This window comes from Streptopelia decaocto (genome assembly GCF_964273445.1).
Source record: "Streptopelia decaocto genome assembly, chromosome: 5".
Classification (NCBI taxonomy): domain Eukaryota; kingdom Metazoa; phylum Chordata; class Aves; order Columbiformes; family Columbidae; genus Streptopelia; species Streptopelia decaocto.
Window position 1 is genome coordinate 45,513,329 of NC_138659.1, and position 144,179 is coordinate 45,657,507.

Consider the following 144,179-nt stretch of genomic DNA (forward strand, 5'->3'; position numbering starts at 1 on the left):
GGGGCTATATGGAAGGTGAACCTGCTGTCAAATGCTTTCATGTCCTGCAAAGTGCTCAGCATAGGTGGGTTGAATGTTGCCAGCTCCTGATAGAGAAGCTTTAGCTCCTGATGAAGCCAACAGGCTAGGCCTAGTTTTGGCTGAATACCTCATTAGCCCAAAATATTCAAAGCTTGTATTGTTGAAATGTCTTTTCTAACAAATGGAATATCAGACAGTTTCTCAAGCATGCCTAATATTTAGTTATATGACTGAAGTTCTCTGGGTCTTTGGGATCTGCAACTAAGTAACCAATCTCTCTCCTTCCATTCACTCCCTTCCCAAATTGTTATCAAATCAAATGCTAATTAGTAAGGGAAAAGAAGAAAAAAATCTCATACAAATTAATTGATCATTTGATTACCATTCTCAGATATTTTTGGTGAACAATCTTCAGGCAATAGGGTGTTCATTAAGTGTTCGTTTCATCTCCTTGCTCTTGCTATTTTTGTTGCATGATTGCTCATTGAGCATTACCAGTAGTTGCCTGGAAATTTGTTGTTTTGCTGTCTTGTATCTTGTATCTCCAGCCTGAGCTACTTCTGCAGCTAAATGCACTTCAGAAATGGTGGTTCTTGTCATGCTTAAATGCACATAATCCCTGATGAAGTGTTTGTTCTTTGCACTGTGATAGCTTCTGATCAGGGTTTTATTTCTGCTCTGTGAAGTCAAGTAAAATAAAGTAAGAAAGATGACAAATGAGTAGAACAGCAAAACTGCTTGCCCTGAAGCCTTTGTAAAGGCGAGTCTTTTTCAATTAGTGCCAAAATGTGGAACCACAGCTCTAATATAATTGAATGAAAGCAAAGAAACAAAGGCCAAACTCCTCAGACTCTCCTGCTTCTATACCTGAACAGTAAAAAAGGCTTTTTTACCCTAGTTGTTTTTTTTTTTTTTTTTTTTCTTGTTGAACTCTATTTCTTAAAAAATGTAAGCATTTTGTTTTAGGAGACAAAATTTGTACATAAGAGAGATCCTGAACTGCAGAGCAGTGTGCATGTGAACTGAACTCTATAAAGCCCAAAGACGATGGGTTCTGAAATCCTGTTTCAGCTGAAGGCTTCATTCAAGTACAATCTTTGGATTCATACTTCTAGGTGATACGGTGTCCTCTCTGGAATTTTCATTTAGATCAGGTGTATTTCCTGCCTAAACTAAGATTATAGTATTTTGCTCACTTCAAGGGTGTTCCATGCATAGATGCATTAACACTAAAAGTTTTTTAGTATGAGGATCATGGAAGTTGTGTGAGAGTTTGACAGATACTCATCTATAAAGCAGGTTTCTTGCAAGGAAATACAGATCTGCTTTTGCTCTTCATTCTTGTGTAAATGTCCTGCAGTGGGATGCGGTTCATCCTGCAAACGTGATCTATGTTTTGTTATGACTCCGGGTGGCCACATCTTGGCTCTTCTCAGAAGGTGGTCCCCTTCCCTCAAAGTGCCACTGCTCCGTGGAGGAGCTGGGCCCTTGTTCAGTGAAAGCTCTGGAATCCAGAGGGCTTGGTGTTTGGTTCTTGGTGTGTTGTGGGTTTCTTTTTTTTACATAATTATGTGGCTGCTGGCCCTGGTGCTGAAATCATATTATTTTACTGCTTTTGGTAAAACTCTGTTAAATAGTGAAAAGCCACAGTTTGCTTAGAGACCAACATTGTAACTTTCTCCAGTCACAAAGTGGAAAATGAGTTAACAGCAGGACTTGCATAGGCTGCATGAACTGCTGAGATCTTGCTCTTGTTTAATTAATATTAATTTACTATTTATAAAGTGATAACAAGATTCTTGTGTTTTTTGTTACATCTGCTTTTAATCTTAAAGATATTTGAATCAGTTTGCTGCATGACAATATTTGTCAACACCAGGTAAATAGGGCCTCTAATATGACCTATCTGTTGAGCCTAGTTGACAGGCTAGACTGGGAAATAATATGCAAACTCGTTCCTCCTCCCTTATCAGAAGAGATCAGTTCCCAAAGTGACATGGATATTGTTGGTGTAGGTGATACCTTTAACCATGACATCACTTCAAACCCCTGGGCCGTGCTTACACCCTTGGCAGTGTGTTGCTGCTCAAGGGAACCACCTGAGCTGAAAGTCTGAAACTTTCTCTACATTAAATTTCCTTCTGCTCAAGGGAGCAAAGCTGAAGGGTTCCATCAAGAATTCTGTATTTTTACCAGCTTGCAATCAGGAGCACTGAAGTGACTGTTTTATTTCCTGGCCTTTTCATTTTAATTTTTTTTTTTTTTCCTTATGCTTGTCTGTACCTCCCCCTTCTTTTCACTTGACACCTGCCCTCACCTTTGGAGGATGAGATAAGCAGAGAACTCCATCCCTGTAAGAGACGAGTGGAATATGCCTGCACGAAGAGAGCAAGAATCAAACCTCTCCTGGGCAGGCAGGCGTGGGAGAGCCCCTTTGCAGGTTGCTTTCCGGAGTGCCATCCGTGGGGTTTTCTCACTGTAGTGAGTATAATTGGAAGCAGGTGTTGGAGTTGTTTTTTTTTTTTTTTGAGTCACCATGTTGCAGCAAATTTTGCGTGATATGTATATTGACCCTGAGCTCCTGGCAGAGCTGAACGAAGAGCAAAAGCAGATCTTGTTTTACAAAATGAGAGAAGAGCAGCTGAGGCGCTGGAAGGAGAGGGAAGAAAAAACACGAATGGAGGAGGCCATGCTGAGAAAGACAGCGAGGCGCAAACAGAGTAAGATTTGGATATTTAAGAGCTGGGGATGGCGGGCGTGGAACTGGCTGTGGTGCAGCATGCACGTGGAAGAGATTACAAGGAAGAGTGCCCGTTGTCCCCCTGGGCTGGGGCAGCAAAAGTAGCATGTTCCTGCTCCTTGTCTCTCATGGCTGGTTCTTTCTCCAGGGGAATGGTTTAGTGTGAGAGTAAGTGGAATCATTTCAGTTGGGAGTCACTGTTCCTGCTCTCTCAGTGGTACTGGATGAACCATGACCAAGTTTCCCCTTCATTCCTAAGGCTTTTTTCTTCACCTACCATCCCCACCTTTGCCCTTCAGTCAGGCAAAAGGCAATATGGCCTGTGCTGTTTAGTTTTCATTTCCACATGTCTGGTCTTGGGTCCAAGTGGTTTGAAATAAACAGAAATAGTTATTTCCTTGCTTTCCTCTCTGAACAAGTGGCTTCCAACTCTTTCCCCATTCACAGGATGAAGTTAGGCTGATGCAAGATAAGAAATATTTTAATCTGGGAAATGTAATTGCAGTGATTCCTCACTCAACAAGGAAATGTCACAATGATACATCAAACACTCCTTTCCCCTTGAAATCCTGAAGATCGCATCCTATCTTTAAATCTGAATATTCAAAATTTTAATAATTTTGGGTGGCTGATTTTGAGAGAGTGCTATTATACCTATGTGACTCTGCAGTCAGTGTTTGAAGTGTTGCTCTTCTCAACACACCCATGGAAGAAAGCTTTGCTTGGAGCACCTCAACTCAGACTGTTGGATTCAGTTGTCAAACTTCTTAAAATATTTAGATCCTCTCAACACTAAAAAGTGTCTGTTAGATAATTAACAATTCAAAGAATGTTATTAAAGAAATGCTTCATAGCAAAACTAGTTTCCAAGACTCACTTGAAGCAAAGGCCTTGATGAAATGACACTAAAGGAAGTTACAATGGTAGAATATGGTAATAATCCCTTCTTAAACTATGTGATTTCCCCCCTGCCTCCCCCTCCCAAAGCTTCAGCATCAACATTTTCTGGACCTTGAAGCTACTTAGTTTTCAGTTTCCATTTATATTTTGGTGATTTTTCTCAACATTCTCCCCCTGCTACACATCACAGAATATGGAATATTTTTATTCCTGTTTGAAATTAGTGTCTACCAGGAATTTTAGAGCTACTGTTACATGTTCTTCATTGCTGTGAAACTAAGGGATTTGAGCAGTTCCATCTGCAAGGTTTTGGTTTTGGCTCTCTATTGCATGACATGGATTTTATATTTGTGGTATTTTGTTGAAGCCAAGAGTTACTCTGGCTTTATAGAGATCTTTGTAGCCTGACATACAGTAAGAAACAGAGGTGAGACTTTAATATCTCTAATGTTGTGCTGGGTTTCTGAAATTTTCTACTTGACAGAAAAATGTATATTTTTTTGTGAATATGATGTAGTATTTTCATAAAATAATGTTACTATTTTAATCATAATTACATTTATAGGACTGCCTTTTGACATCTATTTTCTTCCTAGTTTGAATAGCTACATATGAAAACTTTGCCCCACTTCTTTGGGATGGCATATGGTGAGATAGAACAAAAGGAATTAATGATAGTGGGTACTTCTGTAATTAAAATTGCTCCAAGAAGTTCTTGGGCTTGATCTGAGTCTTATACCTCAATTGGTACAATCCTCTGTCAATTCAAGATCTTACCAGCAGTGGTACGTGTGAACCTAGCCACATAGCAAGAGTGGTGGATTTTTTGAAACAGAGGAATGATTGTGAACCCAGTTTTGGTTTTCCACAGTGACCTGGGGATGAAGAGTTCTTGTGCAAGGTTTGGATATGTTGTATTACAGAAATCACAAGTTCAGAGTTGGGGAGGAAAAATAGTGGTATATGCAGATCAGATTGTCCTTGTGCTAAAAATCATCAGTGGGTTTAGGGAATGCTCATCGGTGTCATCATTTCTTCATTGCTTGGAAGCTAACTAGCAAAGGCCCCAAATCTACACTGATTTTTGTAGAAGCGCCACTAAATGCAAATTGTCCGTAAACATCCTATTGAGTACTATGAAATTTGCTTCTTAAAAACAAGACCATGTCCAAACCATGAAATAAGATGTAAGTTGTTGAGAGTCAAATAGTGTAACAGTCTGTGTAACTAGTCTTATTCTTAATTTCTAAAGAAAACAATATTAGTCACCTTTAGTACATGTTAAAATGTTCCTTCTTTTCCATTGGGACTGTTTGGTTTCATGTGTGTTGAGGAAAGGTTAAAACTGAAATTTGTATCAGAACAAGTAATTGTTAATGAAATTCTTTCACTTCAGGGGTGAATGAAATGTTTTCAGATTATTCAACAGTTTTAATTTCCTTTATTTTTTAAAAACACAGATATATGTCTAAAAAGGAACCGCATATGAGCATCACTTCAGAATTAAATATTTCCTTTAGAAGAAACTGAATAAACTGTTCCCATGGTTTAGCTGTTTGTACCTAGCCTACATTTGTGTTTTGCCTAAAGATATTAGTAGAATTTGTATTATTTGCGTCTTGCCAAAACTGCAGTGTTTAGTGAACTTATTCAAGGTAAAAAAAAAAAAGTATTTGTAGCTTTAATTAAATCATCATTGCTGGCTTGTACTGGAAATAGCTTCACAATTCAGTTGAATTCTTGGAGGTCTGTCTCCAGTTCGTTTACAAATTACTCCTGGGCAGATCTTTCAAGAACACATTTTCATTATGATAAAACAGGTTGCCTTTTCTTACTGTGTTAAAATCACTATGGGAAGTCTCCTCAAAATTTCAAGATCCCTTTGGGATTTGCTGAAAATTAACCAACAGGCAGCTTTGCAATTTGCAAAGCAACATATTTATTTGATTAGGCAGGAGCCCTTTAACCGGTATAGCTGAGTTGGGAGTAAGTGAAGGACCCTGCCAATTTGGATTTTGACACTGATGCAGTATCCAGGGCTGTCAGCATACTCAAAATGACATCTCAAAAACTGTTGAGCATGAGGTAGCTGAAGGACGGCCATGGGGGAGAGAGAGGAGGCAATGCTGGTCTGCCGCTGCTTATCCTGACATTAATTGTGAACTGCAGCTCATGATGTTCAGAGAGGAGCTGTTTGTAAACACTCCTATTTACCTATCCTTAGCAAGAGCAGCTGGGAGAAAATTAGGTAGGCTTATCACAGCATGGCTAGAAAAGAATTTCTTATCTAAATGGTATTTTTGTTGGAAAATCATTAGAGAATACATGAAGCTGTTTGGAAGTGAGTATTTCAAATATCACAAGTGGATGGTTGGAGGATATATCACTGTCACGTGTGAAGGCCAGTGAGTGGGTGTGTGTTTTAGTGTGTATATGAAGGATAAGTGTGTGTACATGTGGTGCCTTTTTTTCTGTGTTTTTGAACTCAGAAGTGTATTCTTCAGTTATACTAAGGCCTCCATGCACTCTGGTAATGCATAGCTAAGATTTTATCTCCTGCAGAGATACACTTCTGGTAGTATTCATTGTCTCTTTCTTGATATGAGTCTAACCAGAGGCACCAGACTTGAGTATTTCTGAAATATCTGGCTCTGTGTCATCTTGAATTCCATAGAGCACTGTCCTTTTGTTCCAAGCTGGATACAACTGAAAAAGTAACTGGAGAACACTAGTGAGAACATTAGAATAATTTCTCTTAGGGAACTGAGCCAACTAATCTTGAAGTTATTGGAAAAGTTTTAATGAAATATTCACAATGTGTATAGCAGCTTGTGATATGCTGCAGTTTTGTTAGTACGGCATACCTTGGGGCCAGAATTCATGCTCAGTGTGGCTGTGTACTGAGGTACCATTCAACAGCGACTTCTAAAGTATCCATTTGCTTCTCTGAACCTGGGGCTAGAAAGAGACCCCCAGCCGCCACATGACCTAAATATGTACCAGATGGAACAAATCCAGAAGGACTTCTCTGCCCTCCTAGGATCAGCCGTAAGTCTGTGCTTTTTAGCCTTATATCCAGCCCTGCAACTGACTTCTCTGTTTTGCAGAAAAGTCTCAGCAGGATGTCACTGGCTACCTGGGCCTTGTCGCACTGGAGGGTTCTCTTGCACGTGTGTGATCCTCAGCACTGGTGTTGTCTGAAGCATCTGGCACCGGCTGCTTTCTGAGAGGGGCTAGTGGGTTAATTGAGCTGCTGGCACAGAGAGCCTCCCTGTGTTTCTCTGTGGCCTTACGTTCCTCAGCCTGGCTGGATGCAGCTGTGTGAGAGAGGCTTTGCTGTATGTACCAGTGCTCTGGTAGTGATCTGAGGCTGTGACTGTGTGCAAGCTCATGAATACTTGATATGGAAAGACAGCAGTGCTGCGGCTGAGGAGAGATTGGGATTCACCCAAGTTAATTCAATATCTCCTTGCTGATTTTGCCAGTTTTTAGCATAAATGAATAAAACATTCAAGGACAGAGGCACCAGGTTTTGATAGCTGGATTTGGAAGACATCAGAAAATGCAACATGTTCAGGGCAGCAGTGAATTTAGCCAGATACTGGTTGTGGCTTATTAACCTTCAAGTCCACTTGTGTGCTCTGGTGCTAGAAAATCTTACTGTAGTGATGTAGGTCTCCCTGTTTTTGTGGTCCTCTATGCCTGATAAAAGGAGTCAGTGCAAACCTGCCACGTTGCATTAAGTAGGGGAGTCTGGTGCAGAAAGTGATCCAGAGTTCTGTGTTCATTCTGTGACAGAAGCCTTGTCCTGCTGTGAATTTCCAGCAGACCCTGAAGTAGCCGTGCAGACTTGTTTTTGTTTATTCTGCAGCAGTGGGAAAACCTAGATGCTTTGTGATAGCTCTGTGTGAGAAACCGAACCCTGTGGGTAGCTTTTACTCTTATAAAGAGACAATTTGGATCAGGAATCAGAAATTATAGTTCTGTGTTCCTGACTTTATTTTTTAATGAAAAAAAAAAATCAAAGGAATGATACTGATGTGAATGATTTTACAACCTTCAATCTTTGATCTGATAGGTGCCTGCATTTTATACTGTTTACAGTGAAAGGGTCATTAAAATGGACAGAAAAGAGACTACCTCTAGGTTGTATATGGAGCTAGAACAATGTCTTTAAGAAGGAGTTATGAATGTTATCTCCCAGTTGAAAGTGGGCAAATTACAAAATTGTTACATGCAATAGTGTGCCCTGGCCAGGGAGCCAAGAAAATATCTGGAACATACTAGATAGAGACCACAGAAGTGACACCTTATTTCTGGTTCTGTTTTGTTTGTCTTTTTTGGTTTACACTGTGCAAACCTACGTATACCTATTGCATACATACATACCATGTAATAATGCAAACCCACTGACCTTTAACTGTTATGTACAGTTATCTTTGCTACATTTGTTAATTACCATAGTCTCATTTGAGTAACTGTTTCCTCCCTTAATGTTTGCTCTCTTGCAGTCACTCTTACTTTATTTGATCCTGCAGGGGTATATTGCAGCATAATTGTTTCCATGGTAACAGGCAGTAATTCCATAAACAGAAGATTGAGTTTGTTATATGATCAGGAAGCAGCTGGAGAACCATGAAGTCTGATTTTTCAGCAGTGCTGAGATCCTACAACCCTTATTAATATATTCATGTAAATCAGCTGAATTTCTTTCTCCCTCTGCCAATGCTCCTTTAAACAGAAAGGCACACAACACAGTGTTGAAATTGGAGGGGCTCTAAACTGAAACATTGAGGGGGATGCTTGAAGTTCAGAATTTTCCCCCATTTTAATGTTTTAAAATTTGAAGTGACTGGTTTTTCTGAATGTATTCTTGGAAGAGGGGGTTTTGGTCCTGTGACTATTGGCAAGGACAGACAACAGAATGAATTATAGCAGGTCTTCTATTGTGGGGTTTATGTTATTTTCATTACTTTCATCATTGCCACCTAATGATTCTATATGTATTTTAATGGATTTATGGCAGTTAATGTAAGGAAAAGTGCATTCTGTCCTTTGAACAGCCTCTCAGAAACATTCACCACTATTTCCTAGGTTTTCTTCTTAGAAGTGAAATTGTGTGTGTATGTGTGTGTTTGTATTAAAAAAGTATATATAAATAATGTACTGGGTAAGCTGAAACTGAGAACAGCCTAAATATCATTCTCATTTTCATCCTAATCAATGTGCTTCTAACACACATCCTACAGCTAATGAATGGTACCTCATCTACGCTGTAGAATATAAAAAAATCAAGTTTCTATTTTGCGGTTTAACTCCAGCCAGCAACTAAGCACCGTGCAGCCACTCGCTCACTCCCCACTGGTGGGATGGGCGAGATAATCGGAAAAGTAAAAGCAAGACAGTTTAATAGGTAAAGCAAAAGCTGTGCACGCAAGCAAAGCAAACCAAGGAATTAATTCACCACTTCCCATGGGCAGGCAGGTGTTCAGCCATCTCCAGGAAAGCCCGGCTCCATCGCATGTAAAGGTATTTGGGAAGACAAACACCATCACTCTGAATGTCCCCCACTTCCTCCTCCTTTCCCCAGCTTTATAAGCAGAACCTGACATCATATGGTGTGGAATATCCCTTTGGTCAGTTGGGGTCAGCTGTCCCGGCTGTGTCCCCTCCCAGCCTCTTGTGCACCCCCAGCCCACTCACTGGTGGGGTCAGGAGCAGAAAAGGCCTTGGCTCTGTGCAAGCTCTGATCAGCAGTAACTGGAACATCCCTGTGTTATCAGCACTGTTTCCAGCACAAATCCAAAACACAGCCCCATAATAGCTCCTGTGAAGAACATTAACTCTATCCCAGCCAAAACCAGGAGCCATAAACATTATTTGCTTGTAAAGCCAAGGGTAAAATCTCATGTAAAACACATTGTGTTTAGACCAAAGTATACCACATCTCTAAACTCAAAAAACAAAAGCCACCAAACAATACCATAACAAACAAACAAAAAACACCAACCAACCAAAAACCTCAACCCCACTCTGAAAGCTACAGTTTCTCTGAATGGCAAAATTAGATCAGGCTGATCAGCTGTCTTGATGTCAACAGTGAATGCTTATGCAGCATATTTCAAATGCAGAATAAGTTTCAGGAGCCTTTTTCTAGTGCAGAGAGAGAAAATGAATACTTTCTAAAGACACAGTCAAAGGCTATTTGGATGATTACAAAGCTTTACAGTGAGTGAGGAGGGAGAGTCAGTTGCTGTTGCAGAGGACTGTGGTGGGAAACCCAACCTTGGAGAAACAAGGCTGTTCATGGAAATAGGCGATGCTTCTGAGAAAGTTTAGGTAGACTTCAAATGCTATTCCACGTCTCTGAGATTATAAATGTGTGCTCTCCTAATTCTCTCGATTTACACTGTAATATTCACTATGGTGGAAAGGCAATCTTGGTTACTGGCACTGTCTGTCATTTTGCTGGATAAGCAGACAGGCTGGGGTTGAGTGACAGCCCAGCTGGGAGACTTGACATGCAGTCAGGCCTCTAATGATCCTTGGAGTAGCTCCCTTGTGAACACTGGAGATAGATCACAAGCGGAACTGTTGGAGGTGCTGGAACTGTTAAAGACGAACAAGGTTGGAGGAAGGAAGCTGAGTCCAGCAGTATTCTGTTTGATCTGATTACTGTTATTTTGGAAGTGCTTTGAATTAGAAGTATGCATGAAAATGAACCCAGACATAACCCAGCATAACCCAACCCCCCAAAAAACAAAACCCCCAAAACCAAATCTGTGGTGCTTCTGCTCCTCTGTCCCCATTAGCAGGGGCAGTGTAAGGCCAAGTTCTCTCTTGTGTAACTCCATTTGTTTTAAGCCTTAGTCACAGTGTGGAAGTCTGAGCTGATGGGAGTTGAAGCCTGATTTAGCTTGAGGTTTGTGGGCAGCCGGGATTCCCCTCCCCTGCACCTTTCAGTGCTGTTTTCTCTCTCTCCCAAGGTGGCTGGCAGTGTTCAAGTTTACTAGCAGTGTTTAGCCATGGTAGGGATGATGGCCTGCCTGCCCCAGGAATGATGGTGCCCTGCTTGCACCAGGATGATGCTCTGTGGGGCCATGCAGCACTACTCATGATTGTACTACAGTGCTCTATGTGTATGAGATTAGTAGTGCTGCTCGTAGAGACTAATCATTCTTATAGGTGAGAGCCCTGAGTTTACTGTTGCTCTCTAGGGTATTGTTTTATACTTTCTTTGTTGCTATGAAATTGACTGCAGAAATACAAACAAACAGAAAGCATGATTTGGTATTGGTTTTGATTGTGTTTATATGTACAAACTCGTGTTGCTGTTGGTTTGGGCAGTAGGTCTCCAAGGACGTTTTCACTGTGATCCCATTGTGCTGCAAATTTTGTATCCCTGATTTTGCATTTGTGTCAAGTAAGGAGCAATATTCAGAAACCAAGTTACTGGTCTCAAAGCAGCATAGGTGTAGGTTTAGGGAAACTCCATGGGAGATATGAATTCATGGAGGAGCTACAGGTGAAAAGAACTGCAAGAGTGAATGTTGCCATCTTATGGTGCTACAGAGTGCTACACCCCCTCCCCCCATGGAAAAAAACTTGCTAAATTATTCAGTATATTTTCCTGATAAAGCACTATTTCTTTCTAAAACACTTTCATTTCTGTTCTCCAATCCAGGCTTATTTTGATGTCCACTGCTTCCTAATGGTAATTATTTGCAGACTGCCACAGTCTGTCCAGGAAAAGAAAAGTACTTTTGTGGTCAAGACACAAGACTGGACTCAAGAGATTTAATTTTTATCTCGTAGCTCTGCATTAACTTTGTAACTGGGCACAGACCTGCTTCTGAATAGGAAACGTGAGGTTCCTTTACCTCTTTCTTACCTAGATTTCAAATTTTAGTCAGAACCTGTCCCTTCCTTTTAGATTTACTTGAATTTTTCTTTTTTTTTTAATATTTCTATTTCATTTGGAAATAAAGTTTGTTAACAAAATACCTTATTTTGTTTGTTAACAAAATACCTTATTACTTGAGAGACATCTTAAAGGAGGAATTATTATAATCAACTGTCATTGCTGGTAATTGTGTGCTTGCAAACCAGACAACACTATTAATAGTTTCCTAAAAATATTAAGGAAAATAATTTTCTTTACTTTCAGTTCAGGTCTTGCAGTTGGTTCTACCATTTAAAAGTGCAAGTCCAGTATTGTTAGCCTAGAAGAGCTGGCACTGACCACTATGAACTTGATTCTACAGGCTGCAAAGACTTTTTGTGTGGCAGGAATTCAGTTTTCACAGTGACAGATTTTTCTCCCTGAGCTGCTTATTTCTTTTCCTGCACACTAATTTTTCATGTTATTCTATGCTAAGAAACTATCAAGTTTTATTATCAGATTCCATAGTAAAGCCCATCTCCAACTTTATGAGATTGTAGGTTTAGGGGAAGATTTGAATGGGAAACATTTCTTGAAGTGAAATAGAAAGCATGGTTGGATGTGAAAAAGACCTTGTCTTGTTCTGAATAAATTAATGTGGCCAGTCAGTTCTCGGCAGAGAGTGTTCAAATGCTGTATCCAAAAAACCACAACATAAATGTTGTGCTGACAGAAACACTGAAATGCACGGAATAGGAATTACAATAAAATACATTCACATTTATAAACTGAGACATAATCTGATAGGCTGTGAAAGGGCAAATGCTTTTGAGAGTTATTGAAGGAAAACATCATTAGCTTAAATTCCACCCCCCTTCCCTCCGAAGTCAGTACCATTAGGCCAACACTGGGAATTCATATAAATGACATTTTCAAATTGGATATAGAATATTAGCTTTCATTGAGAGACCTGATATGTTTGTTGCCTTTGGTTCCTATTGTCAACACTTGGGAGTGTGGGTTGGCACCAGCACTGCCTGCTGTCAGCAGCCCCACGTCATTTGCTCCTGCAGTTTTCTCTCCTCAGTCTGGGATGTCAAAAACACTTTATTAACTGTGCATTGGGGAATTTAATCTGGTTAAATGGATACTGTCCTGTTGCAGAACAACAACAGGTAGTTGAAGGTGAGAGTAGCTAAGCTGATGCTAGTAGAGAAAGATGTAGAAAGAGAGGAAGCAAAGACTGGCTGTTCAAATAGGACCTGGTTTCTTTTAACACTTATGGGAACATCTGAGAAAAACTATCCCAGAAAGTGGTGGGCTGTCCATGTCAGCAAGTGAGATGAACTGCCAAGCTGTTGTGGCCTTCTAGTCTGTGTTCTTTAAAATAAATCCATTGTCCATCTTCATAGCGGTCTTTGTGGTGGAATCTCCTTTTGTGAAGAACAATTTCAACAAATGCACGTGAAGTAGAACATAAAAATGGATGCATAAGAGGTGTTTCTACCAGTTTCTTATTATGAATGTGTAAAATGGGTAAAATATATGAGAGTTACACATAAGCAGAAAGACCAAACCTCACTAAGTCAGGTAGTGTCTATGGCTATTGAAATGTATTCATATAGGGTTTAACCCTTTGTAGTCGGCAAGACTCCTATAGTTGATTCTTGGACATGAAAGTTCACCAAATGTAGGCTATTTTCTAAAGAGCACTCAGTCTTCTTTGGTGTTTTTAAACTCACTATGTCCACACAGTAACCATAGATTTTCACATGGTGTTTTTCATGAAAACTGAACCAGAAACTTAATCCCTCTCAATTGCCTGCGTGAGCAGCAAAGCCTTGGCAGTGTTGAGATGTGCACTCTGAGCGTGCATCTGTGAAACTCCTTTGCACACTGGGAGCAGGAAATTCCTGGTATTTTTTTGCAGGGCTTCCGATGAAATCTCTATGTGCTCAACACTTGACATTCTTGGTGTGCTGAAGCATTGCTAGTCACGTAACGTCACTGGTTATTGTTGTCGCTCCATCTCTTTTTCCATTCTGTTCATTCATTCTTTGCTGACTGAAGGAAGAAAATATAACAACGAAAAAGGGATCATAATACCTAAATTCTGGTAAATGCATGTCAGAATTAATAATCCCTTATTATAGCAGGATAGTGAGTCTTTAAAGATAGTGCAACCTGGAGTGTGCAAACCCTATTTTTTCCCTAGCATGGTAGATTAATCAAATCTGAAGTTTTCATTCAACTTCTTAATAATATTTTATTTTGAATGGTAAATTGCAAGCTTGATGTTCCTTAATTGCAGATTTCCCATCTATCTATCTATAATGACAGAAGAATTCGAGCCAGTGTTTCTATTTTCGGTTTGTTCTTGGTGGCTGTTGCAGGTAACGGCAAACGTGTGCAGTGGCTGCGTGGGAAGGATGGTGAGGTCTGGGTCTGGGTGATGGGAGAAGCCCCAGGCGACAAGCCCTACGAACAGATATCAGAGGAGCTGATAGCAGAACGAGCCAGGCAGCAGGCACAGAAGGAGGCAGAAGAACTATGGTGAGGATTTAAGAATCTGAATTCAGGGCCCACTTGGCATAACGGGAGACATGGCCTTGTAGAAAGGCAGCAGGTAATGGTGGGTAAAACTGGTAAGTATGTTTTATGAACATTTGCTTTTGGTCATTTTGGCAATTTTTCAACACATGAAAAATGTAATTATATATTAATTGATTATTGAAAAGCAAAAACCTTCTTTCAATTAAAAAAAAAAAAAGTGAAGCAAACATTTTTCCTGGGGGGAGTTTTCCAAAACCACGCCAGTTTGTCAATAAATAAAAATGAAACAATCTCATTTTGAGATTATTAAATTAGAAATATTTGTTGTATCACACATGTACACCCACAATGGGGATTTGGTATGTAAAATCCATTTTGAAATTGGTTTTATTTGCACATTGCTTGTATTAATTCTTATCCCACGGGTCAGAAACTGATTATACAAAGTGCCATGCTGGTGTTTCCAGCAGGGCCTCTTCCAGCTTTGGGGGAGATTCAGAAGTGTTTTGATGCTTGATATTGTTGGGAAGTAGGCCACCTGCCTCCCGCGCTTCCCTTTGTAGTGGAACACTGAGAAGTGACAGTTGAAAAATCAGATTATTCTGGATTGTTCCTTTTCATATGAGTTTCTTCTTGCTTTCAGTGATTGCATATTTAAGCAGGGATTTAAAGTTTCAACCTGGGCTCTGTGTTCATTTTATGTTGTCAGTACTAATAAACAATCTAGTTTAAGAATTGGGCAGACACATTTGCATTGGTATTAGAAAGACAATAAATTCCCAGTCATGCTTTGTTAGACTGACAGAGAAATCTATTTTTTCAGCCAGAGAAGGAAAAATACAGGGTATGACTCAAAGAAATCCAAGAAGTACCTCTCTGAATTAGAAGGTGCTATTTTAATTAGTCATTTATCAAAAATTGAAAATGTCTGCTGTCTGGATAGTTTCCTCAAATCTGATTTGTGGTAGGTCTCTTGTTAAAGGCATTTTAATTCCTTCCATGTATATTTACATGAAGTGTTATGCTAATTAGTTGTTGCAATCAGTGAGCGAGTATTGATCCTTTACTTAAAAAAATTAATTAGTGTCTTAAATTATTTTTATTTTCAAATTCTTTTCTGAAGGAGACAAAAGGAGGCTGAAATTACAAAGAAATTCCGGGATGCAATGGCTCAAGAAAAAGCCAGAATAGTGGCAGAAAAATGGAAAATAGAAATAGAAGACCGGAAAGCTGCTAAATTAGAGGAGGAAAAAATTCAGGAGGAATTGAAGGTTTGCACATAATAATTTAGCTTTTTTAATAGTGTTTTTATATAGATTCAATGTTCTTGTCACCTTCAGTGCATGTTTATTAATAAGCTTTAAAACCCAGAGTTGTAATTTTTCGTCCTGGAGTATACAAATAGCTACATGGTGTTCACCAGAACAGCTGGGCGAGTGATGCGAAAAAATTACATATCTCATTCAAAAACGTCAGGACAATCAAACTGGTTATTCAGCTCACACATCAACAGAATTGTTCAGTCAGCTGTGCTGAGTGAATCATACTGGGGGAAAAAATGTACAATTGTGAAATGTCTCATTTTAAGTTAGTTTGCTTGAACATATCTTGTGTGTTTTGGATGAGTTCTTCACATATTTCACTTGAAAATTTTGTCACTGCTTTCTTTCAGATAATGAGGGTTGGATCCTTCTCCTACTCAACATATGGGAAAAGTTCACTTGGCTTTGCCGGGAGAAATTAATTTGCCTGATTTTTACTGATTTCTTTATGAATTTTCTATGATCATGGTTATAGTATTTTAGTGGTTTTCTGAACTTTTTTTTTTTTTCGCATTCTCTTGCTGAAAATAACAATTTGAAAACTAACAGGAAAAGACGACCTCTGTCTACCCTTTTCATGTTACTTTATGAAGATAAAAGCTTATTTAAAAATTAGAAACCAAAATGTAATTGTTTAGCGTGCAGAGAAATTGTCACAGTCTTCTGAGGCTGAGACTGCACAATGTGGGTGCGGCTGGGTTTCCATGGAGAAAGCCGGTAGCAAAATAGGATTCCTAGGAGATCTGCATCCACTAACTACTGTCTACACGCCTCTCCCTGCTGACAGCTTGCTATGGCATTTTTCCCTTCTTGGAATGGTGATTGAAGGTGCAGACAGACTCCCCCCTGCTGTGATGGGAGAAATGCTGAAGAACTCAGTGTTAAACTTTACGGTTTGATTACAAACTGGAGTCAGCAAGTTGCTTGTGGTTCTGTGAGCTGTGGGCCTGGGGCTTGAGGGTGGTTCTGTAGCACAAAGCAGGGGCAGTTCCTGCGGCCTCCTCTGTGCAAAGTTGCATGATTAATTTTACCTTTGCACGATTAATTTGAATTCATAAAAGAGAACGGGCCTTTGAAATTTGGTGTCAATGAGTAATGCAACTATACCTTTCAAGTGCCTCTGTTAATGTATGAATAATGGTCAGAGCAACTAATTAAACACTCTTTCCAGAAAGCAAAGCCCTCTCAAACAAAGGCCAATACAGGCTTGTTCACTTATATCTCTGTGGCTGATTTACAGTGCACTTGCTGGGGTGAATGTCCACAAGCTCATGGTTATTCTTCTGTTTCAAAGAGACTTTTTCGAAAAGCAGAGTGAGCAACTTGTGAGACTTTTGGTGGCCAGTGTTCATAATTTCCTTTTAAGGAAAACTAGTCTTTCAGTTGTTGATACAATTTAAAAGGAATGGCACCAAATTCAGCTCGTTTTCGTGCTGATGGAAAGGTAATATCACAGTGATCTGTGTTCCCAGTGTTCCTTGGGAAGTCAGTGGGTATCCTCCATCCAGCTGGGTGCCTGGTAGGAGCAAGAATTGCACTGCTGTAAGTGGGATGACGATTTGGTTCAGTTTCTACTTTGAATTTCAAATACTAACTTTTAGCTAGGATTTCTTTAGCCCTATTCATAAAGTTGCCAAATCTTTATTTTATCAAAGAAATAGAATACATTTTTTCCCCCCTATGGTTTCCTTTAAATCCATGATTTGAAGAGGATATTTGCAAAAATTTAATTAAAAGACCAAAGTTTTTAAGACAAGACCCAGCAGAAATGAACTCTTTGGCTTTAAAAAATGAGTTTGGAAACCAGACATTATGTAGCAATTATTTTTAAAATGCCTCTTTATTGAGTGTGCTCCCAGCATTTGCTGCATTAATACAACAATAGTCTAATTACACTTCCAGCCCTGGGTCTTCAATGAGGTCTGTTAGGAGGAACTTGGACCAACACAGAGTTACACCAGCAGAGATCCAAAGGCAGGATTAATCCCTGGTACTATAACACCACACCTTTGCTACTCAGAAGAGCAGCTTATCTATACTTGGTCTTCAAAGAACAGATCTTGTACATAGTGTTGTAGAACTACTTAAAAACAGTAAAGGAATTTCAAAGGCAAGTGTATCTCACAGGTTAATATGGGGGAGTTGTTAACTTCTCTGTCAACTGGCTTGTTTAAGCTCACTTGACTTCCTGTCTCCTTCCCATTTTATTCTTTTTATAACTACTCTTGTGCAGGGGAAGAAGTACGTGAAATATTTACAAGCTGAATGAGTGGAAAGGTGCCTAGACAGGAAAACAGGAAAGTTATGTTTCTGGAATCTACTTCCAACTTCAAAAAGTGAATAGAGCTAAGGTGTTGGGAAAAAGATGAGCTAATGAATCTACTAATATGTGACTGCAACCATTGAAATCACAAAGAAATGTATCTTTCATTAATGATTCAGGGTATGAAATGAGGCACAGATCATTTAGCAAGTCCACTTTAACAGGTTTAAAATATTTAATGCATTGGTAATCATCCTTCTGTGATGATGACCAGACCATGTTTAAAGCAGTCTCTAAACTGCGATATGATAAGTTCAGTCTCTGCTAATGCTTCATCCTCTTAAAACATTTTGACTTGGGAAATTGAAACTCTGTCCTTTCTGCTGAGAAGTTTAATTTCTAACCATATTGTATCACAAATACTCCTTTTGAAAAATGCTTTTATTCATCTTGATCTATTGTGGGACTTTAGGGCTGTCTGCACTAGATAAGTGATATCTCACGTATCAAAGTGAATGATAATCTCTGTTTCCTTTTCCAACACTTCCAGAAAAGTATTGCTTTCCTCGGTGTTTCTTAAGCAGAAATGCCTTTAACTTGTGATGCTAGAAGACAAATGTTGACTGCTCTATTTTTGCAGTTTAAGGACAGCTATTCTTTAATGCACCTATTGCAAAGGGCAAATAAGAGAGGCAATTACTATCATTAATCTTTTTGCTAATTCACAAAGCCTATGAGATCATAGGCATAATTCCCAACTGTTATCAGTTGCTGTTGTTAAGAGTCTTGAACAATGTGCAGAGCTAAGACAAATTACAGGTATGAGTGTCAGCCAGCCAGGGGCGGGTGGCATCCTTCAGCTACATTTAGAAATAACAGAGAGAGACTCTCTCAGCTCGCTCTTCATGTGGTCTACATAAAGCATGAGAATGTTAATAGTGAAGTACTATCTGTATGACAACATCAGGTACCTGCCAAATGTAATAATATAAGCAGAGTTGACAGTAAAGCTAGATTGCTTCTTAAAAATACCTTGGGAGTTGAAATTTGTGTTAACCAAAAGCTGCATATAAATGTTTGTTTTTCTTCCTGCATCAAAAAATATTTAGTAGGAGTTTTAATGAGAGTGGCACTTAAGGAAAAATGGTCCTTAATCTCTTGTTAGGAAACAAGAGAGGAAGAGCTCATTATAATTTCCTTCCACTTTTATTATTTTTTTTTTTTTTTTCTTTTAATGGTTTTAGGTTCATGGCCTTTAAGTCCAGTTGGGATTATGAGTGAAGTGAGCTTTTTTAAGGTGTGAATCCAGGAGTTTCTGTGTCCTGGCTGTTTCTGTTCCTATCAGAGAAGTCAGGTTTACAATTAACCCTCAGAGAAGAACAGAATAATTAGCGCTTCAGGAGATCTTTACTAAGGACAGCTTCTGCTTGTTAGAAAGAACACACTTCAGTCCTTTGGACTTGGATGGGCTTTCAACATGTGCCTGAGTGCTTTACTGTGCCCAAAAGTGCTGTGGACCTGATTCTTCAGACAATTGCTGCTATGTGTATAAGAATGCACTAAAATGTCACCACCACCACTTACAGTAGTGTGGGCTTATGATATAGCAGTGACCATTCTGTCCTGATCTGAAAAAAACTCTGTCTCCAAGTTAACATAAGCACTTGGGTGGGCCTGTTATCTTTAAGAGCAAATAAGCTGTAAGTTCAGCTCTGTGCTTTCCTCAGGACAGTATATTTAGAATCCAGGAGTATGCCAACACCTTCCTGCTGGGCTTTGGCACCGAGTTCATTCTGAAAATGCCTCAGCTGGGTTCATTCAATCTCAATTACAGTAATTCACTTATCCTTCATTTTGTTTTCTTTTGTGCAACCAGAGTTTAGAAATTATTTTTTTTTCCTATGTAGTTGTCTCTTTAACAATGTTGGAAGTGAGGCAGCTGTGAGTTTCTGCTGGGAATCAGGTCTTTAGGTTTTTTTATCCTACTTGTGAGGAACTGTGATATTAAAGAAGAGTCTTTTCCCCAGTGGCATCAGTAATGAGTGCACTGCTGAAGCCACTGTCTTTAGTCTGGATCACTAGTAAAAACTAGTAAAGTTTTGTTATTTTCCATAGGTAAATGGGAAAATCTGAGCTGCTAATGAGGGCAGTTTACATATTAGGAATTCAAGCTGTGAAGAGACAAACTCTTAGCAGATTTTCACTGGATCTATGGCAAGTTACCAAGCAGTGTATGTTGTTGCCTCCCTATATGAGCCATATATGAATAGCATGTCCTGGAGCATATCCATGACCAAAATGTAACAACCTCTACATAAAATGTGACTGCATTTTGTACATTTGTCTCCCTGCAAATACATGCACAGTGAAGTGATGCAAACCCTGTGTTCCTTTTGAGACATTGCTAGTAAAAAAGAAAATAATGTCTCTGTAAACTCTTCTCTGAGGTGAGAGAATTTTCTCAGAAAAAAAGGTTGGGAAGGAGTTGGACATATTTCTGATTATACTCTCACAGCTCTGTTGGAAACTGTCAGGTGGGTTTGCGGAGAACTCTGATCTCTGAATTCCTCCTGCCATGCCAGGCTGTCCTGGAATGGGGGACCCTGGGATTTCCAGATTCCCGTTTTCAGAGCAGGGTGTCCTGAGGACTCAGATCTGAAGCCAGGTTGGCTCCCAGCTCTGTGGCCGGTATCCTGCAGGTCTGCCCTGGCTCAGCGCTGGCTGCTGCGGCGTCTCAGGAGATTCACAGCAGCTGGAACAGAGCTGCAGCTCTCAGGGCTGCCCAAGATGTTTCCTGCCAGCCTGAAGCTTTGAGGGAATCCTGGGCATCCTTTGCTTTGGAGAAGACTGTTGTAACAGATACGCCCTGTGGGTTTTGCCCTGAGCAGGATGTCAGTGTTTTAGCCGCCCTGCATCCCATAAGACTCCCCAGAGAGTCCCCAAGAGCTGTGGCAACCAGAAGCTCCATTTTGCATTGTGAAAAAGTAAATTGCTTTATTTTGGTTTTTCCTCTGTGCATTTTTTTTAAAACAATCTTTCTGCAGCAAAAAATAAATGCTGACCTCATCTCATCTGCATTGGACTGAAACATTAGAAGCTAACCATGGGTAATATTAAATATTATTTAGAGCTGGCTGTAGTAAACCCATCAGACATTGTGAGGCACACATTTACAGTAACAAGTAACAAGTTTATGGTAAATGCTCAACTGCCAGAGGCTAGAAAAGATCATTTAGCATGTTCAAATTCTCCAGTGGAGTTAAAGCTGGAGAGGATTACTGCTGCCTATTGAATTGCCAGTGTGATTTGTTGCAGCAGGTTGGTATTTCTTGGCAATTTGCAACTGCATACTGGATTGTCACCTCCCTAATTATTCTGGAAGAGCTGAAAGGGTCAGAGCACACAATACAATCTCTCTCAACTGTCAGGCAGAAAGTGATGTTTGTAGATTATTATAGCTCTTCACTCTCAGCTCTGGCGTGCGGGATTGCGTTCACTGGGAGAAGCAGGTAAACTGGTTGCTGTGTTCTTCCAGTGGAGTAAATGTGAAAAATTCAACTGTTGTTGCTCATTTAAAATACAAACATATGCTTTTTACTTGACAAAAGGATGAATTTTCTATCCTCTGTCATACTAACAAGGCTTGTTTCTCCTCACACACCTGTAAGAAGTTGCACAATATACTTGCACGTGCATCCATGTGCTAATTTGAATAAACAGAATTTTGCTCCCTTTAAAAAGGAAAATGACACAAAAAAGTTTTGTGAATTCAGAATCGAGTGCCATCACTGACAGGTGCTTTGTTGTTATTTCTTCTTTGATTTAAATCTCCTTTTTCTCATTAAAAAAAAAAAAAAGTAGAATTTTCTTAGTAGGCTTTACTGCTTTCCATTAAGAACTCAGACTCCACCCCAATTCTGGTTTGGTTGGGTTTTTATGTTGTGTTGTGTGGTGGTTTTTTGTTTTTTTTTTTTTTTTTTTAAGGCACTTTCATATTTTGATTACAAATGTTTCAACAATAGCTACATTAAAAAAAATAACTTGTGATGAAACTCGTGTGATTCAGGGAAACTGATGTGAGATTGATTTTTTTTTTTTTTTTTTTTTTCCTTAAAAATTTTTCTTTTTGCATATGAAGTTTACTTTGTGGTTTGAGATGTTGAATAGAAAATATTTTGATAACCCAGAATTACCTCTGTGTCTGTCTGTCTTCCTGAAAAGGTAGCCTAGATGTATTGGATTTTTTAGGTAGTAGAGCTAAGTAAATAAATGTTCTCCTCATAAGCATGAAGAAGAGCTGATTACATACTATTTCCAGGAAGGGAGTAAAGGCATTTACTAGAAACTGAAATACAGAATCCTTAATTCTATGTGGTATGTAAAAAGATTTTTTTTTTTTTTTTTTTTTAATTTTGAAGGAGCTTCTGGTCTTTGAAAACAATGCTTCCTAAAAGCATTGACTTTTCAAAAATAATGAACTGTCCATTCCACTGGTCTTTTTAGGACTTGGGAGATAACAATGGCAGGATGATGTTAGAAATAATCAAAGATACTAGCATTAAAAATATAAAAAATTGACTGAAGAACAATACTAGGGTTTTGTTTCTCAGAAATAATAAGAGCAGACTAATTTATTGTTTGTTGTGTATTATGGAACTATTATTATTTACACAGGTACATGACTTAATACCCAAGATTTCAGGTCTTTTGGTTTGTTGCATTATCAAGAAGACAGATCCTCTCTGCTGGTGTAACTGGTGGAGCTCAGCTGTGCTGAGAAACGTGGGGTTATGTTACTTAGGCAAACGGAGAAGTGGTTGAATTCTTTCGAAGGGTGGAGATTTGCACTTGTTCCATTTTCCCACTCCGAAGATGGTGTTGCTTGTCACTGCGAAATTGCTTCTTTTCAGTCTTTTTGAATTGTCAGTGGACAAAAGCATTTAGAGCTGTGTCAGTTGGCTGACTATTCCGAAGCCAACCATCCCTGTGAAACTTAAGACACCTGTCCTTGTTTATTCACACTTGGATTTCCACTGTTATTTCCATATTTATGCAAATATAACATGTCATTTTTCCTTAAATGTACTGTTGTGATGACCAGAGCAACCAAACAGTCCTGACTCCTCCTGCTGCTTCTGGTCCTCACTGAGCTTCTAGAGATTGCAAACAACAATGTTGTTTTGGAAAGCTGTCTTCCAAAAAGAATTAGTGTCCCTTCAATTCTGGATTTCTGGTTAACAGCAGATAAGTTCTGCAGAGCTAGCGAGAACCAGGGGCAGGGAGAGGGAAAAAAAAAAGCCTTTCCTTCCCCATGGTGGGCAAAAGTTTTTTCTGTTTTCGAGACAGACATTCCAGGGACACATTTCACCATGGGGAAATTGCGTCTGAGTCCCTCTGAGGGGTATTGGAAACCAACATTGTTTGGACATTCATGTTACTGTATTCAGGCTGCTTCTGGTATTTATACGCTGGCAGGTGTCAAGATAGGACAGACAACCTTTGAATATGTACTTTTCCGATGTATTATAAAACACATACTATTTACTGTAAGGTAATGTTAAGCAATTAATATATACTTTTACTAAAGTAATATAGCTTTTATATAGTTCAACCCCTTTCAGCCTAAAAAGAATCTGAATTGTACCAAACATTTAGACATGGTGTGAATTTTTATATAGGTAGCATCTTTAAACACTGAACAGGAAGAACCCATGTGTAAAAAAAACTGAAGTGTGCAAGTTACTTTTTGCAGGGTGATGAGCAACACGATGAAAGCTCAGTTTTGCATCTCCTGAACCCACAGACCAAATTTAGGGAATAACAGAAGTCAGTCATTTGCAGTACTTACTAAAATAGACCACGGATTGTTTTAGTGATGCTGTGAATTCTGCTGTGATGATTCTCTGTATTGGTTAGGATAACACGTGGTGACAGTTGTTAAACTAAGAGCACCAGTAAATCAGTTACTGGATTCTACAGGTTCTGTAGATGTGTCTGTTGCTTGAGCGACAGTGATATCTCCAATGGGAGCACATGTGGACATGAGCACTGCTTATGGACTCTAAGATAGCACAAGATTTGGTGCCACATGATGAGACATGTTTTACATCTAGATTTCTGGTCTTAGATACTTACATGTCCCTTCTTCCTGTGATACCTGTGCATCTCAAAACACACCTTCCTCAGATATAGCTAAGAGGTGGGAAACTTCTATTAGCCTGTTGTGGTAGGTGAGAAGCCTGAAGTTAGAAGAGACAGTGATTTGACCAAGGTAACATCACTGCTCTGTGGGGGGGGAAGCAACTGAACCAGTGTCCTAACTTTTGGCACATTCTTCCTCTTTAGTCACCTCAGTTTTACTTCATTTTGCCTAGAAAAGAGAAGAAGAGGAGAGGCAGAGGGGAGAAGAACAAATAAGGCAGCAGGAAGAAATCCGAGCAAAAGAGTTGTATCTGAGTCTCAAGCAAGCTCAGCAGCATAGTCAACACAGTGACGATGACCAGGAGTGGGAAGAACAGTGTGAGTAAAATTACCTTCACAGGATTCATGTTTTTCTAAAAGCAAATAGAAGGAGACTTGTAGAATGAAAGAATATGTTTCTGAAAATCTCTTCAACCTAGAGCAAGGCAAAATGACGTGTTATTTTGTGGGAAAATACCAGCTTGACCTTACAAACGGAAATTACTGTGAATTTGCCAATCTCACATTTCTTTCTGAATAAAAATCCATGTCAATGCCTTGTAGAAATTGTTTCGTGTCCAGTGACTGAGATCATTAATTTTTGTCTAGTGTAATTAATTAACAGTTTTGGCTTAGTAACACTATTTCCGGACACAGTTATTTTGACAGCTTGTCCTCAGCTATCTCCAAAGAGGTAAAATCTGTCTTCATCTGTATTTTAATTACTTCCATATGGTGAAGGGGTCAAGCTATGATATCAGCACTGAAACTCACTTAATTTCAGAAGATTACAGTAAATAATAGATTGTTGCCCTTAAAATAATCCTTATGATGATCATCTCACTCTATGGAGATGCTCTTCCTTTTTAGCTACCCTGAAATTCTTTATTAATGTCATCACTGTGATGAATTTAAAAGGGCATCAGTGATTTTTTTAAAAGCCTATAAGGAACAGAACAAATATATTACTATGTGTATATAAATACATACATAAATACTCTAGAAAAGTAAATGTTCACATTACGAGTAAGAAGACCAAATAGGTTATTGTGAATAAAATGCATGTCCAATCTATCTGGAGTCTATTGTGTAGTTGACTTTAGAAGAAGGAAATTCTTTTGCAATAAGGATTGTGCAATTTTGTTGGAGGAAGAACATTTCTTTGTTTGCCATGTCTACACTGATTTGATTACTCTGCATAAAAAGAAACATAACAATTAGATTTTAGCTCATGTGGGGTTATTGTATTAATTATATGTAAAAAAGGTTAATCAACTAGTGCTAGAAATGGAGTTTTAGGGAGCTGATAGTATGTGTTGCATAAAATACCTCATGAAGTGGGGAAAAAATATTGAAGTCATGGTACGTATTTCCTGACAGAAGTGAAAAAAATGTTTCAAAATATGCAATGACTTTGTTTTATGATTTTAGTCATCAGTTCAGGAGCTCCTGAAGACTAATTACTGAAGTCCTTTTACCTGGCACTGATGTGATAGTTAATCATTCTGTACAACACGAATTAAATTTATATAAGATACGCTGGTGCCATTTTCCAAGCTTATAGCAAGCTATGCTCATTTTTGATTGATAAAACTTCTGTATATTACACTGTCAATAAAGAGAAGGTAATTATTTCCTGCAGAATTATCTAAATCCAGGTGTACATGTTTATTCAGAAAGGAAAACCATAGCTTTCTGTATTTTGGGTGTTTAAGAGCAGAATGAGTAGGGGAAAAAATAGCCCTTTAGTTCTGTAGAAAATGAGGCATTGTCAATGAGCATCAGCTGGCAACCTACCATAGAGGGTGGTATTGTACTTTAGCATTTCTTTGATGGTAGATAAGGAAAGAAAATATGTTCGCAGCCTATCTGCACTGAAATTGGCAAGGAGACAAAATACTATAAACATTACTAAAACCAGCTATCGTTTTCTTACTATTGCATTAAAGAGGTAACTGAGGCTTTAAATTGTTGTCTCGGTTTTCTGAAGGACTGTTGGTTGTACAGGGACACACACAAGAAATGTAACAGAGGAATTATGGGAGAAGGCAGAGAGGAAAGGAACAAGCTCTGAAAGGTTTTGACCATGATTTCTGTAATTGTGTTCTTGTTCTGTCAAAACACTTTCAACTGCATTATATGCTGCTGGATATAATCTACCACCCGTATTTTTCCTTGTGTAACCTTTGGAGTACTCTGTATGCTCTGATGGAATTCTCTCACCATCACTCTGTGTGCCTCATTACCTACAGACCTGTCTGCTGGTGGTCAAAAGGGCGACCAACTGCAGCTCACATCATTTCAACCTGTCCAGCTTGGTCACCAATAATAGTGTTGCTGTGGCAAAACAAAAGCTCAGTGCCTTCTAGCTGACGGAACCACAGTTGGGTTTTGCAGCCTATTATAAATTCTGTGTTGCCAGAGTTTATGCCGTTATCAGTAATTGATTTTGCATTAAACTAACTGCAGACTAATGAGTGTATCACATCCTTGTTTATCCTCTTATGCTTATCTCAGTTCCTCAATTTGTCCCAGTTGGTTTGAGGGCTTAGAACTGTGTTCCATTAGCAAATGGCTGTGACAACTTAAGGTATGAAGATGCAGTGTTTAGTGCCTTATCTGAAACCCATTACTGCCTGGGTTAGACTATGCCATCAGACTTTGCATTGAGCTTCCTGAAGAATTTAATATTTCCTGTTTCCTTAACTTTGCTGCAGAAGCCAGAACCTCCAGCAGGCAGGCAGTAACAAATATTTGGAAATGGGAACATCTGAAATTGCTATGGAAGGAACTAGTACCTCAAGTTCACCAGATATTTCACTTTTGATTTCAGATTCAGGTGTTTCTGGTGTTCGTTTGTTTGTTTGGTGGTGGTGTTGTTTTCTGGTAATCCTTTAATTTTGTCTTCAAATATTCCTTTGGGACACTGAGAGGAAATTAATCAAGTTATGCAAAGCTCTCCACTTGTCAACTTTTCTAAACAATAAATAAATGCATGAATGCGTAAGAGAATCACAAGCAGATGCACTACTAAGGTACTGTTAACATCTTTTGTCTCTACGCACCTGCGATGGAAACCGCATTGCCTGTTAGGAGGAAGGCTCCTTTGTGTCTCATCTCCTTGAAGTCAGCCCTTCATTTTCAACAGTGCTGGGGGTCAGTACTGAAGAGGAACAGCAGGGCTAGAGCAGCTATTGTGGAGAGCAAATGTAGCAATGATATTGATTACACTACTAATTTATTTAGTAGATGGAATTTAGAACATGATGAGGATTCATCTCTCCTCATCGTGTTACGTCTCAGCTGTTTATTGCCAAGGCAATCAAAAAAGTGTTGCTAATATTAGTTTCAGTTGTTTGGTTCAGTTTGCTTCTGCTGTTTGCCTGATTGTGTCAAATAACAAAGCCCATAGAACTGCTGTGTTAATTGAAATACATCATTTTAGTGCTTTTTAATATACTAAATAACAAATGTAGAATAACTTGAGAAATCAGTGCTAAAAGGAAAATAATGAGGTCATAAGAGCAATTACATGCTTTGATTTCATATCATTGAAATATATTGGGGTGTTATAGAGGGTAGTTGTGAGTTAACATGTGGAACAAGTATATTGGTTGGCAAAGGAGAAAATGAGTAGCGGAAAAGACTGATTCAGAGAGTCCACTATTCAAAGCTCTTATACTCTGAAACTGAGAAGTGAGAACTAAGACTAAGCTTGGATAGAGGAGTAAATACATTCTGAGTACGTTTGGATCTTTGTATAGGCTGTTCCATTTTGTAGGTTCTAGAGTATTCAATAAACAATGCCCTTTATCACAGTCTCTCAGTGTGACCTCTCTGTCAGAGCAGAAAAGGAATCTGCAAAACATTATAAGAAAAATTGTAAGATAAACATTCATCAGATTGAATAGTGTAAAAGGCATTCTTTTAGTACATTCATAAACCTCTGCAAACTGCATCAAGCAATGAAGTGCTCAGATACCATCTGACCAGCCATACTCATCTCCAGACAAAAATTATTTCAGTAAAAATGTAAATGGAGTTGAGTGACTTGATCTGTTCTTATGCCTTTCCCTAAACACTCACTTTTGGTCTCTGTTGGAAGTAGGATACCAGGCTGATTTGTTATAGCTTCCTTTCTATTGTTGTATTTTTATGTTCTTCTAAAAACTATGTCTATGAACTTTTTTTTGGTCTGAATTTTAAATGAATTTGTGTTTGTTTGGTACTTATCTTCCACAGAAATTCAAGTGAGTTTACTGGCAGGAGCATTTTATGAAATGCTGAAATTAAAGTGAGTAGTCCCCCGTTCAGCTATGTATTAACAAAGCAAGTGCTCAACCTTAAGTATGTGCTCACTGAACTTCAATAGGTCTCAGAGTGCATTATTGAATAGGGATGGATTATTCACATGCTTTCAGAGAAGAAGATTGCTGAACTCTAGCCAAATTGCAGAGTATTTGTGGGAAGTTATTTTCCAATTAGGACAGGGAAAAACACCGTCTGATTTGTATATGCATTCAGAAAATTTGAAGATTGAATTTTATCTATTAAGTAGTCATTTTGTATTGCTCATAAACAGGCTTCCAAGAATTATTAATGAGGGTAAAGCTGAAACAAAATAATTTTAAAATGAGGATGCATATTCATAGCACATTATTTTTTTTTCTGCTTTCCCGTAGCTCTCCCTGTAACTCACAACTCTTCAAAAGCACAGAATAGATTATACAAAATGGAGAACCTCTAGTCTTTCACAAATTCTGTGATCCAGTTCAGCAGCAGCACAGCATGAATTAGTCCTCATCTGTATCAAAAGATTTAGCAGTCCTGGCAAAGTTCTAATACTAATAGTGATTTCCCAGTCCTAAGTGAAAATATAAAAGACCACATCTGGAATATTTTGTGTCCAGTTCTGGGCCCCTCAATTCAAGAAGGACAGGGAACTGCTGGAGAGAGTCCAGCGTAGGGGAACAAAGATGATGAAGGGAGTGGAGCATCTCCCTTATGAGGAAAGGCTGAGGGAGCTGGGTCTCTTTAGCTTAGAGGAGACTGAGGGGTGAACTCATTAATGTTTACAGATATATAAAGGGTGAGCGTCACAAGGATGGAGCCAGGCTCTTCTCGGTGACAACCAATGATAGGACAAGGGGTAATGGGTACAAACTGGAACACAAAAGATTCCACTTAAATTTGAGAAGAAACTTCTTCTCAGTGAGGGTGACAGAACACTGGAACAGACTGCCCAGGGAAGTTGTGGAGTCTCCTACTCTGGAGGCATTCAAGACCTGCCTGGACGCCTTCCTGTGTAACCTCTTCTAGGTGTTCCTGCTCTGGTGGGGGGATTGCACTAGATGATCTTTTGAGGTCCCTTCCAATCCCTAACGTTCTGTGATTCTGTGATTTTCACTCAAAAGACAACTTAGGTTAGCAGAGAGGAATAATGGATTCTTGTAAACTGTTAAAGGAAAACAAAACAAACTCAAATTGGGACCTATAGGATCATAAGAGGTATTGCATACCCAAGCTTTGTGGTTTCTTTGTTGTTAGAGTATGTTCACACTGCAGGTCATGCAGACATTTCCAAGCTGGTTTTAAAATAAATATTTCTAGTAATGATAACCATATAATCATGACAGCAGAGACCTCAGTCTGGATATTTTTACCAGTTTTCCAGGATGGTTTGGTAAACCATTTTTGGCCTGCTCTACTGCAGCTACAATCGTGTTGGCACCTAACCTATATAAACAGCTCAGGCACATCTACGCAAGTGACAGTTGGTGCCATTAGGGCAGAAGTGCTTAATTCTACGAGCACTGAGGGAGGATGTACCTGTTGTTCGAATCACCAAGCACCTGAAAAGAAAGCCGGTAGTGGAGATGGACTTCCAGGACCTGGTTGAATGGTATAATTCCTGGCAGCTTGAGAAATCGATCAAATTCCTCATTTCCTACACTTATTTCCTACACTGTAATATAAAAGGAAGACAAAGAAAATGTAAATTATTATTTGTAGTAATTCCTGATGCTAGGTACATGGGCCTATGGTAACGATTCAGCGATTTTTAAGGATGGAAGACATCATTCAGATATCTAATCTCCCAACTGAAAATACTGACTATTGAATGCAATGCTTTTCACAGGGTCATGCCAGAAGTACATTTACTGTAAAAGGACAGCCAGTCAGGAAAAGTAATCTGTTCCTGCTTAAGAGAGTACTAGAAGTCCTGACTAGTTCTTCTTATTGTGAGAAAGGCTGTGATGTGTCCTGAAATACAGCAAGTAATGCAGAGTTTGTAGCTTCTTCGATCTTAGAATATTTCTGCTAGACTTGATCCAGGCATAAAGTTCTTATTTCTAGTGAGATGGTTCAGAGTCAAAGAGAGAAATATGAATATTAACTAAATTCTGTTGTGAGAAAAACCTGCTACAGAAATATGTCCAAATTTATCATCAGACTTTGACTTTCTCAAGATGGGTAAATTTGTGGGAAATGTTGCTATGGAAGGATGGTTCATGTGGCATGTATTCTCTTGTCTGGAGGGAGTGGAAAACTTTTTTGTAGATATCTGACTGTAGTGGCTGGAGGAATGTTTACCCACAATACTATTTCCAGTAGCCAAAACCGATTATTTACCCAATACAAAATCCCTTGACCAGTTAGAGAGTTTTGAGAGAAACTTGGGATGACACAGCAACACAGATCCACAGTAGGAGCTGTACTAGACAGCTCCCAAAGATAGAGGAATGTGGGGAAGAAGAGAGAGGTTTCTGGGAAAAATTGTAAGGAATCGGGTAGGAAGAAAATCGGGACTCCAGTAATGAGAAAAACATGGATTAAGAGACCCTATACATCCCTATGGCAAATGATAGAAATTCTTCAGATACCTCAGGTGGGAAATTGCAATAAAGAATCGTCATAATGCAAAAGAGATGCCTATATATGTGTGTATATATATGTGTGTGGGTGTGTGTTTATATATATATATAATATCTATATGCATGCATTTAGATATCCGTGGCATGCAACCTTCCCTATCCCAACATATGTACAGACACATATAACATGTATGGGTATATACATATATGTAAACATATATATATGTGTGTGTGTATAGGGAAGGCTGCATGTCATACATACTTTCAAGAAGTTTTCTGAATGTTAACATTTGGCAGTTGCAAACTATGCTACATCTCCCCATTGTTTTCTGATAAGAAATATTAGAATCTGATAGTTTTGGAAAATGTAGTCCAGGTCACTAGCTTCTGCTGGTGGAGATTTATTAGCCAGCAAAAATACAGTAGGAATCTCTGCTGAAAAGAGTATCTATTGCTGAGGAAAGTGGGGCATGAAGATACCTTGCCTCTTTTATTCTCAGGCAGCCTGTACATCAGCAGAAAAGAATCCCAGAAAGCCCCATGCAGTCTGCCCTCGATCTGTATACTGTGATTATGACAAGCAATAACTGGTTTCTAAATGTCTCACTGAGCTGCATTGCACTCATCTCCCTTGCTGGCGCTTGTGTTGCGAAGTCCGCGTTTAAAGCAGCCATCGCTGAGTGGCTTTACAAAGGATAAATCACAGAAATTTTGTAACTAATATACTTGAGCCAGTGAAATAGCACATTTAGATGACGTTATCTACCCTTGAAAATAATGACCTGTCAGATAAGTAGTGAAACCTGTTACTCATGTTTTCTCTGCTGCACAGTTGTTTATTATTGTGTTTAGCTAAGACTACAGGTTATGTAATTAAGTGAAACTGAAATCCTACCAGTTTTATACATATGAAGCATCTATGACTCATTTATTATTCTATCTTGGTGACCTTTTAGTCCTGTATGTCTTTCTACCTATGTGATGGCATTCTATAACTCTAAACTTAAAGGTCTTTTCTCTATCCCTCATTTGCCCAGAGGGTTTTATTTAGTTTCATTTTGCATTGAGTGCTTTTATTTCTTGATTCCATTAAACCTTTTCAGAATTTGGACAAATCCATTTATACTTCTGCTTGCTTTAAATCAGGAGTGCAAACCAGAGGCACGCAAGCAGCCTAATGAAATGCAGCTGTCTGGTATTATATCATGCATTCCTAGTCACAGGTACAATCAAAATAGAGTAAGAAATAGTGTGTGCACTTTATGAATTGAGTATGATATAAGCCAGGATAGTCATGGGAGGATTGATAATTGCTACTGGAGGCAATAGCTTCCTTTTTTAATATTTGCTTCACTGGATGTTAAAGGTTTGTTTTGCACTGGAATAATTTGCCTGCCTGAAGTTATTTGTGTCTTAAAAAATCATCAAAATGGGGCTTGAGGCACCAGATCAGCGCTGATACATCACGAAATTTGCAGTGCAATTCTTGGTGCATTTCAGTTATACCATTTTAAAGACAGGATTGTTAGTACATTAGTTTTAAAATTAAAAAGCTTTGGTGAAAGGCGCCTGACCTGCAATGGCTAGGGTAGCAGCCTAATTTCAGGTTGTGGAAATGTGTAGCTCCCTGAGCAGTGTCATAGGTAGGTGTGTATTAAATCTTCCAGTACAGATTCTGGTTCTTTATATGCAATTTCAGAGTCTCAAGTGTGAGACAAACACATCAACAGCATCAGTGTGCCTTTTCCAATGGCTACTAATTTCTCCATTGTTACTGGAATTTCCAAGGTGAAGACTTCTGTGACTTTTAACTGCTGTAGCAACGGTAGCAGATTCCTTTCAGAAAGAAAGCACCATTAACAACAAAAAGTGCGACCTACATGTTAGTTTTTATAACTGGAAATTATAGTTCTGTGTATAGTTGCAAATAATTCTGTTAAACAAACTTAGTTTTAGGCAGTAGATAACATTCTTTCCTGAAATATAAAACTTGGTTTACTGCCAGTGGAAAAGATGTCCTGAAACTGAATTTTTCTTATTCTAGCCAAAGCAAGCGTCAGGTGTAGAGGCTCAGTTATTGCCAGTAGTGATCAGGTCATTGAGAGCTCAGGTCTGGCATGCTGGTGGGCCTGTCTGTGGAGCACCAGGGTAGTCACCCAGTCAGCCATCTCTGTGGTAATGCATTGTAATTTGAACATTCTTAAAATCAGGTCATATAAAGAATAAAGATAGTAAGTTGTTTTATAAGAAAAGGGGTCAATGGCTGTTTGTATTTCTAAAGTATCTCCTCCGCACCCTTCCCATTCATTCCACCCAGTGCGCCGCTCCAAAGCTGCAGATGAGGAAAGGAGCCACAAAGCGCGGAGGGCCCGGGACGAGTACCGCCGACAGTCCTTGCGCGCCATCCAGAAGGGGAGAGTGGCTGGCCTGAGCAATTTGTTCCAGGGGACAAGACTGACTAACGATCAGGAGATGAAACTGAACAACAATAGTGCAAGTCCTTTGCTGTCCCTCTCTGAGGCGTCCAGGTTGGTTTGTACAGCAGTGACTTTGAAATGGTCTTCTGTCGAATTGCTCCCTCTCCAGTCCACACCATTTCAACAAGTTCTTATTCAGTTGCTGGAAATAGTCTTGCTCTTTCACTATGACCACAAAAAGAATGTTTAAAGAAAAAGGAAAACAGGTTGAATACTTAATGTAAACTAAATGCCATTTGATTTTTCAGACAGATTTCTTGGAGTTCACACAGAGAGAGATGGGTTCTTCAATAGTTAGTATTAGGTTAGTATGCAAGGCTGCGATATGGAGAAGTCAAATGAACAAATTCTTAGGCAAGTCTTAAGCCTCAAGCCTAAAACTGCCAACTGTTTTGAAACACTCTACAGAAAACTGTCATAATCCTAAGTTTCAGGGGTTTTAAGGTTTTTTTTCAGGCAAAATCAAGTGCCTTTGGTGTTTATTAATTTTTCATCTGACTATTTAGGGAGCACCATGAATTGCAGAAGAGGAGAAGAATCCAAACTAGCAGATGGGTGCTAGAAAGTTCACTAGTCACTCTGCTCTTTTCCTTGTGATTTCTTATACCATTAATTTGGCTTCATGTGGTGATAAAGGCAAATGTGAGCACTGGCAAGATGGTGGCATTAAATGCTAAAAAAAAGTAATCCTAACAACCAGTATCCAAGCTCACAAAAGAAAGAGTCTCATTACATTGTTTTTCTTTACAAGTCAGTGTAGGACCAGAGAGAATCAGTCCCTCATTGATTGGAAATGTGTTCTGCTTTGTCAAGTTCTTTGCTCTGTGATGTTGAGACACAGAAATTCTCCAGTAATAGCAGCCAAAACTCCCAGTTTGAGGAGGAATCAGAATTGCACTCCCAGAGAGAAGCAGGATCTTCAAAGTCACCATCAAATCAACCTGCCAAAGGAATGAATTATTTTATTTCCAAACTGCTTAAAGTCATCTTCAAACTGAAATAACAAAAACATGAGTAAAAGGGGCAGATTTTGAAAAAGGCAGTCCATAACTTTGGTCTGAAGTTCTGAGTTTCTGAGGTGAGGTTGTTTACTATAGAATTTGGTGGTGCTAGATGTGATTCTTTTCAAAAAGCCTGAAAAAAAGCTGAAAAATTTTCTGATCATTATCCAGCTCATGTTCAATACTATTTATCTCTTTCTAAGCTATGCCTATATGACAAAAGCCAGGCAGTATTAATAATTTTATCTCCTAAGGCTCTTTGTCTGTGTGTGACTTGATTGTGAAGATATTAAGAAAAATAAAAGTTGCTTTAAACATATGCTTTAATAGTGAATATACATAAACACCTCCCGTTTTGGTGTGGGGTTGTCTTGCTTGTTTTTTTGCTTATCCTTTTGTGGTTGTACTTCTTTCTTGCTGCCCCTACTGGACAACCATAGTGACTGTATAGGAACTCACAGAAGAATTTTGAGATTTGGCCCAGAACAGAAGAAAATATGGATTTGACAAGCTTTTCAAAACTAAACTGAATTAGAGAGAAATGAGTTAAGAAACAAGAATGGACTGCAAACCCCTTGGATTTGAAGGGTTTCTTGTTTCTTGTTGTAGGAAATGTTTAGAAACAGAAAAAACAAACACATGTAGGGTGTTGTTTTATATGTGTGTGTGCGTGTATATATATATATTTATATGCATGTCTGTAAGTGAATTCTCACTTTCTTCACTCATGGTTGTGACTTTGTATTTTATGATGAATGTTGGTCAGATCTACTCACGTGTTTGTGTAATTTGGCAAAAACTATTACATTTACTGCAGGTTCCATCACTTGATATCAACAGAATCAATCACTAGTTTTAGTAGGATAAGCTGAAAGGAGGATTCAGTCTAATATCATTAAGCAGATAGCATCTATCTCTTGGCTTTTGTTCCTTTCTAAAGAGCACCTTGCTGTCAAGAATTGCAGAATCTTTGTTGGTTTTGAGGGTTCTTTATTATCTCGCAAATTAATTTAACACTGTTTGGTGATTCCTGAGCTGATATTTTAGTTTTAGTAATAGTTCTCCATTATTATGTCTAGAAATACACAACATTAAGTCGCAGCTCCATGGCAGGTACAGTAGGAAAGTATGTATCCAGCTACTCTACTGGGCACTGTGAAGTGTGTGTCTCATCAAATGAAAGTGAAATTATAGTACAAGTAGACATACCTACACTAGCCTTCATCCTATTGATCTGAAGAAGAGCAGTAATGAAGATCTGGGAATTTGTGCTAACAGTTTGAGTGCCCAGAAATCCATGGGATTTCAAAATATACATGCATCTGTTGTAAAACCCCCCTTTTACTACTGTTATCAGGATAAATGAGACTGTATGCTTAATTGGAATGCAGCCATACTTTCATTTGAAATAATATACCTTAGTCTTTATTTGGGATAGTTGGATGGATTTTCCACATATTCTACCTGATTTGCCTCCTACTAGATGAAATAATGTAAAATGCGTAGAAAGTAGTGGAAACAGTAGGGAAGGCTGTCAAGCAGAGAATGCAAAGGGAACATAAGAATTTAAACAAAACATTCCCTCTATCATGCTCATTGGTTTGGATACATAACCTAGTAGGGTTGATCCCGATTTAGAATTTCCGGCCAGTGAAAAAGTGTTGTACTTTAAGCAAAAACAAACAAACAAAAAACCACCCAAAAAAAACAACAACAAAAAAACATACACAAAACTTTGCTTGTTCAATATGTACATTAGAATAAAAATGAGGTGGAAGAGAAAAGCTGACTGAAATGTCCATTGCATCTTTTGAGGTAAACTGTTTTTCAATTTAAGTTCAATCCTTAAGAAAATGTTTCAGGTTCCCTTGCAAGTGTAAAATCAAAATACTCTGGTTTCCATAAAAAAATCAAAATATTTTTTACAAATTTGAAAATGGTTAAAATTGTTCAGTGAGCTATACTGAACAGCACTTATACTGTTTTGTAGCTGTATGTTTTGTACATATACGAAAATTGATGAATATTTATATTGTCCTTTGCTTTCATACACTGCTAATTCTCTGTATGACTCTTCTCTGTAATTAGTTGCCTTTCTTTGCAGTGGCATCTGGGAGCGTCCTTCTAGACCCTTTTCCCGAGATGTCATCATTCGCTGGTTCAGAGAAGAGCAGATTCCTCGACGTGCTGGGTTTGAGAGGAACACCAACAGGATTGCTCCGTGGTTTCATGGTAATACATTGGTCCTTCATTTCTTATATAATAAAACTGTAAGCATACACTCAGGAAATAAATCTTGCCAGTTTTCATTACAAAAAGGAACGTCTTATGACATTGTGAAGCCTACTGCCTGTTAAAACAAGATTTTTGCATCATTCCTATTATTAACATATGATTTATCTGTTTTATTTTTTTTCTGATTAGGTAGACTAATTCATGATTCATAACAACAGTGTGGTTTTTTTCAGGAATATTTTGGCCAAAATAGACTTACTGTAAATTAGCAAGCCAAGCAGGAGGAAATGGGACCAAGACAGACTGGGGGAACTCCAAAGTAAATTGCCAAATACCATAGTAATATAGCAAGTGGGTGACTGACATTCAAATTTTTACCTTAGATGTTTTGCAAGAAGGACTTGAACTCATATCTGTTTAATCCTTGTTGTACTTTCTAAACTGGGGTAGCATTTTTTCTTGCTTTCTTTTGCAAACAAAAATTATAGAAAGATCTTGGTTTCTTTCAAAAAGACTTGAGAGTGTATGATTTTAGGCAGTTTTCATGAAATGGAAAAAAACAATTGCTGTTTGATCCATAGTTTGCCTTCACATCTGCTGGAGTTCCTGCGTCTCTGAGGCTTTTGCTCTGTATAGCATTTGCTATGCAGCTAAATCTTTGATATCAAATTCACAGGTAAGACATCGTATTTTCATAGGTATTAGCAATGATCTTTATATTTGTTAAACATGAAAAAAAGAATTCTGGCTTAATAGCTGACATAATTAAGGGACTGGAAATACTTTAAAATTAAATTTCAGTATTTTTGCATTGCTGCTTTGGGCAAGTCTGATATTTCTTTGTTCAAAGCACTAAGCTGATGCTGATCCTATTTTCCTGATTCTCTAAGCACAAGATGAAGACATGTGGGCATTCTAAACTGAACCAGGCAAGGAAGATTTCTGAACAAGTTTAGTGTTTCATATATTTCAGATTTATTTTTATGATACACAAATCCTATGTGTTGAAAGACATCAGCAAACTGCTATTTCATTGGCTTCACTAGTCAAAGACAATGAAGTCAGTCATGAATAGCTTGTAAATGCTCCAGACTTCCATTTCTTATGAATAATGATGCAGGCAGGGCTTTTTGTTTTCTTACATAATACATTTGGTGTGGTTTCTTTCTGAGAGACAAACTGATTAAAATTTCATCTCTGGACATTTTTCAAAAGTATTTTCAACCGTGATCTTTCTGTGTGGTCCAATGGTAAGTGTTTTCCCCACTTGTGGGAAGCTCACATCCATATAAATTGGCATGTGTAGTTATGAACATAATTCAAGCCTCAAGAAGTCATCTGTGCAAGCCTCAAGAAGTCATTGAGCTAATGCCTGTGCAATCTTTCTACTGACCTCAGTGGCTTTCAGATTAGTCTGTTAATCACTGCAGGAATTGAAGAATTCATGACCTTTCTTTAGTTTCTCAGCTCATGCTGTTCATATCTTAAGAAACTGTGACTATCCAGTGACATTTATAAAAAGTGAGCAAAGTACCTCATTTGTCCTCCCCCCAGGGAGCCTGACAAAGATAATTAAGATAGATTCCCAGCACAAAACTCAGTGGTTTTCTTTCCTGAGATCCACACAAATGCTGCTTTGGTACCTATTTGCTGGGTTAGCTGGTTCAGCTTCTGCAGTGCTGGTCAGATTCATTGTAATCCTTAGTGAACAACTCAGTGGCTTTGTAACTCCTCTGAAGTGGTGGCAGCCAAACATCAGGTTCTTATAGATGCAGTCCTCAGTGTTTTGTAGTCTTATGTAGTGTCTATGTTACATTTTGTAATGTAAACAAACATTGAGGAAAAAACAACAAAAAAACCCGGAGCAAAATATTAGAAAGTATGTCAGTACTTTAACTTATTTTTTTCCAGAAAAAAACCCAGACACTTCTTTATTGAATTGGCCCCCAGTTTGGCCAGGAGAAGTGAGGAGAGGAAAGCAACCCCAAAACTTTTGATCCAACCAAAATTCTGGTTTTTATTCTTTATTTACTTCTTATTAAAATAAAGATTGTGACTTCTATTGTACAGGTCTCTGTAGGATCTTTCGTGTGCTGTTGTTTTGTATTGTATTCAGGGAACTAGGACATTCTATATGTGTTTTGTGTATGAACAAAAATACAGCAGAATATCTCTGACTTGTATGAGAAATTGGCAATACAAATAAAAGCCATTCTGCAAAGCCCAGAATTGCAGCTAGCCACTTGAACCAATGGGACGATAATATAATCATCATTTGGATAAGTGGATGTTTCTGTGGAAAGAACTGCTGCCTAGTGTTTAATGTTGGCTAGTGTTACGATGACAGGTTCTTAAAGCCACAAACATCTCTCAAAACACATATAATCAGGACCTTCACATCCTTTACAACTTCTGTATTTTCTTATGTCCCAGTTTGGACCTTAAAATGGGAGTATAATATTCTGCCTCATGTTGAGGGCTTTTTGAATGCAATGCACTAAGAGATGTATTACAGCAGTACTGAAAAGGTAGGTATTCGTTTGTTACAGAATTACCTGTTTTTGCTGAAGCCAATAGACCTTTGCTTACCTGCTTTGTCAGTGGTAAAATCTGTGGTAAAGAAGTCTTCAAATCTGAGCATTTCCTTTCTTATTCACAAAAAGTTACTTCTTCAACAGATATTGGCTTCAACTGCATCCATCTCTATTTGTTTCTCAGTGGTCTGAACTCCACTAACAGAGGTTTTGAGCTCATTTTGAATAGGCTTTACTCTTTTCTTGATTAAAAACCAAACAAACAAACATTAAACATACAAACTGTAATGTGCAGATGAATTTTGGATGTAAATTATTTTTTGATATGTTTGAATAATAGATCCCTGCCAAAAACTAGATCATTTACCCCTTTGATATAGGGTAATTTTTTTAAAAGTTTGTAAAGAAAAAATGTTATTATAAAATAATGTATTTTAAAATGTTATTTATAACTTAAAACCATCTTTAGTCCTTTTAGAGATCATAACATTAGATGATCTTCATTTGGATTGGGAAGCAATGAACGTTTAAAGTGGCTTATGCTCACTTAGGTGCTACAGTGCAATGATGCTCAGTTCTCAAACTTCTAAAATTAAGGAGAATCAGAGTAAGCGATTAAGGTGTCACTTGAGACTATCTTGGGATATAAGGTAATTGGTGTCTATATATTTTGTACAAAAAAAGAGCTGTTTTATTTGAATAGTTAATAGTTGCCTTAGATTGGAGTGAAAAGGTTTATGACTTCATTTTTTTGACTCTGAAAATTAAGAAATTGGTCTAAATTTACTTAAAGGCAAATTCTGATCATTTTGATAACCAGGAAGTTAAAAATTGTATTCTGATTTCTTACCTGTGAATTGATAAATATGGGCAGATGAATCTAACTTACAAAGGGCATCCCAATGATGTGTCAAGATGGATGAAACTTTTTTGTAAATCTGAATTCAGAACATTCTTTGCCAAGATTTCAGTTGCTGGTACACTTTGAAAGCTGGGAAGTAATTTCGTGTTCAGGATGGAAGGTCTTTCTCGCAAAAGGGTTGGGAAGGGAGACACACCCATTGTTTTGGTCAAGTTTAGCTTTAAACAGGAATTTTCTTTACAAACCTCTCATTCCAAGCAAAGAGACAGTTACCAGCCTTCACTGTATGTTGGAGAGTTTTGCCGAACTCTATCACAGACATTAGCAAATTGTAGTTTTCAGTTTACTGCAGGCATATGACACTGGGAATAGAATTCCATGTGGCAGGAAAGCCAGAGGCCTCTTCCTCCCATAAGTATTTAACAAAAGGATTCTGGTGGCTGAAACAGGTAGTACTTCCATTAGTTTTTTCTAATTTGTTCTTTAACCTTTCTCTTCCTTCTGCTTGAAATCTGTTTCAGTATTTTTTTTTCCATTCCCCCTGGTTTGTCAGCTGTTTCTTTTGATATTTCTGTTTTTTTTTTTTTAACTTTTATTTTTATTTTTTTTAACTTGAGATGTTTTACTTTTCACTTACACATTCTATTCTGCATTTGGTTATTTTCCACTCAGAACACAGGAGTGTGTTGCTGTTTGGGGGGCGGGGGAGCTCATCTCTAAATGTTTCCCCATTTTTAGTTGAGACCAATGTTTTATGATTGCGATTTATCCATGATATAAAAAGGATCTCTTGGATGTGTAGTGTGTATAATACAGTATGACAAAAAGAGGAATTATCATTGTGTGTCACTGAGGTGGCTGGATGCCTGTTAGCCAAGCATCTGCTGTAGCACTATCCGGTCTCTACTTGTCTTCAGGTTGAAAGGAAGGTTCAGAGGCTGATATCACAGATCTGGAAACATGAGGTCGTTGCCCTAAAGATTGTACCTTTAAAATGTGATTGTGGTTGTGTGGTTCCTCTTGTGGAGAATTGTTATCAAGGGCAGTCAGAGTGGCAGCGCAGTTACTGGCTAAGGAGTGGCAACATGGGAAGAAGCTGATCAGAGCAAGTTGATGGATGGATTGAAAAATGCTGAGAGAGAAGCAGAAGTAGAATAATCCCTGAGGTCAGGGGAGCCAGGGAAGACAATTTTCAGTTTCACAGGATCATGTTGCAGACGTTTTCGAGAGGAAAATAAATCAGATGCTCTCAGTAAAGGATCCAAGACTTAATATTTCTGAAAGTCTGCTAATTTTGAGTACTCAAACAGCAGCAGCAACACTAGGCATATTGGTGTAGCTGAACTGCGAGAATGATATCTTATAAAATATAGCTTGTATTGTAATATTTTCTAAGGGACACAGAAACGCTAGTGGTTTGGTTTGAAAAACATCTAACAGTCAATATGGTTTCCTGCTTTGAACATAAAAGCACACTTTTTCTTCTGTTCTTGAAGAAGAACCTTTCAATCATTCGATAAATACATGTTAGGAAGATGTAAAGCAGGTGGTGTAATTCCAGCCATAGTACAGCCTTCTTGATATTAATGATCTATTTTCTAATTCACTGCTTTATCGTTATCTAGCTTTTACTTCTATTTGAGATAGTGCACAGATAGATTCTCTGCTTAAATGATCTGAGCCCAGGGGCCTGGGATATTTTTTTCCCTTTTAGAATTGTTGATGAGGTACTTTGCTGGGAAAAAGATCTTGTTCAAAATCTCCTGAATTCATTGAAAGCTTTTTTACTGTCTTCTGCAGGCCTTGGAAGATGCATCCAAAAAATAGCTACATGCAAAACCTCATATCTGAATTATCCTGTCATTGGGAAACATCTGGAATGGAAACAGAGAATTCCCAACTCAAATGATAAAAACAGTTAAAATAAAAGTTGTCAATTACAATGTGCCTGTTAGCTTTCACACATTTGTAGGGTAGGTCTAGGTCTCTAATTTATACAAGTAAATGAAGAAAGGGAAATGTGAGATTAAAAAAGAGTTACAGAATATCAAAATTTATTTTGAACAATTCTCTGGGAAAGATTAAAAAAAGACGGCCTTGAGACAATAGGTTTAGAAGAGACCATATATTTCTCTGTTTATCAAAAAGGTAGATTTCTCTGTTTTCTACTCTGCCAGCCTGTTCTCAAAGAGAGAGGGCTGACACTGCTGGGATCAGTGGTTTGAATGTCTGTAGACTTTGTGGCTTGTGACTTCTGCAGGTGAACACCCAGGCTGACACTGGCTGATAGTTATTGTCACCTGGTTGATTTTGTGTAAAACAAGTAATGTCGCAGTTGTTTACTATTAATCATCGTTCCTAATCTGTGTGGATTTCTTGCAAAACACTGTTAGGAAACTGTTACCTTTGCGGGGAATCTTGGCAAGCAGAATAGATATGGAACAAGTTTAGACACCGTATTACACTGTCATCAAATAACCCTGCATGAGAAAAGGGGCTGAGCCATACTGTTAGGCTGAGTGGGGCAATGCACTGCTGTCATCCCTATTGTCCCTGTCTGTGGTCAGACAGAGCACATTAGTTTCCAAGGTTGCTTAGTCCTGTGCTTTTCATCACTGCTGAGTTCAGATACAGAGATGAATCAGATTCATATCACAGTGGTTACGCAGGATGAACAAGAGCCCTCTGTTCTCTTATATAAAGGGGTTGCTAAACACTGAATGATAGAATAGAATCATAGAATCATTTCGGTTAGACAAGACCCTCAAGATCATAGAGTTCAACCATGAACCTAACTGACACTAAACCATGTTCCTAAGAACTTCATCTGTCTGTCTTTTAAACACCTCCAGGGATGGGGACTCAACTGCTTCCCTGGGCAGCCTGTTCCACTGCTTCACAACCGTTTTTGTGAATAATTTTTTCCTCATATCCAATCTAAACCTCACCTGGTGCAACTTGAGGCCATTTCCTATTGCTGCATCACTTGCTACTTGGGAGAAGAGACAAACACCCTCCATACTACAACCTCCTGTCAGGTAGTTGTAGAGAGCAAATGAGACAAACCAGGCTGGAAAATCTGTCTAGCATTTGAAGGATCGATGCTAAGCTCACTTTGTTTTTGCACCATGGCCTTAACTAGTAATAATACCGTAATTTGACTAAATTCAAAATAATTATAAAGCAGTAATGCTTTAACCTACACATGCAGGTTTTATTGAGGCACTATACACAAACCTGTTTGTCCTTGCAGTTTTATATCTATTCTCTATAAGGGTGGATTTACACATAGTTATTAGAGCTATGGTCATCTGTTTACTTGCTGTGAGACAGAACACTTTTTTTTTAATATTTCTAGAACATATTTCTATCAAACACCTACTAGACACCCTGATAGTATTTTTCACAGATAGTGCAGTACTTGGAGTTGTGTTTAGATCCTATAGTAGATTCTGGTACTTGACCATGGATGTCTCAAGCCAAGTCAGACCCATGACAAAATCTAAATACTTCATCACCTCTTAGTTCTCAGCTTCTTCCTTAAATGTGAGATGTTTTGGTGTTTTCTGAGAAAGATGATCCTTCACAGACTTAGTCATTCCACTTGGGTCACAATGATTGTTTCAGTCTGTCGGTTCTTTTGAAGGGTTTGGAATTGTTTTTCTAGTGCCATTACCGTTCCAAAGTGTCTACACAGACAGGTTATTAGCAAACAAAATAAATGTTTTAGACTCATCGCTCCCCTTGGAAGGGAGCAAAGCATCAAAGTGAGGTAACGTGAGCTGTAACATGCTGCAAGGAGAAACAAAGCACAAAAGAACAGCAGGGAAATTATAGAATGAGGCAATTGAATAATTAATGTAAATAGGCTAATTGCTAATGTGAAATGAGCTTTCTTATTATTTTACAATACATTGTCCTTCTTGACTGATTTTTAACTGGAAGCTATATTCTAAAGAATAGGCATTTTCTAAAGACAAAAGGCAGCAATTTTTCTGAACGTGTATTGTAGACACGAAAAATGAGAGGTAATAAAAATCATGTGACCACAAAGGGGAAACAAGTTTGATGAAGTGTTAGCAGTTTGATGGAGACAAACAGATCAAGTGCAGTGCCCATACAGTTCACCATTAGTCAGACACTGGAGTTTCAAGTTCAAGTTTGTGCCAGACAATTATTTGCATTTATGAAGAATATGCAGCAGCTTTTTCATAGAGTTTACTTCCAGGTGAATTTACTAATCTCTTAATGAAAAAATATTTTGCTATTGAAAATCAAATTGCTTTACATTCTGAAGACTTCTTTCTCCCTTTATTTAAAGCACTTTAAGATTTTCTTATCCATGTGCTACTATCAGAGCGTGACATAGTGTGCAATTAGGATTTCATTTAGTAAGCCATTGCAGTAGCTTAATGTATTTACCTGTAATTTTACATTACAGTTCTGTGTTCTGTCTCCTTATTGAACTGGACTGTGTGTGCCTTTTTTTTCTCTATTACTTCACCTCCTTCAGTTAGGCTTTCTTTATCACATTACATGAAACAAAAAGGAGAGGTGTTCCTGAAAGGAAAGCTCTGCTGTTAGTGTTTGGAAATGAAGAATTGTTTATAAAAAACAAGTGATAAAAGAATCATAGGATGTTAGAGATTGGAAGGGACCTCGAAAGATCATCTAGTCTAATCCCCCCACTGAAGCAGGAACACAAGAGCATGGTTGTTTGGAAGAAATCACATATAAAGTCTTAAAACTGACCCATTTTAAAGAAAATAAGGAAAGTTAGATTCCAGTAAAAAGCCCTGACTTCTGCAAAGGTTGTTTATGCTAAGACTGGAAGGGATTATGTTGGCTGTTCATGGTGACCAAAGCAAATGCAGAGGCCTTGTTCATCTGTCCAGCAGCCTGAATTTGAGCTATCGTACCCTTTTACAGATATTGTAGTCCGATCCTTATATGCTGGACGATGCTTTCTCCTTTCACTGTAAATTGTGTGTGTTAATTGGTTAGTTTGCTTATCCATGCACAAGGTACACTTAGATGTCAGTTGCTACCAGCACAAGACATTCAGCTCATACTGCTTATCTTTAAATGCTGTATCTGGATGTTTCCTGATCACCTCTCTAGCATCCTGCAGGTGTCCTTTGTAGAACCTTGTTAATCTCAGATGAATTGCTGGTATCCTGCTTATTGTTGGCCCTTATCTAACTCTTTATCAGCAATATCTCCAGCTCTTGTTCCTTTGCTTGCACACTTGCAATAACATGTTTTCTGTTTAACAGGCTTCCATGTGTTTTCTTCAGCTTATGCTAAACTTAGTTGTATTTATTATCTTATTTGCAGTATTTTCTGTTTAAAGCCCAGAAAATACTTGCAAACCCAATATCAGAAAATTTTACTGGTTTCCCAGCAGATGGCCTTCTTGCTGATGCTTCTGTCTTGCTATGTGAAGTATTGAAACCACAGTCCTATTGATCCAGCCTCAAGGCAAAGGATTACAAGTTATTAGTTCAACAGCTCCTTTGAAATAATGCTATTTTCCTACTAAGCAAACACAATGCTCTCAAACAAGGTATCAGCAGGTATGGTGTGTAGTCATGCAGGGTGATAAAGCATATGACTGTGCAGAATTATGTTGCCGGTTTACCTTAACTCCAGTTCACCCAGTTAGGAGCAGATTGTGACACTAAAACTGCTATCACCACAGGAGATAAGCAGTAGGAGATGATACAAAAGCAAAGGGAAGAGATTTCTGTGACTTGGTAGGCAGCTAACTTGGATGTGCAACTTCACCGTGTGACTCTGGCATGGAGGCAGAATGAGGTAGAGTGTGGAAAACATAAATTTGCCTTTCTTCTGCAAAAGATAAAGGAATAACAGCTCCATTTCTTCCTTCCTGAATTTCATAAAGGTCAGTTCTTCCTTCTTGTCCTGGCCTTTCAGTGAATTGGACTGTCAAATCACAACTCATGAATCTTTTTAAGAGGTAAAACTCCAAAAGAGCCATGCAGGATAGCATGCTGATTAGCATTAGCTCTGACTAGATCTATCCAAGATTAGCATCTCTAATATAATACACAATAGCTCTTAATCCATACTAGGGAGGACTCAGATGTAAATTATATATAATTCCATGGAACAATCTGCCACCGCTGTTACCACTGCTTCTTACAATTAAACACAGCATGGATCTTTCATGAGTGCATGTGGCTGTTGTAAATTCATCCCAGTATGCTTGATAAAAAGAATCTTTTGTACTTGAAGTTAGCTGCAAACATTTATAGATATTTCAATCCAAGATACAAGAAAGTAATAGCTCATTAGTCATGGGACAGAGTTCCTGCTCCTGTTACTCTTAACCATGCTACTGTTTACAGGGTGGGGACAGAAGCTTCAAGAGATGGTGATAGCAACAAATGATTCTGTGCACTTGTTGTGTCCAGATCCTCCTATCATGTAAAGAGCAATAGTTCCAGTAATTAAATGTAGCATAAATGAACGACTCTTAATCCCAGACTTTGTATGAGAAATTAAGTCCAAAATTCTGTTTCCTTCTGTTTGTAACTTTTTCAGAACCTCAGATGAAGTTGGTCCCTCCACTGAAGCTGTTTCTGCTTACTAAGTAGTGGCTTCAAACACATAATTCAGAATATCCTGCTGTGAGTTTGAGCCTGGTTGCAGCTCACTGACCTTACTTACAGTGCGAGTAGGAAATGAGGATATTTAATGACTGGTTTTTAGTGGCTTAAGTGACAAATAGGTCAAACCCCAGAGGATGTCCAGAACTGGATCATTGTAAGAGCTGTACATGGTTATTTACTGCTGCTCATTAGGCATGGAGTTTTTACTATCCTGATGTTATTCTCATTTGACTTTCAACAGTGCTTCAGTGTCTGGTTCACTTTATTGAGTGATTAAAGGTAACATTTTCCCCTGAGCAACAGTGCACTAAATCAATATGCAAGAATGTTGCAAACAACTACAAAGCACTGTAATTAACAAAGATAGCTTAAATTTCCCAAATGTAGACAAGTGTGTGAGAAGAAAAATTAGTTATCAATATTATCCATAGATTAATTATTCTTTGAGCTGAATAAAGAAGTGTAGTTTCTTAAGCACTTACAGAAAATACCACAAGCAAACTACTTTGTAGAATTCTATCTGGAACTGCTATTTTAATTTGAATATGGGAAAATACTCCAGATATAGCATGGTTTTACATCTGTATGCCATTTAGCAACAAAAGTTCTAATGATTACTTGATAAAAAAAACATGTAGAAAGATTTCTTCTGATATCATCTGGAAGATTCTCACAGATGTAAATAGATTTCAGATTTGACTGTTAATGTACCTAAAAAAACATAGGCATTCTTAAACCTTACACAATTGGAATATATTTGAAGCAAAACCATTTTCCTTCACCTATGAAAAATGCCTGAAAAGCAAAGAACACAGTAAATTTTTCTGTTTAGTTATGTGTTGTAACACCAGCTGTAAAATTTGAATGACAGGGCTCCATGTCAGCTGTGACTTTCATTTTTCTCCTTCTGTTGAGTGAGGTCTGTGGACACTGTCATTTACTCCAACAGTTGTCATTTAGATTTATAGAGAATATGTCTTCACAGCTTCTTCAACACCTATGAGATGATAGTGCTCTAGGTAAGCTGTAAGGGAACCGTGCTTTTGAAGACCATCATGGGCACATGCCGGTATTTGTCTACAGGTAATCTTTTCATACTTTTTGGATCTATTAATTTAATTATAAAAAAGACAAAGGTCGATTGGTTATTTTTGAGTGTGGGATGTGTTTTTGTTAATAACCAAAGAGGTTTTCATGATTTAAAAACAAATTGAGAATGCACTCAACTGCTTTTCATCTGTCTAATTCACAATCAGGAATGTTATCGTTAAAGCCTCCTGAAAAGTTCTAATACCTTTTACACACAAATTGTAGTGGTGATTGCAGAGTCAACTGTGCTGTATAATTGCCATTATCAGCTGATATCTGCTAAGCATATTCATGATAGTGTGTCAAATTGGCTATAAATTGTGGGTGAAATTTATAGCAATAGTCTAGGTTCTTCCTGAAATTATACCGGCAGCATACAGCAGCCCCCAGCTATGTCACAAGGAAACACGGCATGGGAAAAGAGAAGCTGGAGTTTACTGCACCAGGGTGACGGTGCCATTCTGATCCCTGCCCACCTGAACGAGCCTTGGGCTGCCGTTCTATGGCTGATGTAGAAGAGAGCCCAGAATCAAAAGGTCAGCTCTTGTTGCTTATGGAGCGGGAGGTTGACCTAGGGGTTTAATGAGTCTTGTTGAATGCAATGAAGAATACAAATTGACCTTCCAGTTGCTCAGAAAAAGAGCAAATCAAAATAGCACAGGTACATCAATACAAATCAGTATCAATATAAAAAGGCCAGTGGAAAACATTAGCAACTCTAGCAAATTAGCAGCTTGTCAGAGGCTGTAATGTAATATTTTGTTTACTATCACGTAACTCAATTAACTTCTAGACATTTCAGTGTCCATTGATTGGGCAAACGCTCTTACAGTGAGACCACTAAATTAACAAAGTTGTATTCATAATGCATTCCCAGTGTACTGAATGACAAATCAATACCTGCATAAAATAATGCCATTTAAACGAGCAGTATACCAGGAAGAATCCTGAAGAAGTCTCTGAATGTTCCTAGTGCTCAAAAATGTGATCAACCAAGGTAGCACATATGTCATTAATCAGTAAAATTACAAAACCTTTCCCACACAGCTGTGCATTTTGTATCACACTGTTTAAGGTGTTTGTTCACAGAAATTTGATATTTGCATAAAACATAGTAAGTATGGGTGTATATGGAGAGATTTGGTTTACAGTTTATATACAAGCAGGTTTTGAATATCTAATAGTCCTTACTCTTGTCAAAATTGTACTTCTCTGTTTCACAGTAGTAATTGTGAAGCTTTGTGGAAAGTAATTTAAGTATTTATTCATATAAATATTCAATATATCTGTAATTTATACTATTGGTTGCTTTATTGCACCCAAATAAAATATGTCAACCTTCTAATAAAAATAGTAAATTCAGTTTCTAAGCCCAAATTTGAAGTATTATTTTTTTATCTTGATTCACCAAGACTGTGCAAAACTTCAGTATGTGTTGAATATATTCTTAAATGTACATTGGTTTTGTAATGAAGAAATTATACTGCTTTCATACGAGAAATATTGATGAGCTTTATGGCAATGTGAAGAAGGAAAGAATGCCTGAGAATGACTTTTATTTTTTTACGTTTTTCCTAGGGATGAGCTTGAGAAAGAAGTACTGCTGTTTTTTCTCTGAGTTTTAACCATTAATAATGCAGGCTCGGCTTTATAATTTAGCTCGTGACTGAATGTGCCGTTTTTCCCTCCTGGGTTTTTTTTTTTTTTGTATGGGTCTTGGAAATCCTCTGGTAAAGGCAGGAGTATCCAGAAAATGTGGTGATATAGATAGGGCTGCATTGCTTTTGTTTGTCTTTTTATAGCCAGACTCTGCATCATGCAGTCTTCAGTGCAATTAACTCATGATTTAAGAATCTTCTTGTTTATTTTGCTGCTTCTCACTTGGTTTGGTGAAATTTGCCAGTAGCTTCCTAGTATCTAGTAATTAGTTCCTTTTTGTCATTTAGGAAACCCAATGGCTCTGTTTCATAGGTATTTACAGCTATGGCAATAGTAGCCTAGGAAAACTGCACTAGGACTTAGTGTGGGTGTCTTACTTATTCCTTTTGATATGAAATCTTAGCTTATTACAATCCTGTAATTTATTACTATTATTATTAAAAAGCTTTTGGCAGCTGATTGACTCAGTCCAGTCTGAGTGGACAAGGGCCTGCTTTTAATTTCTTTGTATTTTCTGTACATGATGGGTAAATGAGTATAATTTGGTCACAAAGCCACCCCAGAATAAATGACTATACAATGTACAAGGCAAAAGCAAATTTCTGTTCTGCCAGAATTTACGTTGATTTATTATTTTATTTATTCAGTATATTGTCACAGTCTCAGCCTAGATATCAGGAATTTCATGGGCACTGAATTAAATCCCGTTTTCCTCTAGAAGTGGTATATTTGTGATGGAGCATGCAAATGGTGGGGTAACCACAGTCGGCTTTTTTAATGTACGTGCATCATTGTTCTCTGTTCTATGCATACTTAAATGTGGCCACATTTTTAGAAGAGGGGCTGGTTACACAAAGGGTACAGTCTGCATTTGCAAACATAAATGATTGTTGCCTAAGCATCCCTGTACTCACAATTCAGAAGCTTCAAAAACGATTTACGTGTCAATACTGTAAGACTGTAAGTGAAACCGTATGTAACTGGTTTGAGCATATTGTGTTTTTCTTACATCAAACTTATTTGAGGACAGAAAGAAGCATCTTATTCCTAAAGAAACATCAGTATATTAAAATGTGTTACACTGAAGCAGAACCTGGTGCTAAATTAAATATATTGTATACTTTTAGCATTTATTTTTTTAAATAGTGCTTATGGACTTAAATTTTTGTAAAGTATTCCACATTCCAATCAGTAATGCATATTTTGGAGTTAGTAAAGTATGTATGCTGTTTTAAAGGATTGCATAGTTTACCCTTCTAGGTAGTTTTTTGCTTGACTTGTCTTTCTTGTTGAGATTAAAAACCTGTTGATTTGCAAGTACAAGTATTTCTTCTGGCACTGAATTTCAAATAAAATCTTGGTGGTTGAATGTACATATATATACTTGAGTGAAGGGAAAAGTGGCAAGCTGATAAAAATCTGATAAAATATGGTATTTTCCTAAGTGTTATCAGACTGACAGTAGTTTTAATGCTTGCCATTTTTCATACTCTTCTTCCACTTGCAGAAAGTGGTAAATGGTAACACAACATAATGGTAAGATTTACACGTGCTAAGTGAGCAGGTATGTAGAGCTTTGAGTCCTAAATGCGTCTTGCACGGCAAATCAGAGAACTTGGTCTCATTTCTGATTCTAATACCTTCAGCGTTTAAAGAGTCAAATGATTCCTCATTTTGAATTGCAAATATTTTCTACTTTTACATGAATATTTCTTTAAATTATTTTTTAAAGGAGCCTTTGATTTAAGAAAGAATTCCTCTCAATGCCACAAACTTTCCTGAGTTTCTGTGTGTTCAGAACTGTACCGCTCAGCTTTCCTTCAGCAACTACCCATCAGCCAGGAGTGGGCTCTTTGTCTCTGCAGGAATGTCATCCCAGCCCAGGCTGTTAGTAGCAGTGCTTTTCCATGTACTATTATTTTCTTTGCTCCATGTGTTGTCCCTGAGTGTCATCTGGCAGTGCTGCCTCAGAATGGGTTGTGCAAAGCCAGGAAGGGGTCACAAGGAGACTACCTGTAACTAATTCTTCTACTTCACCTTTTTACAGAAATCTAAAGCAAACAGAAATCTCATTGTGGGCTTTATTTTGTTTGTGCAATTGATTTGGTAAAAGCTCAGTCTTCCATGTTTTTTATGTTCATGCTACCCTCAGAAGTATTTAGGGGGAACAAGGACTTACGATGGCTGGAGTTATGAGAACATAAATAGATCCCAGGAGGGCTTTTTCTTTCTCATCCTCTCCCACATATCAACTTTCTCATCTTTTTCCTTGCTTTAGATCTCATTTGCATACCAGAAGATTTTTCTCTCTCATTTTCAAATTCAGCAAAATTTGAGAATTTAAATGAGAAGTAACATGTGAGTAATGTAAACGAGTAAAGTGGTTAAAAATTGCTTGCAAGTGATTCCCACAAGCTAGAATTTCCCTTTATTTTTCCTCTATTGCTTACAAATATTTTGTCTGCCTGGAGAAAGGATGGTGAATACTGGCCAGCAACCTTCTTAAAAATCTGCTATATTTTTCAGTTTTCACACAAAACACAATATCAACGACTATTGTACCAGAACAGATATGGGTTTTGTTGCCAGACAAGGATCAGAACTTAAATCAGCTTCTTTGCTCTATAGTGTTTTTGTATTATAACACTGTATAATTTCTAGCCTTGTCAGGCTGCTCAAGTGAGGTATTTCTGTGTGCTTTACTGATTAATTAAATTTTAATGTTTCAGAAGATACAATAAGGTCTTAATATCTACTTTGCATGTGTCACATCATACGCCTACCACAAAAGTTTATTGATAGTCTGTGTAGTTGGCTTTTTCACACATAATAGAAATAAAAATTCAATCCTATCTGTATTGTAAAGAGATGAACACATCCTACAGGAATAATATTTGTAATGAAGTTGCCTATTTGGATTAGTGTGCTGGTATTTTCTCAAAGCATGTATGTTTCTTATTTGGAGTTTGCAGACATCCTCATGAATATGCTTGTTTTCCATGCTGTTTGCAGGAAATTTCAACTATCCATAACAACATCTAGGATTTTTATATAGGCCCAGAAATATTTACTGATTGGGTTTTTTTTAAAACACTTTCATATTTTCCAGTCAGCCTATCAGAAAAGAAAAGAAAAAAATCATTATTGAGAATATTTGTACTGTTTATGTAAGGCGTCCTATTTACCTGCTTGGAACCTTCCTGTTGTTGATCTTCCATTGACTTTGTTAGAACATAGAGGTTTCCAATTTTAGTTATTGTAAATAATACAAAATTAAATATTCTTGCTCCTAAATTTGTCAATTTACCAATCCTACATGGTAAACTACACACAGAGAATACGGTTCAAGGAACCACTGAAAATAGAATGGTTAACGGTTCCATTTTTTAAGATGAGCTTCTTTTCTGAAGCTGTTCACATGGGAACAGAAAACTCACAAAAATTAAAGGGTAATAGCAGAGGTTTAATGAAGGGATTTCAGGTGACAACAACCTATCTCTAAAGAAAAAAATAAACACGTATATGAGATAGAAGATTAAAGGTCTTTTGTGCTGCATATTCTTCTCTGATAGGTGACAATTAATAATGTACAAGGAGAAGAAGGGAGAGTTTGAAATCTTTATTTTCCTCCTGGCTAATGCATTCTATAGCCTGATTCAAAAGGAAAGAAAGAAAGAAACCAATATTAATGCTTTGAGGAGACACTAAAAAGAATTTATGGCTCTATTATGCCAGTGGTGTATTCAGACAAGTAATGCAACCACCTATCTTTTATGTGCTGCACTGCTTGTTAGTGAATATGGTGTAAATATTTTGACAGTCTATATAATATAAAGGGTTTTTACAGTATTTGATAGTTTGGATATCGAATGAACTTTAAAGGAGACAATTAAGGGGTATATTTTCTGCAGAGTGCATAAAGAATTGACTGTGAACCACATGGCAACAATGGATGTAGCACATCTGATTTTCTGTAAACCTGAAGAAAAGTACCCATTATAACTGCACTACTCATTTAGACGAGGGTTTTCAAGGATTCCCAAGGGAGTAAGGCACCTGTTTCCTTCAGAATTTCAGTAGGTTTTTGATTGCTTTAAGGAATCTTCGCCTTAGGGAATTAAGAAAGCTTCTGACATCTGAGTTTTTGTTATTCTAAGAACTACTTCATACTGACAGAACAGAGAGATGAATCCATATTGTTAAAAAAGAAAACAAAAATTAAAAATAAACCAAAACACACACACACAAACCTACAACAAAACAGGCCTATATATTTTTACATGTGATACTTTCCCTTGGTGAATTTCTTCTGTGTATAGAGCCTCAAGTTTGTCCAATACACCACATATGTTTTCAAGAAGAGCTTGTTTAGGGCATGGTACATTACCAATATGCCTCATCCTTGCCTGAAGGGATCTCTTACCATCAGAGAAACCTTATTTCTCTGGCCCTTGGTTTTCTGTACAGGATTGTATGTAGCCCAGAGCATACCTTCCATACTGAGGAAGGCCCACTAGGGAGGTAGTGAAGACTCACTGGGGTGTTGTTTCCCAATTCCGCATCTGTCTTAAAACTACAGGCCGGTTAGGAAGGAGAGGAATGGGGAAGGATTGGAAATAGACGTCAGCTCTCCTTTAAACAACACGTATTTATCTCTGTCTAAGGCATGTTACTGCATGCATTGCACCCGAGCTTGCGCAGAAGAGAAGGTGGTAAATGTGGAACAACACAAGACTTCTGCAGAGGCTCCCTAACCAGTGTCACTTCACTTTGCTTGCATGGCTTAGAGAGGCTCAGAGTGGCCCTGTCCTGCCCACTGAGTGCTCTCATAGCCTATCTGTGACATGGCCAGTGTATTTCAAATGTGTATTTTACCTGATGATTTCTAAATACATCCCAGCTTTGCTTCCCATTGCAGTTCCATGTAGATAGGAAGGTTTTAGTTTATTTACTCCTATTTTAGGTTTTACTTTTTGTGAGCTATTGCTCGTCTTTTCTCTATTATCAGCACAGAAACTGGTAGCCCCTTACTTGTAACATTTATGGATACTGCGCTATTTACTGGGACTTAAATTACCAATCTGCAGCACAGCATGAAATATCTCTGTTCTCACCAGCTCTAAGTAGGAAAAGCATTTCGTAGGAACTCAGCACCCCTTGGCTCTTTGGCTTTTGCCATGACACTTGTGGCCAAGTCTTGAAAAAACCAAAACCAATCCAAAACAGTCATCGAGCTGATTTTGGTGGTGTGGGTTTTTTGTTTGTTTGGTTTTGTTTTAATTTTTTTTTTTTAATTGCCATTAATTTTTATGCCTAAATGAGAACAGAAATCTTTTGAAGATCTAGTCCCATGTGAGTTCATCCTGCGCTAACAGCAGATGGTGAATAGCTTCAACGGCTTTGCTTCTATTACCAGCCGTCTTTGATTTACTCCCTTGCTTTCCTTTTCAGTCTTTATTTCTTCTATTCTGAAATAGAAAAGGAAAAGCTATTGTTATCTCTCAGCTATAGCATTTCTCACACAGTACTATCGATCTCTTCTTTCACTATTTGTTTTGTTGCACTGTCCAAAAAGGTATTGTGACCAAAAGGAAGGAGAAGGAGAGGACGAAACCTTTTTAATGGAGTGGCACACTGTAAGATCCTATTGCTGCAAATACTTATGCATGTGATTGTGCATGCTACTCCCACTGTAAATGCTGGAGAAATGACAAGATATGACCTGGATATGTACATTGTTCTTTGGCTGTTTCAGTTGCAGATCACTCCATAAACCACCACAACTGATAACAGTGATACTGTTAGTCTCAAGGGTACCATAAGGTATTCATTCTAGACATCATAGTTTTGTAGATTAGTAATGCCCTTCCCAATGAACAGACACCAGTTTGTCCAGAGTCCACATATAGACTTGCACCTGTGGGAGAGAATTGTAAAAGTCAAACTGAGGAAACTATTGCTTTGAGTGATGTAGAGACTGCTTTCCCTTGAGAGCATAAGCTATAGCTGCTCTAGTTCTTGCACTGCAGGAAAGTGATAATTTCATCTTCCCTGCTTTTATGCTTTTGATCTTTCTGAGTAGTTGAAGGAGCTGGATTTTTCACCCTCTCCTAGACCAGAGCTGGTTGTTAGTGTCATGCATTTGAACATTTGTTTCAAGCCTTTGCTGTCCCACCTTATTATGTGATCTAAAATACGGCCAGATTTATTCTAAACCTTAGTTCCTCAGCTTCAGTTTTCATCTTAACTTGTGTTTGTTCCTCCTGTGTATCTTCCTTTGCTGTGTGCTCTGAAATCTATGACTCCCTCTGTTAGGTTCCTAGGCTGGTGTTCTTACATGCTGTTCTGACAGTGGTTTGTATTGATGCTGGCTAACACAGGCTGTAGACTCTTCCTAAACCATGCTAGCTGCAGTTGGATTAATCCCTTCTGAATTCATTTACTTTTCTGATTATTTCTTTTCTAAACTGATTGACTTTAAATGTATATTGGTTCCAAGTAGGCTGGGTCTTTACTTCCAGCTGCATGATTTTTATAATAATAAAGATGTAGGTAGAAAAACCTATGACATATTTTCCTCTCCTCAAACTGGAACTTTTCTGTTTTGATTAAAAATACCCAAAACCCTAAAATTTGTTCTATACAAACTTATTTTCAGGCTTTTATAGTGGTTTGTTCTGAAATTCATTTCAGCTTTTTTGCAAGGTGTGGCGTAATCCAACTTTTGATTCTCAAATCAAGTCTGAGAGAGGGAAAATATCTTTGGAAGTTTTTAGAAATTTTGCTTGTTTATTTCCCTTTGGGAAACATTTTATTCCAAATGGTATAATTATAGTAGTATGGAAGGGATTGGCTGGTGCTTAGCAAACTGATCCTTCTAAACCTTGTGCCATTTTATTACTGTCTTTCAAATTACTCTTTAGATCTGCCTCTATAATTAGACAAATATAGTTCTTTACATTATTTGGGAGTTATCTGCTAACTTCTCATAATTCCTTATCTTTACTCGTTTATTTATTGTTTACATTTGCTCTAGGTGTAATGTGTCTGTACGACCTTTAGCATGTGAATTATTCATGTAATGATTGCCAGGAATATTTGTACTCACATGGGTTTTGGTCTAATGCCATTGAAAATGAAGGAGATACTGGTATTGGCTTCTCTGTGTTTTGCATCCTGCTCCTGATTTTGACTGGCGACCTAAATCACACGCTTTCCTGGTTAAATGTCTTCAGTTGTATAAGCAGGATGAGTCTCTTCTCTCTTCATTTATTACCTGTGAATATTCATAATTGTTCAACAAATCAATTTTGCATGAAATAGAAGGCTTTTCATAAGTGTCATGAAAGCGCTTTTGGCATTAATGCTCTCATTAATATTTATTCACGGCAGTATTTGTGATGCGTTTGCTCTGTGAGTAAAACCTCATGCACTAGTGTGTTTGAGATCAAACTAATGAAAAAATATGAAAAGAGAAAACATCAGCTAAGCAAACAGCTTCTATTGCAGAAGAGTAAATGAATGCTTCTGGGCTGTGTTTGTACCTGCTGTCCCTCTAATCTTAGCCAACCCCTTGGTTCATATAAATGCACGTATGCATATTAAAAAATACCTTGGTCATTAAAGACCAAATTATCTGTATATACTGACATTGTTATTACATGTGGTACATTAGACCACTGGTAGTTTACAGCAATGGATTTGGTATAACTTTTTCTGTATAATCAGAGAAATAATTTCAGACTTCTAGTATATTGTCTTGCCTTATTGGCAAAGTTTATCAGCTTTTCTAGTCTGGATTCATGCTTGTTATGGCATTCTTTTAGCAAATATTTATGTATTTCATGTTCTGAGTTTCACTCAAGGATGTCTGTAGTATAATGCTGAGAGAAGAGTGGGAAGCTGAAGTGTCATTGCATAATATTTCAGAATAGCATTTTCTGCTATTGAGGCTGCTGTAAACTTGGAAGGCAGCATCAGAATTTCTCAGATGTGCCCACTAAATTAATAACGGACTCTTCAGTTCCCACATGAACTTAATATACTCTAAATGTTAGGATGTTCTTTTTCCTTTTTGGAAGATTGGTGGCAGTAAAAAGAACATAATTACAACAAAAATGTTAAGACTTGCCTGTCATTTACAAGTTGTCATTACAGGCACAGTATTTAAAAACGAAGCTGTTAATCAGGAATATGTCAGTTGATGATTAATGAATGTCCTATGATTTGAAATAAGTGTCTTCTAAAATGTTATTCTCTTGCTAAGAATCCAAAATGGTAATATGTATAAGCATTGCAAAACTAGAATGTTTAAAGTGGAGAGATAGATGCATATAACGTGATAGATGCATGCAGTGAATTTGGGGGCAGGGGGCTGAATCTCAAGCCAGTGGATGAGGTTGCCATACTTTCAAGAGGAGTTAGCTGCACCGTTGGTCCTCTCCCAGCCAAAGCCCTACTGCTCTTTTACAGTTTGTTATAGACAACAGCAGTTTGCAGACTCTGAGAGAAACTGGGCATGACAGGTAGAAGCTGTGAGCTTCAGTGGGGTAGCTAACTGCTGTCCAAATACGCTAATGTGTATTTGGCCACATGATGAGTTAAAGTGATGATACTCATGATAGATCGATTAGTTGTGAGGTATTTATTTAAATGACTGATCTGCAAAGTTGTACGTAGGTTAAAGGCTTACTGCTTTTCTGCTTTCGACACAGTGTTGCTTTACACCAAGTGAAGATATTCCTTTTTTTTTTTTTTCTTTTTAAGAGATCAGCAAGAATTAGAAGGAAAAATTAGCTTTCAAAGCATCAGTGGTTTCATTTCCAGACAATATTTCCAATTAATATCCTAACTAGTGCAAATGCGAGAATCGGCGATTCTAAACCTCTTATCAAGGCCTTGGGAAACCAAAGTTTCTTGACTTCAGTTCAAACGATTCTAAATGTTCACATGGGGTTTTCACAGATGTTGTTTATTTCTTTACAGCTGTCTCAGGAGTAAGCAGCACCACTCTTTTTATAGTCATCTTGAGAACAGTATAATGTTTTTTAAAGGATGGAGGGAGACTTTCATTGTTGGAATCACCACCCTCTAAAGAATTGAACCAGAGAAAAATAAAATAACTGGGAGGCAGAGAGAGGGATGAAGTGGTGGGGAGAGACGGTTTCTCATGAGCTGTTAACAGAACCAGGAGAGGAAAAGGGAAGAAAGCAGCTGGCTGATAACTTATGACACCATCTTTAGCAGAAAAGAGAATTTAAAAAAAGGACTTGGCCGTGAGCAATGTAGCATTTCTCACCTACTCAATGATATAAAGTACCCAGAACAAAAATAAGGTCTGGCAAAGATTATAACATCATCTGGAAGCCTGCAGTGTTTTAGGTCTACTGGTGGGAGCTGAGAGCAGGTGAATAGATTGTCTAGCATTAAACTAATCGATGCTAAATGTGTTTTAAAGTTATATGCCTGATAGCAATGGTCATTCAAACCCTAGAAATATCCTAGGAATAATGTCCACCATATAATACAAACCCTCTTTTTTTACAACTCTCTTTTCTTACAAACACTCTGTATAGGTGCTAAATTGTCTTGTCCATGTCATTCCCTAGCAGGGCTGCACAAGAATTTGGACACTGCTTAGGGAAGGGGTAGTTGTAACAGCACTCAGTTCCTATCCAAAAAGTTACCAGCATGGCTGTAATCTAGAATTATAGTATAAATATTGATTATTGTAATTATTGTAGTATTTGCTGGTGATAGAACTGTTTATACTTTCTTGTATCATTGAATGACCTTGCTAGTGTGGCTCATCCACATGTATTTCTAGTAGAGATTTGTCAAGGAAGTAAGCATCATAATCACTAATAAAACTTTTCATTATATATTTAAATCAGGGAAATTTGAGAGAAGACTGGTTATTTGCCTTAAAAATAGTGTGATTTCAGAATCAATTTTTGCATAATTCTTGGCATGTGACACCTGGTATTGAGATCTAATGATACAGCTTCACATAACATGCTGTGTCATATGGATTCATATTAGTACTATCTTTTCATTTGAACAGACTTCAAGAATTTTTGACAATTCATCTTGGAATTCTTTCAATAAAACTGTTTTTAGTTGTGCAAAGTGCAGTAATTGACACGTTTGGCTGAGCAGTTGTAATGCTGTTTCTAAACAAATGCATATGTTTGCATGTTTACTGCCTGTTTTGCATGTTCTTCTGTGATATCCCCCAGAAAAGAGAACTGTACTTCATTCAGCAGAATATATATCTATAAATTTCTTCTTAGTACTGAGGAGAGGGACCTCTGAGCCCCACTGAGATTGAGCCCTTGTCATGTTCATCATTGCACCAAGTAAAACTAAGAGAAATTCATTGCCTCAAAGTAGACGAAAACTGAAAGAAGGAGATGCTTTTCTATCTTTCCTAACATCACACAGTGCTTGCTTTTAGGACCTAGATCTTCTCAGTCCCTTCCTGTGTCTCCCAGAGGCATAATTTGCCTTGTGGGATTAATTAAAGCATCCCAAAATTTGGTCATTCAGGTAAGCCCTTTGTATGAATTGGTAATCCCTGAACTATGTTTATTGTTGGACTAAAACAATGTGGCTTTTCATTACTTGGACTCAATGGAACACTCACTAGGATGTGTAGGATTCTATGATGACAAGTAGTTCCATTAAATACTACATGTACTGTTTTGAGAAAGTTTAGCTTCATAGAGAATAGCTTTGGAACATGTACATGTATTATTTATTGACATTTGTGCCATGTTCGCATTCGGGATGGCCTAATTCAACATCTGTTCCTCATTACAGTGAGCATCTGGTATTTCACAGATAATTATGACACATGAGCTTACTGTCCTCTAGGCCTACCAGACAAGTCTGAACCAGGCTTTCTAGGTGGACAGTAAGACCTGGTTCAGTGCTGGGTGCAATTCTGATCACACCTTTCATGTGGGGGGTGGCCAGAATAGGGTGTACCTGTTATACCCTGTTTGTAAGCAGAAGTACCATCACCTTCATTGTTATGTCCTAGGATCTGAAAGAAAAAAGAAAGATGAAGACTTTTCCAACACAGAAGAATAAAATTGGGAAATTCTTGAAAGCTCTATTCCTATTAAACTTTGTCCCTTTCTTACTCTGAAAATCTGAATTTGTGATCCTTCTTTTGCCCTGACAAATAAATTTGTCATACAGCAAAGGAATTAATTCACCTATAAACCAACTGCTTGGTGACCAGGATATGGGGAGGGAGTTTGTTCCCTGATTTAGTTAGTCTAGAGAGGTAAGTTGGCTCATAGAGAAAATGACCACAAGATGACAATTATGTACTGCAAGAAGCCCCAACTAATTTTGTCTTGTCCTGGAACAATGTGCATTATTCATTATTGTTCCTTAGGAATTGTAAATACTATCTCATGTCTGGTCAAAAAATACAATATTCAAGCTTTTCTTTGTGCTAGGTTTAGTTCATGGCTACAGTTTTTAACTAGAGGGGACTGTTACTCTGGTATTAAGCCTGAGAAGTCCCAGAAGGAAAGGACTATGATCTTTGTTGTTTTCCTCTATTGACAATAGAAATACAAGCCTGCAAATAAGTAATCTAACACACCCAGCTCTGTTAGCAGCTCCAATTTATCTATATGCATCTATGGATGTACAAAAGCAGACAAATGCTTTTCTTCCTGGTGCTTCCTTTATATTCCTTCTTTAGGACCTATAAAACAGTTGTAAGGCAACACAGTCAGAAGTACTGCGATACAATTGCAAATATCAGCAATGTATTGCAAATTCAAATTGCAATGCCCGAACCATGCTTACCTGCTACATGATCACTTCCACAGAATTCACTGGTCTGATAGGCCAGTTGCATTTAAGGACTTCCTTTGAAGAAGCAGTAAGGATGGGGAAAAAAGCAATTCTTATTCAGTTAATTAAAAGCATATCCCGCCAGGGTCTATCAAAACTCTTACAGCTATCCTTCAGAAGCAGAGCATAAGTGTTTTCTCCATAGTTCTAATTCCTCCTATAAACATTTAAATCTTGAAGTTACGCTATTTTAATTTCATTTCTGCTCTGTATTTGTTGCATTTGATTTACTCTGACAGACCTGTTATCTGCATAACTATATCTTTTTTTTCTTGCCAGGTATTATTAGCCGCCAAGAGGCAGAAGAGTTGTTGATGAATAAATCTGAAGGAACATTCCTGGTGCGAGTCAGTGAGAAAATCTGGGGCTATGCGTTGTCTTATCGTCAGCAAAGTGGCTTCAAACACTTTCTGGTTGATGCTTCGGGGGATTTCTACAGCTTCTTGGGGGTAGATCCAAACCGACATGCAACACTGACAGATCTTATTGATTTTCACAAGGTAACACTTGCTAGGTAGAGCTCAATAGCTGAGTGGAATGGATTAATAATTTAAAGAAGAGCCATGTAATTTGAAACCACACTGGAAAGTAGAAGTAACCATAGTGAGGAAAAGAATATACGTATATATTCTAAGTAAGCCTAGCTGTAACATTTATAGCTTATGTCTTTTGTTGCAGTGAAGCAGAAGGCTTTTTCCCCTACTTTCAAATGCTTCAGCAGGTAGTTGTGTCCCCTTCTAAGCAGATTCTTACATAACGCATGCTCTCCTGGGCTAAAAATGGACTAATAAGGGCTGACAGAGCTTACACTTCTTGAGCTTCTTTGCTGTGCAGAATTGAGTTGGAAATAACATAGAAAGGTCTAGCAGTGAAATTTCAGCATTTTTCAGTCTTTAATGTGAGGATTGTAACATGCAAAAGCAAAGGAGTGGGCGCTTCCAGTAAAGAAAGGAACACAGAGGGATTCTCTTTCAGGGGTCTGCTAAGGATCATTCCATATTACTCAAAACAGGAGCAATTTACTACTCATCTTTGACTTTAGATGGTTTTTAATTGAATCGCTTTGCCACATGTTGCCAGGCTGTGACTAAATAGTAGCACTGTTCCTAATAGTATAGTTTGTTTTAATCACCTCGCATCTCTCCCTATCTACATCAGTTTTAATTCTGCTTTTTTCTTAGCCACCCTTACAGTTTCTCTTCATCCTCTCTTTTCTAGTTCCCTTTCCTTTTTTACCTTTTTCTTACTTTTGTTTCAGATTAATTCTATTAATTTTTGCTCCTCCTTTCCTTCACAGCTTTTAATTTTTTCAGTATTCAGTCTCACAGACACGAAGCAGAGATAATTTTTCTTCTAATCTCCCTTCTTTTAAAATCTTTCTTTTATTTCGGCTAGTTTGCAACATCTCTTCAGTCAAACCCAAACACTATTTCTTCCAGCTGTAATCCTTACATTTCAATTGTTATTAGCAGTACAGAATTATTTTGGACTTTATTAGCTTAACGAAAAGATGTTGAGTTTCTCAGAATGTACGTTGCATGAAGGAAGACAGATTATAATGTGATATCCTTCATAAAAACATAGATGTTCACTTCCTAAATAGGATTTTTAAGTCCCCAAGGAAGCAACAACAACAACAAGGGCAGAAACTCTCAAACTCATTTGGGTTCATTGGAAATGATTAATTTGTTCTGATAGATTTTGGTTGTCCTCCTCTTCCTTACCTTCTTTTTCCCATCTTAGTTACTGGCAGGTGTGCACACAGAGGTGGCTTTAAGATAAAATAATAAGTTAAGACAGATGAGGTTTGCCTTAGTGTCCCTTCACAGGTCACTGAGTCATTGTATTTCCATGTGGGAGGATAGCAGGTGTCACATTTGACTGAAAAATACCTTCTCCCCTAATTTTATGAAATTCTTGCTCAATGGCCACCTTGGAAGCCAAATCCCCACATCCCCTTCTTCCTCTATGCCAGCTTTTAATACTGAGCATGACATTATATGGTACAGAATATCCTTCTGGCCAGTTTGGATCAACCAGCTGGGCTGTGTCACCTCCCAGCTTCTCACTCATCCCAGAGTGCCTACTGCCAGCAGGGGCCGAGTGGTGAAAAAGAGAAAGCCTTGATGCTGTGCAAGCACTGATCAGCAATAGCCAAAACAGCAGTGTGTTGTCAACATTTTTTTAGCCACAGATTGAAAACACACCACCATACCAACTGCTGTGAAGAAAGTTAACTCCATCCCAGCCAGACCCAGTACAACTGGAAAGAGTCTAACCAAGGCCTTCTCAGGGAAATGAAACACCTCAAATGTTGACTATCAGGCATGGGACCTCTGGCTAAAGTAGTATCTCCTAAGCTCCTGGAGAGGGGTCGTGGTTACAACCAATTCCAATCATCTCTGCTCCAACCGTGTTCCTATATTTTCATCACAGCTCATCCTAGGCAATCACTGTGCTAAAAACAGATCTATTTACAGACTGCAGTAGGACACTTGTCAGAAGCAGAATGGCTTTTAGTTCCTGACATTTAGAAAAAATAAAAGTTTTCTTAGGTGTCCCCTGATAATAGTTAATAGCTCCCCTTGTAGTAAGCCTATCAGAGAATGTGGTTCACCTTGAATGTCACCACACAATTATTTTTCAACTGTCTAGCTGAACAGCTATATTAAAACTGGTCTTTGCCAATCACTTCAGGAGGCATCTTATCCTGTCTCTCACATGATTTCCTTTGAAGCTTTTCTGCCTGCCCTTTCTGGTGAAGTACATTGTCAAGTGTCCCGAAGCCTTCTGGTAACCAGCTATGCAACCTTCATGTAAATGGCTGCACTGCAGGCACACTTTCTTTTGTGGCTGTTGCTGTATTGTTTGGAAAAGTTGCTGCTTCCTCAGGACTATTTTTGGCAAGAGTATTCTTTCCCACCTCAAAAGTTGCGTGGACTTCTCTTTGAGGGTTCTTTTGGCTTTCAATCAAAATGAGCAGGGCTGCCTATACTTATTAATCTAAATCTACTTTATTTTGGTTTAAAAAAATTAAGGGGTCACTCAAGCAACTCAGCTGACAGATACAAAGGGGTGGTAACCATTAGCTGGAAGAGCAAACTTCTTACAGAAGAGGGTGCGAGTGTGCATTTGCTCATTACTATTTGCATTTAAATACTGTGTGGAAAGCAGAAATAACACATCCAAGATAATTGCTGAATCTTTGTATTCACTACCTCATAACTTCTCAAAAGCATTTAATTTGAGTAGTAACTTTCTGAACTTAGTCTGTTGTAGTGACTGGGGAGGAACCACAACTGGGAATCTGTGTGTGTTCTGAGGAAATCAGGCACAAAATTTCCATTGATTTTTCAATAGTCACTAGATAAGTTTTGAAAATGTTGGGCCCATATATAGATCCATAACTTGGATCTAAACTTTCAGATGGATTGCTATTTCAGTCAATCTAATTCTGGATTCTGCCTCATTTTGGTGCATCTATAAAACTTCCAGAAAAATAAAAACAAACTGTCATTACTCTAGGAGTAAGTGCAAAGATCAAGTTCTCTACTTTTCCAGTAAGGTGTTTTTTTTTTTTGTATTCATCTTGGTAATCAGTTACTGAAAGGACAAACTTGGCATGTGGGTATTTAATTAATGAGAATAACTGCTATTTGTAAAGACTGTCTTTACCCTAGCAAGGTTAATGTCTTTCACCTCTCTGTAGTCAGTCAGGAAGCTGTTACTGTTGTATGTGAGCACTCAATGTTGAACTCTGTCTGCCTGGAAGCAGCATTAGCAGGACTGGCATATATCTATTAAATTAACCCCTGAGAACATCCTTTATAGCCATATGTAGCAGTTTTTCTTAAGTAGTGTAGAAACTTGCAGGTTGTACAAATCGCAGCCTTTTTTGTACAGCAACTGTTTGATTTCATTATTTGATACTCTCACAAGTTATAATACTAATGGCATGAGTATGAGATAAACAAGCATGAAGAAAATGTATAGTTGATAGGATCCCTTTGCTGGTCTGTACTTATTTTATCAAGCTTTTATTCATAATTAGTTACCAGTTACAGTGGAGCCGTGTTTTTTATTGCTATGAGTTGCTTTTCTTAGAAGACATGGAAAGCCTTAGACATCTGTGAATGATATTTTAACTGGTTTTATCTTTCTAGGAAGAAATCATCACATCCTCAGGTGGAGAGCTACTACTGGATCCATGTGGACAGCAGAAGAATCCACCAGACTACAGCCCTTTATTTGAATAACTGATCCAGGACTAACAGGGATGTATTCTGGATAGCTGTAGTAATAGATCCCTACAAAAGTAAACACTGAAAAGTAGTTAACAAACTTCCAAAGCCACTGGTCTTGTGGCCAAAAAGTATCCTCATTAGAAGGCCCATAATATTTCTGTTTTGCATCTGAGTTACCATCATTATTCATATTGCTAACATTTTTAAGGTGAGAAATTACTGGCAAATTACAATTTAGGACTACTCCCAGAAATTTTTCAAGGGGTTGTGGCCAGTTGTGCTGAACACTAAGTTCCTATCTGAATTTTCTTGATATCTGAGATTGAAAATGCAAAATGCAGTGAGAAGTATGGGTGAACACTACTCATAGAGTATTTTGTGAAGTACCAATATAGATGAACAGATTGTCTTTTTCCAAAGCAAGGTTTGTTGATTTCTGTTGACAATCTTATTACTCAGTGGTGCACACTTGGTACAAGAGAAGCGGTCTTAAAATGTCTTTTTGCAGTTTGTGATTGCTTAAATGGTTAAGTGTAGCTGAAAACTTGCCATTGTGCTTTTGAACTCAGGCCTACAAAATTCCCCGCAGCAGAGACAGAATAAGGTCATTCACATTTTAGTTAAAATTTCATGCAGTCCAACAGCCTTGGAAAGAATTTTACTCTTGTACAGAAAGTGGTCAATTTATTCTAAACTAGTTATTGTAAAGAAAACAGTTTGATTTGCAGCAACAACTCCTCCTCTCACTGGCATTGTCTTGTTTTCTGCTTCCTGATGTGCAAGATACATGCTGGAGATTCCTAGCTTTGCTTTGCTACAGAACCAGATATTTTCTTTAGCTGAACTCTGAGTGAAGGTGGGGGTGGTATATTTATCCATAGAAAAGGTACAACTAATTACATTATCATCATGCCATTTCATGTTTTAAAAAAAGATGCACAGAATATTTTCTTGATCCATTTGTTACACATACCGAACCCCATGAAAATAGACTGATAGCCTAGGTCTATGGAGCAGTCGCTTAGCATTCATATGATTAAAAAAAAAAAATCTTGTCACAGTAGCTAATTTGGCTTCTTGAAATTTGTGTCTTAGCAGTCGTTGCACTCTGCACACGGTACAGATGTAGTCCTGCATTGTTTCACTGGTAAACTGGACACTACTGAGGCACCCAACTCAGAAAATGGAGTAGTGGAGTTGCAGAACTGTCACTATTACCTTCCTGTGCTACCTACTCTATTCCCATTAATGGCTGGACAGAAACTGCTGGGTATAGAAGTTTCTTTTCAGCTCCAAACATCCATTTTGCAGGTCAATATTTCAAATAAGAGTTGTGACAGTTTTGTATGCAACTGATTTGCTTCAAGAGTGAAGTGTGACATGAGGGAAGTAGTTGTATACCTATTGGTTAGTCTCATAGTCATGCCTTACTAGGCAGTTTCTCAGTACTTTTTTCATGTGTGATGTATATTTTGAGATGTAACGTGGACCAACCTGCATGTGTTACTGTACCTCCCATGGTTAATTTTTTCCTGGGAATCTGAACACACAGAAAAGGCACACTGACTGTATTTTTATATGCTACTGCTTTAGGCAGTCTCTGATTTCCTATGTGGTTCTCTTCCAAATCCCAGTGTAGACTTCCCTCCCAAACCTCATGAAAATCCATCCTTCCTCAAATAGTAATTTATCTTGACTCTGTCTTACCTTCTATACTTTGTCTGACCTTGAAGGTAAGCTCCTCTAGGAAAAGAAACTTGTCTTGACCAAGTTTATAAAGCACACTGTACATTTAAAATGCTACAATAATAATAAACACCTGTAGTAATTATAGTAATATTTTTTTCTGAAGTAATTCTACAGTTAGTACCTATTAAATTTCAGATTTTTGCACACAAACTTTATTGTTGTTCAGGAAAATTTTATTTTGTTAACATTGCTTTTTGCGTGGTTTAACCCATCAATGTTTGTGCCTCGTGAAAATTCTAATGAACTTTCCACAGATACTTAGCTGAACAGTTTCTGTATTAATCACTTGGGACACTGGCTCAGGACGTTTTAAATAGTTGCTGTTAGCACCTCGAAACAAAGCAAATCAGGACACAGCAAGAAAGCAATGCTTTTTAGGTAGAGCAGCTGTTCTTAGTGCACAGTGCTCAGATAACATGACAGCTGGGCTTTTCACAGCAAGTAGGCTTACAGAGGTAGGACCTGGTTACCTGCTTCTCACATCTTGAGAAAGAAAGTGACTTGGCATCTAGATATTAAAGTGGTCTGGGAATGCTGTTAAAGTGTGGTCCTCTGTAGGTCAGCAGGGTTATTCAAAACAGAATATAGCTCTGCAATTCTGAACATAGTAATACTTACGTAGGTCCCTAGTAGGATCTATATGCTCCATTAAATGAGAAGCCTCGTAGGTGTGATCCGGGATCAGAATACACCTGATACAGGTATATACAGACATTGAATCCAGCTACCAGAATGTGGTGCCCAGCACAGAGTCATTCACCGTGCTTCAAATGCGTACTCTAAAATTATCACAGAGTAAGCTGCTTTTTTCTAATAGAATGTTTGGTAAGTGAAATCTACTGCCCTCTCCAAGAGCCCCAGTTATCTACCAGCTATATCCTCTGAGAGACTAGCTTTGCACTTTCTCCCTCTTATATAGGCATCTTGAGAACAAGCTCTGCCTCAGGTTATTCACAGCTGCACATGTTCCATCACAGAACAACTGGACCCCTAGCTTGAAGGAGAATAAAAGGGACCTTTTAAAGTTAGACAAGATTTACCTCTGAGGCCAGAGGGCAGCAGCTGGCTGTGTAGGACTGAGGGTCAAGAGGTAGTACTGAGCAATTAATTTAGACACCTAGATGTCTTTGCAGGTTGGTGTTTTGCCTTTATGAACTGTAAAAAAAAAAAGACATAGAATGCTTCCTTCTCTTCAGAAAATGTGCTAGGCATGCTAGAAAAGAAGACATGAAATTCCCAGAGTTTTTGAAAGATTACTCAACCCTTGTACACAATTTTGGGAATATTTATAGATAGAATATTGAAGAACTTGTTTCATAAGGAGTTCACATTCAGAGACTGACAATACAGGTATTTATTTCTAATGACACACTTTCCAGCAACTGCTTGCAATTTTAGCCAGTAAGAAGGCTTGGAAATACTAGCTCTATAGCTTATGTGTCCTCTTGTGATGTAATTAACATCACAACAGCATCATCACTTTTACTACAGAGCACATTTCCTACTTTTAATTTTCTAAAATTTTCTGTCTCTGTTCCATCCATTTCTCATTCTAGGTTTTACCTGGCTATAAAATAAATCCCTTGTAAGTTCTCCTGCAAATGAAATTACTTGGAAAACTGCAATTTCATTTGAGAGTTTTATTATACTAATAAATGTCAGAATTCTCAAGTAAAGGAATTGCTTTTTTTTTTTTTTTCCATAGCCTCACAGAAATAATGAAAAACAGCCAGCCCATTCATAGATTTAACAGGAAAAAAAAAACAAACAAAAACCTGAACAATACATAACCAGAAGCAGCAGCAATAAAATACAATGCAACTTAACTGAAGATAAATTTTGAAGGAAACAAAAGGAGATAAGAGCAAGCAGAATTATGAAGAACAGAAGATTTCCTTGGTAGAGATGTGCAGCTGCTGCTGATACACTTGAAGGCTTTGGGCAAAGTAGAAACTTAGAGACATTTTCCAAGCTAAAAAATGCTTTTTGTTGCTCTCCAGAAAATACACAAACTATGAAAAGGTAACCAGTTAGTAGGAGGAATAGAACAGAAAGCTCTGAAAGAGTAAATATGCACAATTAAGAAAATAAGTAAGGGAAAAATGTGCTTATCCCATTATTTTGAAAGGATTTTGGATTTTTGCTACTCTGGGAAGAAGACTGGGCACTGCTACCTCCCTTTCTCTCTGCAAGTCTCCAGGATTTCAGCTTTGGCCAAAATCCACCTTGGAGTTAGATTTTACACTCAAGTCTGTTGGACTGGTCCATCCTGCAGCATTGAATGCTGCATCTGCTCCATGCTGTCTGCCTCTACATTTGGTGCTGTCTGAAGCCATTCATCACTGTATACAAAATGTTTTTAGTGCTCCAGTTTCATTGCCCGGAATGGCTAGCTTTATTCTGCTACACAGTGACCTTCAGGCCTTACTTTCCGATTTTTCTAGTGGTAGCTATTGTTGAGTTGTAAGAGATGTGTACTATGGAGTTTCATTTTAAGATTCCCTGTCAATAATTCTCATCAATGAGACCACACAGAATACACTGAGAGACCTGTTATGGTAATTCTGTTTCGTAAGGAAAAATGCAACAGTAATAAGGAAAACCTTCAACTTTTACATTAATTGAACGTTTCTTCATATCTGTTTCACAGCAATAAAATACGGCACACTAGATCCCAAGCTTGTTTGCATGTATCTTTGAAAAAACAGCTCTTGAGAATTTATTCTTGCTTCTTTCTGGATCTACAGATGCATCTGTTCTTTCTAATTTTGTTTTAATCTGTTACTGTACATAGACATCTCCAATTCAAAACTGCTCTCTTCTCTAAAAGAGAACAAAAACCAAGCAAAGAAATTGACAGTAATAATGGATGACATTTTCAAGGCTACTCAAAGAATGCAGATACCAGTCTATTACCTCTTATAATTATTGTAATTAAATAATTATGTGGTATGAGTATTTGCATAGTAGTTTTATAAAAGAACAATCCAGGGCAACTATTAAGTACTAAATCCCTATTGTGCTGACCAAGTACCGAGCAAAAGAAGGTAGCTTCTGCCTCAAGAAAGAGATACCTAAAAATTTTAGTTATATCAAGATTATTTTCAGATCTACTGTGTAGAAATTGTTTCCAAATACCAGATTCAGAGTGAGAATTTCCACTAAATTTCAATGTCTTTGAATCAAATTAGTAAAACCTATTTCTTTGCTGAAGTGAGCCAAGATTAATAAACTGGCTGCAGCAAAACAATTCAGATTTGTACGAACTAGGGATCAACTTCTGCTCATTCTTCCCTGAGACCCCAAGGACCTGAACAGAGGGCATTAATGGAGTTGCACCATGTTTCACTGAAATCTAAATTCTTCTCTTTACATAATGCCACAACACAAACCTGGCCTCAGGTGAAATGGGGTAGTTCACAGTGGAAGAATTTTTCTATTCTTTTGTATGAATAAATTTGTTTGCATAATTTACAGGTTGGAATTGATTTTTCAATTATTTGCAAGGACTAACTTTCTTTTCTGTTTTATTATCCCTTTGCTTTAAGGTTCCTTTTCCTGTTCCCAAGAGGACTGGGTTAGTGACCTCTGTGGAGTAAGAATGTGCCCCTGGCTGGGCTATCAATTGCTGAATGAGGTGTTAGCACTTGACCAGATGTTTGATTAGTGTTTCCTGAGATGAATCTTCTGGAGACATACTGTCTAATGATAATGATGCGTAATTGATTTTTATACCTCATTTCTTGCCATGCTAGTGCCGTGTGAAACCTTCTCTTCAAATATTTGTTTACTGCTAGTGATTAGTCCTGTAGCTGGTATATTTACATTATAACCCATAGCTAATACAAATTTTATACTAGGCTGGAGCCTTCAATGAGTTTAATCTCTCTTGGACTTTCTTTCAGTGGTTTTAAATGAAGGTAACATCATTTTATGGTATCTTCATTAAATATCAATAAGTGTTTTTTCTTATGGAGGAGAAATAACTTCAAAAGTGATTTGACATATTTTGTTTGGTCCTAATTGTGTTCATTTCATCTATGTGCAAAGAAAACACTTTGCATGTTAATGTCTCCTTTAAAGTTTAGCTGCCATCTCTCCCTGTTCTCAGTTCGAGCAATGGAGGTAAAAGAAAGGAGTTAGGACTGTCTTATCCCATATATTTTATGTATAGCAGCAGACAAAGTCTTGATTAAAGTATTTCCTGAGATGCAGCATTTTTCCTGCTCACAAGGCTGAGACCCTTTGTCACTGCTTTTCCCCTACACAACAGCAACAGGAGGTGTTCACACTGGGTGTGAAAAGAGCCCAAGTAGAGTTGTATGAGTAGTGTTACAGTGCCCCAGGAATGGTACAGAAATAGTGCAGATCAAGAACATGGTGAAGACATATTTTGTATACAGGTGCGTAGAGGTAGGAGCAAGTGCAAATTCTTCTTTAGTAGAAGTTAATTATTTTAATTATACAATTGTCATGAATGCTCAACACATGTGGAGACATGGCCAGCCTTAGTGCACTTCCTATGGCACAAATGCACAGAACATAGATCGCCTGAAAGGAAAATCAGAAATACTTGCCTTAGACAAGAGTTAATATGCATTATTGTACAATATTTGGGACAGAGAAATTTTAAAATGTATTATGCATCACTATCAGGTTCTGAGAATGTAGAAGCTAAACCCTGCTTACCACATAAAGCATAATGAACTTCTCAAAGTGATTTTTAGAGCACTTAAAAAGTCAACAAAGAATAAAGCTATCTTCAGTTATACTAATCTCCTGTAGGAAATGTTGTCAATATTGCAAACAAGAAAATGTCTTCTCATCTAGGAGTTTAAGCTTAATATTGGACTTAAATATTGCAGCAAATCATTCCAGAGAGCTGTACACTGAACACTGCACTCTAATTAGATAGCGTGCTGCACTTACATTTGTTCTTTATTCTCAAACTCATCTTGCTTGTGATAGCCTGATGCTAATGAGAAATATGTTTTTATTAAGTCATTCAAACCCAGTTTTCTGGAAAATGTGTTAAGGTATGTCTTTCATTATCATTTCTACCATTAATATTTTCTCTTAGGGAATCCCTAAAAAAAAAAAAAATCTGAGATGACTAGATGCATACAGTTCTGGTCTGAGTGCTAGACAGTATTTTGCAGTACTCACAGCAGGCTGGTTCATTACTTTTGAGTTTCAGTATGCTATGTGCTACCTTGGAACCTATCTACGTTTTCTTGAATAACAAAGCAGTATAGCACTGCACATGTGAATAAACTGTTCTATGGGATGAAATGTTCACCAAATTCCAGTGCTAAACCCCCACAACATCCACTGGAGTTCATGTGGCCACCTGTAGTTGGTAAATATGAGAATTTTTTATGAGGACTGCCTGTCAGAATAATTTTCACTTCCCCCAGAAAGAAATTGAGCTACTCTAAAATCTTCCATTAGCACTTTTTAATGGAGAAATGTTCTGGTTTCAAAATGCAAAGCTTCATGAAATGGTTTCAGTTTTTTAGGTTAAAAAAGATTGAAAGTATCTAAAGGCATTTTTAATTGCACAAAATATGGCAAGTATGCCCAAATTTGCCAGAAAAAAATATATTTTTAAATTCAGTCCCCAAAGAAAATGTGCTGCATTAGGCTCAATACAGATATTCAATTTTTTGACATTTCATTAGGTATCCATTCTCTCCCTTAATGCTAGTTTCCTTTTAAGGGAGAATGGAAATACCCAGGGAACAGTTATTCAAAATGTCAAGCTGATTAAATACCCCATTTGACAACTGAAATAAATTTATAAAGGTTTAAATAAGACCCCAGATAATGTTTTCTCCAGAAAAAAATCAAACTAGCAAGGTGAGTTCAGAAAAAAATAATTTATCTATATTATTCACAATTTTGAATGTTTTAAGTTACGTGCTTGGAGCATTATAGTATGATTTCCATTTATATACTACTAAAAAGTGTGAGTACTGAGAAATAATTGATTTAAATGGAATAATAAATAACATAATGGCAATTAGGTCTGCTATTCCAGTTTCTCTGGAAAAAAGGCTAATTCTATCAACCCCTATGGTTATGTAAAAGCCTAAGCCTATTCACGAACTTTTGCAGGAAAAAGTATCTCATTTTCCAAGCTGCCGTTGTGACTAATCACAACAAAAGTCTTCTAGATTAAAGTCTCTGATTAAGAAATACAAAGTTCCAACTACATGTTCAAATACCAAATGGAAACATTCGCAATGACCCAGTTGCATGCAAATGTGAAACATCCCACAGAATAGCCATTGTCATGTAGCAAAAATGGACAGCTTGGACTCCAGTTGTTCACCTTAAGCTCATCTAGAAACATTGATTTCATCTGGAGATCCAGGCCAGTGTAGTACCAGTTCTTCTGTCAAAGATCACTGGTTGTTTGAGAAGACACGAGTGTGAAAACTTTTGAAACCTTGAGATAGTTCCATTATAGGAAAAAAAATAATTCCCCTTCCCCACCCTACATAAGAGTCAGTTTGCAAAGGGCAAAAAGGAGGCTTTGTCAAAGTGTTGCAGACATGTTGTTTTCCTATTGGTAATCAGACATTTAGGCAATTTTCTGAAGTCAATGAGAAGTAAGTGGGGAATAAGAATTTTGCAGCCACGTCATTTTTTATTAATCCTGTTCTACAGCACCACACATAGAGTCGTGAAGTGATAACCCATCTGTTCTCGGAAGTTGTTCAAAATACAATGGACTAAAAATATTCTGTCTGCTAAGGAGACAGTCAAGGTGATTTGAAAAGGTTTGGATGCTTTTACTCTGGGCCACAGTCTGCAGATAAATTAAGAGGCATGAGGGCTTTTTTTCTTTTTTCCTTTCCTCCTTCCCCAGACCTATTAATAATGAACCAAATTCACAACAACCAAGGAGAAACCTGCCTGCTGGCTAACATTCTGTTTGTAATGCTATGTCTGCACCTGCCCATGGTGCTAAGTTCATTTCAAGTTACACTTAAGTAATTGATGATTACTTGCCATATCCCTTTATAAAGCTTTTTTATCAATATCTTTGGTGGTTCATTTTGTATCAGCAGCAAATCAATGAAATTTTAATGGAACAGAGTGCTCTACTTGAGGCTGAATTAATGTTGCTTTACCTGTTTCAATATCGAGTAAAGTTTTCAAAGTCTAGAAGGATAACAATTTTTCAGATATTTTTCTTTGATAACTTTGTTTCTGCACAATGATGGCATCCTTGTGATCAGCTGCAATAAAGATTAAATGCATTAATGAACTTTTAGTTTAACATTAGCAGTGTGCTGTGAGAGACCATGGAAAAATGTATTTGAAGCTGATGGCTGGATTCTTGTAAATGCCCCAGAGATGTAGCAGGGAACACGTTAACTGCTGGAATAGTAGCTGGGGAGTCAGGGGGAATCTGAAATGGTTTAAAAATCTCCAAGGTAATGCAGTAATCAACCATGCATAGTGAAGTACAACAAGGTCATGAATTGAGTTCCCTTCTTTAAAGCTGCAGGAGGAGCCTGTATTGTTGTCAGAATAATCCACAGCACCCCCTCGTACCAGCCCACACAGCACAGACGTCTTGCCTGTGAACTCAGCACAGAGGCAGTACCGGGGCTTCTGGTGCGTGGATTCTGCCAGCCTGTGTCTGTCACAAATTAAGAAATTTAAGCATCTTGAGAAGCTTGAACAACTCTTACACTTAGCGTCATCTGTATAGCAAAGCAATTGAACTATTTTATGCCCTTGCAGAAATGATTCCTTAGTTAAACCTAAAAAAAAAACCAAAACACCTTTGCAAATGAGAGCAAAATTGAGATAAGTATCAAGGAAACAACACTTGTTGCTTTGCACTGGATAGAGTTCACTTAATTGTCCTAAACTCACCTGAACTGATCTGGATTTGTGTCCAGTCTTTGCTTTGTGAGCAGTTTTGACAGACTCCCTGCTTTTTCCTCTTTGCTCGTTAGTGCTCTGAAGTGGAGGCTCAGAGGCCGAAGGGCTCACTCTTGCAGCTTTCCTGGAGGAAACTTCCAGGAGCAGTTTTCATCTGCCAGAAGTCTCCTATTTGCTGAGCCCTACCTGAACCAGGAACCCAAGGCAGGTCTCATAAGAACTTCTGCCACAGGTTGATTCCTCTCAGGCTGAACACAGTAGATAATTTATAGATGGAGAAGATAAAACTGGCAGTAGGAAATACATGGGGGAACGCAGAATTATCCTGGCTTAAGGAGTCCTCATCTGCTGAAAAGGACTTCATTGTGCTGTGTGTGGCTGAACAATAGAAACGAGAAGACAGCAGGAAGGAAGCTTCTGTATTGCCTCCGAAGACAAAGGGAGGGAGCCCTCTTCTCCAGTAACATTCACCCGATGGAGGCCAACTGGTAGGTAAGCTGCGGTTTTTGTTGTTGTTTGGCTTAGCTTCCCAGAATTGCCAGGGAAATGGTGCTGGAATGTGAAATCCCACGGCAACTGCTAAGGAGGTTAGCGTTCACTGACCCAATTTGTTAACCAAGTCCAAAGTTCAAGTCTGATCTGGAAAGAATCTAAAGGAAAAAATTGTCCCATGTGTTTGTATCTCCATGACTTGCTAAAAGAAAAGCAAACATTGCTTCAGTATTGAGAATATTTACAAAAATGTAAATGTTTTTCAATGGGTGTTGGATCAAGCCTTGAATGCAAAAGAAAGAAAATTTGCCTTCTCACCTTCACAATCACAGCTGGAACACTGTGTGGAACACATTATCAGGGCAGTTAGCGTTATGCTTAATGAAACTGTTGCTATTCAATGAAATAAAGTGTATCAGTCTCTGAAATTGTAAATTTAAATCTTATCACTAGCACCTTTCTTCATAGAACACTACACACAAATTTCAGATACAGGAGAGGGAAAACTGTCTGAAGACTTAGAAATGTCAAAATAAGAAATGTCTAAAATTGAATTGCTGTGGTAGAGGGAGTGGTGAACAGCTATGTTCTGGTTGATTTGATGTGCTTCGATACAGTCTATCAACTTTAAAAAGCTGGGACTCTTTAATACATACTGAAATAATGCTCAGTAATGTAATAAAGCTTTTGCATAATAGGGAATGCTGTAAATAGCTACCAAGAATATAATTATGTCTGTTGTTTGCAATGAAATTGTTCTGTTTTGATTTCTTTTTTGAAAGTAACCTCAATATCCATCTTCTCACTACAGAAGAACAAGCTGGAGAATATCCAAACAAAATTAACGTTTTCTTAAATAGTTTTGATGAAATGTTTACGTTTATTTAATATGTTGTGGGTGTTTTCCATGGTAATTTAGTTTTCAACAAACCAAGGAGTCCAACAGATGAAATGAAACATAGACACAAGATATTGTGAATTTCGTTTATTAGAAGCAGCAGATAAAGGAGAATCTCCTGCCCTCATTCTGCATAGCAGAACACCGGGTTAAAGAGCTGCTTAATGAAATGAAAGAAAGGAAGCTGCTTTTAATGGGAGAACTGTAGAATCATACAAAAATGTGAGGTTTTAGGGGGCCTTTGGGAGTAATGTTTGTATTAAAATTTTCGGATGGCTTCTCCTGAACTTGTGTGGAGATTGCTCAGTTTTTGTTAATCTTTCAGTGTGGGATTTTTTGGTTTTCCTTCCATGTCACCACACCCTCTAGAGGACCATAGTTGACTAATTTCTTGGTCCAAACAATAAATTTTAGATCTGTCCTTGTATTGTTACAAACTTCTTTCAGATTGTTATTTCTGGAGGTCATCTTTCAGTAAAGTTTTTGACATACATTTTTTAATCTTAGATTACAGCAGAGATGCTGGAATTCATTATTGTGAATATGGGCAGAAGCTCTATTAAAAGAAGGTGAAAAGTATTTTACAGAAGCCAACTGGTAATTCTTGCCCATGTTTCCGTTTTCCAATATTGAAGTTCCTAATATGTGTGTAATAAAGCTATTGAGGTGTTATTGTTGTTGAGGATTTTTGTTTGTTTGTTTTTAAAACTATTTGATGGGGTACCAGAGGATTTGTTGAAGGTGTCATTTTAGCCTATGCAGCTGGAGTTTCTTCTTTAAGTTTGATATTTTGCAGTGACTGCTGTTATTACATATCTGATAAAATACTGTTGATATGAGTTCTGTAACAGCCACAGATATGACTGAGAAAGTGTCTGGGGTGTTGGGAGGTATGTAAGGATATTAAAAAAAAAGAAAAAAAAAAGAGCCCATTTCTAACCAAAGAATGCAAGGAAACAATTTGTCACTATTGACAGCAGGAAAATGAATAAATATTGCAATAGATATATGTCTGCCCAAGAATTTATATTAGCATCTGAGTGATGTCCTGTCTCAGGAAGGCCAGTAGAACAGCATTATTAACTTCCTTGATGGAGAGCTTTCTTTTCAGGCAGTGAATTTGTGGTGTGAAATCAACATCTTGTTTATTGCTTTCCTTGTATTCTTTTACTTCCTACAGGAGTATGAATGTTATTACATTACACTATCTTTTTTTTTCTTTTTTTTTTTTTTTTTTTTAAAAAAAAAAAAAAAAGAAGCCTTAGTTGCATTTACAGAGCCAGGCTCAAAAATTCACATTTTGTCACCACAATAGAAGTGGTGAAACTGAAAAGTCTCAGGTATTCTATGTAGCTTTATATGTACAATGTATGTTCATCATATTTGGAGCCAATGTTGAGGCACAGAAAGTTCTGACAGTTCCTGTCAGTCTGTTTAGATACTCATTATCAGAGTCCCTCATCAATAATAATCAGAAGACTGTAAAAGGAACAAATAGTTCATGTTTTCTGGGACAATAAAGAGCTAACTCTAGTACAACTCAGCCTATGAACTGGTCAGTGCTTCTACTTCTTTCTTGTTGCTCAGTTTTCCAGGTCCAGGATCTTCTGCTTCTTTTCAGAGATATAGGTATCTTCCTCTTCTTGATTCCTGCCTCCTGCTTGGTTGTGTGGTATGGTTTTTTGTGTGTGGTTTGGTTTTTTGTTTGTTTGTTTGGGGTTTTTGTTTTTCCTCTTTACAGTCTAGTGTTTGCTGGTAAGTTGCAGTCACTTGAGAGCACCTTTAAAGTATGTTTGAAGCAGTTCTTTGGCAACCGTGCCAGAACAGTTATTGTAGAAAAAGTAGAGAAGAAAAACTCAGATAAACAATTTAGTTAAACAAGCTAAAACAATTTCACAGAATCACAGAATGTTAGGGATTGGAAGGGACCTCGAAAGATCATCTAGTCCAATCCCCCTGCCAGAGCAGGAACACCCAGATGAGGTTATACATGAAGGCATCCAGGCAGGTCTTGAATGTCTCCAGAGAAGGAGACTCCACAACCTCCCTGGGCAGCCTGTTCCAGTGTCTGTCACCCTCACTGAGAATAAGTTTCTTCTCGAATTCAAGTGGAACCTTTTGTGTTCCAGTTTGTACCTACTACCCCTTGTCCTATCATTAGTTGTCACCGAGAAGAGCCTGGCTTCTTCCTTGTGACACTCACCCTTTATATATCTGTAAACATTAATGAGGTCACACCTCAGTCTCCTCTTCTCCAACTAAAGAGCCCCAGCTCCTTCAGTCTTTCCTCATAAGGGAGATGCTCTACTCCCTTCAGCATCTTCGTTGCCCTGCACTGGACTCCCTCCAGCAGTTCCCTGTCCTTGAACTGAGGGACCCAGAACTGGACACAATATTCCAGATGGGGTCTCACCAGGCAAACTGAATTCATTCTGCTTCTATATGTAACAACACCAGAATTCTTTTGAAGTTTAAGAAAAGCTCAGTGCCTCCACTTCCAGTCTCCCCTTAGGCTCTCCTAAGTTCCTGATTCTTATTAGTTTTGAACTGAGTGCTCAAAGAATGCTCTGCTAGTGCCTGCCTGATCCAAAACTCCTGGAAATCCATGCAAGTCTGCTTTTATCTTCATTTTCCAACTTGTTAAACATCTGATAGAAGAAGATATATAAAGGATGGGAAGTCTCAAAAGAAGACCTTTCTAGGAATGAATCCGATAGACCCCCAAGACCTGAATTCCATGAAACGATTTCAGAGGAGTGTCTGAACTCTTGTGCTTCATATGAAAACATCTGAACTTTTTTGAGAACAATCTGTAATGAAAATGTCCCTATCTACTTTTTAATCTATCCTGCCACTTTGGATGATAAGTCCTTTAATAACTCTTCAGAATACATCAAAATGTCATGCTCTGCTGAACACCTACTTTTTTCCCTCTGGATCCTAGCTTAAAAATGAATGCTGTACAGTAGGAGATCATTTTGGATTACAGAACAACTTCTCAAAATGTCAGTGGTAAATAGTCAGCAAATCCCTTATTATCAATAAAATGGTACTGATATTCAGTAAAAAGCGATTTGTAATACTTTCAAATCCATATCCTCACAAACCTTTTATCTTGTGGCAATCCCACCAGCACCAAGCAAAATACAGTTTAATGCAAGAGGAATATTTGGGTTTTTTTGCATGCCTAATGAACTGGAGTAAATATTTTAGAAACTCCCGCTGGACAAGGGACTTTGATTTTAATAATGTTTTAAATGAAACAATTTAAAGATGGTTTTAATTCACTATCTTTCATCACTGTAATAGATATAAAATCCTTTAGTATTTGTTCAGGTAGCATTCATTTTCTGAATAAGAGTCTATTATTGTTTATGAAACTGCTTTGCTCTGAATACTACCTTGAATGTCATTAAATTAATCTTGTTGAGGGTTTTGGTCTCTGGCTTGTGTTTAGTTACCTTATTCATTTACACATATTCCTTAAAAGCTCTCTATCTTGTGTGAAGTGAGAAAAACACCTCTCTACTGTTACTTGTGTGGAAATTACAACTCAATAGGCCTTAAGCCAGTATTTCTTCGATGTAGGTTAACTGTAAAATTCTCATTGACTTCATTGACAGAGGAGTTAGAAAAGAAGCCAGTGGAAAAAATACTATGGAAAATTGTATACTGTCAGAGAAAATGTGGTGATGTAAGACAAAAGGTGTGAGTGTAGTGATAGGCATTGGTGTTCAATTGAAGAATGCAAGCTTGTTTAACTGCAGTGCTGGGCTTGCAGCACCACATTACTGTACAGATCATCTTATTTCTGTAGATTTTAAGATCGGGAGGATGAATTTGACTCTATTTTTGACTTACCTGCTGAGGTTTTCTGACTGGTGTCATCAAGGGAAATCCCATTAATGTAAGACAGTTCAAAGTTTACCAGGAGATAAGTGGATCTGTAAAATTTTTGCCAAAGAAATAACAATGAAAATGGTCTTGTAAAATGTATCTGCTACAACTTAGATATTGCCACTTACAAGTAAACATTCTTTTGGTAACATGCAATATTAGGTCTTCAAATAGAGATGTTATCGAAAGAAAAAAGCTCTGAAATTTTTGAATCAAAACTGACTAGGTTTGGCTTCCAGAAATGATCCAGTCTGAGTAAAACGGTGCCACAAGTGTGTGTCAAAGTTGTTCTCAAGTATCAAACCATTTTAAAATCAGCTTCATTAATAGTAGCTAAGTAGACCTCTGGTTGACTTCACCATAGCCTGGACTGCCGATATAACTTTTCTGTGTCAAACTTGTGGTTCCTAAAAGTATTTTACTATTCTTTCTCCAGCTGCTTTTTCCTTTTAAACTGCCAGTTGTCGTCCATAATTGAGCAATCAGCAATGGTGACAGTTGTGGATTGCATGGCTGAATCTCAAAGCACTTTTTGCTAGAAGTACAGATTAGACCATTGCAGTGGTATGCCTCATTTAGCACTTGAGCAGAGTTGGAAACAGCTAAGGCTGAACTTACTTGAATAACTCCATCCAAAAGGATGAGACTGCATGCAAGCTCCAGAGGATAATCTAGACACACTTCAATATGTACAAAGCGAGCTTTAAGATGTAAAAATGGGGCATTAAGGTTTGGTGATCATCACAACAGCTCCTCTAAGGTAAAAGGAAGCAAATGCATGTCAAGCTGTTTCCATAGTCCATACCTCAGTTATTGTGCCTCTAAAGAACATAATCCTCAGCTTCAATTCATTCCGTACATGGGGATTTAGATGATTTTCTTCCTTCAACATTATCTACTCCTTTCGTCCTACCAGAGAAAAATTCAGCCCTATTCAAAAGACCAGCACACAGCCAACGCAGATCTTTAGTGTTTTGAAGCTCCTGAGTGGGTGTGCTGGGGAGTCGATATACTGGGAAAAATGCAATGGTGCCTTGCCATGAAAACTTTGTTTCTACAACCTGTGGAACAAGGCAGTTGTATGTGGGCTGGAAACAGAATTGGAAAGAGTGTTTGCTCCATGATGGGCTGCATTCCAGTGGACTTAGCAGTAAGTTCATAATGCAACAACTTCAAGCAAAACACTAAATAATATTAAATATTAGGTGCCAAATGTTTGTTTGTTTGTTTGTTTGTTTGTTTGTTTGTTTGTTTTTAATCTTACACAAGCAGTACATCCACTGAGTTTTTGAAAAGGTGTGCACTACCCAAAGAAGAGAAGAGTAATTAAAACCTCATTACAGCTGATAGAAAGAGAAGGGCTTTGAGACACTGACTGCTTCAGAAGTTCAGCATATCTAATTTCTTTCCTTTTGAGCTTAGTGTACAGAATCTGAAAATGAGAATATAGTCTAAGTAGTCTTATTCACACAGACATTAGTGAACTCTTTTTCTCTGCATATGCCTGCTGCAAGCAGACATGAATGTATTCCTCCTGTGCTCAGAGATCTGAAGTCAGTGAGCATAGTGCTGAGTCAAACTAATAAACCTGGAATTGAATGAGTATATGTTAACTCTGACACTGTGCAAATCGTTAAGCCTAGCTCATCATTTTTGGTGTTCAACCTGATGACTTGTAATGCTGGAGTCAGGATACTTCTTATGGGCTGAACTTGAAGAAGGGAAAAAGGGGAAAAAGACCTTGCCAGGATTGTTTCATTTTACTTTCTCTTCCTTTTCTTAAAGTAAGTCAGTCACTATGCTATTTGATTTTCCTCAGCTTGCATAATGCAACAGTGATAATTATTCTCAACTCTCTATTACCATATTTCTTGCCAACCACCTTCTAAAAAACATTTTTGTGTGTATGGTAGTATTTATTCAAGTATGCAAGAGGTTTAGTCACTAGGACAAGTCTACTGAATTGGGGTTGTCCTGCTCACACAATCCCAGCACTTTGAGTCATTGCCACATCTTTTAAAACAGTATTTTGCTGAACCATGCTGCCAGATAAATTTTTTTCCCATTTATTCTTGGTATAATAGGAGAACTTTGAGTGACTGTAGCATCCCTCAAAGCTGGCTTAGTTTTGTAAAACGTATATATTGGAATAGAGCCTTTCTTCTTATAAGAGAGGGAAGCCCCACTGCAGTATTCTGTCAAGATTTGACAAGGGTGCATATCTTATCATAAATATAATAGTGACAGTAGTTTTGACAGGCATGGAGTCAAGTAGGTTGTATTCTGTGTTTTTTTCTGGACATACACAATCAAACCTTTCTGAGGGTTTGGTAGGCACAGCCAACTTAAAATGTTCCAGATCACGCTGAAATTGCAACAGGCATAAAATCCTCCTTAGCTAATGTGTCACTGTCACTGCAAGAGCCCTGAACACTGAAATGTCGGTGAGTTCACTTTTTCATCATCCTTCTATTTGGGAGACAAGCAGACAGCACAATCTTTATTTAAAAATAAGTATCTTAATAGAATTTGGTACTTAAGGCTGCATGTGGTGTCACGTCTTTGAAATTAAAACAGGAGGATAAGGCAAAAAATGACTTGTTTTGTAGAAATAGTAGCCATTTATGGACTGGGATGATTATATGTGCTTCCAAGAAATCAGACAGGGCTGATTATCTTGGCAGATAGCATTGCAGTTCATGTATTTGTCTCTCAGTGTATATTTCAAGCATGCTCTTGGTTGGGAACATACTACAGCCTGGCTTTCCAAATGTGATGAGTGGTTTTTGCATTGTCTTGTTTTCTTAGCTAGAGACATTTTGTAAGGTTTTATATTTGCTAGTGCTTTGCAGAACAAATCCTTTCAAAGGAACTCAGGCAAAAAATTGAGGCATCCAAAATGATTAATTATTTTTGAACAATCTTTCTTTCCTTGTTATTTGATAAAATGCATCTCAACAGTTCTTGATTAGAGCTTCTAAGGGAAATTAAGGGTCCAGAATATGGTTATCAAAAAGAATGCTCAATTCATGGTCTCCATTTTGATGGGTGATTTTTATGTATGTTGAATATAGTACACAGATGCAATGTTGTAAGCCAGCCTAACCAAGAGAGTTGGGAACTATCTGGCCCACTACCATCTTTTTAGAAGATATGGGGATGTGTTGCCAAAACAGTAAATGTTGCCACTGATCCAATGATGTGTAGAGAAGAGGTTGTTTGTGCAGGAACTGAAATGTGTTTGCCTACAAAAGAGAGGAATACTAAGAAATACATCCACCCTTTTGGCTGTCTCATCCTTAAGTGGATGTGGAGCAATTGGACCAGGACAGCTGCTAGAGCCCTGGAACTCAGGTGAGAGGGATGATGAGGGCCATTCTGCCCCACCAGTCCATTGATATCCCTGTTGGTTGATGAAAATTTAGAGCCTGTCCTCATTCTCTCTCCTCTTTGATGGGAGTGGATAGGAAACTTCAGCGCAAGGTAGAAGGCCTCACAGACTGAAAGGAAGTGGAAACAAAATCAGCCTCTACTTAGCAAGTCCCTAGGCAGTAATTCATTTAGGAGTCAGGCTGAAGTTCTTTTAACCTATTTAATGATTTGTCACTACTGCTTCTTTTTTACATTGTCAGTGCAAAGAGTCATCCTTCCAACAGTGTAAGCTTTCAAGGTCTTCAGGTCAGTTTTGTTTGGAAACCTATTTCTTTTTTTCATGAAGACTATGATGGACTAAAAATATTATTTTTATTTTGATATCATGAATTAATTTCAGTATTTGAAAGTTTCATTAAAATGTGAAAGATCACAAATTCATTTCAGTATTTGAAATTTCCGTTAAAAACGTGAAAGAAAACTACTCAGAATTTCACAGTTGTGATGGCTATTGAAAACAGTCAACTCCATGAAGACTACTACAAGCTGGTTCAATGTAAGAATTTGAATGTCAGTCTCCTGTGTCAGGTTGCTACTTTATTAGCAGGCTTTTAACTATGTTGGATAAAAGCTTTTCTTCTGTTCCTCCCTTCCTTTTCTTTATTTCTGTATTCAGAGAAACGGAATTTGTGTGATCAACTCATCTTCCTAATGTATCTTGTAGCCTTCTGGCTGTGCTACCAACACTGGATGAAGACATCAGAAATAGATTTGTTGTTTGTGAAGGGATTTTTTTTGTGTTTGTTTTTGGTATGTTCTGACTTTCTGCCACAACTTCAACAAGAGACTCCTAAGTGATAAACACTGGGCTCATCAAGTTAATCAAGGTGATTGCCAATGGAGGGTGATCGAAAGTGATTAGTCACGTGATCAGGAGAAGACAAGTGTATATGTTTGTATGCTTATTTGCATATCTTAAGTGAATACTTGCAGAGATAGTAAGATTGCTAAGCAGTCCTAGATTTTGGGAATGTGTTTGTAATACACCACAGCACTGTCAAGGCTAAATTACAGACATAATGGCTTGAATAGCATAGCCTTATTAATCACATTTACTAATTAAGAAAATTGCTCTCTTCCCCCACCCAATGTCGTTAGAAAGAAATTATACAGTATTGATATTTCCATGAGAAATCAACATTAAAAACAGTGTTTTTTTTCTTCCCCCCCCCTTGCAATTGTAGAAGTAGGGAAAAAGTATCAGCACTAGATTCCATGAGTTTCAGATATATGACAGCAATGGACAGTGTGAATCAGGGTTTAAAAAATAACATGTCAGCTCTGAATACTTTTTATCTTTTTTCAAGAGTCACCTACAAAACACCAGGCAGATTTAAACTATTTGTTTTGAATAGCAGAAAATGGATTAGCTGTTACTTGAGCCCATTCAATGATTTAAAAAGAAGCTTAAAAAAATCAGGCAAGTTACCATCTTATAGTCAAGATTTCTGTTCAGGAGGAGCACATGCATTAACCAGTCAAAGATTACTATTACGTGTCATTCTCACTATAAAGCTGCATGAATGTGTACAAGGTTCACAGTTTAAATGTGCAAAAGAATGTAGTCTGTATGCAGAACAGGTGATGACCAATGCAATCTAAATACTTCATGGACCATCTGGGCTTTTGGCTACTTTGAGATGGAGAAGCAACTGCTTGACATGTTGACTGTGAAACTGCAAATACCAGTATTGTACAGTAGTTTTCAGTATTTAGTTTTGTGTCTTTCAGTGAAAGAATGCAGAAAGAAACCTTTTATCTAGCTCATCTCCTTTCAGTGACGTAGGATTACTGACAGATGTTTTGTCCTTTATTGTCTAACCAGTGACAGAACTTCCCTGGCCACTCCAATGAAAAACACAGAAACACTCTGAATTAGAAAATTTCTTCCAGGATCTGAAATCTCTGCTGCAGCCAAAGTTTGTTCCTCCTTTTCCTTCTCTCAATGAGAATGGAGAACAATTTATCACTATACTATTTTTACCAATCTTCATATTAGAGAACTGTTGTCATATTACCTGTAAGGTTTCTCTAGACTAACCTTACTGAATTCCTGCAGCTTTTCCTTCTGGTTCTCATGTTTTAAAACCTGTTATTACTCTTAATATTCTCTTCAGGAATCAGCAATTTGCTTTTGTCTGCCTTAAGCAGACTGGCCAAACTGCAGTCAGTGTTCTAGCTGAGCTCTCTCCAGGATGATGAAGCTCCATTTCAGATTTACAGTATTCCTGTTAGTACACTTCAGAACCTGTATGGTTCATGCTTATTCAGGTTTAATCTTAACAACCACATTTTTTGCTGACATAACTTGATTGTTTGTTTCCATTCGTTGTGTTTAGGTTCTTTATTTCCACTTCCTGTGGGCAGTGCTCTCCAATGGTACTAACTGAATCTATCTTACTCACTTCAAACCATTTTTCTCACTTGCCAGGGTCATTTAAAATTCTCATAATCTCCTCCAAAATGCTTGTAAATTCTCCTGATACGATGCCATGTGTGAATTTTGTGTGTTTATTTCATCCCTCAAATAATTTACAGATATTTATGGCTTGAATAGCTTAAAAAAATCTCAGGACAGACCTCTTAAAGATCTTGCTTAGTGTCTCTTAGTCTGATAATGAGTCATAAGCTGTTGGTTTTTTTGTAGGTTTTACTCGTCATTCTGCAAATATTTCCGGTTTATTGTGATGTCACAGTGTCAAATACCTCACTAAAGCTGAGATGTGACACATTTATTGCTTAACCTTGTTCATTAAGCTAGCTAGAAGGAAATTCAGTTGCTCTAATAAGATGTTTTTTGAGAAGACATCATGGAGGGGGTTATTTTATGTACTTATCACTATTCTTATAATGTTTAGCAACGCTTCCAGGATCTTCCTGGGCATGAGATAAGGCTGGGTGATCTGTGTTTTTCAGGTATTCCTTATAAAATATTAATAGGTGTCATTTTAGCCTTCTGCTTTTGCAATCTCATTCATACTTTTCCGTAAAAATCAGAATCGGTTTCTGATCTTGAAGCACAAATATATACACTGGTGTTTCTGGGGGAGCTCCTTCCAGCTGTAATTTTGTTCCACTTGCAGGCTCGTTGTATTGCTCTCCTAGCTGTCACTACCTAGAAGAGGCATGCCTGTGTGTGTTCAGGCACTCCAAGTAATTGTTATATGAAAGAACCAACTTCAGAAAAAGCAGGATAGAGTCCACAGAACAATACTGCATTTTCAAAAACTACCTCACAATATCAGTGTTTTGAAAACATACATTAAGGAATGTTATTAGAGATTGAAATTTTCTTACACGTTTTAAAATGGATGAGTTACTTGCTAAGGTTCCACACTATACATAGATGTAAGTGAACATACAAGTTATAGAACGTTGAATAATTATTTTCTTCATTTCCACATCCTAAACTTACAAAGGAAATGAATAGAAGTATCTCAGAAAAATATGAGCTACAACTGTGACTACCAGATAACTAGAGCTCCTTCTTGGGATAAGAGCGTGCAGAAAATATTGGAAACTGTTGGCACAGGAAAACTGTAGTCCTAGCCTGTATTATCTAATTACAGTAATAGAAGGATTTTTACCATTAAGCAAAGCTGAAACAGTTTGTATAGTTTGCATACATTAATTTGAAACTGCAAACACACCAAACAACTCCCACAACAATCAATCAACTATTTGCCTGTTCCATAATATGGGGCAGGGGAGGCAAGGCACAGAGTGTCTGTATTTTTATCAGATATCATGCATTTGATGTAGTCTGATTATAAGTTACAACCTAGTGGGTTAATTAAGATGTTTTTAGTGTTAGAAGATGATGTTACAGGAAGTCCTCAATTTAATGAGGTGGTGGACAATTTTATCAGAATAATAAAACATTAGTTAAGAAAGCTGCAAAAACTAACTTTGCTCTGTAATTTTTATTTTAAATTAATAAAGGATCAACATTATTGCATGGGTGGTTATTTGGTAGTATTTATTTAAGAACTGGCACAAGAATGCATGCATTGCTACAGCTCAGCCATTGTCAAGGGATATGTGCAAGCAAATGAAGTGAGAGCACAGGCATAAGAAAATGTTCAGTATATTTTAGCCTGCTGCAATTATCTGGTGAAAATGACTTAATGCATGTCTAAGTCCTTAGGGATGGTCAGGAGAAAACTTTTAAGAGTATGATGTTAATATACAAAGGATATCTTTGAATTCCACGCAAGGATGATTGCAAATAGAGGTCTTGCATAAGACCTCAAGGAAGCACTGCAGTAGATGGACACCATTCAGCCAGGATTACTATCTCACAGTGCTGTTCCTGATATTTTCCTGTGCTGACACAGATCAAGTGAAAGACCAGTTGAATATAGGAGATTTTTTTTTTATGTGTTGAAATGATGAATAACACTAGTTCATGCTTTCTCTCCATTCTCACATAATAATATTCCCTTAAGCTCTGGCAAGAACCCTGTGGCTTGCTTATTGCAGGTGAAATGGATCAGTTGCAAGGGAATGGAGCAGACCCTTGTCAATGTATTTTTTTTTTCCTGAGCACTGCCTCACTTTCAGTGAGAATCTTTGTGGAAGGCTGACACTGCTACAAGGTTAGACAAAAGACTCTAGAAGTAGGATTTATTTTGAACTAATCTGAATGACTAATTAGATGATCAATATATAGCTTGGAGCAAGGCAACTAGAAGTAGCCAATACTCTGGTCCAAAGTGAGAACTCGGAGTCTCACAACAGAATGGAGTTTTTGCAAATTCTCATAGTGAAATGTCAGACCTTCAGTACAAGTTTCCCAGCTTCTGTAGGATCAGTTGGATTGTATCAGGGTACACAAGCTGAGGGTTCCTCCCATGGACTTCTAACAACAGAAGCATGGACAGCAAGACAAAAAAAAAAAAGATTGGCATGCAAGGTTTCTTTTTCGGGAGCTGCGGTTTTTCTGGGAATTAAGCTTTAGCATTATAGGGGAGAAAAAGCCTTTTACGCATGACAATAATTAATGAACATTAAGCGGCAATTAAAGCAAACTTAAAAGTGGATAATCATGCCTTTCACTAGTAGTTCAAATATAATGTGGTGTTATTTTTCTTTCAGAATGCTCAGACAAAAGGATTGAATTAAGAAAGAAAAGATAACAATAGCCTCCTACTTTATTGTAAATACCGATTTCTACATCAAAGGCTCCATTTCTGCTTTTAATACTAAGCAGAGAATGTTTTGAGGATTTCAGACTTTTTTCTGCCAGTGTATGTTTTTCAACTCCAGCATTCCAAAACCAGTTCCATATTCCCAAAATGTAGGTTTTTATCACACTGTTGACTTTGAGAAAAGTCTTTCCAGCATTTCAGAAATTCTTTAACAGAATAAGGGGCTACAGCTACAATAGCTGGTTCTTCCAGCCCATGGGTATTCATGTTTCTGACAGATGAGGGGCAAACATCTTTTTATACTTCGGAAGAGAAGAACTACACATTCAAGCTGTGATATGTTTTATTGCTCAAAACTTCATCATGTTCCTTAGGCCTTGAAATTAAAATTTATTGTAATACTGAATGTGGTTAAGTCAAAAGCTACTGCTCTCTGAAACATTAACATGGCTTTAGGGATGATAAATCAATATGACCATTAATTTTCACATGTTCACGAGAGGACCTCCTTCATGCTGGGGATGTGGGACAGAAAATCTTTTTACATGCATTCTTAATAGCTCCTAGTAGAAACCTCATGACTAGAATTTTACAGCATGACTTATTTCTTCCTCATTGTTACAACATGGAAAATGAATGCTGGGAAGGTCTAATGCCTTATTTATTTATTTATTTATTTATTTATTTATTTATTTATTTATTTATTTATTTTCCCTGGAATATCTGTGTCTGAATTGACCAGTCTCAAGACTTCTTCCATTAATTTCAGTGATTTGCTATCACTGCATTTTAGAGGCTGATTTGATGGCCTAGCACTGTAAAAGGACTGCAAATATTCTTTGTGCTATTGTTGCAATTGCTGTTACTATTAAGAACTTAGATGGGACATATGTCAGGTAACTTTAACACCTACCAGCTCACTTATATGATGTATTAAATTTTAGGACAATGTAGATCTCTGGCTTCTATTATTACCTCTCCACCATACAATTTTTAGGGTATAGAATTCACTGGTTTGCTTGAGCTGCCTCTGCTGTGGAACTGAATAGATATGTTGGTTTATTATTTAAAACAATATATTATAGAAATTAGTCCACAGAAATTAGTGGTTGCTGGCCTAGCTGATTACTTCAATACATATATTCTGTATTTGCTTGTACATTCACATTTGCATGAGCAAAATTGAAGTCAGCTGACACTGTCATCCTGGTGATAATTACAAGAAAATTTCCTCATCATATGAAACTAAAGGGGAAATTATATTTTGACAGAAGAGTCATCAAGATAGAATTAGTACAGATTGAAACATGTCTGGGAAAATTAAGTGCATGCACCTGACAAATAGATTAATCTTTCTCCAAAATAGCATTGCAGTTGCTTGTATATGGTGAAAGAAATAAGGAGACCCATGGCAAAATAGGACCTTTTTCTCCTTTGGAATAATTTCCTTGTAGAACAGGTATTTTACGTGGCATACTAGAGATAATAAAATTCAAAATACTTATGAAAACAGTTCTGCATGTCACACTCGAAAGCTTTCACACACCTTGTGTTCCTGTGTGTATCTTGAAAGTTCATGTCACAGTTACATAAAGGAAAAATATTGTAAGGGAGGGTAGGCTAATACTGTGAAGTTCTATGATGGTCTGCCTGTGAGTTAGAATAAATAGTTAACACACTGTTGGTATCTGCTATTCAGACTGTAATTCATTCTTCATCATCGGGAAGAAGATAACTCTGTTTCTGCCAGGAAACTGTTAGTAAGTGAAGGGATGACCAAGACTAGTGCACCCTCCTATAGACAAGACACTTAGGAACTCGTAGGCATCATCAATGTATGGGACTGCTAGTTAAGAACTTCAATATTAGTGGGAAAGAACTACTTTTTCTCTCTGACTCCTGTAGTAAACTATGGCAATTTAAAAGTGCCATGGTGGGGGATGGGACCAAACAGTTTTGGTGATGTGATTTTTGGAACACAGCATATGAAAGCAAAAAACCCTGCAGAAATGCCTGTATTAGAAATCTTGACTTAGTGTTCTGTTTTCATTTATTCAGAGATCATGGGGATTAGAAGAGAAAATTCAGACAGAACAACATAGAGTGGATCAAAGCACCTGTGGCTCTTTAATTTTGTAATTTGATTATTGAAAATTATGGCAGATTTCTTGCATGGAGCCCAGTTAATACTTTTTGTAATGAAATGTGAATGACAAAGTAAACCTAGCAATCTGGGCTCTAATTCCTTAGAATTTTCTCTCTATTTCCGCACCCACCCCTTTCTTTTTTCCCAAGTACCTATGAAGACTCCAAGGAGAATCCTTAGATCTGATTTACTGGGTTCAGTGCAGTAGAAACTGGATGCTTTCTGCTGGTTTGGACTGCATGGTGGAACTTGTCAGTTGACCGAGTTTACCAGTTTCATTTTACAATGTGTGGGTCAAGATGTCCTTCCTTGTTTTACCTCTAGAGGCTGTGTACTGTGAACTGTTAGAGCTGCACTTGATTTTTCTCTTCAGAACATTTCCTGAGTTAGACTTGCTAACAGGTTATTCATGTAGGCTTCATTTCCACACTAGGAAGCACAGTTTACAAACTGTAAAACACATCACCCTGTCTGTAACCTCATCCTTCTTCTTATGGTTCCATTACTTTGAAAGACGAAGTGTGGTTTGTGGTTTTTCACCTCTTGTTTTACTCCTTACCATGAGTAGATGTTGCAGGGAAGAAAAGGCAAAATTTATGTGCTTCAAGCTCCTGAATTATCCCTCTGTTCCAGCCCAATATGTGTCAAGTATAATATTAAGTACATGCATATAGGGACAGCAAGCTATCTCCTACAAACAGTAGTCCACGTCTTCTGGAGGTATGCAAGATTTCCAATGCTTGGACTCCCTTCAACCAGTTAAAAACATCCTTCCCTGTTTCCGAGCGACCATGACACTATGGTGAAATATTAATAAGTCCAGCTCCAAAGACAATTTAGCTCTTCAGCTCAATATTTGCCCTTGGCCAGTGTATGACTGTAGGAATTTTGTTTTGAGGTTTAATAGGAAGGCTGTGTTAACTAGTGTAGAAGCTGAGTAGTTTTGATGTAGATGGAAATCTTTTTATGTGAAAACACAAGTATTCACTTACAGAAGGAGATCTGTAGTCTCTTCAATTTTATGAGTTTGACAGTGGAAACTGTATGTTTTGTGTCTGCTTCTCTCATGTACACTGTGGTTCTATCTCTGAAATAACTTGTCTCTTAGTTTTAACAAAGGGAAAGAGCGCGTATTGCTTGAGCTGCTCACATTTCCTAATACAGGATGACAAAGGCCTGAAGGAAGCCATATTAAGAAAAAATAAAGAATGATTTGAAGGTAGGTTCTTTAAACTGCTTTTTTGTAAGGTGAGGAGGAGAAAGATGGATAACATGCCAGCTTCTAAATCCACAGCTCATTTGCACATCAGCTGAGACAAATTTCTAGGCAACTGCCAGATGCATGCTGTCCCCATTTGTGTTTGTCCACCTCTAAAAGAGGATGAAACCGGGCCAGGGAAGGGAGCCTTACGGCGGTGTCTTATGCAAACCAGGACTGTGAAAAGAGCCGAGCATGAGCAGTGCAGGCGGTGTAAAATGAGACGTGCGATCTGAACGAGCCAGTGGCCTCGAAGGTACAAATGCCTTGAGGTTTTCTCAGTAGGTGGCACTGTTGAGCTTACCATGTTAGCAGAGCTGGTGCCTCACTGAATTTCTCCTTCCTCCCCGCTTTTTTTTTTATATCACTCTGATGTATTCTGCATGTGTCTCAAACTGCAAGTCATAACAGGGTCTTGTTGTACCACTTCAAGTACTGAGGGCAGCAAAAGCACTGTATGGGAACAAGGTTTCTCACGTTGTTCATGCTGGAAGTCCATTTATTTCTGCCACCAGAATAAAAAACATTCTGATTCTGAGTAGATCCTCTTTGTATTATATTTTAATGACTAATTCTATTCCTTAGTTGAAAGAAATTGGTAGAATGCATAAAGGCACAGCAGAGTTATGGACAGGGTTTAAGATGGCTGAAGTCCTCTCAGCCTCCTGCCCTGTGCTTCAGATGCAAAATACATCCTGCAAGGGGACCTACGTGGTCTTTATGAATGTTGGCCTCAGCCTTGGCCCCCTATTGCCAACACTTTTGGTGTCTTTCTGCAGAGGAACTAATGTATGAAATACTTTTAAGACCAGGAACATTGTGATTACTGTTGTTACATTTTTTTAATTTCCCTGTACCTGTCAAACCAGTTTCCAGTGGTTGAATGCTTACATTTCACCCCTACTGGTTTGCAAGCTATGAGACCTTGGGGTTGTCATTGATGTAAAACAGAACATAATGAAGATCTAATCTGCTAAAACTGATTTGTGTTATGGCAAAGTTTGGGTTTAAAGGAGCTAATTATTCCTGATTCATTCTTATGTGGCTACTGTCTCAATTAGCCTCTTCTGTTTGAAAGAAGCATAAGCTAACTCAGGTCTGTGTATTTTTTTTTTTACTTGAAAAGAGCAGGGCCAATGACAGATGATGAATAACAAGAATCAAGAATAAAAACTAAGAATAATTACTGCTGCAAACACTTCCTCAGTGTAATCTGTAGGTGATATTCTACATTAATACACAAGAGGAAAAAGAAAGAAGAGAGACAGTCACTTGAAAATGCTTACAACTGGAACGTTAGTATTCTTAGCAGGTAAAGAATAACATTCTTCATGCATCCTCATTTATGTGCAAGATACTTCACAAGTAAAAATATTCCACAGGGCAATTAAATGTCTGCGTTCTGCATTTCTACCCAGGGGTTACCTCCTTTTTTTTTTTTTTTTTTTTTTTTAATGTAGATCACATCCACTTTGGGGTAAACTGTGCCCAGGACACAATGCAACACAGATGTGTCTAAGCTATTCCTGTGCATATATTATGAAGTTTTACTCATTATTTTTAACATTTCGTATTTTCTGAAAATGTCAGCTATATTCCTATGCTTAATAACATGAAGCAAGAGCACATTTCATATTATGTGTTCAGTTTTGCTTGACTTTTTATGGGAAAGTAAGAAGTGAAAAGTGACTAAGAGGTACAGTGCATGCAGTTCTGACTGTGGTCTATCCTTAGCTGCTTGAAAACATGTGTATGGTCATGATATATTAAAAATGTATTATGGAGAGCTGGAATAATACTGACTGCTTTTAGTAAGGACTTGGATATTTTGTTCAGAACAGCCCATTGACCTATTAGTTACTGCCTAGGTTTTTCACCTCATGAAAAAGAGAGTATGTTTCTTTACTCATCACTTGTGAGACGCTGGCAGCTTCTCAGGCAGGTATTCCATCTAATGGGAGATTCAAAAGATATAGGCATTTTAGAGCAGATGTTGCAGCAACATCCACTATGGGTGATTGCTTCAGCAACTAAGAGGTGCTACTGGAATGTCAGAACTTATCCCCTCTTATGACCAGTAAGAAATAATAAAACTACAGAGATGGTGCCCAGAGGTATGAAACATGACATGCTTCAAGGACCTGTCTCCAAACCTTTGTTGCTCAAAGGACATGTGAAGCCTCCAGACAAAATGGTTTCCTAACACAGCACAGAATAACATCAGCACTCTCATAATGCACAGCTGTGTATCTTGTACCCTGTGGAGCTTAGTATCTGCTCTGGAGAATTACTTACATGACACTGCCATCTGGATGCATACAAATAATTTTGTTCTTAGTTTTATAAAAACATTCATCTGGCTGCCAAAAGCAGGTCATTCAGGTTGTCTTTATCAACTTGTACATAAACACATGTTCCCTGCCCAGACAAGCTTGCAATGTATTGTTGCAAAGACACAAGAATCACTTGACACAAACTATAGTGATGCTATAGGTATGTAGAGAATGTAGTAGTTTGCCTACTTTATTTTACTAATGATGTCTGTTGTTGCAACAAGCCTCTTCTAATTGTCTGTCACTTGATGAAAACTACATCTGTTCTATGGCAAGCCCAGTTTGCCGAACATAGTATGAATATGTCTTAAACTGTACATTTTGGTCACCCTGTGCTCTTGTTTGTTCCATGCTGACCTTGCAACTGGAAGACATCCTTCTCATAAGCATAGTGCTTCATTTATTGCAATTGCCCTTCAGTCAGGCTTCCAGCAGAGTAGCTGCTCTGCTTATGCTTCTTCAGAGTTCAGGGACATATTTGCTCTCTGAACAATCCTGAGCAGGTTACACCTCTTTTGTCTTCTTTATATTGGCTGCCTGTAAATTAGAAGGCTGGAAAAATTATAAACAGGCGGTAATTCAAAACAAATTTTATTGTCCAATTTTTGTTGTTTTGTTTTGTGGTTTTATTTGTTTTTTGGGGGAAGAGTGACTTATTTTGTCTTCTTTTAAGAAAAGTCTTTAATGAAAAAATGTGTTAAGACATGTTTGCATGTGCAATGCATACCTCAGGAATTTGGCAGGTTCTGTGAGTGTGCTGAGATGTTTGCCAGCCTTAGAAAATAAATTCTATTTTCCTGTATTAATAATGGTCAGTGGGGAAGAGGGTGTTTGCCACTTTCATGGGATATTTTTTTTTTATATGAGCAATTAAAATGTAATGATCATAGCAGTGCTATGACATATGTGGATTGAGATTTCAAATTCTTTTTGCAAAAAAGTCTCAAAACATCAAAGCACTTCACACTCCTTACATGTGTCATCCTGACAGCTACACTTGGGCAATATAACAATCCCAGTTTACACACAGAGAAACTGAGGCAAAAATTGGTAGATTATATATACCGAGTCTGAGTTATACCAGAAAACTACAGTTTCACTACAGTTGAGACAATGGTTGGGAATGTGCCGAAGGAGGAATTTCTGTTGGACCTAGAGTTTGCCTGCAATTACACAGAATTGTAGAAATTTTGACCGAGATCTTTAGTCATCATGAAGTCCAAGTTTCTGCTCAAAATAGGACTTTGGCCAATAGGAGATCAGGCTAGTTTTGGCTTTGTCTACGTGAATCTCAGAAAACCTCTAAAGCTGGAGATTCCTCAGCCTCTATGGTCACCTGTTTCAGTTGTGTGCCATCCTTCTATGAAAATGTTTTTCTCTTATGTCTAGCCTGTACTTGCGGATGTGCAATTTGCAACTGTATTTAAAGAACTGAGGAAGGGGTGATGTCTGACAGAGATATCTATTGGCCCTCCTACTACAGAAGAAGGTCCATTAAAAACTGCCTCTCCTTTGGCTGCTGAAAAGGACACTTGAAGATCCATGAGTGCTTCAGCTTAGATAGACCTTTTATTCTTCCTTATCTGATGAAAAAGTAAATAGACATTTGGGCTGCTTGGAGAATAAAAAATCAAAAGAAATATCAGTTGAAAATAAGGAAGAACTGTTTCTCCATTGTCCAGTTGCAAAACTGATTCTGCAAAACAATGAAGTTGGTTGTGTCAGAATAGCAAACGGCTATCCTGCTTGATCATGCCTTGTTTGTAAATAAGATTAATATTTGTATCATTGTTATTCATTTTTTCACGACCACATAACTTATTAAATGTCAAAGGATGAGCCCAGTCCAGGCCCTATTTATTGTACCATCAATGATCTAAAGAACTTAGAGGGACTAAAAAGTCGGCAGGTTCGAACATAACACTACTTACTTATGTATTCAGCAGCTCAGTGAAGAATGATCTGTTGATCTTAGTACAGCAGCTGCAAAACCATGTGTTTGAAAAACAGCAGGCAAGATGGTACGGCAATGACCCTCATGCACACTACATACACTACAGATTGTCCTTGTTACTAAACAGCTGTTAGGGTTAGGGGTTAGGGCTAGGATTAGAGTTAGGTTTTGGGCCTTATGGTTAAGGTTAGGGTTAGGTCTAGGGTTAGAGTTAGGTTTTGGGCCTTATGGTTAAGGTTAGGGTTAGGTCTAGGGTTAGATTTGGGTTAACGTTACGTTATGTTCCATTAGGGTTTGGGTTAGTGTGAGGGTTACTGGTAGGGGTAGCATTAGTGGTTTGGGTTAGGTTTATTGCCTTAGGGTTAGGGTTAAGGTTAGGGGATAGGTTTAGGGTTAGGGTAAGTGTTACGGTTAGTCTTAAGGTAAGGGTCAATTAGGGTAAGGGTTAGGGTTATGGTAAGGGTTAGGGTTTGGGATTAGGGTTTAGGGTTGGCATTAGGATTAGGGTCAGGGTCAGGATCACTAGGGTTAGGGTTTAATGTTAGGGTTATGATTAGGATTAGTTTTCGGTTTAGGGTTAGTGATTAGGATTAGGGTTAGGGGTTAGGGTAAGGTTTAGGGCAGGGGTAGGGTTAGGGTTTGGGTTGTTAGGATTAGGGGTAGGGTAAGGGTTAATTTAATTCTTGAATATTAAATATTTCCACCCCAAGCTCAAATTAAGACTTAAATTCTTGAAATTTTCTGGTTGATTTCAACAGGCTATCTTGAGCTAAGAAATGCTGGTGGTGTCTCTTACTTAAATAAACCGCTATCATTGAAAGTATTCAAGACTTGGTCTCTTGAAGTTATACTGGGTTGTGTTGCCTCAGAAAGAGGTAGCAAGCAAATATGGCTTCTGTTGCAACATAGTACTAATTTTTAAGCTAGCCGTTTTCTTCACCCATATGAGTTCCTTTCTTTACTGGCACAGCATTTCTGCCCAGTGAAACCCAGCTCTCAGTTCTCTTAATAAAAACTCACTAAAATCTGTTTTGGTCAGAAACTATGAAAAGAAATGCTGAAGCAGAGGTTTAAGTAGGAAAGCTTTCTTTTGGTAGCTTCATGACAGAGCATTTGCTTCCTCCTCCTTCTCTGGCTTATTAACATGTTGACTTTTACAAGACATGGCTGCTGTGAGTATTTTATGGTGCTAAAAAGAAATTACTGGAGGGCATTAAGAGTTCTTGACTTCTACCCCTTTGATCAGTAATTACCTAAACTATATTGGATGATTCTGTCCCTGATCAGAAAAATTACTTGATTGGTTTACTAGGTGTGAATATTATCTACATATGAGTCTTTCTGTTTTCTCTAAAAAGCTGAGATTGTATAAGAAACATATGTGTCAGTGTAGATAGAAAAAAATGAGCTTTCAAGACAACGAACTTTAAGGCGGTCCTTGGCAGTTTACAGTGGAGATTGGTAAGAAGGAAATAACTTTCATCTCTTTTTGCCACAGGTAAGAGTGACACTGAAATTCTGTGTGAAGTTCCAGTACCCGTGTTCTTCAAAAGAATGTTGAAAATCTTCTGACAGTGCAAAAAAAAAATCCTTGTGTATGTGAATGGGAGGTTATTACTTATAGAGAGACACAAAAGAGGTCAGCCTGGTGTAGCTGATCACGAGGACAACTGAGAGATAGCATTCATTACAATGTGTATTTTCAAAATTAGAAAGTACTTTGTAGGAAAAGACTGTTCAGTGTAGAATGACTTAATGAAATTGGATGTTAGGACTGAAATTAAAATAATTCTAAAATGCAAACTTCTAACTTTGAGGTTATATTTTGCTGTCCTTTTATTCTAATATGTTTTGCTAACCAGTTACTAACCTGGAATGGAGGGAAATACAGTACAGTTACCTTAGAAAAAGAGGAAGGCATTCAAGAAGGTATGTCAGGGTTTTCTTTATTCAGCTGTATAATTTATGCATTGCATAATTGTAGGTGCTTGTCATAGGGCATCTACAGTTTGCACCAATTTACCTTTTTTTAATAAAATTGAGAAAATTATGTTTTTCCATCTGACCGTAATGAGCAGTGACTTTGCATAGCTGTTCTTGTGTCAGCCTACATTCTAATTCAATAAAGTTAAAACACTGGTGGGTTGAGATTTGGAGGGAATTATTACTGATTTCCTGCCTTGTTTGTCCATGGAAACTGAAGCAAGAACTCTGGGTCTAAAGCAGAGGTCAATGAAGGACACCCTTTTTCAGTCTGAAGACAGTATGGGGTCATCAACCCCACCATACCACCAGATATGAAAATGTGAAGAGCAAGAATGCACATTTACTTGGCATTTTAATGCGATAAAATAACTCTGTTTACATTACTGTCTTCTCCAGTGACTACAAACAGTGCATAATAAATCACCTAAATTGTATCTAGATATTATTGCTATTTTATAATTGCTGCAATATGGTGTTTTGTATGCTGTGATTGCCTTCTACTATGTTCATTTTGGTTGGAAGACATTGAACCTCTTACCTGAACAAAGTTTCTCCCTGTACTGTATTTTCCTAGGCTGCACAGTAGACAATACTTTTCAAAGAGTGGGGGTCAGGACAAGAGGTGGAGTGAAAAAGTAAGTACTGAGAAGCATCTAAATATGTTGTCTCACCAAGACAAAAGCAGTAACAATTTGAACAATAGCTAGGGCTTCTTATTATGATTTATTTCCTGGTCTTTCTATGAATTCTAGATCAGCATGCAAGGTGAAAGCTTAACCACAGTGCTTTACTTCAGAGATGCTCACAGGCAGCGGAGCGTGCCAGACTTTATTGGAATTTGAAACTGCAGTCAATGGCATTTTCTGCCATTCTGATGCTCATCTTATTCAAACAGTAAATTTACTATCTAATCACAAGTTGCCTTGTCAGTCTAAACAGAATAGTGTAGATCTTCAATGCATAAGGTAATCCAACAAGAATGACAGCCAGTAAAATTACTCTTGTGTTTGCTTTCTCATTATGGAGGGAGCCTTTAATCTTTCAGAACTAGTGGCCTTATATCCTTTGTGACTTCTTAGGAGTGCAAGTCCAAATTATACATGGAAATCAGAAAGGTGGTCAGCTACCACTTTCCAAAGTTAAGTAGTGGAATTAGACTTTGATGGAAAGTAAAATAAAATATTGTGATCATTCTGTAATTGCTTCATCAGAGTCAATAGGCCTCATTCTTTGCTCCCTTTTACTTTGGTTAGTTGCATACAAAGACTCTGTAATTCACCTGCATGAAGAGTTCATGGTCCATGACCCAGCGAGTGGTCTCCACTCACTGATATCCATTGTAACATTTTTTATTCTCTTGGCACAAATTTAAGCAGATGTAGAAGATTAACGGCCCTGGAGAATCAGGATGATGGTGCTTCTGGAAGTCATTATCGACCCTTTAATTTTGTGCATTATGCACCCTCAGGGACACCCTGAGAAAAATGGTGTTTTAAAATAACATCAGTATTTTGACATGAAAACCTAATAAGGACACTAATGCAAACTTAAATCAGAGGTGTTAGAAACAATTAATGTACAGCCAGATGCAGAAGGAGTATGATCAATCCTGGATGCCAGGTACGTTTCTATTGTGCGTATTATTCCCTCTGGGTGGTTGGCCTCAAATTTAATGTTACTGAAGTAATTTATAAAGTGCACTTTATTGATTTACATAAATATTTAGAGGAAACAGTAAACATGATATGTAAGAATGAATTCTGCTGAGAAATATAACTTTGAGCTTGCCCATTCCTCATGTATGCTATCTGAAATATTAGTTCCTCAGGATAAGATACGCTTACCTAGATGCTGTACAAGGTGGCCTAGCATACTGGACACCTGGATCTATAGTAATCTAGAAGTCTATTCAGCTTACTCGGAATCAGGAACTTGACATTGTTTTCATATTTCTAACACAGTCTTGCCAGGTAACTTTTCAATCACTTAATCTTGTTATGGTATTGCTGTGTTACAGATATAAGACTTTCAGCAGCAAGAAACAAATACTGTGGAACAGGAAGAATCAGAGATATATACAGCCCAAATACATACACTTACAGAAGATCACTGGTGTCCTGTCTTAGGGACACCCATCCCCTGGCAGAATGCCATGCGGAAGCAGGTAACAGAACCATTGCAAAACCCATCAGGTCAGAACAGCTCACACTACACAAGGTATTGGACTAAGAACTATTGGATTTACAGAACCAACATTCTCCATGTTTGCATTTCAAGCACAACACATTTTGAGAGCTTGTACTTCCACTCTGTATGCTACACCTCTACTGAGATGTATGAAGAAATTTTCTAGAGCTGTTCATCTGGCAGTTTTCATCCAAAACCAAATTCACTTGTTCTGAAACCATTCCTAACCAGAAGCAAGGAAGCAGCTGTCTGAGATAGTAGATTACTTCCAGAAACAAACCAGCAACAATACCATAGTCTGTTTTGCCTACATCTGTTCCTTGATAAGTGGGCCTGGCTACTGTTTCTGTGAAGCTGTTGCAACTACTGCCCTGGGGTGAGCGATATTGTAGACTCTCTACAGCTGCTGATTGCTGCTGCCAGTTGCAGCAGTATCAGTCACCAGAAAACTTGACTCTTCAGATCTGCTGCTGCTGCCACCCAGAACGCAGTGGAGCCCTGCTCTCCCTTTCCTAGTCCCTTATCTCCATGCTAGCTAAATTCAGTGTCACCTTCAAGTTTCCTTCCAACCATCCATTGTAGTATGGAGAATATAATTATATATATATTTTTAAATGGTTATGTAATACAAGCTGGGATGATTTGGGTCTTCATTCACCCAAATTTCAGAAAATTGCATAGTAAGCTAAAGAGATTTTTTTAAGAGTCCATTAACTTAATGCAATGACAAGTTACTTTCTCTTACATGAAATAAATCAAGCCTGTAACAAAGGGTGACATGTCCTACAAGACTAATGTTAGCATGGCAAGAATTAGGGACAATCACAAAAATAAACACTACTGGAAAACTGATTTATGATAATTGTTTTTAGATCTACCCAAGTTGTACTAACCCAGACCTTTTACATAAAAGCTATTACCTGAGTCTGTTACACTAAAACTAGATGTAGAGAAGGATAAATGTTTCAGTGCCAAATTATGGCCATTTATATTGATGTACAACAACAGGGTTTTCATTTATCTGTCAGAAAAATAAACTCATCATCCAGAAAGAGAGGTCCAGTGGTTAAGACCTAAGGTGTGAATTTATATGATTCATAGTTGGTTAGGTGATCCTCTAAAGAAATTATCCATCCAATAGGTAAATGACATGAAAGATCTAACTTTAAACCAAAAAAGCCAAGCAATCTACACTTCTGCCATTATCAGAAGAATGACATCTAACAGTATAAATCACTTTACAGTTTTATTCTTGTTTCTGAATGTCTCTTCAATTTTAAAATTAAATGTGAGTCAAAATAATTGTATTTTGTGCCATTAATGCTCAAAAAACCCCATTAGACTTCAAAGAAGAGAGTCCATTCTGTAGCCTAGAAGAACTGGCATAGTTGAATGTAGAACCTTGTTTAGATCCATTATAGTCTGGTTTGCAAATAAGTAATTATGAACTTTTAATATCTTTTGTTTATGTGTGACTTTTCTAACTAGGAACAGAATCACAGGGTTATTTAAGCCATGTGCTATTCAGTAGCTTGACAAAGCCTTGAAAGGTTTATTAGTTTGCACCACTGTGTAATTAAGAAGTTGTATTTTTCACTCCAACATCTATTATGGTCTTTTTTGGGTAAATGCACACTGCTGGATTAAGGTCTAACATACTCAGGCAGTTTTTGCTTTCTAGACTAGCAACCTCACAGTCTATATGATCTTTCATACTTCTTCTCTGCACTAACTTATCAAGTAGAAGGTGCGACTCTTTCCATAAATGGCATGTATAATGAATAGTGACAAAGTATAGGTTTACATTCAGGCAAACCCCAGTAAACTTCATTGAGCAAAGTGTATTAAAAAAATGTAAAAATTATTCATCAGTTTTTTGCTAAGTATCTACTGATCCTATGCTGAATCTGTATTTCCATTGGTCCCTATGTGGAGATTTGTGTAATTTACTGATTCATAAGAAACCTACTTACAGTGAAGAAATTAGAACCTTGTGTGTGTGAGGACTTCTAAGCCTAGGCTTGGTCTGAACAGTTCAGAGCTGGAGCACATGACTATATGGGGCTTCAACAATTCTGCATCCGGAAGAGGACTAATACTTGGCCAATTTACTATTATAATGCTTTAAGAGCCTGTGTTGACCAAACCAGTTATGCTGTGCATACCATAGAAGAAAAGTTTGTATAGGTAAATTATGTTCAAATGAATTTTAATGATGGCTAAACCTACAAAATATAAGCTATTATAACTTTTAACACCTTTTTTTCTACTGAAAATACTATGAAAAATCATATTTTTTACAAGGTCCTATAAGGCTTATTGGATGCAATATTGTTGCATTTTAAGAATTGTGGTTAGGAAAATAGACACCTTCATAAAGCTTGCTATTCTAGATCACCTGTGTCTCTGGTAATCAGCTGCAGCTTCTCCTTTGGCTGAATGGAAGGACATTTTGCAAGAGTCATGTATTTCTCTCAAATTTGTCATTTCTTCACTTATTTATTAATGTGAAGAAAGTGTAGCTTTATTGGAGCACAAATTGAGGTGCAGAGTTTTAAATGATTACACAAAGGTGTTCTAGTGTTAATAATCTGCTTGTACAGGTGCAAAATGCAGAATATATTTTCATAACAGACAATGCTGAGTGACAGATGAAGTAATTTATAAGAAACATACAAGTATTAAGTTCCTCCATTAGAATTGTTGTGACAAGATCCAGTGAAATAGTCTACTTTACATATTAACTATTTCCATTTTTTGTTGGAGTTTTTTGTTCATCTAATAGTAACATTGATTACATGGGTAAAAAAAAATACCTTGAGGATATGTGGGAAACCTGCTTCTCAAAAGTTTCTGTTTGATTTGATGTCATTGATCCAGTTTTATGGGATATCCAATATTGGAGAAGCAAAGCAACCATGCAGTTATTCATAGTCTAGAATGAGTGACATTATTAAAGGCTGCCTTGTACTTGCTAGTCACTGTTTGGGTTTTCTGTCACTGTCTGTTAAATTCATATAGATTGGCACAGCACAATTCTTTTCCTATACTACAGTATAGGATCAAAATAACTCCTTTATAGGTTAAAATAACTCCTTTAACTAATCACAGAACATTAAAGTATCTCACTATAATTCAGTGCACGCAAATATCCTGCCCTATGCCCTTTACAGTTTATCTAAGTGGCCAAAACTCAAATGCGTGAGAGATTGACCAACTGCCAGCTTCTCTTTGCTTTCTAATGCAGTACGAAATGTCTAATATTGTTAGACTTTAATGCCTCTTTCCAAACATTTTTTCCCTTTTAATCACGGTGAAAAAGGACATATTTTGAAGGCTCATTTCCTTCTCAGAGTGGACTTGGCAGGTATGGAATTTCAGCAAGACCAGCTTCTAAATGGGGTGATGACTCATGTTAATTATTTATAGATTAATTGTGTGGAAAAGAAGGTGATATCTGGTAAAAAGCAGCATGTCACAACCTCTCATCCTACTCATACTAAATAGTAGTAACATTTGCAAATACAGCCTTTGGGCTAAATGGTATAAAGATTTTGGACTTAACCATTCTTTAGCATTCAGAAACCCTCAAGCCACTAAGTGAAGGCAGCCTAAAAGATCTCCCTTCATAATCAGTTATTTTTACTTTTAGTCGATGATATGGAAAAGTCCAGGCATGAGAACTAGGCTGAAAAGAAAAACAAATGGTAAAAAAAAAGGCAAAGGAACATAAGAACAACATGATAGTTGGTAAAATTTCAAGAGTTAATGGTGTGTCTTCACCTATCTAGATGCTGTCTGTTTGTCCTTCACTTTACTGGTGTAAATCAGCTTGAGATACTTAAGTACTAGAAGATCAGACCACTGTTTTTTTTATGGAATTACTGTAGTAATTTAAAGAATAACAAACTCTTCAGGTATTCAAGTAAATGCCAATACCATGTGTAGTTCAATTGCAGTTATATGCTAGCCTGTCCCAAATCATATATATCCACCTATATGGCATCCTCTAGGGATTTTCTTGATAAAGACTCTATATTTGCATGAGAGTGCTAAGTACCTCTAGAAGGTCATGAACACCTGTATTTAATTTATGTGGTATAATTAAAAGGAATATTAATTTATACTGGATTGCTGTGAAATTATTTGATTGTTTGTTGCTAATGGATGAACAATGATTACTGCCCTATAGCAGCAGTAGAAACAAACATTTCATTATATGAAAAGAAAAATCCTGAAAAACCTCACTCAGCTTTATGTTTTTCAGTTTTGAGAACACAAGGTGCTATATTAACTTCCCTGGAGCCGGAGTTTGTACCCTAGATACTGTGCCTTTGTTAAGGGATTGAGCACAAATAAGTCACCTCCTTATTTCCCTGTGACAGCTAGCAATACTTATGGTACATCTGCAGAGCTGCTGCTGTTCCTTGAGATAAATCACAGTGGGCCCAAACATTTGAAATAGTTTTTGAACAAACTATAAGTACAAGTTTGTTTTTTCTTTTCCATATTTTTGAAAACTTGTAGTGTTTTAAAGATTTCCTCATTGCCTTGAAACATAACTTTACTTTTTTTAATTGACATTGCTTCAGACTGATATGCTTCAAAGAACAGATACTTTGAAGGCATACAAACCTGGAATTGCAGGACCTGAATAAGAGGTATGAGACACAGTCGTGCAAGAAGGCAAGGAGGGAATGGACAAAACCAGGCACTTCTCTCTGACTTGCTGAGAAAAGCAGGCACTATAGAAAGTCTTGTTGCCTTAGGTGTGTACAGTACATCCCTTCAAGAACAAGGAGGCAGGCAATCACTGTCGCTGCTTATTTCTCTCTTTCCTCTCAAAATGCTGAGCCCACATGTAGCATTTGAAGGAAATCAGACAGCAGTTCAGTCTGTTCTGTCACATCTTCAGAAAGGTATGAAAATGGTTTTACTTGAAAATAAAACGTTTTGTTGAGGAAGGAGAGAAAGAGGTGGTACATTTCTGTGTGTGAGAAAGTGAGCAAAAAATATACTTTGGGAGAATCTTTCTAAAACTTCTTATTAAAGTTGAAAAACTTCCAGTGTTCCTTGGCATGGCTATGGATGTTTGTCAGACAAGAAATGTCAGAAACTTACAGAACTGGCCCAGATTTGATTACTTACCTTTTTAATGTATGGGTGTTTATATGAGCACTTGTTTTTTTGGGAAGGAACACTGGAAATAGAATGTTTTCTTTAGCCTGTCAGTACTGGTTTGGAGAAAGGTATTCCTATCAACTTTTATTTTTATTCCTCTCCCCAGGACTGACATAAACCAGGTTTTGAGCACAAATCCTGCTATTTTTTTCTCTCTGCTTTTTTTGAGATTCAGTAATTTAAGTGGGCAGAGATATACCCATGGGAAATATTCCTGGATCCAGATTTTACACTTGTTTGAAGATTTTATTTTCTTTATGTGATAGACTTTAAAAATGATTATCGATATGTCATTCCTGTTTATTCAGCCTTTATTTTTCAGGGTATTCAAATTTTAAGCTCAGCCTCCTAAGAATATACCTTTGTGAATTAATTTACCCAGGGAAAAAAAATAGTAATATTTGCAGCTATGGATTGACTTACGGCTAGCAATGAGGGGTCAATTTCAGGTTACTTGCCAAGATATCCTTACTTAGGACTTGAATTAATCTATGGTACCTTTTGTATATTGTCTCCTAAACAGTCAGTTCTGTGGGTAGTTTATTGTTACTTCCCTCATTAATAGACATTATCTTAGGGGTTTGCAGACTGCTTTTCTTCACAGCACATTGTGGAGCTTCTTCCTATGTGGTTTTATTGGAGTAAAGTGCTGGCTGTGGTACACCTGGGCTACTAGGGCAGTGGAAGTTGCTGTTACTTGACTGGATGTGAGGGAGCGGGGTGTGAAGTAGATAAAAGTTGAGAGGTGGGTGTGAGTGGCTGGAATGCGAGCACTGGGGTGTAGGAGTGGGGAGAATGAAATTAGTGCCTTGGAATTGCTTTGAAACTGCTTGGCTAATAACCACCTCAATTAGTAAGGCTGATAAGTGGCTTTCTACCCTCTGTTAGAGTATTATGAGTGAATAGAAACCATTTCAGTCTCATGAGTGAGAGAAGTTTCTATTGTACTCAATAAATGTGGAGATCACCTGTTGGTAACTTATGTTTATAGTCTAAATATACACATTTAATTATATGTATAGATCTTCAATATCTGCCCGTAGAAAATGAAATAATTTTCAAAAACGCTCTGAAATAAAGAGACTACTCTAAAGGACTTCTAGTTTCTGACAATGAAGCTATTGACAATATTCTAAATGAAATTATTTAATCTCCCAAAATATTCTAAATGAAATTTTCTAATATTTTTACAGTTGGCACATATTTTCCCATGTTAAAAGGCAAGTACCATAGCATTAGGACTGAGTGTTCATCCAGTGTAAAATAAATGGCCATGACAGTAAAAGTGAAAATGTTTCATACGAGATGAATAAATATCCCAGGCCTGATTTCAGTTTTAGCATTGCTTACACACCTGCTAACAACCCTGTGCCAAATAAGGACTAGTGCTGTGTGTATGACTAACTTTAACCTAGCAGTTTTACCATGTTTTTTTTATCTGAGATATACTTAGGCACTTTGTCTTAGGCTCTTATCAATAGCAGCATATAGAGGAGCATGATATAAGAATCATATACTGTGATAAAAACTATGTTAAAAACAGTAACAACCATTGGTTCCATGTGATTTAAAGTATTGAGCATTACAGAGATGAAATGCTTGTGAAATGATCAAAGGGTTGACTTGAGATCTCTAAATCTGGCAAGAAAAAGGAATTCCCATTCTTCCCACGGCTTCAGAACTTTCACATTTCAATCTTTTATTCATACATGATAATTAAAAATGAATTACCATTACTAGAAACTGATTTCATTTAAACAGGTAAAATTCTGGACTCACATGATTTAAAATATTTTTCCTTAGAAAGGAGAAATCAATGATTGCATCTCATGCTGGGAGACCACCGGGTAGTCTCTTTTTTTTTTTTTTTTTTATGTGTCACAGTTTACTTGGAAATAGCTTTCCCATCTTGAAACCATTATTTTCACCATCAGAGAAATCAGATAAAACCTCTTATTGTGGTGTGCTATCTCACTTATCCCCTGGTAGTAGGGAAATGAAAAGCAATACAGCAGCATTACTATTTATTTTTGTATTAAGTTTTCAAGTTTAAATACGGAGTCATGGAGGAGGAAAAAGTACTTCAAAGCCTTAGCTAGGATCAAGTCTTTCTTAGCTTACTATGGGTGATCAAGAGGAGCAAAATTTAATTTACAATGATCATATAATTAACCTACCTAGATAAAATCTTACCATGCATTCAGGGATATGCTTGATCATTTGCTGGTTGGATCTGTCTTGTGAGAACTGGTTGACAGACATGTTAATGGACTAGGTAAGAATTTGTTGGCATTTGACTCAATACCAGCATTACTACTGTGAGTTTAGTAGATTTATGAACTTCTACTCAATGCTCAGGAATCAAACTGAAATGAATTTTTCAGGAAACTCAATGACGGAAACAGAGAACTCAGTTATGCCTGCTTCTACACCCATGGGCCATCCATATTATTGACACTCTAGTCATCTCTTTCCTTAGCTCAGGGGAGAAGGAAAGACCTCTCCACAGACAACTGGGGAGAGAGTATGAGAGAGAAGTCTATAGAGCCTTGGACAGCTTCCTGCTTTCAGAGACTGTGAGGAGCACATGGACTGTCATAACCAAAATGACCATGAATAGGATATGACTATAGAAAAATATGATCATCTTTCAAAAGTAGCACAGAATTAACATTTTTAATGTTTCATGGTAATATTGTTACACAGTCACAATTTCTTTTTTTTTCTCATTGTCTCTTCTTATTGTGGGACAAATTAGATTCACATGTGTCATTTCTCATCCACTTTCAGATACCTGTACTCAAAGTAATGCCATTCAAAATTTCCCATGTGTTTGGCCCACAAAACCTGAAACTTTATTGATTTCTATAATTTAATTGCCTGTCCTCTTCCTTCCTGTATAACATTTTAGTATAACTAACTTGTGAAGAATTAGTAGAGTGGGCACTCAGCAAAACTTTGTATTTGTTTCAAAAAGATCCTATTTCTGACTTAATTAACTGATATACAAATTGGATTTCAGAGAATGAAAAACAGTTGCAGTAAGGACAGCTAATAACACAGTCATATATAGCTGTAAAAATCTACTTTATTTTTTTTCCCCTGTTGTTATGTTAGATTCCATGTTTTGCTACCACTAATTCTTCATGTCAGAAACTTTTTATCCATTCTCAAGACTCAGTTTTGAGGTTTTGGAAACTGTACACCAGAGATCCAAAACACTCTCTGAAACAGGCTTCAGAAATATCGCTTTGTGTCTACATGACTGCATACATCACTGTTTTTTACATCACTCTGAACTTCTGTTTGCAGACTAGAGTATTTTCCACTTTGGCTGTCTGAGTCTGAACAGGTGCTACACAATGCTCTTGAACAGATACCACAAAACTTTCATTTCACATGATATGAATGACTTTCCCTTGGATGTACAAAAACCGTGCTGAGCTTGTTTTATTTGATGACATCACTTTGACTCAAGGCCCAAGAGGTCAAAAGGTTTCCTTATTGTTCCCTGTGACCCTTGCTAAAACACTGACTAGAAAATGTCTGTTTATCAAACTGCTAAATGGTCAGAAATTATTTTTATATGTGCAGTTAATATGTAACCTTTTCACTGCTTCTCTGTGCCTTTCATTCCTGATGTCTTTTTCAGATGTCCTTCTGAAAATGTCTTAGATCAAATCCTTCAGTAAAGACATAGTATAGAGCAAACCTGACTAGTTAAGACTTTAAGATTTATTTTGTTGAGTGTCACTCTTTCTGTTTCCAGAATGTGGCTTCCTGATCTGCACAAGCTGTTTGTTTTTTTTTTTTTTTTAATTTTTTATTTCTTTGCTTCATTATGTTTGAATCTAGCATAAAAATGCTCCTGGCTAGTAGAAAGAACACTTCTTGCATAATAATCAGCGTACTTCCTTAGATAAGGAATGAGTGGCAAGTATGGATTTACATTATACTTTCAGGGCAATACCTTCCTATATTCCCTCCAGTTACATGTACGCTAATAAAGCTTCACAGGAAGGAAAGAAGTCTGTAACTCTAGCTTATGTTTACTCATATTTTACCAATTGCTCTGGAAGGACACGTTTCTTCCCAGAATCCTGTTTTCAAATCAGCCAAACTGAATTTCAAGCAAGCCCTTTTACAAAACATGTCAATAACAGATTAAGGATAGCAGCTGCTAGCTAACATGATCATTTCTATCAGTGGTGTAAACAGTACCACTGACATTTGGTACTGTAATACTGGAGTTTTGACTGTAGATCCTAAGAAGAAAGCTTGGATATGCAAGAAAAGCTATGTGTGGATTGAGGAACTGAAGAAAATTTAGCATCAATTATTATATAGGATAATGCTTGTTTAGATATTATTGGTTTGCTGATTTTTTTTTGTTGTTGTAGTAATTATAAAATGTGTCCTAGATATTGCCATCAGTTGTCATAATTGTCACTTTCCCAGTGAAAAGTATTATTGTAAGCGTAAAACATCAACATTGAAACTAAATGCAAAAGAAGAAGTATTGTGTGTTATACTGTGCAATATCTGTGAAAATCAATTGCTTTTACTTTATTCATTTATTTAGAAAGTGCAGCTGGTCTGCTTCTATTTACAGGTCCTCTGACACTTGCTTTAAGAATGTCAGACTTGGACTCCATTGTAAAAACCCTTGTAGCAAAATGAATTCTCATCCACTTACCTACTCAGACACTTGGAAAAATGGTGACAAAAATGCTTCCTAGAAGCACAATTTACAAGAGAATACCTTTGAGTCAGTCCTTTTGCAGAATGAAGCCATTACAAGTTTTTCCTTCTGAAAAGTTTCAGGTACACTATAGTGGTTTTCTTCCATCCTGAACCCAGGCTGTACACCATAGCCATCTTTCTGGTTGTTGTTTCAGGAAAGGGCACTGTTTTGCTGATGACAGGTTCTGGCAGTTAAAACATCTGCTGTGAAACTGGTAGCCAGTAATCCAGATGAATTCTTTCCTTAGAAGACAGAAAGTTCTGTGCCAGATGTGGTATAAATGCAAAAGCAACCCAGGACTGCTCTCTAACTGCCCTGCTGCTCTGCCAAAGCAGAAGGATGTTGTGGCACCACCCTGGGAGTGAGTGGTGTGATCCCTGCCCTGGGAGAAAAGGAATCAGGGACCCGAACGCTTCTCTCTGGCTGAAGCTGGGCACTTGGGGGTTTTCCTGCCATTTGACTATTGTGCAATTTGAGAAGGGGGGGTCTGTCATAATCGTGGTGTAGTTGTGGATGAGATGTTACAGAGGGTTACTTTGAAACCTCCCTTTGTTCATGGTCTAGAGCTGCCAAATTAACTAAAACTGTCCTCTCATATATCATCTCATATTCTAATTAAGCCAAATGCTTAATTCTTTGCATTTCAGTCTGCCTTTTTAAAACCCTTTCTCTAGGAGGGGTTATGAATTTTCTGAGACAATTGAGGGAATGCAAAAGATTTCTTTTTCCCCTCAAGTAAATTCCACTCTGCTATCATTTATGTGCAAATAATTCATATTGATTTAATCACAGTAAAATTTTGTCTATACAGTTATAAACAGCGTAGCAATTATTTACAAAAACACTCAAATAATTGTTACTGAAGGAGTATAATATGGAGGAAGAGTATTAACGTAACAAGCCAAAATTAAATGAGCCAGCAGGAAGAAAAATAAACCAAACCACTCTCCAAAAAACCTCTTTAACTTTTTCAAGAACTTATTCTTTCTGTTCCCACTCTTCCCCAAGTACTGTCAAAAACTTGGCTAGAAAAGACTTTCTTTTTCCCAGAAATGTAATTGAAAAGGGCATCTCATTTACAGACGAATTATGTCACTGAATACAGTTGTGAAATACGCAGCAGCCAAATCATCAAAGGAACATGTATAGTGAAGAGATTGCAAGCAAGCTGTAGAGTGATATCTGTTTGTAAATTCATGTGTTGCAAGCTTTAAACAATGAACAGATCTTGATCTCAGTCAAACCCATGGCACCTGTTTCTCTTCAAATGTATTTTTGAGGCTCACTGAGGCCAAAAAAGATTTTACCACAGTGATACTTATTTCCCATCCAGTGTCAAAAAGACTCAGAGTTCACAGAAGTGACAAAGTGTAGAACATATTGACATGATTTTTCATTATGCAAAATTTAGAAATGAAAGGACTTCGCTATTGTTGAACAAACACCAAGACCAACCTTCTTTTTTTCCTGATATTCTCATCAGATTGATGAAACTTGAAAGCAGTAAAAGAGTTTAATTTTTCTACTATTCTAAACCACATCCACTTATACATGGATACTGATTTTAAAAATAGGAATGAATATGTTTTAAGAAGACAAATTCAGAGCTGTGTATAACTAACAAATTTAATGCTGTTTTTGCCTATAGCTATCTAACAGTTTTGTTTCTGATTTCTTTTTTTTTTTTTTTTTTTTTAAATTTTACAACTTTGCCATCTATGTAGAGCTAAACACAACTCTTAAAGGTTTTTCTGGCCAAACCTATCTTTTATTTTTAGCAGTAAACAGCAAGAAATATCCAGTGAAAACAGAGTTTCTTCCTGCTGGCTTTCCAATCAAAGTGAATTTTTTTGAGAGAGTTCATGAAATGTACCACTTAATTGTTCCATGATTTGAAGATGCAATTTAATTTAAATGCTAATTAACAAATAATGCTAAGTTAGAATAACAATGGATAACCAACTTTATTCTCTTTCTTGCCTGATCCAGAATAAAACCTTTATTTTAAAGCCCTATTAAAAACACATCAAATGTCCTGTACTGCTGCAGTGCTATACCTTGCCCAGATTTTGAGCCATGGTATGTCACATACACATAGATTTTTCATACTTCTGTACACCCATTTTGAAACTGTGTTCCACAGGGCTATGATGAGAGGGAGTGTTAGATTCTGCTGCTATACATAGCCTTTCATTTATCTATTTGTGTTTGGGAAAATGTTGAGGTTTGGGAGAACAAGCTGTGATGTTCTTAATTTTTGTACTACTCTATGCTGAGTAGAGGATGCATTTTGTTGAATGAAGTAACAAAATAATGTAATCACCCATTAGACCATTGATTCAAGTGAGCTCTTAGGGGAGAGTTCTATCAGAGAAATTATTGCTGTCTTTGGCTGGAATCTCCCCAGAAATGTTGGCCTAGAATCACCTTTGTTCTTTTCCCTTCCTGGTGTATATGTGTGATTTAGTTACATTACACATTACTCAGATTTCATCCAGAGCTGAAATGAAAGCTCTCAACTACAGGTTATGAGAGGAAATGGAATGTTAGGTGAGGAGATGACACTTGGTATCTGACAAGAAGGCAGAATGGACATACAAAATGTCATATTCTCCAAGTCAGTTTGTAAGATGATTGGTTCTGCTGTGTAGCTGTTTCACTTTCAGGCGACTGCCTCAGGGTGCTGGTGACAACTGGGATATTCAGCACCTCAGCAAGAGGGAAGTTCAAAGAGCAAAAACCAGTATGCAACATATTGCTTTTCCTCAAAGGAAAATTTCCAAGAGATCCAACATGAGTGCAGAGCCTATGGCATCTCTACATTTCTTAGAATTTTCCTAATAATTATTAACTGTACTCCTTGATTTGGCAATCTGTATGCTTTCTCTGTGTTCTTAAGTTATTTAGTGATGAACTATTATTTAAAATGCAGTCTTCGTTTTGCAGCCACAATTGCATTCCTTGGACAAACAGAAAGTCAGGGAAGCCATAAATAAAATGAATACACCGACTATTGCCAGCTTAACCTCGAGACCTAAAGATTCTTCTAAAAAAAAAAACAAAAAAAAAAAGATAAAGCCACTTTTAGTGTAGGTTGTATACAGTACCATGAAGGCAACCCAACAGACTCAGGCCTGGTAAAGGATATTGCCATGACACTGAAAAATACCTCTATAGCTAGCATGTTTTATTATTATACCATGAGATTAATATTAATAACCATAGCATTGGTTGTGTGCATTTTTTTAATAACTTTGGCCAAAAAAATCTAATAATAAAATGTAAATTGCAATCCTATTAGAAAGGAAAACACAACACAGGTCACTGTTATTTTAACTCCCATAGAGGGTGAGCAGAGAAAGTCAAAATGCCCGTCAAATATGAGTAATGCATTTTTCCCACAAGATACTAGGATCTTAATGAACACTAACAGAGACTCCCCTTATATCTTTTAGTGAATTCATTTAAGAAGTGAAATTATGGACATTATTTGGGCCACAGTGGAAAAAGAATTCTAGCAACTTTGAAAACAATGCCAGCACCAGAAGGCTAAAGAAATGTAAGGAAGGCTAAACAGGACAAAACCATTATAGACCAGTAAAATTAGTCTCCAGAGCCACAAATGAACCACTAGCCTCATTGGTTACATATTTACACTAAGTTCAATGTAAATTTCATCTTGTAGAAGAATATGTCAAGAGATGCAAATTGCAGCATCATCTCAGGTTAGTGGGCCAAAATCCTGTAATCTCAGAGGGTTTTGCAGTATAGGACAAAAGAACAACAACATTTGCTGCTCAGAAAAGTGCACTTTGAGTCATGCCTGAATATGTGATTCATTTGAATATTTTATTAAAATAACTGCATTATTTGCACTGCGATATTGAATTTTAACTGCCCATCATTCTTAAATAACTCCTGAAATAACTCTTGTAATGCATAGCTATGGATTATAGATAATTATGTCTAAATAAATAGGAGGTTACATTACATGAACTTACATTCAAATGTGTTTATATGTACATATAAATGTAATAATGAAAGAGAGATGCTTTTTCTTCTTCTGTGTACATTTTGCTTCAAATCTCTTCTGAGTCTGCTCAAGGTAGAAGAGGCTCCAGACCTACATGTGAGAAATGGAGTTAGAGCAGAGAGCTGAGAGCCTGAAGCTCAGCAGCCAGTGTCACACTTGAATGAGGAGCAGGGGCAAGACAACCAGGCCAGGTGACAGAAGGTGAAACTTTATTGAAAAGAGGAGATGATGATTTCACTATTTATTTCAGTAAGGCTGGGATTTCATATAAAATTTTGTTCCATCAAAGTATCCTAAAGTGTTGGTATGGATGCATGAATTTAACAAAGTGAACTAATCCTTCTAACTGACTCTGATCCTTCAGAGGCTTTTTTACCCAAACAGAAATAAAATTATATGCTATGAACGGAAAGAAAAAAAAAGGTATAGACATAAAGTGAAAGGGTGTAATTCTCTTTATCTCCTTTTAAGGAATCAGATTTCAGTGCAGAAAATGAGAAGAAGAAACATTGCTGGGATAATTTAGTGTTATGTAAGAGAACATGGCAAACAGCTAATGGAAAATGATTTTTTCTTTGTGTGCAGTGTAACATGCAAAAGAAAACACTCACTTTGATTCTAATTTATTACGCCATTTAAGAAGGGGCATTCTTCAGCTCAAAGTTTGTAGTTTTTAGGTAATTAGCTAGTCACAAGTCTATCCTAGATTGGCAACATGTGCTTACTTGTGAGATAATATACCAGAGAAGTCCTACTCACTTCTGAAAGGACAGGTGCTGACACATACTACCACAGCTGCCTTGCTAACCTCCTGTGTTTGCAGCAGCTAGGGCCAAGCACAAACCTAGTCTTGGTGCCTTTAAGTCAATGTAGCTACATTAGTAGCATTGTTACAGGCTACCTGGTACTGCCTCCTAGCACATTTTTGTCCATTTTGTGGATGAATAAAAGGAGCTTTGATTATTGGAGTTAGGTACCTGAAATGACAACAGTCAAGCCACTTAGAGGATGTGAAACATCCTATTAGTTCACAGGAGTGAGAATCATGAATGTGCTATAACTATTTTAAGTTATTTTTTAAATTCAATGTAATTTCCTGAGTTGGAAGGGACCCATGAAGATCATTGAGGTCAGCTCCTGAATCCTCACAGGGCAACCTAAAAGTTAAACCATATATCTAAGAATTTTGTCCAAAGGCTTCTTGAACACTGACAGGATTGGGGACATGACCACTTCCCTGGGGATCTTGTTCCAATGCTTGAACACCATCTCAGTGAAGAATTTTTTTCCAGTATCCACTCTGAACTTTCCCTGGTGCAGCTATAAGCCATTCCCTTGTGTTCCTATCACCAGACACCAGGGATAAGAGATCATGACTTCTCTCTCTGTTCCCCATCATGAGTAAGTTGTAGAGATCAATGAGGTCACCCCTCAGTCTCCTATTCGCTAAACTGAACAAATCTAGTATCCTCAGCTGCTCCTTGTAAATCATGCCCTCTAGTCCATTTGTCATTGTTGCTTTTAACAATGTTCAGTACAGCATTAAAGGGGAAAAAAAATAGCACTATCTACTCATGTCATGTCTAATAAGGAAGTAACAGCTTCCTTACACCAACTTAGACCTTGACTTCCTATATCTATAATGTGATATATGGTTTTCAGTGATAAAGTTTTTTGTAAGAAAAGTCTTTATTTCAGGTTAACTATGAATGATATGTTAAAAAAAACAAAAGCTGCACACTTCTTAAAATCTCACTATGATTAAAGCAATTTATTGTTTATTGTTCCAGATGAAATCAGATTATTTCTTAAATAAGATGAAATTTAAATAAGAAACACATTTCGTGAGAAAGAAAAGTTTATCTGGAGGAGGAAAACCATTAAAATAATTACTGACTGCAATGAGACTGAAGCACAGTGGAAATTCTCAGGGTATTGTATTTTTTATTTATAAGCCATAATGATCTCAAGGTCAGGAAGAGAGTGGGATTTTAAAAGGCTATGATATTTGGTAATCCTTTTGGTAATCCTTTGGAAAAAGTGTGAAAGCGAATACATGTTTTTTACAAATGCAATTTATGTTCAAAGAATCAATATATTACTTGTGTGTGACAAAATCTTCTTCCTTCCTTTCTTTTTACCTTGGTGTGTATTGATAGAGCCCCAAGACAGCAGAAGTATATTTCAGATTTGGTTACCTGTGGCTGACAATGCAGTGAGCTGGTGCAAAATGTCAGGATGATGAAGCAGCACTCGGCAGTGCTTCATTTGCAGAGTAGGAAGAAAGGAGGAAAATAGGAATGAGCTATAAGCAGAGGCAAAGGATCCATATAGTCATAGGTCATCTGCCAAATGCAGTGTCATGGGATGAATACTACCTTGAGTCATTAGCAGCATCTCTCATGTGCTTATAGCTGTCCTTTGTGATCTGTGGAAGCATTCCACCACCTTCAGTAACATTATAAAAAGCCTATTTAACTGGAACTTGCAGAAAGGACACTAGAACACTAAGTTAATGTATCTCTAAAATATATATGTATAGTATAGTAACTATGACGCTATTATCGGGTGGCACTTCTTGTACTGTTTAGGGTGTTGCTTGGTACCATAATGTCTTTCATTGCCATAATTATTATGTATATAACAGAAAGGAATAATGTTTTCATTTTTCTTCCTCTGCCAATAAGGAAATCAATTGCAGGTTTTTACGGAGTAGGTTTAAATCAGTTATTGTCCTTTTTATAGTGGAGACACTGAAGGAATCAATAGTAGATAATATGGAGTGACCAGAGCAGAATCCATTGTTTCTTCTCTGAAACATACTTTGCCAAAGTGCTGGATGCTGAATTGCAGATAGACTTACCTCTTTATGTGTTACTTATGTACTGTTTCAAAATCTGCATTTATTGAGTAGCTTTGATATTATCTTTAGGAAACCAGTGTGATGAGATATTTCATTTCCTTCCTTCCAATTTTCCACCACAAATTACTCTGCTTTATCAAGGTAATCATAATCAGATCAATGAAAGAGTTCTTTTTCATTCAAGCTTATTTTTACATTACTTTATGATATTTTAATATAACACATTTTTTTCACCCAATTCTTCATTTTGTTCTGCAAAGACACTAGATTTTGGAAAAGGTGGAGTTTCAGATGTATAATGTGCACTGCATTTCATTTTTTGGTTTGAATGGTAAAGCAGCACCTGTAGCTGATTCTTCCAAGTTATGACATAAACTGCAACACATAGAGTGATGGCTTGCATTGGTCGAGTGATGATTCAAAGTCACTGTGGCTGCTTTTAGATATTAGATATTTTAGATCTAAAATTGCATTCTGCCTGAATACTAAGTAGTCAGACCAGTGATATCTGCAAAATAGTGCTATAAACCTTAACAGAGTTTCTGTCACTTCCTCTATAAAAAAAAAATTGAAGAAGTGTCAATAATTTAGAAGTCTTCATTTGGTTTCCAGCAGGGAATGCTGCAAAATTCGGTTCTTAACAACATTGCCCACTCTCTACTGCAGTCTTGGTCAAACCTAGAAGTATGAACTCACAAAATTTAGAACTTGTTCTTGAACTCAAAATAGTTCTGTTGAAAATCACACTAGGATGTGCTACAGCCAGAGAAAAAGAAATTCTAGCCTTTGTTTTCAAAAATTGCTTGTGTGAGTTTGACTACAAATATTGCATACTGCTTAAACCTGTTGATATACAGTCAATGTGTCTCTGAAACTGAGGGAATTAAAATATTTTCTTCTAAAAAGCACCATGTTGCAGATATATGAGAATAAATACTTGTGGATAGTGATGTACAGGTGCTATTAAATGGATCTATTCTACACTTTACTGTTTTCATCTGTGCCACACACTTCTAAACTACCTTAGGTTCATAATACCTGTTGTTTTAATATTATACTAATCTTGGAAACATTGTCTTCTGAAAGCTCTTTTGTTAGAATACTATCAGAATAAATGAGATCCAGCTAATAGCTGTGATACTGAGTAATTAGCACATTCTGTATTTAGGTCTCTAGGCCTCTCCCTCTGATTTGATTAAAGGAGGTAAGCATGAATGATGACCATGTGATCTCTTTTAGCTTTCATCTCTGCCAATTGTGTGAAAGTTTCAGCAATGTGAGATACAATTAATTAAGAACACACTAGGTTTGCCAAGCCTATAATAACTAAACCTGTTCTTTCTTCTAGAGTTTGGTAATCAAATGTGATATTTTGTATTGCAATTGTAGTATTCAGAAATAGGCTTCTGAATGTGCAGGAGAATTCCAATAGTAAATTCTATTTTAATTTCATGGGAATGGTGTGGAAAGATACAGTATAAGAAGCTCTTGTAACTGACAAGGTGGAGTATATGAAATCATTTTCACCTTTGAAAAGATATTGTTCTATTAGTTTCTGCTAAATGTAGTATATAACTACAAGTGAAATAATGATTTCAGAAAATGTTAGGTATATAGTGTATAAAAACAAAGGACTGCATGAGACAAATTTGGGGAGATGGTGAATAAATAATCCAAAGAAAACTAGAAAGAAATTATATTTTTTATTATATACATGATAGTCATGAAATAACATGTTGTGGAATGTTGTGGAAAACTGGTGTTGCAGACAGAAATATCTTGTTTTGATAGCACTGTCAAAGCTGACTTTTTAAAAATTCTGTACTTTTTAGTCAACTTTTTATTGTATTATTTTTCCTCATGTAATGTTTCATTTAAATGTCACTATTTAAAAAGAATCAGCTCTAGAAATGTTTAGAATTTTCAGGCATTTAAATTGTTATCACAAGAGAAAGTTGCATAATAGAAGATGAATATAGCAGCTCCTACCACACTGCTGACTCTGTGGCCCAGAATCAGAATGGACTGAGCTGTCTGGTTAGATCAACAAGCAAAAGCTGAAATACCACAATGTGAGAGCACAGTGTAGTGAGGCAAACCAAAACTGCCCTTTGGTTTTCTGTAATACATCAGGCAGTAATTTGTGGTTATCCAGTAGGTGCCACACAAGTAGCTGTGCTTTCCCTACAGTCAGCTGGAGCAGGGTTGCATGACAAGCGCCCCAATGCAAGCCATCCGTCATGAATCAGAGCCCTGAATGTTTTCCAAAGCTAGGATTTAGCAAAATATTCCCATTACTCTTCTCTCTTAACTAGTTTTAACAAATTCTGTTAACTAATTAATCAACCCAATCACCAAATGCAGGAATCAGGAAATTGATTAGCAGTTTTGGATTAAAGAAGGCAGCTAAAGACTACTGACTTCTGTGCTGTAGGTAATCAAGTATTACTGTTTCTTTCTCAGTGGTGGGGAAACAGAAATCAAGAAAGTTAAATTAGTTCACAGAAGGTCCCTGAAATCAAACAGGGATAGATTTTTCTCAGATAGATTAAATAACTTGCCTCTAGAACTAAGCCCTGTTTACATGAACGTGGACTATTCTTCACTCCTCCAAATTGCCCACCGTGAATAGAGTTACTAATGATATTTAACTTTCCCTGGAAGTCTTTTGAGCAATGGGTAAACAATTTTTATGGAAGCCACAAATTTTTGATGGAACAATTTTTGTGGAAGCTACAAAACTAGACACAAAATCTTACAAAATTTTAATAAATGCCCACAAATTTCTAAACACCCCTATATAACTTAACCCAAAGGTTTTAATGCCTCCAGCCCCCAGTGGTGGGCTCAGACCCTCCCAAGTGATGTATGTGCACCCCAGGTGTGGGTCCCTACTTGGTGCACCCTGAGGTCTCACTCTCCTGGCTGGAGTGTGGCTGCTCATTGTGTCCGATGATGAAGATGCTCTGTCAGGTCTTGACAGAGGATGTGCTGCTTGTGGGACAACTTGTGGCAGCTTCAAATCAGATTTGTATAACCTCTGTGTCATCCTTTCTCTAACAGATTCTTCTATAGATTCTTCTATAATTCTTGCCAGGTTGACTTCTTTGTTTCAGAAGTGTCTGTTATTTCTCTGTTGTTATTTTATCTAGCTGATGGTTCTCTTTTATTTTAACATGAAAAATTTGGAGCAAATATCCTCCCAGGTAGTTTTGTGTAATTTGATTTACTTGTGCTGTTTACACTTGCATTTCTATCTTTACAAGTGTTGTTACGCAGGCCATTCGTCAAAGGTGGACCATGGGAGCACTCTCATACTATGCAGTTGAAAAGGAATATTTACTGTAAATGTTTTGGAAGCTTTTGGTTATCTTTCAGCTGTGGGCAGATGGGAACATTGGTGTTGAAAATGTTGGTTCAGATCTTAAAATATGAATATGAATGCTTTGGAAATTTTCACCCTGTCATAGCTTTGTTATGTACTTGCCTATAGTTGTCTATTGGCACAATACATCTTTCTGCCCTTAATAGAACAGAACCATATTGAAAAATCAAGGATGTATGTGGTTTTTGTGTCCTTGATAACAGATATGCATATATGGCTTGTATACTAGAGAATTATGCTAACCTTTTGTAACATATTTCCCACTTTGGTCTTTAATTTATATTATTTACAGTGCATTAGGGCACTTCAAGTCTTGCATTATGTTTATGTAATAAGTTATTGGTAAGAATAATTATGCCACTTTCTTTGTCTTATGTGAGTTTCCTTTGAAAGTGACATTTGCTGTCTGTTCTATTACATCTTTACTGTGTCTGCTTTGCTGTGATATTTTGTAAAATCTTCAAAATTGAATCCTACCCGTGTGTTCAGACATACGTATTATGGTGATATCAAAATCTTTTTTCACCTATTTATAGGATCCCTCTTAAATGACCTTCTGCTTAACAAAGGCAGATAAAAGGGTATTTAAATGCTTGGTCAAGTTAACTTTGCATCATATTTTGTTTTACAAGTTTTTTTATTTGTAAATTTAAATGGTGACTATGAAAGAGCAAGCAGAACTCATGAGAGCATTTCTTTCTTCCTAGTTTATCTGCACTGGACACATTAAAAATATATAAACATGAACAGAGACTTCATTTCTGTATCTTATCTATTTTATCTGCAGGCCTTTAATGCATTACCTAGAGGAGAATGTAAGTATTATTCGTGTGTCAGTAGCCTGAAGAAGTGAACACATTTGTGTTTAGCACAAGGCTGAGTACATTCAACACCCATGCCAAGGTTATAGCTAGAAAATATTGCAGCTCCTCTCATGGGCTTCATGAGAGTAATTTTCAGTGTTTCATTTGATGACCGAAAAATTGTACCTGCAAAGACAGAGGCTCCAAATTCATGGGGAGGGCAAAACAAAGTCATGGTCTTTACAATCCAGAACAATGATCTTTTCTTCCTTCTGTAGCCAAAGAAGCAGAAAATAAGAGGCTTCTGATGTTTATTTTAGCATAAATTAAAAAAAAAAAAACCAGGAGGAAAACAATGATCTTTATTACTTTTCTTTTGACTATCTTATCGAGCAAATCTGACTGGAGTGAAGGCTTTCATCATCATCTTCCAGAAAATTCAGTGCAAGGGCTCTTTATGCGTCACTGCCTAACACTGGGCTCATTATGAAGTCTTTCTCTATACAGAATAGCTTATATTTAACAAGTAGGTCTACTAGAGTTCACAGAGCACATACATGAATGCAGCAAAGTTAAAGTAGATATTAACAGGCAATGTAGACAATGCATCTGAAAACGGTAATGCAAAAGGCATTTCCTTGAAACACCATTGCAACTCTCATACTGCAATTGTTGTTGATGTAGGAAGAATTTATCTGTAGTCACAGGAACAAACACTGACAAAGATATCTTTGTCAGGTTTTCTTCCTTTAAAAAAATGTGATCAATGGCAGCTAACTATTAAAGACAAAAAAATTTCCATAATCTAAAATGAAACAAAAATATCTCCTTACAAATTATGAAGAAGAGTAAATGCTGTAAATAATAATTCAAGCAGGACACAGATAACTCAGAAAAGCACTATTTAAACACTGAGTGGGCCAAAGGGATGCTACATAGTTTTCAGGAGTGTATATCCACCTGCAATCCAGAATCGCATTTTGTGTGTCTCTGAATTCTTGGGCAGAATTCCCACAGCATTTGCTATTATACCAGTTCCACAAAGAAAAGAAGGTTACACTTAGAGCTTTGCTAAATGTTTGCCGGATCTGCCAGTTCATTAGAATAACATCTGTGGATTTATGCCACAGGATAGATCAATTCTGTCAGCTTGCCAATCCAATGAATGGATAGGATTGGGCTTTCAGTAAAACAACAAGAATTGAGAAGACAGTTAAAGGAGAGGCAGATGGCATGAACAGAAAGAATTCCAGGTGAGGGGAGATGCAGTGAAAATGGCTAATCACATAGAGAAAATATCTTCTAAAGTCATTTGGCAAGGGAAGGTCAGGGATAGAAGTATTAAGGAAAATCAACATTGATGCCTTCATCTCCCTCTGTTACAAAGCACCTCTGACACCCACTTGGTGTTGCGCTCATCTTAAAATTGACATTCCCTAACTTTTTTGTTTTACTTTGTAACAATAACACTCTTTTCAATGGGATACCTTTGTATTTGACTTATCATTTGTCTAAAGAAGCAATGTAAGCAATCCGTGGGTTTGTGTGTGTGGTGTGTTGGGTTTTGTTTGTTTGCTTACTTTGGCAATCCATGTTGTTTATGAATTCTTAATGTGTTCTAATGCGGTCAAGGCTCATTTTAGCACAGAAAGCTGTGATGATGATATGCTGCCCATATTAAAGGCTTGAAATCTGTTCCACTTCCTCCTCTTCCTTCCCCATAAGAAGACTAAAAGGAATTAACTAATCTTATGGTGCTATTGCATTGTGTACAGCAGAAGACACTAAGAAATCAGCATTTCCTATATTTAATATCTTGAAACTTTGTCTATTAATGTTGAAATTACTAGTGCAATAAGGAATGCTGAAATGTGGATCGTATGATTACTGTGATTTAAAGACCAGTGTGGAAAAGGGCTTTTTTAGGGTAGTAATCAGTAGGGTGTGCTGAGGAACGGGTAGGAAAAGACAGTGGTGACAGAGAAGAGGGAGAGGGCCAGAACACTGAACCTTGAGGTGTTTTCTGACTGGCAGACTGTTGGGTCATTATTTCTAGCACAATTCAAATAGCTCAGAATATGGTCTAATAATTATGTCTCCAGGTTTGGTGAAGGATAGTTTTTTTATTCATTTACATCTTCATCAATTAAATAGTGGCAGATCCAAGGTGATAAACTGTTATTTCTCATTTGTCTTCATTTTTTTTTTCCAGAATTATTTAGAAACAGTTTACTTTTATTACTGCACAATTACTGCACAAATGCAGTAATCAATTGACTTACTGGTATTGCTTTTGCTGAAAAACACTAAAAGACAGTAGCTTCTGACAAAATTATTTTATTTAGTTTGAGATTATCACTTGTAGCTCTGCAGCAGAATTCTTTGCTGAAACTTGGACAGGGCGATATTCCATCACCAATACAAAGAGGGGAAAAAAAAAAAAGTTGATTTTTCTAAACTTCTGTTTAGGATGAATACTGAAAGCTGTATTTATTTTCACATTTTGAAGTGTATTTTTGTGTTCTTTATTTTTGCAAGTAGATATTTACAATTCCATGTACACACAGCTTTTTTTTTAATTTGCTTTAAGATTTCTGAAGCCCTTAGTCTTCACTTAGAGCTTAATGAACAATTATTTTCAAATCCCACTTCTTCACTGAAACAGCCATTTTGCCCTCTGTATATTTCTAATTATGTTTCTCTCCAGTGCTATGTTATACAGAGTGGTTCTTGATTATACTGTTTGAAACAGGGCTTCACTTGTATAGAGAGGTCTGTAAATATGTCACTTTCGGCCCCTGTAACTACTGAAATGAAACAACTCCTTTCTTCTTGTTTGTGAACTTCCCTATTATAAAAAAAAATAGTATAATAATTTTTTTCCATGACCATGTGTTAACTTTCTCTGATTCATTTTTTTTCTCCACACTTTTTTTGTAATTCCTGATCTTATTATAATGATGGCAGTTTGCTAAACTGTAAATAGAGCATGTACAGGTGATATATATATTGTAGACACTGAAATTCAAGGCCAGTCCAAAGACAGTGTCAGATGAGAGCAATATATTCAAGAGAAAGCCTCACAACTGTAGGAATGGCCCATTTGCAGAGTTCACCACTCTTCTCTGCTTTTATTGCTCTGGAGATGTGTGACATATTTTGGATGATGGTGTTTATTCAAAAGCTTCAGCTCCCAGTTCAAGATGGAGTCTAAAACTCCTATGCATTGTAGACACTGGAGACAGATGTCTGTGAAGCCACTGGTGTAAAACAGTTGCTTAGAGAGGTTAGCTGGGTTTCTGTCATGACTTTTGAAAATAGGAATGTCAAGAACCAAGGATCTATTATTTTTTATCTCTTATTTTGATACACAATCTACATTTTGAAGTCATTTAGACAATTCCTTCTAGTTGGTGATTCTCTAACTACCAGTATAAAGAGGTGAAAAACTGATGCCCTGTCTTATGGGAATCAATACATCCTCACACTTTCCTCGCACTCTTCAGAACGGTTTGATGTTAAAAGCTTTGACTTAAATCTAATTTGTATCGGGAAAAGGAATGTGTTGTCATTTTGATATAGACAGTGATAAACATTTGAAATTTAGCAGTATAAATAATACAGCAACTAAACTGGAGGTCAAGGACTCAAGCTCCTTAATTACTACCGTAAATCTTTGTAAAATGTTGCTGGGAAGTTTTTCTAGTCTCAACATTTATTTATTTATTTGTTTCTTGTTAAAAAGAGCTAGAATGTATTTGAAACATGCAGTGCAAAATGCATTTCCTGGGTCTCAGTGATACTGGGAATTTATGTCAGGGCAATAGTTATTTTTCAGAAGTATCTATGTGTAGGGCTCAACTACTATCAGGGTCTCAGTAAAAAGTTTCATAAGAAAGAGCCTCTCCCTCTAAAAGTGTATGTCCTTTGGAAGCACAGTGAAACCAGTTAAGAGCCAGGTGGCAAAAGCCGAGCAGGACATTAAGCTAGAAGGTCCCTTTCCTTCCTGCGGGCACAGGTGTGTTCCCTGGAACCCCTCGGCCCTCAAGTGCCTGCACAGAAGCTGCCATCAGCTACTCAGAGGTTTCCTGCACACAAGCGGCTCCGTAATTTTGTCTACTGTGTCTTCATCTGGCACCATTCACCAGCACTAAATTACTTAAAAATCAGTGAGGAGAACAAAAAATGAGCACTATCTGAAGAGTGTGGATTTTCCCTCCCCACCCTGCCTTTTCGAAAGCTGCAAGGACACAGTAAGATTACACTGCCAAACTGGGAGCCTCTGATGATAGATTTGGAGTGTGTATGTTAGCAAAGCTCACTGAATCTTCATTCTTTACTTAGATAATCAAATACTCTGGAAGTAGACTTCAAAGTGCTTTAAAATATTTTCCAGTTTACTCTAAAATGTGAACCTGTGCATGTTTTTATGAAACATGGTGAAATAGGAAATAATATCAAACTTTATGTTTCAAAACTATTTAAACAAGCATAAAGCAGGTTGTTGAAGAAAGTACTAGTAGACAAAATATATAGTGAGTTTATTACTATTCACCACATTGACAAAACTCACTCCTGTTAACACACTTTCTGCATAGGAATGAGTTAAGCTTTAAAGTGAGGTACCTAGATTAGGGAAAAAAATATCTCACAGGGGACTGGCATTGTCTCAAAATCAGCATGTGTTAATAGTTTCATTTGAAAAATATACCAGAATAAAAAAAGTACATGAAAAAAGCACTGATTTTTTTTTTTAAAGGAACATTTTCATGTTACATATTAACACATTTCAAGACAGAAACTTCAAAACTGAAATTTTACAAGACTTAAAAATGAAACCTTTCTAAAATAGAATAAGCCATGTTTTGTTCATTTTGTGAGGTTGTTATAGTTAGCTGCATTTTGCTTCGTAAACTGTATCCAAGATTCTTACCTTATCTTAAAAACTATGCAGGTTGTATATGAGTTTCATATTTTAGAGAACTAAAAGTTAGTACTTATCTCGAGAAGATAGGATGTGCTGAGAAGGTACATTTACTATCATCCAAGAATTTATATAATTTTGTGAAGAGTGCGCATGTGCTGTGATGAAAGGTGAAAAGTACACTAGTGATGAAGACTACTTACTTCATCCTGAAGACCCCCAGAACGACCACCAGAGGACACTGCGCATGCTTAGGGTAGTTCCAAGGTGTTGCAACTGATATTGTGAAATAATTGTGTAACCTAATGAATATGCAGTATACACGTTGTAACTCTAATGAATATGTATGTAACCAAACTGTATAAATGTAGTAGAGTTCAAATCAGTGGTCGAAGCCAGCTTTGGGTGCGAACCCCTGGTTTCCCAGCGCTGAAATAAAGCACCGCATATAACTACGCCCGTGGTTATGTGTCCTTGAACGCTAACAAGGTTATTTTTCCTCTGGACTTTTTGTTTTAGTGGGAGAAAACATAATCAAACTTCATATCAATTGCTTGTCCTTAGGTTTATTTCCTTTTTTCAGTCTCCTTTTGATTTAGTCACTGTATCAAAAAATGAGTGATATATACAGTTCAACTTAGCACAGAGTTTATGTAGTTCTTTTAAAATGCCTATTATTTGTGGAAGTAATATCATCAAGCCTATAAAATCTGGTGGTTTTCATCTCCTGGAATCTTGGGTTACTCAGAGAGCCACAGCTTCCTTTATTGAAATGGAAGCTGAACTCGCCTTCTTTGCAGAGGAAAACATAGCAACATGTTCCACGGAAGTTCAAACAGCAGCTGAAAGGAACTCGTGTATTTGCAAGATTCTAACTGCTGTTCTTTGGAGGGCAAGTGTGAATGTGATTCCCGAGTCTTGAATGTATGGAGTTTCTCTACGTCAGTTTTCTGTGACTCAGGCAATCGCATCCTTATTCAGGTCTAACACAGTGCTGGGTCAGGCTGGGTGGAAATCCCACAGAAGCATTGGTTGCAAATTTATCCAACTCTCCAGAGCTCTAGCAAATGCAGAGTTTTCTTTTATATTACAGAGCTGTTTGGGTCAGAAATCAAAGCTGTAGGTTGAGGTTTTAAAAATTTGGATTTAAGCAAATTTAGAATATGAAACAGCTTATCCCCAATCTCAGCCATAGCCTCCTGTGGAAGCGAATCAGTTAACAACTGCTACACCTTTGCAGACCTTGCTAGTTAATAAACATTTGCAGCTGATGGTCTTGCCAGTCAGCACAGTTTAATTAACTAAGGAGGAGCTTATTTGTAAAGGAGTGGAGTATTTGTAAAAGGATGTGCTGTTTAGAGTTGCTTCACCTGAAGGTTTTTGATTACTGTTGTTATTTACTGTATTCAGCTTATCTGACTGAGTTTTGGTCAGGAAGAAGTTGTATCATCTGGAGGTAAGTACGTTCTGGAACTGTCCCATTTTGGCAGAGTTCTTATCAGCAATGGCTGTCACTCTATTGCTCAGTGTTTTCTCCTATAGCAATAATCTGCTTCTGTTTGGACCTGATCTAAGTTGTAATTCTGGTTATTTCCATGGCATTCCCATGAACAAGAAAGGGAGTGCCTGAGTGGGAATTCATTGAGTGTGTTCAGATACGTTGTTCCTGTTTTGTTATTTGCCTCTGTAGAAATGTTTATGCAGACTGAATTTAAATGAAGTTTCAAATGTGTCTTGGATGTGTTTCCAAGTACCTACAAAGCTCCGCTGTCCGCTGTTGTTGACCCCAAAATCACGGAGTGACTGGAGTGTGCTGGAATGCTTACGCACTCCTCCTGGTTATTTCCCTCTTCCTGTCCTGTGATTACTGAAAATATGTTGCCATATATTATAGAAAACTTCCAAATATATTGAAATGGAATTAAAAAGGTTAAAACCAGAATGAAAAGGGCTTTAGGTATAAAAGAATTCGGCACTCACCATATTAATTCGTAAGGAACACACTGTTTTCCTACAAGTCATAATTACAGTCAAACAGTGGTAAATGTACAACCTTGTTTTATACAGTCACGCCTTCAACAAGGTTATTACTCTCCCTTTATTTAACATGTATGGTTTGATGTGAAAACAATGTATTCTTTAATAGATTTTGAAGAAAATTTCTTCAACGAGTATTCACAGAAACGCTTGTGGAATTGATATATTTGCATTTCAATACACTCTTGTGCTATTTTTCTTATTGCTTCTTTGGGGTAATTTTAAACTTTGCACTACTTGAATGCAGCTATGGACTGACCCATGGTTATGAATTCATTATTTTACTAATTTTAGGAGGAATGTGGAGCTATGTGAGAAAAAGATGATGATGAAAACATCAATGTAAGGCTCTGAAGATTCTTTTTCTTAGAGACATTTTGCTTCAGAAAGACTTAAAAGCTGGCATTTTCATAAAGGCATTGGAATGCTTTACTATTTCTTGACATACATACACGTTACACATAGTAATAACATTAGCAGCAGGTGTCTCACATAACAAGTACCTGCTTTAGTGCTGGGAGAAGCAGCAGCAAATGTTGGGCTTCCAGGAGCAAAAAGCAATGATACCAGATTGTCTTGTCAGCCTTACCCTAAGCAATTGCTTATTTTACCTAGAACTAGAGACAGCAAGAACTAGAGTGTACTACAGTGCTACTTAATGGAAATTTACCACTTCTGACCATTTTTTTAGATGGTGACATAACTTCTTCCACGTTTTCTCTATATATAATCAATATGCAGGGAATCTTCCAACAGGTGTTGAGTTTTGGAGTTTTTTGTTTGTTTGTTTTTGTTGTTGGTGGTGATTTTTTGTTGGTTTTGTTTGTTTTTAATTTTTTTAAATCTAGGTCATTCCTGAGTGTGTGTATTTGTTGAGTTTAGAAGTTGAGAAAATACTTCCTCTTCCTTCCAGGAAGCTTTTTATTTGTGAAAGCACTACAATTCTGGTATAAGAAATCATTGAAACATTGCTTTACTTTTAATCACACATTGGAACAGCAAGGGAGATTCTCAAACTCTAATGATAGAAACAATGAAGCAATTCTTGCAGTGGTACAAATTACAGACCATCAGCTTTGCACTACAGATAGAAGACCTCAACCACTTAGGCCTTACAGTAATGGAACATTTGATTCGAAGTAACTAACCTTGAACTTTTGTTTTGTGAAAGTTTATAGTCTATGCATGGCTTAAATGGCTTAAACAAAACGTAGATTCAGCCTTTGTTCATGTGCCAACATCATAAAAATACCTAAAGAAGAATGTAAGTTAACAAATCAAAACTAAAGGAAGAATTTAGCATCAGATTGATATTAGATGGAAAGATAAACATAAACAATAATTTGAATGGTGCAGGGCAAGGGTGTCAAACTGATTATCACTAGGGGCCACATCAGCTTTTCGGTTGCCTTCAAAGGGCCGAATGTAGTTTTAGGAATGTATAAATGTGGGAGGAGTTACATATGACACCCCTGGTGTAGGAATGTATATGTGTGTGAGCCTTGGATAACTGGTTATGGCAGATTAAAGAAAAAGATCAAATGGAATTAAGAGAAAAAACAGACAACTTGAGTAGAATGCCGAGTGAATAATCTATTTATAGGTTGTAATGCTGGGGAGATCACTGTAATTACCCAGGTTAACTACTTGTATAACTCCTAGTTTGAAACCTTGTAAGTAGAAGGATTCAATACAGACCTGACTGACTGTAAATTGTCCCTCCCTGGAACTAACAACACTCACTTGCTGTTCCACTAAACACATCAGGGTGTACAGGGACCTCTCTATTAGAGTACATTAGCATCTCCCATTTACTTATTCCCTGTTGTGATGGGCGGTTGAGTTCATGTTAGTGTGTTTCATCAACATTATTTGACCCAAATGAGTTTTGCCTGATTTAAGAAGAGTTATAGCTGTCCAGAGATACCAGCAACATCTGTGAATAAGTATCTTTTTGTTTATAATAGAACGTTGTCTTTGAATTATAAACACATGTAAATAAATGCATACACATGGACACAAACAGATGTAAATATATAGGGGTGCCTAGGGAATAGATTATGAGGATTAAGTTTTTGTTGTCACAATGTAGTACAATTAGTTCCATGAAGCAGTATATGGCAGTAAACTAAACTAGTATTTCTCCTCACTATGCTGTGCATTTGTTAAAAATACTGGGTGTTTGCACTAGCAAAACAATTCAGATCCTTGAAGTATGCGTTCCAAAGGGAGTTAGAAAATATCCTAATCCTTTACCAGGATTTACTGCTTCCTACAGATGCCTGGTGAATAAAAGGACTGACCACAATTTTGAGCCAGGAAAATAAATGAGTGTGAAACATCAGACTTTGTAAGAAAATTAAAACTAATTGTTGCAATAGATGTTTGGCCACTGAGACAAATGATCCTTTCAGTTGTGGACTCATATTCACAGTTCTTCGAAATCTGTGCCTGATTAAAAAAAAAAAAGCCTGAAATAACTCTTCCCCATTTCCCAGAAACTCTTATACTTTCTGCTTTGATGTGGGTTTTTTTTAGACTGTTTTTAATGTTTAGGTGTTTTAATGTGGTATTGTTTAGATGATAAAAATATTTAGTGCCTATGAATAAAAACATGGTCAGGCTGATTTCTATAAGCAGCTTTACTTGTAATCATAGCTAGTTTGCAGTGGCATTGTATAACCCCTTTCAATTTTGAAGGCGTTTTAAATGAAATGTTATATTCTCTTTGGATATTAAAAAATAGTTTCCACATTTAAAGCTCTTCTGTTACTATTGAATTTACATAGGATCTAGGCATCTCAATGTATACCATTCCCCCTTTTCTTTCCTAGTGTTTCACACTTCTGATGTTCTAGTATGTGAATTCTCTGTAGTTCCTACCCTAGGAAATCACACATTACTGTCCTAACCACTGCTCTCTCTTGTGCTGAGCATACCTATTTCCTCATTCTTATCACTAAGGGAGCAGGATAATGCAGAGCTTCTCCCAGACCTCCTCGCACAGAAGAAATGACATGTCAACATCACATTAGAAGAGTGACAGTATCTGTTTACTGTGGCAAAGGTGTGGTGCTTTTTTTTTTCGTCAGAAGGTTTAGAAAGAGCATCTAGCAGTTCTTACCTGGAGACCGCGTTCTTGTAGTTGCCCCTGATAAAAACAGCAAATGTGGGAGATGAGTGTCTTTGGTTGTCTTCTCAGAGCTTACAGTTCATCCTAATACTAGGTAGCCTGTTTGGCTCTTTCTGGCTCTACGTATCTTAACCTAGCACTCGGCAAGTGAGCATGATCAATGCCCCACTGGGAAGGCAAGGACTTTTATTTCATGCCTCATTTATACACTGTATTACTGAGCCTATGAAGTAAAAGCTGATATTTAAAAAAGAAAATAGAGTTAATGAGCTAAGAACCTTTATTTATTTATTTTGGATTCTCAATACAAGGAAATACACATGGAAGTATGTTTATTTTTGTATAGTTTTTGAGTATTTTAAGGGAAGACAACCAAAACAAAATTGACAGGTTGTAGCCTGTGATGAAGATAACTGAATTTCTCAAGTCAAAGTATCATCAGTGTGTTCTTCAAGACTTTGTAATGAAGTTTTACTTGTATGAGTAAGAATTTTTTCATGTTCTTAGCTGAGCTGAAGGTTGGCACTGCTGCCATCAGTGAGAACTCTGATGGCTTGATTGGAAACAAGACTCTCCTTCCCCTCTTGTATTCTGTGATGTGTGGCAGGCAGGTCACATCGCATGTGCAGACAGCAGCACATTTTCTCTGCCTGCAGAGATTGCCTCTATTCTGCTTCAGGGCAACAACAATTTGCAGATTAAAATGCCCAAATATTGCACTTGTATCTTACAGTGATAGGAAGATTAGCATATACAGCCTAAAGCCAGTGAATTTTTTGAGCTGTTGTCTGAATTACCATGAGTTGTGGAACATGTGGCAAAACATAGACCAGCAGGTTTGAGCTCCAACACAGCCTGTAATTATGCTCCCTTTTAATGGTCACTTTTTCATAAAAGAATTCAATTGAAATAATCAGAGGCTATGACTCAAGATTTTGCTTCTAGAAAGAGCTCCCTAATCACTATCCTGACTTCATTAAATCTCCTGGCTTCTTTAATATTGCATCCCTGGCCTTCCTCTTCTGTCTGTTTTATAAAATCAGAGGCAGAAATTTACTTTCAGAAGAGTATTTTAGGCTGTGATTCTGTGTTGAAAGAAGCACCTTCTTGTAATCCTTGGCTAGGCTTTATCAATGGGTTCACTGGAGAATGTTCAGCAAAATAAGTAGGAAACAGGTCTAGCTGTTTTATGAGATACAGATCATTACCTCTCTGAGGCACTGACCCATTCAGTTGGTGCTTGTTAAAACAAGTGGCTGTGCTATGCCTTCCATGAAGTTCAGTTCTAACGCCGGAAGAAACCCCTGCTGAACTGTTGTACCTCTCCTCCATAATGAAGTGCAAGCCTGCTATTTAGTTTCAGCTATGTAAACTAGTAGGAAAATTTACATAAATAGATTAGGCAAGAGAAGGCGAGACAAAACTATTTAACCATGAAAGTTTCCCCTTTAGATTAAGGTCTAGTTTCTGAGAAAATGAAAATTGACTCCACTGTGCATTTGTTTTTAAAAGTCTTCTACTTCCAGTTATTGTAAGCCTGTATTTTCCATCAGTGTTGAGCATATTAGGAGAAAATACAACTGAGTATCTTTCACATACTATAAGCACCAATCACTTTTTTAACCTTTGACAGTTAGCACCGTGGAATTTCATCTCGATGTAGGCTTTAGAACAATAAAGGTTAATAAAACCTTATTGTTAAGGCTGTATAGTTTTCTGTGATTAAATCACTGAAACTTGAAAATCCAGGTATACAACTGGAGGAAAGTAAGAGAGGGGGCAAAACATTACATCTGGATGAAATGTAATTCAAAGGCAAGAGAAATACCAGAGTCGTACTCAGCATAGCTGTCTTATTCCATTTATTGATTTATTAAGCAAAATAGTTAACCAGGAAATGCTGATGGAACGTTTAATTTTTACAGATATTTTCAGACATGAAAAAACATTCATTATACTCAGGTCTCAAGAGCCAAATTTGTAATACAATGCAAACAAAGATTTTGAGTAAGAAGTATGTCTCAGTATTTGTTTTTAATATATTTATCTGAACAGCTCAGATCTTTTCTATTTTGGGTATGTATTTGTAAATGCATATGCAAATATACATACCAATATTAATAACTTGTAATTTTTGTGTTGTATAATGCAAAAATTGTTTGGCTACGAAGTCATTATTTTGGGGAAAACTGAAAAACCTGTCTTTAAGTAATGGTATGAGTGAGACACTTCTAGGAGCAGGGGTATACTCAGCCTATTGTTATGGACAAAGTTGCTCCACCATTCAATTTGAAGTGTGATTACACAGTTTTACAATTTCTGAATGGGGTTGAATTGTGAATGTATTAATGTCAGAGCTATGCTATGATGCTGATTTCTGTAAGACTGAACAGAGGGTAAACAAACATGAAAGTCTGAACCACCAGATCAGACACTTATCAAAATCCTCTGTGGAAACATAAATGTATGTTTACATGTAAACTAGAGCTCTTGGGATGGTGAGTTGGTTACAAAATAATAATTCCACACATTGTTTATATTTCTGGTATATTCCATGCGGACAAACTGTACCCATATGTCTTTTTGATGAAAGCTTAAGACTGGAATGCCAGGTTTTTGACTGATGTGATACTATTGGTGCTACTGACAGCAAAGCTTATATTTTTACGTAAATACAGGATGGTTATTTTGATAAATTTATTTGTAAACATAGAGCAAATGCATACAGCTATGCTTGAGACTTGTACCCAGGAAATACTGCATTTTCCTTCTCTTCTGTATTCCTAGTCAATCTTTCCAAGTTTTTAAGTTTGTTCCCCATCCTTCATTCATTCAAGTGCTGTTCTATTTTTTTCCATATTACATGCCTGGTAATCAGGAATAATACGTAAATAAGACACCATTAATCTTCAGACACACTCAATGAGTTAAATTAACCTGTTTTGTTTATAAGATGGAATTGATTATCTTCTAGCAATAGTTAAAATTAAGGTTACATAGTTAAGACTTTCCTCTGGAAATGGTTTTAGTAAAACCATCATGAATACAAGATAACTATATTTCCCCTGAGTGAAGAAGACTGGAGGTAAAAAAAGCAGACAATCTGGACATGATTAGTACATTACTAATACTGCAGTTTGTTTTCCAAGTTTTAATTAAAATATTTAATGTGATGATTTAACTGCAAATCACAGCCAGAGATGCACTACAGCTGATATTTATTTCCCCATTTAAGTTCAACTTAAAAGGTAGAGAGAGTTTTTGTTCTGTTAAAACAAACAATTGACAATTGTAGTAAATCTAGTCCTTTCAATACTGTGAGTCAGCTAGACCTCCAGTTAGGGAAATATTCTGCAGTTCACTGTTTATTAGCCTGACAGGTGCAAATGCAGTGTTTACAGTTTCATCCCAGGGCTATGAAAATGTAGGAGAACATGAAGGCCTTTGTGCCTTTATAAGTTTGGAACTTTGAGAAACAGGATTTTAAGAATAATCATAATTACAGTAATAACAGAGGTTGCCAAATCTTGTTTTTCTGCAGTGAATGAGGTTATCTACTTTGTGGAAATTTAATTGACCTTTTTATTTATTTTGCATTATACAAGGTAAATATATTCCTGGAAAACAGTGAATGCTTTAACTTCGAAGTTATTTTCATGAAAAATGAAGTAGCTTTCTTCTTTTCAGGAATGAAAACTCAGTTTGAATCCAGTCAGAGCAAAGGAGTAAGTTTTGAAAAATTGGTCCACTGCCTAAGGAAAAGAATTGGGATTTGAAGTGTCCACATATCTCTTCTGAATTCAGTCACACACAGTCACATGCTGTGATTTTGGGAAAAGCCGTTTCAATCTCTTTCAGATGAAAAGACAGGAGTATTTTGGTTTCATTACTTACCTGAGTTGAGCCATTATTGTGTTTCACCTGAATTTCTCACAGACTAAATAAGGACTGCATTAGTTCTGGTCTCATGTGCAGGGCGGTCAGTTCAGTAACGGTTACTGTGAAAAAGGTGGGAGAACATGTATTAGTGATTTTGTTGTTTAAGAAAAACTGAAGTCGGTATGTACAAGAGCTGTGAAATAAAAATATATGGTTCAAGGTCATTGACACAGTAGAGGTCAGCACATTGCTGGCTGTCAGACATATCAAATGTAATATTTTGACAGAGCAGGTTGACATTGACAAAATTGCTGAATGGTTTTTTGCCTGGGAGTTCATAAAAGATAATGATGGGGAACACATGTCAGAAGCATATAGATTTTTCTGAGAAAGAAATAAAGAAGAAATGCTAAAGGAAATGAGGATTACATGAGAACAGGTGATAACAAAATTAGAATGTCTGTAGGCTGACAGCCATAGGAGCAGATGGAAACAGAGTTCAGACTGAACTGGAAAGGAAATACAGGAAAAATGCAGATGGTCTGAGTACAGTGCACATATGATTTGCTGTACTATACATATGTTGGTATGAATGCAAAAATAAAAGGCAAAAATCAAGCTCTGAACAAACCTGTGGATTTAAATGCTACAGAACCTTACAATGCTCAAGTCAGTTGGCCCAATTCTTACTTGTTTTTTTACATTTCAAAGTGGAGCTAAAGTGTTGCTATAATGATTTGGTCCAAAATAAATTACTTCCAAAAGGGAGAACAATGGAGCAATGAAAAATTCAACACAGTGTCAGCATGAGTGAGATTTGCATAATTAGAATTTTGTACAGCACCCAGCTCTATGATCAAAGTTGTCCTGAGCTGAGCAGTTATACAGGAGTGACAAAAAAAAAAAAAAAAAAAAAGGTAGATGGAAGAAAGGAGGTTAAGTGATGTGATTAAGAAGAATGAGGAAGGTAGAAGGTTGCCATCCACCTTGTAGTTATGGTCATGTGGGTATGAAACATTCATGGAGTTTCCACTGATATTCCTCTGGTGGTGGAACACTGCTATGGAAGGAGAAAGCTGGAGTACACAGACCATCAAAAACACTTTCACTGCCACAACTTTCTGCTTCTCCATGAAAGAGTGTCCCAGTTCCACTATAGCAGCAGCAGTTCTGTGCTGTCAGTATGTCCCCCCAGCACTGAGTGCCTGGCTGCCTCTGGACCTGTGACATAGTGGGATGAGAATAATAGGCTCTGCCTGGTATTACAAAGACATTTGGAGGTTACTTTCATTAAAGGCTGGCATGCTGGGAGGATAATCTGGTAACGGGAGCTATGTGAGAACTTTTTCTTAGATTGTTACCACCTGGAATTTAACAGAGAAACTTGTAATTCCCTGATTTCTTGTGGTCCATTTGCGTGAGTTTGCAGGTCATAACATGAGAGCATAGTATTAAAAAACCTTGTAATAATTAGCAGGTTTGCTGGAAGACTCAACAGAAAGGTCAGGATTCTTGTTTCCGACTTCAGAAAAAATAGAATTTTTTTTTTTTTTCCTCTCTGCTGGAAGTGTACTAAACTGGAACTCTAGAAGTAAATTCAGTTTCACTAATCTGATATGAAAATGTCATTATGTTAGCTGATTTTATGTGTGTCCCCTGCATCCTGTCACTTGCCCCCATTATCCACCCAAATCTTTGAGTCTCTGTTAGCACAATATGACTAATCCTATGTAGGTCAATGGTATTTCAGCCAGTTGTTCACAACATCAGGACACAATATTTTATATTGTTACAGAAAATGGGTTTTGTTAGCCCATTCAACACAGTAACAGGAAAATCATGAGGACATAACTTTGGCTATGTCTGCAATATTCACATTAATAACCTATTAATAAAAACTGTTTAGGCTAGTGTGCTGCCTCCATGAGATTGCAGAGTGTGATATTCAATAGCAGTGACTCTTACTGGCAGATATGATCAAATTGCAGGATGTTCCTTTGTTAGTGACTGCCCCCTTCACAGGGACCCTTCCCCGATTGACTTATTTCTTGTTACTACATCTGCTTACTAAAAGTAGCTGTTATATAACTTTGTTTCAATGTTAGAACAGACTTCCTGAAGGGCTGTGTGTTCTCTACATAGGGCAGGATTGAAGACAAACGTATCCCGAGTACACTGTTTTCTTGTAGTTAATATTACAGTGCGCTATGACAAATATACTATTGTTGCATGAATGTTCTGTGGATATTATGAACGTAATAGAGCTAACAACAAACATGGAGGATGAGAAAAGTCTTAACAGCAGCTTTTGTGAGGTGAATGTCATTTGAGATTTGCAATTGTGAAGTAGCATTTCCGGATATTATTTTACAAGGACCACCTGAAAGTTCAGGAAAACTTCTGTGATAACAGATGTGTCATACTTATTTTAAATTGCAATTAAATTTGTTCATTCCATCATAGAACTTACTGTGCTTGTATGGACAGTGGTATGAAGAAGCAAAGCATCATTTGACATACTGAAGTGTAATTTCTACTTAGGAAACTTTGCTTTGATATTTCACGTTCTTATTATTTTATTGTGAGATAAACATGGAGGTTTTTATTACAATTATTAAGCATTTTCCTAACTCAAGAATGGCAAGACAAGCTGCTTGTATTAATGAAGTCAAGATGCACATAGACACATATCAGTTATAGTAAATATTTGCAATGCAAGGTAGACAATAACCTTTTTTTCCTTTAGCAGGGCAAACTATATTGAATACAGTATGAGAATTCATCAAATAGCTGCAGTTCTGTGCTTTCTGTGATAAGTGGTAGAAGTTGCAGAGCCAGGCTGTTCAACATTGTAGTCAAATTGTACAATAAATACAGAGGAATATAATTTACTTCTTCTTTCAGGATAAACCTGGCAAATGTAATTCTCACCCTTAGGGAATGGTGTGTTCAGAAAGCAACTTTTAAAACATCTAGCAGAACATGTATATTCTTATTTCTATAAACTTGACAATGGTATTGTTTTGCTGTGTGAGTTCTCTTATTTCACAGGTCACTCATAGTATTTTTCATTGTCTCTGAATTTTGTGATTGTCCCTTATCAGATGAGGAAAGAGAAACACATTATTTTCGAGGAGGCCTTTTGGGGAAAAAGAAAGTGACAGAAACTAGCGTCCTCTACATGGAGTAGAATAGTGTTCCTCAAAAATTTACAGTCTGTTTTCTAAAGGTATCTTTGAAGTAGCTGGAGAATAAAAAGAGGATTTCCAGGGGCACTTTGAAGGGCATACGTGCTTCTTTTCTGCATTGTATTGTTCAGCGTCACTGCTCTGATTTCTGATATCTGGCACTCTGATCCCAACTCTTCTTTTGAACAAAGAATGCCTATAGTCATACCCTCCAACATAAAATGCTGCTCACTGATGGCTCAATCCAATAAAAATATTCTCTCCACCTGGTTGCCAACAATCCAGATAAAGAAATCTTTACCTTTAGCTTCCTGCAAGCTATGGTGTCAGTCTGCTGTCTTTATGCCCTGCATTCTAGTTTCTTCAGCTCATTTTGTTGGTTTGTCTCTATCCCAGTTCTGTAAAATTAGTAGATTAAAAACCTTCAATGCTAACTTTTAAAATTTTGCTTATTTGTTATGTATAGTTTGTATTACATTATAAAATTATACTAGGGAGAAATCAGATGAGCAGAGGTGAGGGCACAGCAGTCTTCAGGAGATGCAGAGGCCAGCAGGGTGAAGAAATCAGTAACTAGATTAGCCACACAAGAAATCAATTATTTGACTGTATCCTATCTGTTTGTTATAATTTTGATACCGTTTATTGTCTGTTATGATTCCACCTCTGTCTGCTCTTGCGGCAGACATAGCTCTGCTTTCTGCATAGAGGCACAGGTAGCAGATGATGATGGGGGTGAAATGCAAAAGCAGAGGGGGTGTGAGCGGGAGTGGAGAAAGAGATGTGAGGGAGAGGATGAATCACACTGGTTCAAGTGAAGATACAGTTAGGAAGAGGACAAAGAAAGAGGATGAAACAGCAAGGAGAGGAAGCTGCACAGAGTCTTTAACCCATGGTGCATCAGAAATTGCGATCAGAATTTTTTTTTTTTTTTTTTTAATATGGGAACAGGAATACATTCTAAAACTAACTTAACTATAAATGAGGAATTAAACTCTTGGTGCCCAGCATGCAATTATACAGCGTGTTTAATTAGACCTATTTAATGTCCTTTGAGATTCCCAGGTGGATGATGAGTATTGCATCAAAATAAGAATCTTAACATCCTGTTTAGATATCTGAAATTGAATTACCATTGGAACTCATTAGAAAAACAATGCAAACAAAGAAGAAAGAAAAGGAAAATGTATTCTATGAAAAGATACTTAAAAATTAAAAGGGATAACCATTAGAACTTTTGTGTAATATTCACTCACTCATTTAGATTATTCAGTTTCCTGAAAATATTTGCCAAAATATCCTTCTAGCCAAGGGTATTCATAAAATAGTAGGGAAATAAGCACGTTAAGAGTATCTCTACATATCAGTGATGAGATGTATGTTTAATATATTATGTTTAATTCTCTAGAATAATAAATATAATATGCATATATAAATACCAGTCCTTCTGAAATACTGAAAAACTGTATATGATCTTCAATGATGTTGGGAAGAAGTTACAGAATTGTTACAAGAAGGGTGCATATATCTTTTATGTATGAAGACGGTTAAAGAAGGTGGTTTATAACTGAACAATGGTATTCTACAATGCTGTAATTGTCCTGTAGATGTAAGTGCATGGGCATTTCAATTAAAAAAAAAAAAGGTTATAAAAATTACAGTTTTGGTAAAACAATCAAATAATATCTTAATTTGCCTGATAAAACATGCATGTAGGTTTTCAGGGACTAGAAAATACCACTTTTGATACAATTGTTTGCAGTTTGTGTGATGTGGTGGTTTTTTGTGTGTGTGCGGGCTGGTTTTTTTTGCAACTGATAGTTGCAGAAGATCTACAGATATTGTTAAGACACAAGGCATAATGATAGGCTGAATTACCATAGGCAAAGATGTTTATCTAATTTTTAGTCTGTTTTATTCGGGGAAAGAGCTGTACTAGCATACAGAAATAATGTACAATGATTTCTAGATATTGACGTTCTGTTCTCTAGCATCTCTGCATTCATTTAAAACAAAACAACAAATATAAATCGCCAAACCGAACAAAAAACCCCAAACAAAAGCAAAAGCTTTGCTCTAAATTCATAAATAAAACCTTCAAGAAAACCTGTTCAGTGATGACAGTTTGTCTCTGCAGTTTCTCTGAAAAAAAGCCTTCATTTTTATGTTGCCTCAGTCCTTCTGTGATATTTATGGGACTTGTGTGGTTTGTGTGCCAGATATCAGATTTATGGTCTAGAAGATAGGATCATAGAATCATTTTGGTTAGAAGAGACCCCCAGGATCATCAAATCCAACCATAACTTAACTCTAGCACTAAGCCATGTCCCTAAGAACCTCATCTATATGCCTTTTAAACACCTCCAAGGGATGGTGACTTCACCACTTTCCTGGGCAGCCTGTTCCAATGCCTGATAACCCTTTCTGTGAAGAATTTTTTCCTAATATCCCATCTCAACTTCCCCTGGTGCAACCTGAGGCCATTTCCTCTTGTCCTGTCACTTCTTACTTAGGAAAAGAGACCAACCGTCTCCATGCTACAACCTCCTTTCAGGTAGTTGTAGGCAGCAAAAAGGTCTTCCCTCAGTCTCCTTTTCTTCAGGCCAAATAGCCTCAGTTCTTTTAACTGCTCCTCATCAGACTTGTGCTCCAGGTCCCTCATCAGCTTTGTCACTGTCCTCTGCACTCTCTCTAGTATTTCAATGTTGTTCTTATGATGAGGGGCCCAAAACTGAACACAGGATTCAAGGTGGAACCGCATCAGCACCGAGTACAGTGGCACAATCACTTCTCTAGTCCTGCTGGCCACACTATTCCTGATACAAGCCAGGATGTTGTTGGCCTTTTTGGCCAGCTGGGCACACTGCTGGCTCATGTTCAGCCAACTGTCAATCAACACCCCTAGATCCCTTTCTGTCAGGCAGCTTTCCAGACACTCTTCCCTGAGCTTGTAGCACTACCTGGGGTTGTTGAGACCCAAGTGTGGGACCTGGCACATTGTTGAACCTCATACAATTGGCCTCAGACCAATGATCCAGCCAGTCCAGATCCCTCTGTAAAATGTCAAAAGATGATTGGGTAAATGATAGCAGCTGTGGTCTTTTGCTGATAATCAGTCCTTTTTTTATTTTTCTCAAAAATGGGAAAAGAAAGGTGATTTTTGCAATGAATATTACAAAATATTCAGTAAATTACATTTTTTGACCTGATTTTTAGAAAAAGATGTTCAATTCGTTTTTTGATAACTGGAAGCAGCAGAAATCTTTCCCGAAACTTCCATAGGAATTTGAATACATTAAAAGACCAAGTTCTCAGTCCCCATTTTTCTATAGATTTTCAAATAAATGAAACTAATATACACTGTGCCAGCTACCTAAGAGAGAAGCTAATTCCCTGAGGTTATGAGCATTTTGGTTTTCTTATGTCTACTAGAACTGCTATGCAAGCCACCTACAGTTTTAATCCGCATTTGAATATTTATTTCACCTGTCAATTGTGAAATGTGTTCTATCGTGTCATGAGAACCAAGTCAATAGTGTTGCTATAGTCTATAACCACTTTTTAAGAACAAAATATCTTGAATAAGTATAAACAAGGGTAATAGTCTCTTGGAATGCTCCGAGTTATATTGTGAAAGAAATGCTGTATTGCAATTCCTGTCTGTTGTTTCACAATTCAGTCTCAGTTTGTGTGGTAATGTATACTTTATATAGTTAAATACTGGGACGTAATATTAAAAAGTGTGTTTATGATGGTCAGCTAACACATAGCTGTGCTAATCTTTTAGTTGAGCATCTACGTCTGTTCTGAAATTTAGGGGCATATTTCTACAGGTATTTAGTCTTGAAAGACATAAATACTTCTCTAGCAGCATTCTCCAAAGCTCATTTGCATCTAACTTCTACTTCTCCTTGAGAGCTGAGCATGTTTTTATTCTATCTACCAGCTCTGTAAACCATAAAGCATGCATATACTTTAATTATGTAGCCCAAATATTTTTAAGTGACATACATTTAATTTAAAGAATAGGAAGAAACAAAAAAATGAATGTCTCTACCAGAAAATATATGCAACCTGACTTTCAAGGGTGTGAAGCATACATAGGTTTGTTTGATATCAGTGGCAGCTGAGGTTCCTCAGCATCTCTAAAAATGAACCAAAAGAACAGTTACCATGGAAATGTTATTTTTGTAATTTGCGAACTTAGGTGGAAGACAGGTCAAGATAAAATGTTTTTAGAAAAAGAAGTAAGGTATCTTTTCCTTTTGGGAATATTTTCTTTTAAAGTCAATTTCAGTTCTAGATCAACCCTTTTGTGTAGTTTGAGTTAAAAAAACCCCTGTGTATTAATCACAACTACTGTGAACGTGTTCTCCAGTTAGCTTTCAGCCTGCACTGGAAGCACACCTATTTAAAAAGCAAATGGTACATGGTAGTGTCTTAATTAAAGATATTATTAAATGAACTAGAAATGAAAAATGGAAGGAATTTTAATTGAAATATATATAACACAAATGGTGACCTTGAGCTCTGTTTCTAATTACTTGTGGTTTTATATATATAAGACTTTAATATAAATTACATAAAGCATCATATTTGCATGAACTGTTGTGAATGCTTTTTATAGATGTGTAAATTGCTTAGAGTGAAAAAAAAATCATCAGTAGTTAACAATACTCTAAAAGCATGGTAACATAGAATGCACAAAGTAACATTCACATATATTTACATGTTTTATATCTGCTAAAAAAAAGTCAGATGAACCATACAAAAGAATTATTTGGTAGGTGGGTACCTCAGGGATTGCCTTCAGCTGATAAAGAGCAGATAACAGAGTACAGGAGGAGACGTTCCTTTGCACAAGAGGCACCTAGAAAGTCATGTCCAATTTAAAGTCAGTGAGCTTTTGAAGTTACAGCTTTCCAACCCTGCTGTGAGCTCTGTCTGCCAGAAGCACTTAAGTTCGGTTTCTTTAAACTGGCCTGAGCGGTGAGCATTATATTAGCATTTTAGATTAAATTTGCTGTTGCCACCCAGTGTTGAATTACAGACTGTTACAGAATCGTAGCTGCTTTGTCAGAAATGGCCTGCAAATTGCAAAGCTGTTTTCACTAACAGTGTGAATATTTCTAGGATGGCAAACCTATTTCTGTCCCATTTCTGTTTGTATTTTTGGAAGTTCAGATATTTACCTTTTTTTAAAAAAAAAAAAAGTTTTTATTATTTTTTTCCTGCATCTGTAAAGTTCTGTTTTGAGTAAGCTTATGAGAGCAGCA

At 37.2% G+C, this 144,179-nt stretch overlaps 1 protein-coding gene across 3 annotated transcripts; it reads left to right on the top strand.

The window, feature by feature from the left end:
- Positions 1-2,557: 2,557 nt before the first annotated feature.
- On the top strand, positions 2,558-65,361 carry SH2D4B (SH2 domain containing 4B; the record flags this gene model as incomplete). Of its 3 annotated transcripts, none has more annotated exons than XM_082054553.1 (8): positions 2,558-2,741; positions 13,937-14,096; positions 15,220-15,367; positions 24,056-24,200; positions 33,054-33,272; positions 36,303-36,446; positions 61,385-61,605; positions 65,269-65,361. In XM_082054553.1, 8 exons carry the CDS (start codon positions 2,558-2,560, stop codon positions 65,359-65,361), a joined length of 1,314 nt encoding a protein of 437 aa, XP_081910679.1. The 3 variants fall into 3 exon arrangements, with proteins under 3 accessions (XP_081910679.1, XP_081910680.1, XP_081910681.1); XM_082054554.1 differs by having other exon boundaries at positions 33,054-33,264; positions 36,319-36,446; XM_082054555.1 differs by having other exon boundaries at positions 33,054-33,258; positions 36,319-36,446.
- Positions 65,362-144,179: the final 78,818 nt, after the last annotated feature.